This window comes from Vicia villosa, linkage group LG1, assembly GCF_029867415.1.
Source record: "Vicia villosa cultivar HV-30 ecotype Madison, WI linkage group LG1, Vvil1.0, whole genome shotgun sequence".
In the NCBI taxonomy this organism is placed as follows: domain Eukaryota; kingdom Viridiplantae; phylum Streptophyta; class Magnoliopsida; order Fabales; family Fabaceae; genus Vicia; species Vicia villosa.
In genome coordinates this window covers 82,227,450-82,371,628 of record NC_081180.1, presented here as the reverse complement: position 1 = coordinate 82,371,628, position 144,179 = coordinate 82,227,450, and the positions used below count along the sequence as shown (strand labels likewise).

Sequence of the window (144,179 nt, the reverse complement as noted above, 5' to 3'; positions counted from 1 at the left end):
AAGATGAAAGCCCTACTGGTTCAGCAGGGTTGTTTGGAAGCGTTGAAGGGAGAGGCAGCCATGAATGCAGAATTGACGGCAGCGGAGAAGACGAATATGATCGAGAAAGCACACAACGCAATTTTGTTGAGCCTTGGTGATAAGGTTCTCCGGCAGGTATCAAAGGAGACGACGGCATCAGGGTTATGGGTGAAACTTGAAAGTTTGTATATGACCAAATTGCTGGTAAATCGACTCTACCTGAAGCAAGCTTTGTATTCATTCAAGATGATTGAAGATAAAGTATTGGCTGAGCAGTTGGATATGTTCAACAAGCTGATTCTTGATCTTGAAAATATTGATGTGAAGATCGATGATGAAGATCAAGCGCTGTTACTATTGTGTTCTTTGCCTCGATCACATGCTCACTTCAAAGAAACTCTCTTGTATGGAAGGGAGTCCCTGGCGTTTGAAGAAGTTCAATCAGCCTTGTACTCTAAGGACTTGAATGAACGAAAGGAGCATAAACCTTCGACTGTTGGCGAAGGTTTGGCCGTTAAAGGAAAACTCTTGCGAAAGGATGGTAAGTTCGACAAGAAGAAAGGCAAAAGCCAGTCGAAGACTTACAGTGGTGAAGCATCTGGCATTCGATGCTACCATTGTAAGAAGGAGGGACACACAAGAAAGGTGTGCCCTGAACGCCTAAAATATCATGGAGGTAAGGATAATAGCAATGCTGCCATTGTTCAAGATGATTTCGAATCATCTGATGTTCTTGTGGTTTCAAGCAGTGACTTTAAGAAGGAGTGGATTATGGATTCAGGTTGCACTTGGCACATGACTCCAAACAAAGACCTGTTCGAGGAATTATGTGATCAAGATGGTGGATCAGTATTGCTGGGAAACAACAAGGCTTGCAAGATTGCAGGTGTTGGATCTGTGAGATTCAAGCTCCATGATGAGTCAATAAGGTTGTTGACTGAAGTCAGGTATGTTCCTGATTTGAAGAGAAATTTGATTTCTCTTGGTGAATTCGACAAGAAAGGATGTGTTTTCCAAGGAGAGAAAAGTATCCTAAGAGTCATGAAGGGTTCGAAGGAAGTCTTGAGAGGCGTGAAGAAACAAGGCTTGTATACCCTTGAGGTTGAAGTTGTAAGTGGTTCGACAAATGTTGCATCCACGAAACCTTTGTCGAAAAAAGAAATCTGGCACATGAGATTGGGCCATGTCAGTGAAAGGAGTCTGGTCGAATTAGGGAAACAAAATCTGCTTGGTGGAGACAAAGTCGAAAAGCTGAAGTTTTGTGAACCCTGTGTACTTGGAAAATCTTGCAGAGTGAAGTTCAACAAAGGCAAACAAAGAACACATGGATCCCTTGATTACATCCATGCTGGGGGCCTGCAAGGTGTGCATCACATTCAGGAGCAAGGTATTTTCTATCCATAGTAGATGATTATTCCAGAAAATTATGGGTATTCATCCAGAAGACTAAGGATGAAACCTTTGAGAATTTCAAAAGTTGGAAGACTCTGGTTGAAAATCAGACTGGCAGGAAGGTCAAGAGGTTGAGAACCGACAATGGCCTTGAATTTTGCAATGAGGCATTCGACAGTTTTTGTGCTGCCTCTGGTATTGCAAGGCACAGAACTACTGCAGGTACTCTACAGCAAAATGGTTTGGCTGAAAGATTTAATCGAACTATTTTGGAGAGAGTCAGATGCATGTTGACTAGTGCGGGGTTAAAGAAGGTGTTCTGGGCTGAGGCTGTTTCGACAGCAACATATCTGATAAACAGATGTCCTTCGACAGCGTTAGATATGAAGACACCTGAAGAAGTTTGGTCGGGACATCCACCAGATCTCGACAAACTGAGAGTATTTGGCTGCGTAGCCTATGCTCACATTAGGCAAGACAAGGTCGAACCTAGAGCTCTAAAATGCATGTTCATGGGATACCCTGAAGGAGTCAAAGCTTATAGGCTATGGTGCCTAGAGCCAAGTCAGACGAGGTGTATCACCAGTCGAGATGTAGTTTTCAATGAAGCTGAAATGGCTTTTAAGAAAACTGATGATGTTGGTCGAAGTACAGAAACATCTGACGAAGAGCTGGAACAGGTAGAGATTCCTGTTGAGGTGGAGCATGTTGATGCTGAATTGCATATCCCAGATGAAGTCGAAGAAGAAGCAGAAGATGCTGAAGTTGAGGAAACTGACGATGACTACCTATTGTCGAGAGATAGGTCGAGAAGAGTCATCAAGCCACCTCAGAGACTTGGATATGCAGATCTTATAGCTTATGCCTTAATCTCTGCAAGTGAGGTTCTAGACGAAGAACCTAGAGACTACAAGGAAGTTATGAGGAGTCGAAATAAGACTGAATGGCTGAAGGCCATGGATGATGAGATGAAATCTCTTCATGATAATCATACTTAGGAACTGATCAAGAAACCTGTTGGGGCAAGGTTAGTCAGTTGTAAATGGATTTTCAAAGTTAAGGAAGGAATTGAAGGAGTGACGTCGAAAAGATACAAGGCAAGGTTAGTTGCAAGGGGTTTCACTCAGAAAGAAGGTGTCGACTTCAATGATGTGTTTTCTCCTATTGTGAAACATAGGTCCATTCGAATGTTACTTGCCATGGTAGCACAGTTCGATCTTGAACTGGAACAGATGGATGTGAAGACTGCGTTCTTGTATGGTGATCTAGATGAAACGATCCTGATGAGGCAACCTGAAGGGTATGTCGAAAAGGGGAAGGAAGATTATGTGTGCAAGTTAAAGAGATCTTTGTATGGGCTGAAACAATCTCCTCGACAGTGGAATAGGAGATTCGACAAGTTCATGGCACGCATAAGTTTCATTAGAAGTCAGTTCGACCACTGCGTTTACTTCAGATTTCGACCTGGTAATTCATTTGTTATTTTGTTGCTTTATGTGGATGATATTCTCATAGCAAGCAACAATGTTGAAGATGTGACGAGGGTGAAGGCTGAACTCAATAAGGAGTTCGATATGAAGGATCTGGGAGCTGCTTCCAGAATTCTTGGAATTGACATTCGAAGAGATAGAAAGAAGTCTAAGTTATGTTTATCTTAAGAGGCATACCTACGGAAGATTCTTGAAAAGTTTGGTATGTCGAATTCGAAGCCAGTTGTGACTCCAACAAACCCTCAATTCAAGCTGAGTATTGATCAGTGTCCCAGTACTGATGTGGAAAGAGCCTATATGAATAACATCCCATATGCTAATATAGTAGGTTCTTTGATGTATGCTATGGTCTGTACTAGACCCGACATAGCATACGCAGTAAGTCTTGTAAGCAGGTACATGGCGAATCCTGGAAAGGCTCACTGGCAAGCATTGGAGTGGATTTTAAGGTACATAAATGGGTCTCTAAAAAGAGTCCTAATTTATGGTGGAGCCTTGGGTGAAGATGGTAACGCAGCAATTGGAGGATATGTCGACTCTGATTATGCAGGTTGTATGGATTCCAGAAAATCTATTTCTGGATATGTTTTCACTATGTTTGGTACAGCCATTAGTTGGAAAGCAACACTTCAGAAGGTTGTTGCTCTATCAACCACTGAAGCGGAGTATATTGCCTTAACTGAAGCTGTGAAAGAAGCATTATGGCTTGAAGGTTTTGCAAAGGAGCTGAAACTTCAAGGTCGGAGTATCACTGTTAAATGTGATAGTCAGAGTGCAATACACCTGTCGAAGAATTCAGCCTATCATGAGCGAACTAAGCACATTGATGTGAGGCTGCATTTCGTCAGAGGAGTAATTGAGCGTGGAGAAGTCCAAGTGCTGAAGGTTTCGACTGAAGACAATGCTGCTGATATGATCACCAAGACATTGCCGAGTTGCAAGTTTTTCCACTGTATGCAGTTGATAAAGTTGCATGAAGAAAGCTAGTTTGTTCCTTGACGTTGTAGAGTTAGGTCCAAGGTGGAGATTTGTGAGATATTGGATCGAACTCTAGTATTGTCGAAGGGTAGCTTCTTGGTTCGACAGTTCGACAGGGTTAAGCATGACGTCGAAGGTTGCTCACATGCTGGTGTCGAAGTGTGCATGCTGTAGTCGAAGATGGGTCGAGCATGCAGGTGTCGAAGATGCTAGGGTTGTTAGCATGTTAAATTAGGTTTTAGTGTTTAAACCCTAATTTGTTAAGTTAGCTTGTTTATTAAGTTGACTTGTGTAATGGGCCTTGCTGAAAAAGCCCATTAGTTAGTATGTTAGGTTTTATTATAAATAGCATACTAGTCTCTCATCATTGCTAAGCTGCAAATCCTAATTTAGGGTGAGAGAGGTTATTTGTTATTCTTGTAAACTTGTAATCTTGTTCTAAGAGAAAGTGAAAGAATAGCAGTTATAACCAATTATTGTGTTCCTCTTCTTCCTTGTCCTTTATTCTTCCTTGTTTTATACTTTGTTCTTGGCATTGAATTCACAACAACACTAAACCTAATTTAACATGCTAACAACCCTAGCATCTTCGACACAAGCATGTGAACAACCTTCGATTTCATGCTTAATCCTGTCGAACGAAGAAGCTACCCTTCGACCATACTAGAGTTCGATCCAATATCTCACAAAAAATAATAATTTTATTAATGAAATCAACTTGGTTAATTATTTTAATTTCTTTTGTACAATTCAAATGTAATATTAAATTTAAAACAAAAAGAACACATTTTACATCAATAACTATTAAAAATATATCAGTAATCTATAACTATATATAAAAGGGATAGGAGTATTTGGACTGACCTTTTTTTTTTCCTCCAAATTTACCCTTTAACTAATTCTATATTTACTAATATATCTATAACTATATATAAAAGGGATAGGAGTATTTGGACTGGCCTATTTTTTTTCCAAATTTACCTTTTAACTAATTCTATATTTACTAATATATTAAAAAAAACAATAACTAACCACAAACTAACGAACATGGAAAAAATCAATAACTACCTAAATGTATTCATTGTGTAACTGTTTTCTTATCTCTCATAGACATTCATTATCTTTCTGCATAGTAAATTTAATAGATGGACGATGGAGCATTTTCAATGTGAATCAGAGTAAACATAACCAGTTTTTTCTATTTTTAAAAATCTGGTAATCAACTTCTCTCTCATTTTTTTCAAATTAATATTTACATACTCTTTGTGGCTCAATTTTCATTCTTTCATATACATATTTAGATTCATCATATCTACATGTGGCCCAAATTTCATTTTGAAGGTGTTATGAGATGCTACGTAGTAACTGAATCCCCTGTCCAATACTCTTTTTCTAATTGATATATTTCTATTCTACACATTTTTATATTCAATTTAATTTTTATTCTGATTAATAAATTATTTTTAATTGTTAATTTATCTCCATTTTTTATTCTCGATGATGTTTAATTATACGTGAATTGGTTGCATACATTTACATGAATTTGTGGTTGTTTTTGTTTTTGGCTTTTTCATAGTATTGATTCTATGGTCAATTGAAAATATTAAAAAAAAAATTTAAAAATAGATTCACAGACAACTAATAAAAAAAATATAGATTTACATTAAAATGAAGAAGAAAGGTCAAGAAGACAAAGAAGGAATGTGGCTTTTGATTAAGAATATAGATTTATTTTATCTTCTTATGTTTAATTCATGAAAATTGTATTCAAAATGGAAGTGATTAAGAGGTTTATTTATTTATTATAATTTAATCAGCTTCGTTTTATTTTATCTTCTAATATTTAATTCATGAAAATTGTATTCAAAATGGAAGTATTGGTTATTTGGAATTATGAAAAAAATTGTCTGTACTTTAATTAATGGTGGTACTGATTGTTTCCTATATAAATTGTATTGGTGAGTTAGAGATTTCGTTTATCCTTCATTTGCCTTTTTAAAAAAGTAATTATTTTTGTTATGGTTTTCTTTAATTTCCTCTCTCTCTCACCCAGTCTCTCTTGATCTGTGTTGTAATGGATTAAACCGTAATTTTTTATATTAAATCAAGTGTTAATCATCACTGAACCAACTAACAAGAGACATAAATAAATAGAAAAAAGAGGAGCAAAGGAGTGCAAGTACGAGCTAAAGTGAGTAAGAAGTGAATACCTGACCCTCTAGTAAAAGAGGGTATTTATAGCCCCAAGCGCTGGGCCATGATCCCGCTGTTGGGTTGGATTTCCAAGCCCAACTAGGAGACTGCCAAGTTTCCTGAGCGGAAATATCGGAGGTGCGTGAGTGCCCTCTGTCCTGGTTAACCGCTCCGAAGTTTAAGGGAGATGCGGTCTTTTAGGGACCACGTGGACTCCGCATTATTCGGGGGGTTGGATGTGAAAGGACCTTCACGAGGAGCAGGGTCCTCGGCAGAAAGGATGTTCGCGGGGAGTAGGGTCCTCGGCAGAGAGGATGCTCGCGGGGAGCATCTCTACCGGGCGTCAGATGGTTCACGAGGAGGGTCAGGCCGAGCGTACCTGAGACGGGCATTCTAGACCCAAACGTGGGTCACAGAGGGAACTGCGCCTCTGAGGTTCATTGGGCCGAAACCATGTTGGGCCTATTCTTGGCTCAGTCCAGAACAGGAGCCCCCCAAGTCGGAGTTTCCTGGTCAAGGAGCTGCGACTTTGGTGATGCCCGGCCCTGGCAGGATGGATCCCCGTCAAGTGGATGTGCTCGGACGGACTGGTCTGTGGGTTGAAACGAAAGATCGCGCGTGTGTCGCACGCGCTGACGTGGCATAGGCAATGATTGCCTATGGTCTAGATGGCGGCGCTTGTCGGGGGGCGCGACGTTTCGCCTTCCGAGCGTTTTCCCTATAAAAAGGGGTGAGTCCCCATATTTAGGCGTTTTTTTCTCTCTGCTCGCGTGCTCGGCTTCAGGTAGACGATCCCCGGAATCAGTTGTTCGTCCCATCGTTCGTAGAAGCGGCCGTCGTTCGCCGAGGAGTTCATTCTAGCCTTCATTAATATGTCTTCAGGTATGCTTACGAATCTCCTCGTCGTTTTTATGTCTTTTTCGTAGGGTTTCGAGAGCTTGCGAATGCGTACTTTTGTTGTTCTCACCATCTACGTCGGCTGAGTTCTATGCGTAGTCGCTACTTTCTCCTCGGGTTATCTAAGCGATGCCCGGGGGTCAGTTTGTGGATCAGATGACGTTCATGGTTAGGTCCTCGTGGTTTTTTAGATCCGATTGCCGCAATCACGTTCCCTTTTTGTTAAGTTTTGGCGTGAGTCCTCGGCTGACGGACGTTTTTCCTCGATGGGGGTTTAGCCGGGGGCTCTCCTGCTCCTGCTCTACCCTTTCGCTTGCGTTGCGGTGGAAGGGTGGATTTGATGAACTGTCGAATTCATTTTTTCCTTCTGCATGCAGGTGAATCTGATTCGAGTGCCAGTTCGGGGTCTAGTTCGGAATCTGGCTCGTGGGCTAGCGGGTCGGAGGACACGACGGCGAGCAGCTCTGATGTTGAAATTGTCGAAGATCAAAATTCGCCCGCCGCAGCCGAGGAGGACCATGCAAATTCTCCCGGTTCGGACGCCGAGGGAGGGGTTTCTCTAATGCCGCTATTTAGTTATGAATGCACGGTCGACCTCGACTGGGTAGCCGACGAACCTATGTCGGTTGTTTCTCGATACACCGAATCCTTAAACGGAGCTTTTAGGGAGATTGAGGTCCGGGGAGATGGTGATGAATTGAATTACCAAATAGGCTGTCCGTCTCGAGATGAGCGCATATGTTCTCGGTTTGACGGGGACAGTTTTGCTATGTACGAGCATGTGTTCAAGGAGCTTGGTTTTCGCTTGCCGTTCTCCGGCTTCCAGACTTCTTTGTTGGCGTTTCTTGCTCTGGCGCCATCTCAATTGCATCCGAACGCCTTTGCTTTTATGCAGGCATTCGAAATTGTTTGCGACTACTTAGGTATTGGTGCTACGACCGCCTTGTTCGGCCGATGCTTCCGTGTCCAAAGACAGACGGCGGACGGGCGATATAGCTGGGTCTCCTTTAGGAATGCCGACAAAAAACTTTTCGGAATGTATACCGACTCGGTGAAAGGTTTTAAGGATCGGTACTTCCTTGTCCGTCCACGCAGCCCGGCAGCTTATTCCGCTGTGTCTGATATAGTGGAGGTGCGGGATGAGGCCGGCAACTTAGAGAGGGATGAGGACAGGCAGGTAGTGAAGGAATTCTGCACAGCGTTCCCGTTCTTTTGGTGGAGAGGCCACTTCTCGTCCCCCCCTAAAAATTATGCTTGGGAAGACGAAGATATGGACGAGCAGGATACGGCATCTTACTCGGTCCTCTGCAAGTATGTGGACGGTTTCACCATGTCTCAGTGGGTGACGAGGAAGGGAGATCCCGTCTTGGACGAGAATGGTGTGCCGAAGGTGGAGCCCCGGGCGATTAACACTAAGGCCCTGCTATCTTGTCGGACCCCCGAGGAGGCCCGTGCGCTGTTAGGTTGTATTTGGGCTATTTATTTTATTTTGTATCTTCTGTTTGGTGTTTTTGCTAACCTGTTTGCTTCTCTTTTTCAGATGCTATGCCGGAGAAGGATGACAAGCTCTTGAAGATGGTGACCCAGGATACGAAGAAGCTCCGGTAGAAGAAGGCTCGGGGAACTGGCGTTGGAGATAACTCGGGCTCGGCTGGTTCTCCCCGGGTAAACTTGGATGAGAGGTCCCCCAAGAAGGCTCGTCATGCTGAGACGGCCCGCGAGGAGCCGTCGAATCTGAGACCTGACCGTGCCTTCGTGTTGCCTCCTTGCTTCAAAGATGGAGGTTACTTTGAAAAGTTTCCTCTGGTAACTTCTCCGGATGAAGCCCGCCGGGTCGACGAGATGGATTCCCCGGCCCTCCTTAAGCAGCTGGCAAGTGATGGTGCTGCCGTGATGAGGGTTTTGGGAATGGCCCAAGTGCTGGCTAAGGGTGGTTCGGGTTCTGCCGAGGCTCTGAAGAAGGCGGAGTCGGCCAGGAAGCAGGCCGAGGATAAGGTGAAATCCATGGAGGCCGACCGTGAGAAGTTGAAAAAGAAAATTGATGCGGCTCTGAAGCAGAAAGATGGGGAGATCGCGGCGGAGAAGAAGAAGCTTGCTGACCTTCAACTGGAATGGGCACCCTCGGCTGACGAGTTCCCGGATGTGGCTGCGTTGAAGTCCAGGGTCGAGCTCGTCGAAAAGATAGATGGGCTGAAGATGAGCCTTGCCGAGATGGCTGAAGCTGGGTTCGACCGTGCAGTTCGTCAGCTGAAGTTTCTGAACCCTGGTTTGAAGGAGGATAACATTGGGCTTTCTTCGAAGATCGTGGACGGGGTTTTGGTGCCCGAATCTCCCGACGGCGACGAATAGTCAGTTTTTACTCTGGGCCTGCGTGCCTGTCTTTATCGGCCTGCGCCCCATTTACCGTATGTTGGGCTATGCCCAGATAATTTTTTGGGCCTGCGCGCCCGACATTTTGTTGTAATGTTTGGATATCGCCGGCCAATTTGGTCGGCAATTAATGCTTTACTTTTTCGCATTTATGTTTTGATCCCCCTGTGCGTGTTTTAGAATTTTTTATTGTTGCATGTTTTAGGGTCCGGGTTAAGTTTGCTCCGGGGAGGTATTCCAACACTTGGGAATATTTTGCTTTGGATTGTGCTCGGCCGAGGTTGATTGCCCGGGCGTGTGGTGTACGATCTGGATGCACAGAGCAGGTGTGCGCCATTAGCGAGCACGAGACCGTGGTCGGGGCCAAGTGCTCGCGGCGTGAACGGTCCCATCGCGATCTGGGGTTCTGCCGTGCAGGTACTGCCACGGAGGGTCTAGGTGTAGAATCCGCCGTGTGGTCGGTCTGCTCTTTGACAGGAAATTCCGACCGTTGCTGTCGTGGAGCACTCGCGTTCGTACCATGACGCGGGTCCATGCCCGGCTTCTGTTTGTGTTCGGTACGAGTAGCCGGGGAATGTTAGGTTGTGACTAACTGTAGTAGCGTCTGAGTTTTTCAGCGTTCCAAGGTCGAGCAAGTTTTTCGCCGAGAAGGTTCTCGAGGTAATAGGCGCCATTCTCGGTTTTATCGTAAACTCTATATGGGCCTTCCCAGTTTGGGGCTAGCTTGCCCTCGCGCGAGTCTTTCATATTTCTGCGGAGCACTAGGGCGCCGACTTCGAATTCTCGTTTGATAACTTTGGCGTTATGGCGTAGAGCTATTTGTTGTTTCAATTTAGCTTCTCGGAGGAACGACCCTGCTCGGATCTCCTCAACCATGTCAAGTTCTTCCCTCATAGCCTCGTCGTTGAGTTCTTCCTCGAGAGGTGATTCGGTTCACCGAGAAGGTTCTCGGATTTCCACGGGGATCACGGCTTCGGTGCCGTAGGTTAGCCTAAATGGGGTTTCACCCGTGCTAGAATGGGGCGTCGTCCTATATGCCCAGAGCACACTGTGTAGTTCTTCGACCCAAGCTTTCTTAGCTTCGCCGAGTCTCCTTTTCAATCCTCGGAGGATGACCCGGTTGGCCGCTTCCGCTTGCCCGTTTGTTTGGGGGTGTTCGACCGAGGTGAAGTGCTGTTTCGTGCCGAGCTTGGCCACAAACTCTTGAAACTTTCTATCAGTGAATTGTGTGCCATTGTCGGTTATAATTGCCTGTGGTACCCCGAACCGAGCGAGTATGTTTCGTTTGTAAAAACGGAGCACGTTTTGGGAGGTGATCTTAGCGAGCGCTTCGGCTTCTATCCATTTAGTGAAGTAGTCTACGGCGACCACCAGATACTTGTTTTGATATGATCCGACTGGGAATGGTCCGAGGAGGTCCATTCCCCAGGTCGAGAAGGGCCAGGGTGATGACAGAGACTTAAGTTCGTTTGGGGGAGCTAAATGCATGTCAGCATGACGCTGACACTTATCGCATTTTTGGACGTGCTCCTTGGCGTCTTGCTGCATGGTCGGCCAGTAGTACCCGGCCCTCAGGGCCTTTCTCGCCAGTGATCGGCCGCCGAGGTGTTGGCCGCTGATTCCCTCGTGAAGCTCTTGAAGTATCTCGAGGGCTTGCGAGGCGTCAACGCACTTGAGGAGGGGAATGGAGAAACCTCGTCGGTATAGTTTGTTCTCGACGATAGTGTACGAGCAGGCTCGTCTTTTGATCGCAGAAGCTTCTTTCGTGTCGGTCAGAAGTTCGTCCTTCGTGAGGAAGTTGTATACCGGGGTCATCCAGCAGTGGTCGTCGCCTATGGCGAAAACTGGTAAGGGTTGTGAGCTCTTGTCAATGCTCGGCCTGGATAGGATTTCCTGGATCACCGATTTGTTCCCACCCTTATTTCTCGTGCTCGCGAGTTTGGATAGGACGTCGGCTCGCGAGTTGTGTTCTCGGGGAATATGCTCGACTTCTGCCTTTGCGAATCTTTTCATCTTATCCTTGACGAGCGTGAGGTACTCGGCGAGCACGTCGTTTTTGGCTTGGTAATCGCCGCTAATTTGGGATGCGACGAGTTGGGAGTCGGTGTAGATCTTGACCTCCCGAGCACCCACGTCTTCGGCGAGTCGTAAGCCCGCCAGGAGAGCTTCGTATTCGGCCTGGTTGTTCGACGTGGTGAAAGACAAAACCAGGGATACTTATATGATAAGCCCTTCATCATTTTCCAGGATAATGCCGGCTCCGCTCCCCGAGCTGCTCGAGGCGCCATCTACGTAGATGGTCCACTTATTCTCAGCGGGTGCCGGGGAGTTAGTGATTGAAGTCATCTCGGCTACGAAATCGGCCAGTGCCTGAGCTTTCAGCGCTTTCCTGCTTTCGTATTGTATGTCGAATTCGGATAGTTCGAGGGACCACTTTAACATTCTTCCGGCCATGTCTGGTCGGGTGAGAAGTTGTTTAATGGGTTGATCTGTTCGGACGATGATGGTATGGGCGAGGAAGTAGTACCTTAGCCTCTTGGCCGCAGTTATTAGGGCCAGCGCGACTTTTTCGATTTTTTGGTATCGCACCTCGGGCCCCTGTAGGGCCTTGCTAGTGAAGTATACGGGCTTCTGCCCGTCTTCAATCTCTCGGATCAAGGCCGCGCTGACCGCCTCATTTGAAACGGCCAAGTAGAGATATAAGATCTCGTTGTCGCCAGGCCGGGAGAGGACGGGCGGTTTTGAGAGCACTTGCTTAAGGTGGGATAGCGCTTGCTCGCATTCCTCGGACCATTCGAAGGTCGCTTCCTTTCGCAGTAGGTTAAAGAATGGAAGGGCGTGCTGGGCGGATTTCGCGACGAAACAGGATAGCACCGTGAGCATTCCGTTTAATACTTGGATGGATTTTTTATTGTTAGGAGTGGGGAGTTTCGAGAATGCTCGGCATTTATCTGGGTTGGCTTCTATTCCTCGTTCGGTTAAGTAGAAACCGAGGAATTTTCCTGCCCGGACTCTGAAGGTGCATTTCTCCGGGTTGAAGCGCATCTTGTAGGATCTAGCCTGCTCGAATACCCGCTCGAGATGCGTGGTGTGATCGGAGTCTTCTCGAGACTTGACGATCATGTCGTCCATGTATACCTCGAGGGTGTCGCCGATTTCTCCTTGGAACACCTTGTTCATCATCCGTTGGTACGTGGCTCCGGCGTTTTTGAGTCCGAAGGGCATTACGTTGTAGTAATAGTTGCCCGAGTCGGTCATGAACGCCGTGCACTGCTTGTCGCTCCTCGCCATGGGGATTTGGTTGTAACCTGAATAAGCATCCATAAAAGATAATAATTTGTAGCCGGCCGAGTTGTCGACCAGCCTATCAATGTTAGGTAACGGATAAGCATCTTTGGGACATGCCCGGTTAACATCAGTATAATCAACACACATTCTCCATTTTCCATTAGATTTTTTGACTAGTACAACGTTTGAGAGCCAAGTTGAATACTTGGCCTCAGAAATAAAATTGGCCTCTAAGAGGTCTTTTACAGCTTTCTCGGCAGCCTCCGCTTTCTCGGGAGACTGCTGACGCCTACGTTGAACTATTGCCTTCGCGGCTGGATCAATGGAGAGGTGGTGGCAGGCGACCTCAGGATCGAGTCCGGGCATTTCCGCTGCGCTCCAAGCAAACAGGTCGGCGTTGGCTCGAAGGCAGGCCACGAGCTGCTTCCTCGGTAGGTCTGGGATGCCCTTACCGATCTTCACCGCTTTGTCGGGGTTGTCGCCCAGTGGGACGAGCTCGAAGTCCCCGTCAGGGACAGGACGGACGGGGTGAGCTGTCTTTGGTCGCGTGTCTTCTTCCGTGAACTGACGTTGGTCGGCTGATGCTGATCGTCCTGAGGATGTTTGTCTTCGGCCCTTGGCTTCTTGTTGGAGCTGGATGGAGGGGCGATTAATTGCAACCCCTTTACAGAGGCGTCGAAGATCCTTCTGGCGGCTTCGATGTCGGCGTTGATGGTGGCTACTCGTCCTCTTTTTGTGTAGAATTTCATCTTCAAATGCACGGTTGAGGGGACGGCAGTGAGTTCGGCCAGAGTAGGGCGCCCGATGATGCAGTTATAAAGGGTCTTGCAGTCAATCACCAAGAATCCCGTCTTGACCTGTCTGGAGGCTTCCCCTTCCCCGAAGGTGACGATCAGCTCGGCGTAACCCCAAGGTTTGGTGGTTGCCCCGTTGAAACCCTGGAGGTCGGATCCCACATAAGGAGTGAGGTGCGAGTCGTCTAGCTGGAGGGTCTGGAAAAGGTGGGAGTATATGATGTCGACCGATCTCCCTTCGTCGACCAGGACTCGTCGGACGTCAAAGTTTGCCATCCTTGCTCGGACGAGTAGGGGGATCGTGGCGTTCGGGGCTCCGCCGGGAAGTTCTTCCAAGTAGAAAGTGATCGGGTCTGACTTCCCTTTGAATTTTTGTAGGGTAGGGCCGAGATCCGAGTTGGCGCTGATCAACTCATCGAACTTCCTCTTCACCGAGCTGATGGTTAGGGAACCGGAGTCCCCGCCGTTGGATATGACCATCGCGGTCGGGAACCCTTCCCACGTGCTGAAGGCGGTCGTCACTCCGACTGAAGGAATGAAGTCTTCTGGTCGGGTGACAGACAGCGCTACTTGTAGTGGTCTACTATCTGGCGAGTTTCCCTCGTCAGAGTTCCGAGGGGCTTCTCTTTGGGGAGGTTCTCCCTTCTTCGTGTATTTGGATAGGCGACCCTCTTTAATCAGAGTCTCGATGGCGTCTTTGAGATGCACGCATTCGTCAGTTAGATGCCCATGACTCTTGTGGTACTTGCAGTATTTAGATTTGTCGGTCCCCGGTCGGGTGGGGTTTGACTTCGGGGGCCGGATGCTAGAGTTCTTGAATTCAGTGCTTTTGCACTCGACCAGGATTTTCTCGCGGGAGGCGTTCAGGGGAGTATAGTCGTTGAATCGACCGGCTGGTCCTCGGCGTTCTTTGGAGTCGCGAGACCTATCATCTTTCCTCTTTTCATGTCCTCGACGCAAAGCCGAGTCATCGAGGTTCGAGCTGCGAGCAACATCATTGCCCCTCGAAGATTTGATCGCAGCTGCTTCGCCTTCCTCGAAAGCGATGAAGGCTTGGGCTTTGCGGAGGAGGGCGTTCATAGTGTGCACCTTCTCGGTTTTTATGGCCTTCTTGAAGTCGCTTCCGGGGAGAAGTCCTCGTTCTAGGAGGTATCTCTTCATGTAATCGGCCGTCTGTACTTGGACGGCCTCTTTGTTGAACCTATCGAGGTAATCTCGAAGGGGCTCGTCGGGTCCTTGGATCACGGCCTCGAGGTTCGCTTCCGACTTTGGTTGCCGACGGGAGGCTGTGAAATGGCTTAAAAAGAGTTCCTTGAGCTCGGTCCAGGAGTGGATGGAGTTGGGGCGAAGGTTCCTGTACCAAGTCATTGCTCCTTTCCTGAGAGTGGTCGGAAAGATGCGGCATTTGATGGATCCCCGGACGACGTGATAATCCATGACGGCTTCGATGCTCCGAATATGGTCGTCAGGGTCAGTTGTTCAGTCGTACTGGTCCAAAACTGGTGGTTTTTCCATCCCCCGTGGAAGGCGAGCTCTTCGGATTTCTTCGGACAAGGGGCTGCGGAAATCCTCCTCGTCGCTAGGTCCAGGGGAGGTTGAGTGTCTGCCTCGTTTGGATTTCGTCTGTGTTTTGCCCAAATTTTTGCGGTTGTCCTTTGGAGGGGAATGCTCGCGGGGTTTCAACACAGCCTTGGAGGGGCCTCGGTAGTCCTGTTCGGGCGAGAGGCTCATGGTTTCAGTGGTTTCGGGTCTCTGATTCTTCCTGCTCTTTCGCACTGGAGAGCGGGAATATGATCTCTAAGGACGATGCCTCTTAGGCGGGGAGCGCGAAGAGGATGGGGAACGCCGACGATGCCTCCTTGGTGGTGAGCGCGAGGAAGAGTAGGAACGCGATCGGTAAGGTCTCAACGGGAGGGAACGATACCGTCGCTTCCTCTCTAGCTCATGAAAGCGGTCACCTTGGAGTTGGAGGAGACGGTTTGTCTTCTGCAGTTCTTTGAGCAAGAGGAAGGTGGTGGAGTCGGCTTCCTTGGGGATGTTGTCTTGCTCTTGTTCGTCTTCGTAGTGAACTCTCCGTCTCTCGGAGGTATGAGTGAATGAAGAAGAAAACTGCCCGTCTCTGGCGTCAGTTTCGTTCAGGTTCTGGGGCTGCTCGAGACCGTTCTCGGGTTGAGGTTGCCCGTTCCCACGGTTTTGAACCTGTTCGACGTTCTGAAGCTGCTGTCTTCTGTTGGATTGTGAGGCCTCCTGCCTCTGTCCCCTTTGCCCGTCAGTGGTAGGCTGTTGCCCTTCCCGGCAAGGTCGGTTCGTCCCCCCAGGGTTGGACTCCTCGATGAGCCGTTGCAGGTGGAAGGGATCAGCGCTTGGGACGTTGGTGTTGTTGTTGTCAGCCATGATGATCGTGAATGGATTAGCTTTGATCTTTGTTAAAGAAGGGGAAGCAAGATTCCCACAGACGGCGCCACTGATCGTACCTGATCAGAAGAATCGTCGCTGGCCGCTCGGAATTGGATCTTCTAGAATGAGGAGGGGGTGTACCTGCAAGGTACTCCGATGCCAAAGTGAGAAGAGGAGCAAAGGAGTGCAAGTACGAGCTAAAGTGAGTAAGAAGTGAATACCTGACCCTCTAGTAAAAGAGGGTATTTATAGCCCCCAGCGCTGGGCCATGATCCCGCTGTTGGGTTGGACTTCCAAGCCCAACTAGGAGACTGCCAGGTTTCCTGAGCGGAAATATCGGAGGTGCGTGAGTGCCCTCTGTCCTGGTTAACCGCTCCGAAGTTTAAGGGAGATGCGGTCTTTTAGGGACCACGTGGACTTCGCATTATTCGTGGGGTTGGATGTGAAAGGACCTTCACGAGGAGCAGGGTCCTCGGCAGAAAGGATGTTCGCGGGGAGTAGGGTCCTCGGCAGAGAGGATGCTCGCGGGGAACATCTCTGCCGGGCGTCAGATGGTTCACAAGGAGGGTCAGGCCGAGCGTACCTGAGACGGGCATTCTAGACCCAAACGTGGGTCATAGAGGGAACTGGGCCTCTGAGGTTCATTGGGCCGAAACGATGTTGGGCCTAATTCAATTAAATTTATATTAAAAACTATTTATGTTTTTTAAAAATAAATTTTATTTAAAAAATTATAAGTTTAAATACCATTTTAAATAGAAAATAAAAAATGAATTAATAAAAATTAAAAATCATACTTAAAAATTGTTATTAAACATGACTTAGCGTGTTGATCTGTCTAAACAATTTGTAAAATAACTAGTAATATTTTTATTATTAATAATATTTTTTCTCCTCTAACTTAAAAAAAAAAAACTCTCATAGGAACTTGTTCCATTAAAATAAAATTTACTGAAAAATATAATATAAATAATAATTTAATTATACTATACTTTTTATTTTAAAGTAATTATTACTTTAAAATATCAATATAACATTTATTATTATTATTTCCTTAATTTAGTAACATATATATATATTTTTAATAAGAGTATATTGAAGGAATTGCAATGATGCATTGGATAGCTCAAACACGGTTTTCTCGGGCCAGGTGGGTTTGACCATTGGTTACCAAAAACCGAAGCCAACCTTGGAAATAGCCCACTCAGCCCAATTCTTGTAACTCTTTCTTTTCTTTCATTTTGATTCTACTGTCACACACACAAAGAACAACAGTGATGACATTAACCTCATTACAACAAATGTCTCTTACCATCACTGCCACTTGACATTTCTGTTTTTTTCTCTCTCTCTCTTTTAAACAACCCCTCTCCCCCAAAATGCATCCACATTTCCATTTCAATCTTTGAAAAACTAACCCAACAACAACAACACCTTTCTCAATCTTTGTTTTTAATGGAGACCCCAAAAGATGAACTTCAAGTAGTGGACCATTTGACCACACCACCAACAACAACTGGGACCAGTTTCTCTCAGTTACTATTAGCAGATGACGATGTTCTTGTGGCTGATAATCAAAACCCATTGGTGGTGGGTCTTGATCATCATGTGGACCAAACCTTTTCAACTTCTTCTCTTTTCTCTCTTCACAACACACCCAAAATGCTTTGTTTTGGTGGTAACTACCAAAATGAAATTGAAATTACTCCTCAGAAATCTGTCATCACTTCTAGTGATTCTTCTTCTGCTTCAGCTTCTTCATGCAACCACATCAACAACACTGCTTTCAATAATGCCAATAATGTCTGTCTTTGTTTATTTAAGAATCATGTTGGTTTTGATTGTTTTTTATTTTATTTTTTAAAATTTTTTTCTCTCTCTAATTTTTTTGGTTATTAAAGAGTTTGCAGAAAAAGCGGAATGGGTCAGGAGGACAAGAACTAGGGACCAGGGCAGGTGTTGGAGGGCAGAAAGGTCCTAAGAAGACCAAAGCAGACAACCCCACTTCAACTGGACATGCAAAGGTAACCAAGAAAAAACCAACTATCAAACATTGCATGTCCCTCTCTTGAACAAACCTATCATTTTCTAGGATAAAAAATTGTAACATGATTTCTTTTTTCTATTATTTTGTAGAAAAAAGAGAAACTTGGCGAACGAATTGCAGCATTACAACAACTTGTTTCTCCCTTTGGCAAGGTCTATTAATTTTTCAATCTTATTAAATTAGAATTTGGGAAATTGTGAATTGAATTTAGGTTTTGGAAATTGAAAATTGAAAATTGAAAACTGAAATTGCATGTGTAGACTGATACTGCTTCCGTGCTTCACGAGGCAACTGGTTACATAAGATTCTTACATGATCAAGTTCAGGTTCTGTGCTCTCCATACCTCCAACCTTCACAAATTCAATTTCAAAATGTAAGTCTCATCATAAAAATATCTAGTACTATTCCAAACATTTATTTATCTATGTTTTGAAATTGTTCTGGGCCGATCAAAATAGTTCACATTTCTTTTCTAAAGAACCAAATCGTAAAATTTCTCACATCCAAAATAGACAATAACAGAAACAAACATAAAATACAGCTAGTTGAAGTTGGGGTGGGGTCCACTTGATGGGGACAACACTGAACATTTCTTTACTGATTATATGTTCACATTGAGCAAAGTCATGTTGTGACAGATTATCCATTTAAGGTAAACTCTTGATGACATAAGATTCTTGATTGTGTGTGTACGCGTTATTTCAGGGGGACGGAGATAACAATGAAAGAGGAGAAGAAAACACACAAGTGAACAAAGATTTATCTAGCAGAGGTTTATGTTTGATCCCTGTTGGATGCACCTTACACGTGGCAGGTAGTAACGGTGCTGATTTTTGGTCACCAGCAACAATAGACAACAACAATGTTGTTTCACCTTCCACTACTATTGCTAAACAGTAGGGGTAATAAAAATTAATTAATGGAATTGAAAAAAAAAAGTTGCATCTTTTGAGAAATGGGTTTTCATGTCTGCTCAAATTGGAGATGTACTCAATAGGATGGTGACAGGTTATTTGGAGAAGGAAAAGAAGGATGAGAAGGTAAACTTTTGGAAAAGGTAAAGAGGGGTTAACAATTAACAAGATTAGGTTAAAGTTTACACATGGGGTACAAATGAAATGTCATGATTTTGTCCTTAATTATGTAACATCTGTTTTTGGGGGGTCACTTCACTTCTATATTTTCTATAGAAAGAAGGAAATATTTTATGTAGGGTTTTGATCTATGTGGCCTTGAACTAGGAGTTTAGGATGCCCATATAATTTATTATATATATTTTGTCTATGTAAATTTTGGTAGACAATACATCAAGTTATTCCAAAATATTCTCAACTTTTTTGCAAGGACTAACAATATGATAACGAAGTCTTGAAAATGTTGAAAATTTCACTCCATTTGAATAGTGTTTATAGTAGTATTTATTAATTGAAAAAATTATTTTATTTAATAATTTATCATAAAAATATCTTTTATTAATTTAATTGTTGAATTAAAAGTTCTTATTTTATATATTAACTCTATAAATTTTTGTAAAATTATAAATCTATTTTATATTTAATCTAATAATTTTTGTTGAATGGATAATGCAGTGTTTTAAATTTATAAAATTATAAATCTATTTTATATTTAATCTAATAATTTTTGTTGAATGGATAATGCAGTGTTTTAAAATCCGGAAAATCCGGACTGTTCTGACCGGTTAGACCGTGAATTAGAGGGTAGAGCGGTCCGGTAAGATCATTAGACCATAGTTGCAATTAATCTGGTGAAAATCAATGTGACCCGGCCGATTTACTGGTCAGGTCAATGAGCCGATGGATTTTTTGATCCGACAGATTGATTTTTTATGTTTATTTTTTAGTTTAATTATAATTTTGATCTCCTATTTTTATTTTTTTAAAGTTTTGGTGTCCCTGTTTTAAAATCCATTTTATTAATATTTATAATCATGTTAATTAATTATAACAATTAAATAATGTTAAAATTGTAAAATAAATTTTTGTCAAATTTTAAGAATTAGACATGTAACTTTCAAAACTATTATGACTATATTATTATATTATTATATGTTTAATATTTTACAATTATAATATTTTGCAATAATACAGTTTTCATTAAATTTTTTTATTATTAATCATATAATATAATAATATAATAATATAATAAATTTAAAAAATTAGAAAATTAATTATATGATAGAATAATATTATATATTAACAAAAATTTTGAAAAAATATGTTACTAAAGAAAAGTAAAATTATATTTTTAACATTATTAGAAGTCATGCGATCTGACCAGTGTGACTCGCTGGTTCAACCGACTCGCTGGTCCAACTAGTAATTCTGTGATCCAATAACTTGACCGAGTCGATAATAAATTTAAAAAATTAGAAAATTAATTATGTGATAAAATAATATTATATATTAACAAAAACTTAGAAAAAGCATGTTACTAAAAGAAAAGTAAAATTATACTTACATTATTAGAAGTCATACGGTCTGATTAGTGAGACTTACTGGTCCAACCAGTAATCCATTGTTGGTTTCGTGATATGTGAAGGAGTTGTGGGGGTGTATATCTTGGAGTGTTGCAGGAGTTAATGATGTGGGACAAGATCAATGACTGTAGCTTCATCGTTTGAATACGCGTGCTCTTATGACCTCATTAATAAGTTTTCGTGCAAAGGTGTTCATCACTTCATTGGTGTTAAATTGGTCTATAAGATAGCAATTGCTTGGCACATTATTAAAATAGCAAATCACCATTTATTTTAGTTTTGTTTTGTTGTTCACATTCAGTTTATAGTTTGTTTGTGGCAACTTACTCTTAGTACTATATTGACATATTCACTACAAAACATAAATGATAAAAAAAGAACGGATAGTTTATTTATTTATTTTTGCAAGTTAAATAACTGACATATTAATGAATTTCTTTTACAAGCTAAAGAAAGAGAACATAGACTACAATTTAAACAAAATTGCAGTGTCGATCACAAAATATTATTCAGCTTTGAGATAGGGGAGACATCCATTATCAAGTTAGTGTTAGAAGAATTAAACACCTTAAAAATTCAGAGGCAAGTTTTCAGTCAATTTAAAAGAATTTTGTATGCTCATGTAGAAAATGACACTTCACAACCTTGTCATGCATTCATGCAATTACATTTAAAAGAGCAGGAAATTTAAATTAAATGAATATTGTAGTGTTATATTTGTAAAAGGCCTCACTTAGGGTGATGTTCTTGGACCGCTTTAAAACAGGCAACGATAGAAGATCGTTTGAAGGAAGATATCGCCTAGTACCATAGTCTTTCCTCGCTCCTACATGAGAAACATGGAATAAGACATTTTTTGAGAAGAGAGAAAGTCAAGATCATTAACCGATCCCACGACTCCCTTAGATATAGGGATTCAACTGTCCACTATTGATTAAATGGACGGTGACTCTTTTTGAAAAAGCCCTAGATCCTATAAGTCTCTATAAATACATCTTTCAAGGAAAAGAGGGGAGACCCCATGCAGGCCCGACCATGTGTTTGAACCATAACACAAGGCCTCATATTAAAAATATAATATTAATTTTATATATTATTTGGTCAAAGTTAAATTCTATGTGTTTTTTTTAATGAAAAGATATACTTTATTGATAGATTCAAAAATATTACAGCACAAGCGATCGAAGTCGATCCAGCAAGACATAAAGACTTAGGAATTGTTCTGGACTGGACCGACGCTGGCCCAAACATGGCACAAGGTCTAAATCCATCCTGACCAAGGAGAAGGCCCAATCGAGCTTCTGCTCACCCGGGCCTACACCTGCTCATACACCGGAAATGGGCTGCTCCTGGTTAGGCCTGACAAGTCCACAAACCCCTCGAGCAGGACTGTGGACCGAGCAAGACCGCCTTCAGGGTCTCGAGCAGGCGATTTGTGCAAGCACTTCCGTCTTCCATCCCTTCGAGAACCCTCCTCCTCGTAGGGTTCATTCTGTCTCTAACCCTCCGAATAGGGCAGAATCTACGCGCTCCCGAGAAGACCGTGTCTCCCCTAAAACTTCGGAACAGTTGACCCAGGATGGAGACCACGTGTTAGTATCCACTATACACGTAGATCCTGGTAGTCTCCATTTTGGGCCTGGGCATCTAGTCCAATATGGAGATCTTGGCCCAGCGATGGGGGCTATAAATGCCCTCTTTCACTAGAGGATCAGGTAACTCATTCATTCTCACCTAATCTCTGTACTTGCACTCCCTTGCTCATATTCTCACTTTGACATCGGAGTACCTTGCAGGCACACCCCCATTCACTCAAAGTCCAACAGTAGAAGACCATTGACGATCTAGTCTGATCAGGCACGATTAGGAACTAATACAAAACTCTGGAGCCACTCTAAGGCAAAAGGAGTACACCAATATGTTTCCTAAGCTTGGGGTGAGCCCAACATCTATGCATAATGTTATCCACAATTTTAGGGCCAACTTGGTCCTAATTTCTACTGTTGTTTGTACCAAAACACACCGAGTTTTTGAAAATCCAGATCTCATAGATTATCTCCATGAAAGCACTTTTCAATATTTCCATTATCCAACCCTTCCTATTGCACTGACCTGTCATCCAATGTAATTCTTCTTTCCAACCAAGGGGGAATGCGTGTTATTTATCAGTTGTAAAATATTAAGGATGACAACGGGTAGGGTCGGGTGCGAGTTTCAGACTACCCAAATCCGCACCCGAAATCACCACCCAAACCTGAACCTAAACCCAAAGGCCATTCGGGTGGCAAAATAACACCCACACCCACACCCGTTGGGTTAGAGTTTTTTCACCCAAACCCGAATCCGCAGTAAAATACATAAAATACATTTTTCCTTCAATTTCCCCACAAGTTTCTATAATATATATATTTATAAGCGGGTGGAATTTCGGGTTTCGGGCGCGGGTTTCATACTACCCAAATCCGCACCCAAAATATCGGGTGGCACTCGAACCCAGTCAACTCGGGTTTTTACCCGTTGACTTGGGTTTGGGTGCGGGTGGGTCCCACGGGTTTGAGTCTACCTGCCATCCCTATAAAACGTACTGCCATATTCTCTTTGTGGTCCCACCTTCAAACATTGGATGCTGCAAATCTTCAAGCTTCTCACAAAAACAACATGTAGAGTTGTTAATCATCCCAAATTTGGAGAGTCTACCTTTGGTAGCAAGTCTATTGTGGCATTCCATCCAAGTCGTGTATACTGCTCTTGGTCTAGCATTAGTACAAAACATAATTTTCCTCCAATCCACCATTTGGTTATTTTTTCACAGCTCCTTGTATAAGGCTTGGGAGTTGAATTTGCTATTGCCTTTCATATTCTCCAACGCCAAGGTTTGGGTGGCCTCTTGTCTCATATTAAGACTAGCTTTCAAAATCCATGTGCTTCCTTGTTTTACTTCAATACTCATGAGGTATGCTCCTTTTACAAAATAATTGTGCACCCGTCGAATCTATAAGCTATCCGATTTACCACATAGATTCCATAATAGTTTGCACATGCACACGCTGTTCCAAATATTCATATTCATTATATTTAGTCCACCATGGTTCTTAGGAGTGCATACTCTTTCCCAAGCCACTAGTGACTTTTTGGTTATCATTTCTTTCCCTGACCACATGAATGATCTGCACTCTGAATCCACTTGCTTCAGCACCTGTTGAGGAATAGGGAGACACTGCATCCAAAAGTTAGTTATGGAAAATTGTATACTTTTTATCATATGAGCTAAACCAGAACTGAGCAATCATGTGCTCCAATGCTTCACTCTAACAACTATTTTCTCAACCAGAACTAAGCAATGGTGATTAGATATTTTTTTTACTCGTAAGGGGAATCCCCAAATAAAGAAAGGACAGGGGTCCTTCAGTGAAGGAAATAATGTTACATATTGGCTCCTTCACATTATTCTCCATGTTTCCAAAATAAGCCTTGCATTTAGTGGGATTAGCTACCAGCTCAGTTGACTTAGAAAAGGTATCAAATGCCGGCATCATGAGCTTAATAGAAATATCATCACCTCATGAAAAGAGCAAGAGGTCATCCGCGAAACTAATCTCCAAAATGTTCAAATTTTCCCATTTATAGTGAAAATTGAAGTTCGGTTTCTTCCTTAATTTGTATAGCACTCTATGCAAATATTCCATCACTATCACAAAGAGGAGGGGAGACAAGGGATCACCTTGCCTCAACCCTCTCTTGGCATCCAAACAAATAGTAATCTTGTTATTTACATTTTACCTGTACGAGACTGTTGTGATGGCCAACATGATCCACTTTATGAACTTGTTTTGGAAGCTCAGCTCTCTAAGTATGTCCTCCACAGCCCCCATTCCATCGTATCATACGCTTTCTGCAGGTCCATCTGGAGCATGCATCTGGGGGCACCTCCATTTCCAGTGTACACTTTCAGAAGCTCGTAAGCAAGTAGTATGTGGTCATGTATGGCTCACTTGTATGATACTCTTGAACACTTTGCCTAAACTAGCTGCTAACACCTTTGAGATTAACTTGTAAAGAGTGGTGCAATAAGATATGGGATATAAATCCTTAATCATCTCAGAGTTATTGGTCTTGGAAATGAAAGTAGCCAATGTGCTATTAACAGCTTTGTATAGCCTTCCCTTTTCAAGGAACTCCTCCACAACCTTCATGATGTCTTTTCCTACAATGTGTCACGCAGCTTAAAAATTTTTTGATCTAAATCCATTGGTGCGGTGATGTCAAAATTTTTGATTAATTAATTTTGGATATAATTTTATTATATTTAAATTGGTGTATAAGACTATGTTTGGATATCACGAAATGAACAGAGCAGAATGTAGAGGAGCAGAGTGTGATGGAGTGGAATGAAGTTGAGCAGAACGAAGATACCATTCAATTGTTTGGACATTTTATGATGTAATAAGATAAGTTGTTCATTCCACCCAAGTCGGAGGGGAAGGGATATGAAATTAAGTGATGAAATGAAATATAATTCATACAACTATATTCCGCTCCATCCGTTTTTAAATTATCCAAACAATGGAATGTCATTTTATTCCATCTCATTCTACTCCGCTCCATCCGATTCCATCAATCCAAACAAAGCCTAAGTGAAGAATATTGGTTTTAGTATTAAAATATCATTTATTTAATTATTATTAATAAATTAATTAATAGAAATTGTGAGAAAGTGTGGTTTGGGCATTAAAATAGAATTTAAATAAAATTAGACAGTTGAATTATGGATAACTAAGGGGAAACTAATATAATTAATAAAATAAAAAATAAATACGATTTGTATTTAAATAGATAAGGGAAATAGAACGAGAGAATTGTTTGGGAAAAGCAAGTTGTCAGAAGAGTAAGAGAAAAAGTCCTAACAAAGCAAGAGTAAAAGAACAAACTCCATAACCGTAGATCCAAAGCTTTTTCAGTGAATTTGAGGTAAGGGGAAGAATTATTCAATTTATGGGTGTTTAAGCACGAGGGGGTAATGAGGAGTCATTATCCTCTTTTCTTTTTCTCTTTTATCTTTCTCCATTGATGAATGAATTGAACCTTGAAGGAGTTTGTGCAAAATCTCTTTAGGTGATTGTTGTTAATCCTATTTTTTGTACTATGTTGAATGAATGTTATTAATTGATATTGTATGTATCAAGTTTTATGGTTGATGGGTTCTGAGTTGTTGATGAGCAAATGTTGTTGTTGATGAATTTGAACCACCGTGAGTTTGAAATATGGAGATTAGGAACTGTTACATTGGGGAATAAGTCGAAATAATTTGAATAAGTCGAAATAAACCAGATATATCAGAGAGAACATAGAAGAGTATTGGTCATCTGGTTTCACGCATAACTTGAACTTCGTAAGTCTGTTTGAGCTGCTATCAGTTGCGTTGGAAAACTAAGACATATGCATTTTTCAGAGTAATGAATAAGGTTTAAATGTGTAGACGGGGTCGTGATTATGGTAGTGTCTCATAATGATTGTGCGGGTGAATGATGTTGGGAATTTGATATACTTTTACGAGGTTTATATGAATAACGTTGTGTAAAGCAGTACTTGTGTTGTGTATATAACGTGAGTTTAGTGTTGAAATTGAACATAAGTGTACTTGATTTGAGAAATTAGATGTCAGACCAACTGTATAGGATGATTAGTCGTGATAATAGATATTTAAGTATTGTTGTTACCATACATCGATTAATTTCTACAACTTGCAATTAGTATACCCTGTTCGTCATTTTCCTATAAACTTTCTTACCTAGATCTTTTAAGAATGAAATTGAGACTATTAGAAACTATAAAAGAATTAGGACGAGATAGACTTCGATATGGATCAATTCTGTTCTGGCAAGGACTAGAAAATTGAATTGGAAGTTCAGTTAGTGCTTTGAAAACTCTACAACACAACTATTTGACATGCTATTAGTAATTTGGACACAACTCGCTCCACACAAGTCCTTTAAGAGTAAACCTTATATTCTAATAAAATAGACAAAATTTCCTTTATATTAGACTTAATAATTAAACATTCTGCCTGGTGTCCGTACTACTTTCTATTATTCGATTAAACTATATCAATTAGGATATTAAGCCCTAAAGTAAAAATCATAGATTTAAAATAGAGACTTTAATGTTTCCAAAACATATTCATTTACTTGATTCCGACTTTGTTTGATATTTTAAAGAATTGTTTGAACCTGAGGTATGACTAGTTGAAAACAATTTGTCTGGTGTCTGCACTAGTTTCTATTGTTTGATTAAAATATACTGATTGGGATCTTAAGTTCAAAAATAAAATTCATAGTCTTAAAATAGACACTCTAAGCTTTTCGAAACATATTTATTTACTTGATTTCGTCTTTGTTTGATATTTTAAATAATTATTTGAAATTGAGGTACGATTAGTAGAAAACATGATTTTGGGGTTGTTTTGATAAGATGCTATGTGAATTAAGTTGTTAATATTTTATGACACAAGTCCAATGGTTTATAATACATATACGAGTTAATATTTTAAGGTTAGGACGCAACTGTTGATGTGATTTATGATTAGGTTCGGGAGAACCAGTGTTTAGATGTTTAGGTTCAGGGGAATCGGTGACATGGCCTTACACTGACAATTATTTGATGATGATGTGTTTAGGATCGAAAGAACCAGTGATGTGTATGACTTATGTCTAGTGACGAGGATTGGAGTTAGAGGATTTTGGATTACAATTTGTATTGTTAGTTGCATTCATGCATCATGTATATTGGGGGATAGTTAGGACTTCGGTCCAGTAATGAGTTAGCACTTTGGTCCGGTGACGGGTTAGGACTTCGGTCTAGTGACGAGTAAAATTTTGGTCCAGTGAAAGGTTATATATTTCAGTAACACTCCTCTCAGTATCTGAATTATTGTGCATAAAAGTAGAGAAGATGAATACACTGCATACATAATTGCATCTATTAATTAATTATTATATTGTTGAATTTGTATGATTGATTTAACTGTGATAGTATACTATCCTTGTTGTTTATACACCGCTAATATATGTAAAAGTTTTCCCACATATTTTCTGTTTGTTTCCATTGTTGTTCTTTATGTTTGTTATACAGATTCTCAGGTAGAGACTAGTGAGTTGTAGTTATTTCTCACCCCTTTTCTAGTTCTACTGACTTTCAAGGCTCACTCTCTCGTCCGTGCATGAAAAAGTTTTGAAAGTTTTGGGCTTGGGTCCATTTCAAACGTGAACCTCATGCATACGTTTTACATATGAATTCTCTCACTTATTACGAGATTGATATGAAGAACGATCTTGCCGTTTTTTATGAGAATCTTGGTTATTATAAGGGTTTGGTTTGACAAAGATAAATTTTTCTCTATTGAGGAAATAATTCCTTGATACTCGTGTTATTATGGGGGTGGTCAGTAATCTAGAGAGGGGTGCACTTTAAGCGTGTTCTGCCTAGTGGGGTGTTATTTCATGAACACAATCTTAAAAAATGATTTATTTATTTGAACTTAGAAGAATATTTATAGATACTTATCTTATGCGCAGATGGGATTGACATGTGTTTCTTGGACACTCGACACTATGAAGTCCGCACATGACTATCTGTAAACGGGTTTTACTTTCGAAGGGTTATGAGTCAAGGGACTTTATTTCTCTACCTGTTCCTTCTCTTTATGATGAGTTACATAATCCACCCCTTCAATTTTTTGCATTTGGCATTTCGCTCATATTGTGAGTCGCAAATTCGTCAGATTACCACCTTTCTCAACTTTGTCTTTTAAAAAAGGGTGCCTCATTTTCTTGAATTGTTGTGTATATCAATTTAAGTGATTCGGCACTAAGGGTAGGTTCACCCGATATATCTCACTCCATAGGCGTTTGACGAACCTGTTGGATCTACAAGGCTTTTCTTTCTCCCTATATTTCAGCTAGCGTGTAAGAGATCTACATTCGTGTTCATATTTGAACTATATTCTGATATGTTGAGTCTCAATTGTAGGTTGAATTTCTCAACCTGATACAATCTATCGCTATGGTAAAGAAGGATCTGGAATTTGCGGCAAAGGCCTGTTTCTCTGGTTGCGATAGTGCTAATCCGTAGCCTCTTTCAGTTTTCTTTTCAAATGGGGTGAGATCTGGTTATAACAAAGTGACAGTCTTTGTCCTAAAGTTTCCTTATGGATCTTCCCGATCATTGTCATTAGAATCCGTAATTGGATTGTGGAAATTAGTGGAAATGCATTCTACTATAAGGCTAGGAATGAAATGAACTTTTGATGCGATTTCTTTTTTATTTACTTTTGGATCAAAGGGAATTAATCGCAAAATTTTGTGGGAATTCGATGTCAAATTCACATAGATGGCACCACTATTTTCCGTGGGAACTAGAATTCATGTTGATTGATGATGTTTGAACTCTTGAAACATCGGTGTTGATCTCCAGTACGGTAACACGTGGTAGACCTGCAAGTTTAACACTCTAACACCCAAATTAGTTATAAATTTTCAGACGAGTGTGGTAAAAGTGGAGATCAGAAAATATACGTTGAATCTCATATTTTCTATGTTGAATCTCATGTGTGTTGACTATATACGTTAAATAATTTTAATTGAGCTATGCATGGTAGAGCTTAGACTCCAGACGAATACATAACATAATATATAAAAGGACATCACAATTTTTTATTTTCAATAAATATAAAATCAATAAAAAGATCGATGAATATATACAAATACACGGCAATTTATTATCACAAAATCAATCTGCTTCAAATTTATAAAAAGTAATTTCAAATATTTGATGTATGCATTAGAAAGGACCATAACTATTTCCTTAGTTTAAAGTGTAATGTCTAATAATTAAATATTGTTTAAACTGTATTAATTAAAATTTTAATTATACTTATTTTATTAATTAAATATATTATTTTTTATAATTCACAAAATTTAGAGTAACGATGTTAACAAAGACGTGTGAAAAGATATTACGTAAATAAATCATTTATAATTACCAACTTTTACTTGTAATTTGGTGCGAAAAGAATATAAATTACAACCATTTTCCCTCTATATAAAGCACTAATCCTTGCGCATTTTCATCTCACAAACCCATTCTTCAAGAGAAAGAAACCTAAGAACTCAAAACACAACCATGCAAACTGTCTTCTTTTTCTCAGTACTCCTTGCAGTAACTCATGGAATACAAGCAGTTGAGTACACTGTAACCAACACCGCACTCTCTACACCTGGTGGTATGCGTTTCCGCGACTATATCGGAACACAATACACCAAACAAACACTAAACTCCGCCACACAATTCATATGGAAAATCTTCCAAGAGAACAACCCTGCTGACAGAAAAAACGTGCAGAAGGTGAGCTTATTTGTGGACGATATTGATGGAATTGCATTTACATATATAAGCACCAGCGAGATTCACGTTAGTGCAAGGTATCTTAATACGATTACCACCATAGATGAACTTACAGGAGTATTGTATCATGAAATGACACATGTTTGGCAGTGGAATGGAAATGGTCAAGCAAATGGTGGATTGATTGAAGGCATAGCAGACTATGTGAGGTTGAAAGCAAATTTTGCTCCAAGTCATTGGGTTAAAGATGGACAAGGTGATAAATGGGATCATGGCTATGATGTTACAGCTCGTTTTTTGGATTATTGTGATAGTTTAAGAAATGGATTTGTGGCAGACTTGAATAAGTTGATGAAGAGTGGTTATAGTGATGACTTCTTTGCTACGTTGTTGGGAAAGACGCCTGATCAGTTGTTTATGGACTATAAGAATCATTATGGTAATATACCCTAATTAATTATTAATTAAATGTAAAATAAGCAACTTTGTTGTTATGTCTTGTATGAAATATTAATATTATCGATACAAAACATATGGATTATGGTGAATTACGGCACATCATTTTTTCCATACATGATTAGACTATAGAAAAATTGATCCTTATTATAGTTCAAATGTGAAAGTTTTATATGTCATTTCGCCGGCAAGAAAAAAATAGAACCTCAAAAAGAGTTATAATCCATTTGAAGAGAACATCTACCAAAAGTAAGAATAATAGGATATTGTAATTTTTTTTAGTACGATAGTACGGTCTGTCTTTGTAATATGTCAAATAAAAGGTGGTATGTAGGTTATTTTTTACATGCAATTATCTGACTTGTATAACTAATATATCAAACTTTAATCCTAACTAACTTGGGTTTGGGGTAACTTAGGTTTAGTCTATGTAATTTGGATTATACTTTCAAGATACTCCCTTATAATCCAAATTACTTAGTACATGATAAACATAATCGATTTGAACTATTCATAATTTCTTTCTCAAGGTTAGGAATTTGTCGATCTTCAATCCTTTGGTGAAAATATCGGTCAGTTGTGCTTCACTTGAGCAATGTCTCACTTCAAATTCACCTCGCTTTACCTTCTCCCTTAAGAAATGAAATCTAGCTTCGAAGTTCTTACTCCTTCCACGTATAACTGGATTCTTTGCAAGATTTATAGCTAACTTGTTAACGTTCTGCAACACCAGAGGTTTCTTCACTTCGACTTTCATCTCTTCCAACACAAATCTGGTCCAAATTGCTTGACACATAACATAGGATCCTGCTATATATTCAGCCTCACAGGATAATAATGCCACCACAAGTTGCTTTATCGAGCACCATGAGAATGGGGCACCAAATACTTGAAAGAAGTAACCAATTGTGCTTCTTCGAGCTTTCCTTATCTCCACACCAATTAGTATGTGAATACAAAGTAATTGTAGCTTCTTTGCTTTCAAAATCTTGTGGAAACAGAATTTCACAGCTTATCGATCCTTTTAAGTATTTCAAGATTCTTCTTGCAGTCTTTATGTGTGACAACCTTGGTTTACTCATGTATTTGCTCACAAATTCGATTGAGAAACTTATATCAAGTATGATATTGCACATATATCTTAAAAATCCTACAGTTTGGTTGAACAAGGTTACATAGACGCTGTCCTCCTTTCCATGCTTCTCTAGTTTTAAATTTGGTTTGACAATTGAGGATGCATGATTTAAATCATCCATTCTGAATCTCTTGAGTATCTCTTTGACATACTTCCTTTGATGCAACATCATACCTTGCTTGATAATTTGAAATTTTGTGCCTTGTAAATACTACAAACTTCCCAGATCCGACATTTCAAATTCCCTCGTCGTTAGCTATTTGAACTTCGACAAGTTCTCCATGCTATTTCCAATTACCAGCAAGTCATAGACATATAAGCAGATGATGGTTATATCTTGTGCCATTACTTGTACATAGACACCATACTCACATTTGCATTTGATGAATCCCGATTCGACTAAGTATGAATCAATCTTCTTGTTTCATGCCCTAGGTGCATGTTTAAAACCAAAGAGCGCTTTGTACAAATTGTATACTTTCCTTGCTTCCTCATGTTTAACAAACTCAGGATGTTGTGTGACATATACCTCTTTATCTAAGGGGCAATTCATATGTTGGACTTTATTTAGCAGATCCTTGTTACCCTTAAGGGGCAACACATATGTTAGACTTTTGTTGGAAGATCTTTGTCGCTCTTTGGGGCAATATAAACACTAAACTTCCAAGGGAAGATCCCCACAGAGCATAAAACACCAACTCAACTTAATGTCTCACACGAGGGACTCAACTTAAAGTCTTTCCTGAAGGACTCAACTTAAAGTCTCTCTAGAGGGATCGGATTTAAAGTCTCACCAGAGGGGTTTAACTTAAAGTACCTCCTGAGAGACTCAACATATAGTCTCACCTGAGGGATTCAACTTAAAGTCTTACTTGAGGGACTCAATTTTTCAAACTCTCCTGAGAGACTCAACTTAAAGTCTTGCGTGAAGGTACTGAACCTCCCTGAGGGATTTAACTTAAAGTCTCACCTGAAGGACTCAAATAAAAGTCTCGCCCGAGGGACTTAACTTAAAGTCTCTCTTAAAGGACTCAACTTAAATTCTCTCCTATGGGACTTAACTTAAAGTCTTGTATGAGAAACTCAATTTAAAGTCTCTCCTCATAAATTCAACTTAAATTTTCTCGTTTGAGAGAATAAACTTAAATTCCCGCCTGAGAAACTCAACTAAAAGTCTCACATGAGGGACTCAACTTAAAGTCTTGCGCAAGGGATTCAACCTAAAGTCTCACCTGAAGGACTGAACCTAAGGTATTTCTAGAAGGACTTAACTTAAAGTCTTGCACGAGGGACTCAACTTAATTTCTTGCTTGACAGGCTTACCTTAAAGTCTCGCCAGAGTGACTCAACTTAAAGTCTCTTCTGACAGACTCGACTTAAAGTCTGGTATGAGGGACTCAACTTAAAATCTCGTATGAGGGACTCAATTTAATGTCTTGCCTAAGGGACTCAACTAAAAGTCTCGCTTGAGGAATTCGACAAACAAAATCGCTTGAAGAACTCAATTTAAAGTCCCACCTATGGGGTTGAACTTAAATTATCGCTTGAGGGACTAAACTTAAAGTCTTTCCTGAGAAAATCAACTTAAAGTCACTCTTGTATGACTCAACTTAATGTCTCACCTGAGGTACCCAACTTAAAGTCTCGCATGAGAGAATCAACATAAAGTCTCGCCTGAGAATCTTTATGTAAAGTCTCGCATGATGGACTTAACTTAAAGTCTCGCCTAAGGGACTGGTCTTAAAGTATTGAATGAGAGACTCAATTTAAATTCTTGCATGAGGGACTCAACTTAAAGTTATGTCTGTATGACTCAACTTAAATTCTCGCCTGAGGACTGTAACTTAAAAGTCTTGAATGAGAGAATCAACTTAAAGTCTCGCCTGAGGTACTGTACTTAATGTATGGAATGAGAGATTCAACTTAAAGTCTCGTCTGAGGTACTGAACTTAAAGTTTGGAATGAGATATTAAACTTAAAGTCTCGCCTGAGGGACTCAACTTAAAGTCCCTCGTGAGAGAATTAACTTAATGTCTCGACAGAGGGACTCAAATTAAAGTCTCAACTGAGGGACTCAGCTTTAAGTCTTGCCCAATGGACTCAACTTAATATCTCATTTAAGGGACTATACTTAAATTTTCGCATTAGGGTCTCAACTTTAAATCTCTCCCAAGGGACTAAAATAAAATTCTCGCCTGAGGGACTAGATTTAATGTCTCTCCTGAGAGTCTCAACTTAAAGTTTCACCTAAGAGATTCGACAAAAATTCTCGCCTAAAGGACTCAACTATAATTATCTCCTGAGGGAATCAACCTAAATTCTTGTTCGAGGGGTTCAATTTAAAGTCTCGCCTATGGGACTATACTTTAATTCTTGCATGAAGGACTCATCTTAAAGTTTTGTCCTAGAGGCTAAAATTAAAGTATTTCCCGAGAGATTCAACTTAAAGTCTCGTTTGAGGGAATCAACTTAAAGTGTCACCTGAGAGACTCAAATTAAACTCTCTCCTGATGGACTTAACTTAAAGTCTCGCATGAGGGACTAAATTTAAAGTCTCTCCTAAGGGACTGAACTTAAAGTCTCACCTAATGAAGTCAACTTAAAGTCTCGCCTGAGAAACTCAACTTAATGTCTTGTCTGAGGGGCTCTACTTAAAATCTCGTGTGAAGGGACTAAACTTAAAGTCTCCATGGAAGGATTCAACTTAAAGTCTCACTTGAGAGACTCTACTTAAAGTCTCGCATGAGGGACTAAAATTAAAGTCTCGATAGAGGAACTCTATTTAAGTTCTCTTATGAGAGACTCAATTTAAAGTCTCTCATGAGAGATTCAACTTAACGTCTCTCTTTAGGGACTCAACTTAAAGTCTCGCCTAAGGGATTCAACTTAAATATTTGTCTGAACAACTCTAAATAAGAAAATTAAACTAAATCTCTTTTCTCTTTATAAAGACCTCGTGCTTGAGGGACTATGTATCGGTATAAGTGCCGAGGCCACCCAGGAAGGACGCCATAACTCTCTCAGGATAGACTATGTAGCATGTAGCCCTTGCAAGAGATTCTATAGCCGCCTATTTATTGGGATTGGCGTTCATTTATTGATTACGTCACTTGTATCTTGGATTGCTCTCTTGTTCGAGAGAACTTGGGAAGGTGTCGTGGTCCACAGAGGTTCGGGAAAGTGAGTCAAAAGTGGAAGATCGTGTTCTTATGAGTAATAGGGGAAGTTAATTACCCATTTCCCACGCTCTTAAGAGCGATTATCACTCTAATGGAGACTAAGGTCCATGCCCACAATTTTTTTTATAAATACCTCAATCCTGGGTTGAGTGGACATCTAATTCATTACGCAAAAATACCATATACAGAACATCTCACCATCTTTGTTTGAGCTCGCTTTAACACAACAACAATCCTAAATAAAAGACGTATGACTGCACTTATTCATAAAGGGGTTCTCACATATTATAATTTTAACAAGTTCACCTATGAAGATCTGCATGTCAGCTCGAGGGCCCAATACCTAAACACTTGCACGTTCATACGCTCACAATTATATTATATTTTCTCTAAAATTTTAAAAATTACATTTAACTAACTTTCTTAAGCATTAGAAAATTATTATCTTTTACTTAATAAAAACTTGCCTGGAATGCTATGTTATACCACAAAATCCATATACTATGCATTTTATTTTGTCATGGGGACACTAATTACTTTGATGAGGTATGGGACACTAATTAGAAAGTATATTGGTACTATAGCAGAGGAAGAAGGAACAATAAAAAGTTATTATACATAATTTCTCAAGGAAGAAGCTGAACTAGTGTTCATTCAGCCAAAATCTAAGAGGTAATATATGATAGCATACTCTTCCATACCCTTGAGAACATGCGTAACCAAATTAGGTTTCTCAATTTGAATACTTGACAGTAACAGCATTATCATTTGGACAGAAAACACTAGCAGATTTATTTTACAAATTTACATGCCTCACTAACAAACGGGACGGGACGAGTACGTAACCCGGAGGTCAAACCAAACCCGTCCCTTTCTTCTCTCGATCATATCTTAGGATATCTTTCGTCCTTATTTCTCAATTCTCTTTGGGATTGACCCGAACCCGAATGATATCACTCAATTCAGGATGAGCCGGGTTTTGTACGCTCATTATGAGGTACAGCAAAATATAAAAGAGGTATTAAACTATTAATACAGAAGAAAAAAAATAGTCCAAACTAAATTTGCCTAATTGCTGAAACAACTTCAGAAATGGCCTCAAATTTTCTTCTTTCTTTGAGAAGCATCTTAGCAAAATCAAGAGCCTGTTTTTCACAGGTTGCCCGTTTAGCAGCATCAGTAATTGATTCAAAATCCTCAACATGTGCCACACCAACAATTCTCCTAATGACAACCAAATAAATACAATGGAAGATAAAAGTTTATATCAAACAAGAGCTCTTTAGACTTGAGTAATTGATATTGCATATGCTTACCTTATCATTTTGGCAGCAGCGAATCCAAGACTGTCATGAAACAAATCTGTCATGTACTTCTTCTGTACAAGTAGCTGAACCTCCGGATTGTTATAGATTTCTGGAAGATATGCTTCACCAGTGCCATCTCTATGCTCATCCCAAAGTTTAGTGAATTTGTAGTAGAAAAGAGTCCAAGTGTTATCAATTGTCTTAAGAATCCACTCTTTATATGTCTGCATAAAAACATGTGTATTTCTAGAACATATTAGTATGATACAATTAGAGTCGTTTCAAGTTTTTAGAGGTCCTGCAAGAAAAAAGGACCTACTTTTCGATCATTTGTTTGATCAGCATGTCCATCTTGAGAAAAGAAAGCCAAAATCAAGTTTCCAAGAAATGCTCCAATATCAAAGCCCATCGGTCCATAAAATGCAAATTCCGGATCAATAACTTGAGTTGATTCACGAGTAACCATGACAGAACTAGTGTGGAGATCTGCATGTAGTAGTGCCTGAGCCCTCTCACAGAACCTAAAGGAACACAAATTCTTGTAAGCAAAACACCAGAGAATAAAACTAATGCATAAACCGAAGAAAAAAGTGAGACATATACAGTACTTTGATTTCAGCTCAGCAATTTCAAGCTTGAGTAGATTGTCTTCCCGAATAGCCTCAGCGTCACGATCAAGATAAGGAGAAGTCCAATGATTATGTTCAGAAACTTTGTAAGGGTCAGAGAAAATGACCTGTTCTGTTAGCCTGCATAACTCCACGTTCCCGCAAAACTCAGCAACTGCATGAAACTAGCATGAGATAAAGCTAATGGTAACATACCATTAAATGTGTAGAGAGTATCAAAAAAGTGAAAGCATGTTTTTACCATCTCGTTTGTGGTCGGTGGTAGAGCGAAAAAGCAGAGACGAAAAGAACAGCGTCTTTGCAATAAAACCAGACATATGTTCAGCTAACAAAGGATACTCAACACCAGCAACCAATCCTTTTCTAAGAATCACATGCGGCGGCTCCAAATAACGCATACCAATCAAGGACATAACCCGATCAAAATGATAAACTTCCGGAACATGTTCCGGACACAGTTTTCCCTTTTCTTTCAACGCCAGTGACTCGAAGTAAGCTCTCTCTTTCGTCATCTTCCATGATTCGCCTATTAGACGAACGTATGGAAGAGCTTGTTTGACGATGAAGGAGCCATTGGAGTTGGAAACGATGAAGACGAGGTTAAGGTTGCCGTCTCCGATTTCTTGGATGGATATGTTGGAGAAGTTGTTGTTGAGTTTGGATGAGAGGGTGGGGATGGTTTTGATGTATTCGATGAGGGTGGTCTCGTTGAGTGGCTTGAAGTCGGAGAATTTAGACATGGTAATAGTGGGGTTTGAATTGGAGGGGAATGTAAAATCAAGATAGAATGTTTTGCAGTACAATACAGACGAATAACTAATTTTTTTAGTGTTGTGTTGCGTTTTATACTTACGTGTGTTGATTTTATTATTCAGTCAGAAATTCTATGTTTGGTGGTTGAAATTGAAAGGAGTTAAGTGAATCTGTTCAAGTTTTGATTTGGAAAATGGTGCTGCTCTTGCATTATGTTATGGGTGTCCACATCGTCTCGGCTCTATCTACAATATAAGAAAATAAGATGTTCTTTAAAATACTAAACTGCCCCTGCTGCCTATATGGTTGACACGTGGATAGACTGGCTGATAAGCATTCAAATTCTTTTTCCCATCTTTTCCCTCTTCCCTTCCCTTCCTTGTCTTTCCACTCTCTTTCATTTTCTCTCTCTCCCAAAACTCAGATTTTCACACCTTCTTCTATCTCCTTCTTCTGGTACGATTTCTTTTTCTTCTACCTCTCTCTTCTTCCTTTTCCCTTCTGATTTGGGTTTTGATTCTCCTCTTTCCTTTTATCTAATCTTTTTCTCACAATTTCATTTGTAGGTGGTGAGGTTGCAATTTTCGGTGGTGGTGGATCTGAGCGTTTTCGTGTGGTTTGGAGGTGGTGAGGTTGCGATTTTTTACGGCGGTGGATCTGTGCGTTTTCGTGTGGTTTGTTTTTCTGAACATATTTATGTATCTTGATTTTGTTTTGGTTTTTTAATGTTGGGTTTTTCTGAAACCCTAAATCTATTTTTTTTTCATTTGATACATGTTATTTCTTTGACTATGATTGTTGTTATACTATGATTTGAAGTATTTGAAGGTTTTGAAATTGTTATGGTTTTGTTTCAAAATTGATTAGGGTTTTTGAAACTGGATTTGCTGCAGGTGTGGATGGAGAAGTTACAATCTTTACTTACTCAAGTATACACTCCTTTTAAGTTGTTTGAGTTAGGGTGAGTGAGAGTGTTGTTGAGCTTAATTTGGAAACAAGCATATACAGGAGCAATTGAACTATCACTATCCCCTTAAAAAGATTCCTCATTGTTTGTTTTTTATGCTTGTTGAATTTTTGCAGTTTTGGATGGGCATGGAAGTCCTGATGCAGCTGTGTTTGTTAAGAAAAATGCTATGAAAATATTTTTTTGAAGACGTTACAATGCTGCAGTCATATGACACTGATGCACTTCTAATTAAGAGGTTGGAAGATTCTCATCAGAAAGTTTTTCTAGGTGTCGACCTTGCGATGGTTGATGAACAGAGTATTAGTAGTTCTTCTGGGACAACAACACTGACTGCCCTGATACTTGGAAAGCATTTGCTTGTTGCTAATGTCGGTGATTGTCGAGCAGTTTTTTAAGAGGACCACAGACGGAGTTATTCTTTGTTTTGTTTTCACTATGGGTTTTTTTTACAAAAACTACTTCATACTGTTATGTAATATATTTGATATACCTACTGCATATTTAAGCAATTTGGAATAATTGTTGTGAAATCAACTTGTAGGTTCACTTTGTCTTAAAAGAACTTGTGAGAAAATCAATAGGTGAAACTGAGGTAAAGTTTGTAGATTCATTTTGTAGCAACCCTGCTTAAAATGTACTAGAATAGTTAATAATAAATCACAATTTTTTCTATGAACAGGAGCTGAGACGTTTCCCTACTCTTCAAACCGAATTATCTGCAGCTACAAATGAGGCTCTAGAGAGATTCCGTGAAGCAAGTAAGAAGACAACTATTCGGCTTGTGGATATGGAGTCTTCATATCTTACTGTGGATTTCTTTCGGAAACTTCCTCAAGAAATGGAGAAAGCTGGTAATCTAGGGATACCTTCTAATCCAGCTCAACCTGCTAATCCATCTAATCGTCTTGTCCCTAACCCAATCGAGGATCGATATGGTGATAGGCATTTTAGAAGGATTGGATCAAATGTGTCATCCTATATAGGTTTGGTGTCTGACACACTCAAGATCACTATTCCAAACGCCGTGGTTTATTGTCAGGTCAGAGAAGCAAAACTATCATTGCTAAGCTATTTCTTCATACAAATTGGGAAAAAAGAGGTACTCTTAGCTCTTCACAGCACCAACAATGCAAATGGCTAATTATGAAAACATACACTTAAAGGCACATGACAATTTCTAACAGTTTTTTTCTTTCTCAAAATGATATATTATTTTCATCATAGAATAGTAGAAACTGAACCTAATATTATTCTCACTTGAATCAGATGTCTTCAGTTTTGGTGTGGTACTTCTTGAGCTTATCAGTGGTCGACATCCTATTCATAAAACGCGTACCAAATGGACAGAGAAGAGCATCTTGTATGGTGTGTTATGATCTTAAACCTTTGTGTGCTCCGCATTAATCATTTTGCCATTGATGAACTGGTGTGATGAGGCTTAGCATTGTTGCTTTAGAGTTGCATATCTTAATGGTTATATACTTTTTGTTTTAGGTGTTTCTTTGTCAGCTATCAGCAAAAGTTTGGCCCTGATCGATCCAGAAGTATCTAAAACTCAAAAGCTTAAATGCTGGTATACTGATTTCCGCTAGAATACTTATGCTGATTTTATGTTGTTCTTGACTTGTGCTCATGTTTTTTTGATTCAGGGTATAAAGCATGGTGCTCTTGCTAAAGTGAATGATCCTAAAGTGAAGCAATTTATAGAGAAGCAATTTATAGAGATGTTTTTGAAGTAGAATTCAGTTTTGAAGGAATGGCTGACACTGAAATTGTGTCTTTGTCGGTGTTTGTGTTCGAAAGCGATACCGAAATTATGATCACTTTTGGTGCCACTACAAATATGGTGAGTTGTAAATTGGTTGTAGGTTTTAGAAGTTAGTTATGGTGAGTTGTAAATTCTGTTAGAGGTTGTTATTGAAGTTGTTAGAAGTTAGTAGTAGTATTAACTGTCAGGCTAATTAAGTAAGACTGTTAAACGGCAGCCAAGATAGTTTTTGTTGTTGTTGTTGTATTGACACACTCCAGCATGTTATCGACTAATTTTGTTATATTGTAAAAACTAACCGACATGCATGTTATGATAATTTTGGAGCAGTAATGGTGGTGAAGATAAGCAAATGGGATGATAATGTTATGAAACTATTAAACAAATTTCTACAATTTATCAATTACAGCACAAGTGTAATGAAGAGAATGAAGATTTATCTTCAGTTTTTTTACTAATGTTTCTTTTTGGTCTTGGAGTAAGACATTGATAAACAGGGAGAGGGATTTGAATATCATTTTCAAATTGATGGGAACCCAAGGCAAAATGGTGTAGTTATTGATAATTGTATTTATTAACCTCATTATGATCAACATACTGGTTTGGTTTGTTTATGTGGTAACCCTGTCTGATACTTTAATTTATTTTTGTATTAACAGAAGATGGATCTGTTTGGTGCTGGCGTTATAACATCTATATCCTTAATACACATGTAGTCTGATACTTTAATATATACGGTCATTTTTCTACAAATATTAATATTATGATTTAATATAAGAATTTTATGATTTAATGATATTAATATTTTAATGATTTAATATATTATTTTTATTTTTATTTGTCAATCTCAGATTTTTATTTTTATTGATATTAATATTTTTGATGGTGATCAATAATAGAAAACAAATTTTGACTGCATCATAACTTATATTTTTTTAAAGTACAAATTAAAATAATAATATTTATTCAATATAAATATTTGAAATTCCAAGCAAAATTTTAAAATTCTAAGTTTGTTTGAAAGATTCATGGGATTAGCATTTTACAAAATTAATAATTTTTTATTTAATTAATTGTAAATATTTTTTAAATTTAATCATCATATTTTATTAATTATTTTTTAATTAAATTTAATTTTTCAAAACACGAGTCTAATTTTTCATGGGTACCTGATATTTTTCTATATATTCAATTATTATTTTTTTCACGGATACCAGATATTTTTCTATACATTCAATTATTCTTTTTTTTCGCGGGTACCAGACATTTTTCTACACATTCAATTTTTTTTTACGGGTACCAGACATTTTTCTATACATTCAATTATTATTTTTTTCACGGGTACCAGATATTTTTCTATACATTCAATTATTCTTTTTTTCACGGGTACCAGACATTTTTTTACACATTCAATTTTTTTTTACGGGTACCAGACATTTTTCTATACATTCAATTATTAATTTTTTTACGGGTACCAGACATTTTTCTATACATTCAATTACTATTTTTTTCACGGGTAACAGACATTTTTCTATACATTCAATTATTATTTTTCACGGGTGCCAAACATTTTTCTATATATTCAATTATTATTTTTTCACGGTTACCAGACATTTTTCTATACATTTAATTATTATTTTTCACGGGTACCATACTTTTTCTATTAAAAAATATACATCTGAAAAAAATGTGCGTCCCGTATCAGAACCCGTGCGAACGCACAGGTATCACGGGTACCAGACATTTTTCTATACATTTAATTATTATTTTTTCACGGGTACCAGACATTTTTCTATACATTTAATTATTATTTTTTCACGGGTACCAGATATTTTTCTTACATTTAATTATAATTTTTTCATTGTTGCCAGACATTTTTCTATACATTTAATTATTATTTTTTCACGGGTACCAGACATTTTTCTATACATTTAATTATTTTTTTTCACGGGTACCAGACTTTTTTCTATATATTTAATTATTATTTTTTCAAGAGTACCAGACATTTTTCTATACATTTAATTATTATTTTTTCACGAGTACCAGACATTTCTCTATATATTTAATTATTTTTTTCACGGGTACCAAATATTTTTCTATACATTTAATTATTATGCTTTCACAAATACCAGACATTTTTCTATTAAAAAAATATACATCTGAAACAAATGCGCGTCGCATACCAGAACCCGTGCGAACGCACGGGTTTGTGACTAGTTTTTCTTAAGAATCAAGTTTTTTCCCTGGATGTTTGACACTTGGCGTTTAAAAGTTTTAATGGACATGACTAAAATATGAAAATAAATATTTATTAATTTAGAGAAAGAATGAGAATAAATTTCAATTTTTCATCGGTGCTAAAATGTGATTCAAATTGCAATGTCGTCTTGAAATAGTACTTATTTAAGGAAGAAGGTGTTATTATTTGGCCGCATACCACATTCTAGCAGTCATGTCTTTTTAGATCATTTGATCAAATTTCAGACCATATTCAATATCAATCTATAACAATGATAACATGACTGCGTGAATTCGTCAACAGAGTGATTAAGGATGATTCAATTTCCATGAATCATGCATAGCATAGGGATAAGAAAACAACCTTTAAAAAAAAACCTAAATATTTTGTTCTTTCAAAATATTCTATTTTTTTCAAGATAGAAAATCAGTTAGAGTTGCCCACATCATAGCTATAACAAAAAAAATTGTTTGCTTCATTGAATAATGATAAAAAAAATAAAAATTGATTTTTGAGAGACTAAGTTTTGGTGGTAAACTCTTTTGAAAGGTCTTGATGTCTTTGAGCTCCGGTTTGACAATAATGATACATGTAAATACTTCGATGAAAAATCAGTGACAAGCGAAAGAGAAAGGTATATAAAATTATAATAATATATAAATTGATGTGATGTCTTTGTTATATGTTTATCGTAAGATTATACGATTTTTTAAAACCTAAAAGCTTCTACTCAATTGTATGAGAGGACGGATATTAGTGGATCTTTCTTGGTGTGATAAGGGTATTTTTGAATTTCTAGTTGTTATGATCAAGGTCATTCTAAAGTATGTTTATCTTAGGCTTCACAGTACTAAAATCTTCTTTGAAGATAACTTCATCAAAAGAGTGACATCATTGGCCATATGTCATGGGGGTGGTTGAAATTACTGCATTAGTAACATTGTAATTTCATTTGTGTATTTTGATTTTTTTTTTTACTTTGATATTTTTGAATTATTCTTTGTTGTGCTTTTTTATTTGATCGATTTATCGTAATTTTACTTTAAGCGCTTACTGTGGTATTTTTCCTCGTGATATCTCTTACACTCACTTAGGTTAAAACCATTGCAATGTTTTTTTTTTAATTTGAGCAAAATGGTCAAACTCAATTATGAATGACTTGAATCACAAATTATAAGCCTTAAAACAAAGTGTTCTTAAAGCTTGATTTGAGTAACAAGTTAGGTGTTTATTGTAAGGTTCTAGGGTTTTTCGGGACATGGAAGTTTCTAATTTGACAACAATATGAGAGGAAATGTGTTAAAGGATCCTTCTTGGTAAGATCTAAAGATTGTGTTATTTATAGTTATTGTGATCAAGGATCCTTCTAGGATAGGTTCACCTTAGTTTAACAGTATTAAAATCTTCTTTGGGGATTACTACTCCAAAAGAGTGACATCATTTAACAGATTGTAGGGGGTGGCTGAAATTACACGAAATTACTTCATCTGTAAAAGTGTAATTTCATCTGCGTATTTTGATGTTTTAATGTACTTTTGATATTTTTCGAATTTTCATTTTTTTATTAATTTTTATTTGATCGATTTATCCTAATTTTATTTCTACCATTTATTGTAGTGTTGTAACTTGAGATATCCCATACATTCACTTAAGTTGAAACTTGAAACTGCAATGTTTTTTAATTTGAGCAAAATAGTCAAACTCAATTATGACTGTCTTGAATCACAAGTTACATGCCTTAAAATAAGATGTTTTTTAAGCTTAATTCAAATAAAAAAATTTGCTGATTCAAATCAAGAGTAAAAGGAAAATTTGGAACTTGGTGATGTGGGTGTGATTCGAGTCAAGGATCTGTCCGATAAATCAAAGACACATTAATGTGAATTGTACTTATGGTTGGTTGATTTGGATCAAGACTAAATGAACTCTTTTGGAAATCAACTCAGGTTGTGTGATTCAAATCAAACAACTTAAACTTGGAATTTATCATCTTAATTCAAGTTGTTTTCTCATCTTCAAATCGTAATTGTAGAATTATTCTTGAATGAATTGCTTAATTTCACCTATTTTGTATCTTATATCTAGAACATATATAAATCAATTTTGTCATTGTCTTCTAAAAAATTCATTGTTTAACACATGCAAGTGTGAATCCATAATTTTCACAAACTGTGAAAATCTAAGAGTGTTGTTTCTTTCTTTCAAAAATTATTTTTAAATAAGGAGTCTCCACTTCTTACTCTCATGTGTTCTCTTATCTATTTTAGGCTTTGTCTTTTCAATTTATGTGTATCTTTTCTGAAATTCCTTTTTTTTTCTTAACAATCAATTATCCTCCTTATTCTACTTCCAACTCATTTCTATTATAGTCATCTTTCCCTCAAAGTATTTCTCTCGGTACAATTATATGTTTCTTACTGTTTGTTTGTTTTATGTTTTGCAATTTAGTTTTATGACAATATTATCTATTGAGTATCTCATGTAATAAGATTCTAATAATTTTTCTCCCATATCTCCCTTTCAACCCCCTTTAACAATTATATTTTGGTTGAAGAATCAAATAATGTGATTGTTAGCCTTGTTTAGTTAAGGGAAATGAAAAAGTGGGTTGAATTTTACCATGGTCTAGCCTTTTTTTGGACAGGTTATTATGGATAAATTTCCTCGATGTCCCTCAGGAGGTCTTGATGTGCCTTATTGAATGGAATGCTTGAGGGATGTTATAGATCTTGTTTGTCATATGTCTTGCGACATATTTATTCTGATCCAATTGTGACACACTCGTTTAACCCTCAACTGAATGAAGCCGACCAAATGTGTTGTCTTTATCCCTGTTGTAGAGAACTATTTAGTTGGTTGGCACTTTGTATGTAATTTTCTCATGCACAATGTTACTTTTCAAAAATATGGGATCCTATTTCCCTTCACTATGTTCGAATGTCATATGTTGGAAAGTATATTTTTATATATTTTGTAAATTTATCCTTCTTCTGAGGCTAACATAATGGGTTTCTAACACTTGTGTGCATACCTTAAAAGTGAAACCTCATATCTTAGTCTTTATTGTGTTTAAATTACAGCAGGAATTCTCTTGTCAAATCAATGTTTGGTTACTTTTGACCTTTTCATTCATGTTTTCAAAACTTTTTTCACTTTTTCCCATTAGCTTTATGTGGCGATACATAGTGTTTTCTCCTATGATTGTGGCTTCACATGAGATAATATATGTCACCAATACTCCATGTAAGTTGATGACATGGAGAAAGAACATTTGATTATGTTAGGTATGTTATATTGTCATGTTATTTGATTTTCCTCATACATATTATTTATTGACATTTTTGTTCTTTTTACGACTGGCATGGTTATCGGGAATATAATGAGAACAAATTTGGACCATAAAGTAGAATCCTTCTGTGTTCGTCCTTCTACTAATAGGCCTTCCACCAATGGCTATCTTAATATTGGTCTTTCTAATATACATCCCTCTAATAATGTTACCATTCTCTACAATGAAGATGACAAAGAATTATGGAACCAATCACCTCGTCATCCACTAAGAGACACAAGAAGGACATGTCACTCTTGGCGGGGAAGCAAATTTCCATAGAAGTTGCAGAAGATTTTCCAAGAATATTTCCCTCAATATTCACCCTTTTCCTTTAACTACTTTAAAATGTTACTCCTTGGTGCTTGAGGCATATGTTAAATTTTCAGCCGACTTATGACCTTTAGGGCTTCGGAAGGCTCTAGAAAAATGCATTCTTCATGTGGCCAGATTGATCAATTTTCCTTGGTATATGACAAGGCATAATCTGCTCGATAGGAGTAGTTCTTTCATGATCTTAACCGGTCTCAAAAAATAGGTCCAAGAGTGTTGGAAAGGATACTCCAAACACAAGAGAAAGGTGAATTGTTTGGGTTTGAAAAACTATATCCAAATAAAAAATATTTGGCAAAATCCAAGTTTAAAATACGTTTGTAAAACAAAACAAAAAAGATAAAAGCATCGAAAAACAAGATATCAGATAGATGGAAATGCAACAAAAATAAAAATAAAACTAAAAAAGTAAATAGCTCAGGGAAGAGATAAATTCAGATAGAAAGTGAGGCATATGTAGTATGTTGCTTCATTTATAAAGTAGTACATGTAATGTGTAGCCTAGATTTGGGTGATATTTTGTAAGTAACGCATCACATAATGTTATAGAATTGGGTGATATTTTGTGGATAACTTTTGTTTTTGAATTTCTACCCTGCATTATTATGGTTATGTTTTCTGCATAACTTTTGGGTGAATCTGAAGATGCATCTTCAAATTTTTCTTTGTTTATTAAAAAACAAAACAGGGGATCATTCAAAGATGCAACTCTGAAGTGGCCCTTATTTTTTGAAAAATAAGGCAGATCGAGAGATGTATCTCCGGAGTCTTTCATTCAGAAATGATCATGTATCTTCATCTTTATTGCTCTACAAGTTCTATAAATAGGTTCTCACAATCCTTTTTTTTTTTTTACAAAAATCAGAATGTCAACATATCTTCATCTTGCTTTTGTGTATTTCAATGGCCCAACACCCTACTTCAATTTCAGATCTGCATGGACATACTTCTCATCGATCTGAAAATCAAACTGAACACTCTCCTATAATATCCAGAAAATCAGAGAGTTATCAAGCTCGAGTATCGTTCACCCTCGATAGACAACGAATGGAAGCTATAATTCACATTGCTTGAACTGAAGACAGGCGATGAATTAAAGGTGACGTGGAGAACTTTTTACCATTACTCAACAAAGGATCCGATTGAAGTGGATGTGACGATTTAAAGATCAGTCAACAATATTATAAGAATGTTGCAACGACCTAAACTACGTATTTTTAATAGCATGTAATGTTAAATTTATGTAATATTTATCTATATAATGTTTATTTTAGAGTTAATTTAAGTTATTTGAATTTCATTCTGCCATTATTGTTTCTGCTTTGATCTACCAGACAGAATTTCAAAGATGCATTTCCGGATTGCTCGTTGACTAATGAACTAAGGGACATTTTGGAGAAACATCTCTGAAATACCCCCCCCCCCCCCGTCTCAAAATAAATGTCGTTTAAGGTTGTTACAGAAAGATTAAGAAAAGTAATGATTGAGTCAATAAAGATAATATTTTTACAAAGTTACCCTTAATTATTATTGGTTGTTATATATTATCATGATTTGAAAAGAGTGTAAATAAGGGGTAAAGTTAGTAAAAGTTAGTTAATGTTGTTTTGGAAAAGTAAAGAGACTATTATTTTTTAGACAACTTTTTATGGCTAAAAAGACACTTATTTTTAGATAGAGGGAGTACCATTTTATTCATACGAAAATGAATCTTCAAATCAATTTTTTACATATTAAGGGCTTCTTTTACTTCAGTTATACATGAAAAATATGCATTTGAAGATACATCTCCAAATGCTAGAGACATTCTAGTCTTTTGACAGTGGTGTGAGAGAAATCATAAGGGTGGAAAAAGCATTTCTCTTATTTTTTGTATATTTTTTTACATTCTATAATTTTTTTTGTAAGATCCGTTCTATCTAATGAACATTTTTATCTAAAAAGAAATTGATACATGAATATAATATTATTAGAGAAAATGTGATATGCACCGACAATGTATAATAGTTTTTACTATCAATCACCATTATGTATCTCGCCACATCAGACTATAAATTTTAAATTAATTATATAAATTGACTTAATGTTAAATTTATATTTGATGACAGCATAATACTATTTTACACTTAGTGCATGACCATTTGCCTCATTATTATACTATTGTTCAACCCTGCCCATACGCTCATGGTTGCAAGGAAAAGTAGAACAAATCAAAGAGATGACAGGACGAACGAAAAATAAGTTAGAAGCCGATCCATTATGAGTTTCAATTGACTTTTTTGCACTGAAGTTAAAAACATTCAAATTCTTAGATGTCGTTAGGTGAGAATTGACCCGGTAAAACTAATTTTCAAGGACTCAAAATTAATTGAAGAGAAATTTTAACCAAAATTCTAAATTAAAAATTTTGTATGGACACCAAAAAGTTAAAAATAAAATAAAATAAAAAATCAAATAATGTAGCTAAGCTTATTGTTTTAATGGTATGTGTATTTCAAAATATTTTTTATTTTTAATGGTATGTAAAACTTCAAAAATCTCTTTTATTTCTATTCTACCTCAAACTTAGTTTATTGGTACTCTCAAAAATAAATTGGCTTAATTACAACTTTAGTCCCCCTATTTTATCTTTTTCTCGATTTTAGTCCCAAATAAATTTTACTCTACTTAAATAATAAAGTACATTTGAGTGTGATAAAAACATAATTAAATTAAATTAACGGATATTACCACCATTTTTTATTAGTAGTCGTTTTGGACTTTTGATATATGTTAAGAAAATAATAAATATTTAAGGATATAATAAAAAAATATTATTAATTCTTCATTGAAATTATAAAATGATTTATATTAATTTTTCAACATGAAGAATTAATAATATTTTTTTATTATATCCTTAAATATTTATTATTTTCTTAACATATATTTTTTTATTCAATTTTATTCAATTTTATAATAAAAATAAAAAAATATTATTTTTTTATTATATGTTAAGAAAATAATAAATATTTAAGGATATAATAAAAAAATATTATTAATTCTTCATTGAAATTATAAAATGATTTATATTTATTTTTTTTTAAAACGACTTATAATAAAAAATGGAAGGAATAAAATTTTGATAGATTATTGGTCATTCACTCCTATATTAAGGAGATACTTCATGCCAAACATGTCATCAATTGAATAAAATTGAATAAGATAAAAATCACACTTACTTCACATTAGAGTATCATGGAAATAAAACAAATATTATGTACACGAAGCTTCCCTCTTTCCTTTACTTCGAATTTTATGGTTTTTATGACTTGGTCACGAGTATTGTGACCGCAATTGCTTAGAAAATTCAACATGTTGAAAAATAGTATTGTGATACATCATAAAAGCTGTAACCACTTACTTACTTTTTTTTCCTATATAAAGCACTAATTCTAGTGCACTAAACCACAAGCTCATTCTTCACTAGAAATTAATCTAAGAGCTCTAGACATAACCACAATCATGCATGTCCTTTGTTCTTTCTTAGCACTCCTTGCTATTATACATGGAATTCAAGCAGTTGATTACACTGTTACCAACACTGCTCTCTCTACTACAGGTATTATTACTATTCTCCATAGAAATCATTAATAAAAAATATATGTTTTTTTTTTGACAAAAAATATATGTTAAATAATGAGAATTGTTATTGCAGGTGGAGTTCGATTCCGTGATCAAATAGGAGATGAATACGCGACACAAACCCTAGACTCTGCGACACAATTCATATGGAAAGTATTTCAAGAAGAAAACCCTACCGACCAAAAAGACGTTCAAAAGGTTAGTTTATTTAGGGGTGTTCATGGGTTGGGTAAACCCAATAAACCCAGTAAAACTCACCCAAACCGATCCAAAAAAGTGGGTTGGGTCGGGTTATTGGGTGAATACGGTTTTCAAAAATGAAAACCCATTCAAAATAATTGGGTTATGGGTAAAACCACACCCAACCCACAAAACCCATGGGTTATTGAGTGACTATATTTTTTTCTCTTTTTTTTGTAATTTGACAACGACTTTGATGTTTTTAATTTTGTTTGCTTCAATTTCAACTTTTTGAACATCTTTTATTTAGTAAGTAATGATTTCAATTTTTTTTTTTGGCTTTATACCACCGGTTTAGTCCGGTTCGGGGGCGAGTTCTGACATCAAGTGGTTCCATCCCCCTCCCGATCGCAGTTGCGGGGGATCGAACCGTGGTTCTCCCTACCAAGTCCAGCGCCAATCACCACTGGACCAACTAACGATTGGTGATTTCAACTTATTTAGGATGCCACATTTTGATTATTTTGATGTTAATTCTAATAAATTGCTAGTATTTTATGCAATTCTAGGTTTTACTAATGTAACTTTGGTTTTTACAAATATATGTTTATGATAAATTTCGTTATACATTTTGACATTTGATGTTTAAAAAAACAACTGTAATATGTTAAGCTATTTATTAAGAAAAAAATGTAACATATTATTAATAATTATATAAGGAAAAATAATATTGGGTAACCCATTACCCAACCCAATCCAACCCATAAATTTGTGGTTTTACCCAAACCAACCCAATGATATTGTGGGTGGTTATTTTTCCTCACCCAAACCAATGTACCATGTACGAGTTGGGTCATGGTTTTGGCTAAATTCAACCCAAACCAACCCATGAACACCCCTAAGTTTATTCATCGACGACATGGACGGAGTTGCGTTTACAAGCAACAACGAAATTCATGTTAGTGCAAGATATATTAACGGCTACAACGGTGACGTGAAAAACGAAATTACAGGAGTTTTGTACCATGAAATGACACATGTTTGGCAGTGGAATGGAAATGGTCAAGCAAATGGTGGATTGATTGAAGGTATAGCAGATTATGTGAGATTGAAAGCAAATTTTGCACCAAGTCATTGGGTTAAAGATGGACAGGGTGATAAATGGGATCATGGTTATGATGTTACAGCTCGTTTTTTGGATTATTGTGATAGTTTAAGAAATGGGTTTGTGGCAGAGTTGAATAAGTTGATGAAGAGTGGTTATAGTGATGATTTCTTTTCTCAGCTTTTGGGGAAGACAGTTGATCAGTTATGGACAGAGTATAAGGCAAAGTATGGCAATATAGCTTAATTAATTATGAAGTTGCTTAATAATTAAATGTATGATAAGTGACTTTTTGTCGTTATATTTGTGTAATAAAGATTATCTGAAATTATATATATTCATACTTATAGTATAAGTTAATTTATTAGCTATCTAGAAAGTATTATTGATATATGCAGATTATTGACTTTGACTCTGACTTCAGGTCAACCTTATTAGCATTCAAGAGAGTATTTGTAGGATCTTACGATCCGTGTTACGATCCTCCGACTTACGGTCTTGTTATGCCTACACGATCTTGTGTAGGATCTCGAGTCTGACTACCTTGGATATATGGCATGCTCCTAACACCCCCTTATTCCCTGCTATTTCAATTTCACAACTGCACAAGCACAACTCTCCAAACTTCAATAAAAACACCTCAAATGATCTCTTGCAAAATACAACAACAATGGATCAACAACACCTTAGCATGTTCTGTTCTTTCTAGTTTCTACTAACTCTAACAGCTGCTAACTGCACTGAGGTAATTGAATATGCTGTGTCCAACAGCGCCGGAGCCAGCACTGGCGCTACACATTTCGACAAAGAAGTAGGTGCAGAATATGTCAAGCAAACACTCAACTCAGCCGCAGAATTCATACAGAAACTCATTCAACATAACAATAACACTTACACCAAAAGTGCTGAAAAAGTCAGTGTAACTGTCAAAAACATTTTCGGAATTACATTTACTATCAACAATGTGGTTCATATTGCAACAGGCTACATTGAGAGGTACCGTTGAGATATCAAAAAAGAGGTTATTGGGTTGATATACCATAAAATATTAAAATGGCTCATATATTGGAGTGGGATGAAAACGGTACTGTGAAAATATCAAAAACGGGTTTGTGGCGGATTTGAACGCAAAACTGAAGACGGGTTTTAGTGAGAATTACTTTAATGACTTGCTAGGGAAGCCAGTTTCTCAGCTGTGGAGTGACTACAAAGCCATGTATAAGAATAACACTAACTAAGGAAACCATAGCTGGTGCTAATAAGAAAACATGTAATACATCTGTAATATCAGAACAAAGTTGTGTTAACCTAAAGGGAAAATCAGTAGCAACACAACTTTACCCCAACCATTAAATGTTAAGTAAAATATATTATTATTTATATCCATCGGCATTGAAATTACAATACTGAATCAGTAGAAGCAGCACCTTATCCTTCATACTCATAATTGAGTTTCATAATTAAAAAAACTTCGAATAGAACACCTTATTCTTCATACTCATAATTGAGTTTCATAATTAAAAAAATTTCGAATAGAACCTTAAATAAACCACATAAAATTCCCGTCAAATTATGTATAGTGAATAAATTTTTTAGTTTCTTATCATGAGAGGCTGGGAAATTGTACTGGTAGCAGGTAACAAGTAGTACTCACTTGACCAAAATCTAAGAACGGTATACTGGAAAGCAGATAAATGATGATGGTAAAGTTGTTGATATAGCAAAACCGTGTCACGCCTAAAACTGCTGAATTGCCGAGACAATTTCAGAAATGCTCTCAAATTTTCTTCTTTCTTTGAGAATCGTCTTAGCGAAATTAAGTGCCCTCCGTTCACAGGTTGCTCGCTTACCAGCATCAGCAATGGATTCAAGATCCTCAACATGTGCCACGCCAACAATTCTCCTGTGTATCAAATAATTGAAATGGAAGAGTTAGTCTTAGTCATGACACCTTCCTGTTCTTTTACGAACATGAACTATGCAAATAAACTCGTGCAACCCCAACTCATGTTGCTCAACTAAGATCAGAGTACGGTAATTTTCTCTTGACTAACCCCAACTGAACATGAATGAAAGTTATCTTGACTGGCTCTGGATACAATCAAAGGAATTCAAATACTCTCGAGGAAGACAAGCTTATTTCAAAATCAATTATAAGAAAACAAAAATCACTCAAATAGTTATAAGACAAGGACGTGATGATCATACTTGTATACTAGAATGTAGTTTATGGACACCAGCACCCCATATGTATACATACATAAATCATCTTAGATGAGACACTATCATTTTTTCTACAATGGAAACTACTTCATTCTTTCTCTATAACTACTGATTGTATTTTTAACCCATAAATCATATACAGACAGAAATTCTATAGTATTATAGTGAAAATGATTATCACAACCTCATCCTATGGCTTTTGTTACAAAAGGAAACAAAATAATTAAGGGGAGGTGTCACCTTATCATTTTAGCAGCACCAAATCCAAGACTATCATGAAACAAATCTGTCATGTATTTCTTCTGTACGAGCAGCTGAACCTCAGGATTGTTATAGATTGCTGGAAGATATGCCTCGCCAGCACCATTTCTATGCTTTTCCCAAAGTCCAATGAATTTATCGTGGAAAAGATTCCAAGTGTCTTCGATTGACTTAAGAATCCATTCCTTATATCCCTGCATAACATTCTGTTTATTAGACAAGGAACAATACTCTTTCCTCCTAATAATTAGTTTTCCCCAACAATTATTAAGAAATGCCGTTTAAATGTCAAATGTTGTATCTCATTCACCTTTCAATGCAATACAGAAATTCAACTTAAAGAAAACAACATAGCAAATTAGATGAACATAACATACAACAATAGATAAACACTACGATGCTAGTTCAGTTAACAGCAGACTAAGACCTACTTTTCGATCGTTTGCTTGATCACCATGTCCGTCTTGAGAATAGTAAGCCAGAATTAAGTTTCCCAGGTATGCTCCAATGTCAAAACCCATTGGTCCATAAAATGCAAATTCCGGATCAATAACTTGAGTTGATTCACGAGTAACCATCACTGAACCAGAGTGTAGATCTCCGTGTATTAGTGCCTGAGCCCTCTCACAGAACCTAAATGAACATAAATTCTCATCAACAAAATCCAAACAATAAAACTGTCGCATTAAAGGAAGAAAAAGTGAGTCATTATACTTTGATTTCAGCTCAGCAACTTCAAGCTTCAGTAGATTGTCTTCCCGAACAGCCTCAGCATCGCGATCAAGATCAGGGGAAGTCCAGCGATTATATTCAGAAACTTTATATGGGTCAGAAAAAACGACCTGCTCGGTGAGCCTGCATAACTCCACATTCCCGCAAAATTCGGCAACTGCGTGAAGTCACCATAAATTAAGGCTAATGGCAACATGTCTTAAGGTAATACCAGCGTGTTTAATTAAGTGACAAACACCATAAGGGATCCAATGTTTTCAATACAACAGCAGCATCCAAGCCTTATCTCACTAAGTGGGATCGGCTACATGGATCAACTTCTGCCATAGTGTTCTATCCAAGACCATGTTGTTATTCAAATTGTTAATCTCGAGATATTGCTTAATAACTTCTCTTATAGTTTTCCTAGGTCATCATTCCTCTACCTCTAGTTGTTTGACTCCTCTTCATCTTTTTTTTAGTTGAGTTGCCTAGTAGATGGAGTTCACCTTATTAAAGATAAACAAGTGGGATGTCGTGTGTTCGAACTCGCACTCCTGCACCTAATGTCCCTACACAACTACCAACTGAGCTGCCTTAACGAGACGACTCCTCTCCATCTGATCTACTCTCCTTACCATAAAATCTACATATCTTCTCTCTATTACATACTCAAACTACCAAAGTATATTTTCTACTATATGAACTACCCAACACTCTCCCTAATATTGTCTAGTCTTAGCAATCCAACGCAACCAATGTTTCCAATACAAATCAAATTTAAATAACCACAATCAGCTCAATCAAATTTCAGACAAACTATCACATAACAAACTATAGTACTTTCAAACAATAAACAACACTTGAAAAGAGAAAGTTCATACCATCCCGTTTATGCTCGGTAGTAGAACGAAAAAGCAGAGAAGTAAAAAAGAGCGTGTTGGCCATGAAATCCGAAATATGTTCGGCCAACAAAGGATACTCAACACCAGCAATCAAGCCTTTCCTGAGAATTATATGCGGTGGCTCCAAATACCGCATACCAATCAAAGACATAACCCGATCAAAATGATAAACCTCCGGTACATGTTCCGGACACAGTTTCCCCTCTTCTTTCAAAGCCAACGACTCAAAGTAAGCTCTCTCTTTCGTCATCGGCCATGATTCTCCTATGCAACGAACATACGGAAGAGCCTAAAACAATACAATCCACTATTAATTGAAACATAAAGATCAAAGAAACACCGACACGGACACCAGACACGACACCGTACTGACACAACCATATAGGTAATAATTTTAAAAAATAAATAAATTAAACGTAATCACGAGTGTCAAACCTGTTTGATGACGAGGGAACCGGTGGAGTTGGAAACAATGAAGACGAAATTGAGGTTGCCATCGCCGACTTCTTTAACGGAAATGTGGGAGAAATTGTTGTTAAGTTTGGATGAAAGTGCAGGGATGGATTTTATGTATTCAATGAGTGTGTTCTCGTTCAATGGTTGGAACTCGGAGAAATTAGACATGGTAGCGTGGTTTGAATGCAGAAATGAAAATGAAAATGAAAATTTAGAATGTTTATTTGACTTTATACTGCAGAGGTTTTAACTAGGGAGTGGTGATTGAATATGAAAGGAGCGAATATTAGTCGTGTAAGAGGAGTTCATTGAACCTAGTCATCATATTATAATTTTGATTTTGATTTCAAAAACATTCTAAGACATTTTTACTTTTTGCCAAAAGAGTGCTTAGATATTTTTCTAAATGTATAATGGCTATTTAAAGTATATAATCTCTCTGCTAGCTGGTATTTTCCACACACTAAAACTATCAGAGTTTTGGGAATGACAATTGAAAATTAATGTGATTTTGAGATGGTTGAGAGTTTCATTAGACTTTGATAGATTTTTCAGCCTTAAGTTTGTTGAAGTTCTTATGTATTCCTTCCGCCCTGAATTATAAGCAAATATTCTCTTTTTAGATTTATAAAAGATCAAATACATTCATTATTCAATAAATCTAAAAAGAGAATATTTGTTTATAATAATAGTCAGAGGGAGTACGTTGTGGTGTTTAAGGGACTTATTGATTTTTTCAACTTTATGAAAAAAATGTGTCTTCGACTACAACACTGCAAGTGTCTCGTCGAATGACCTGACTAAATAATTGATTTTTGGCCTTATCAGTTTTCTTCGAAAAGACGCATGGAAGTCTAGGGAGGGCGAAGTTCATGCAAGCGAGAATGTGTCATTTTCAGGAGAAATTATCGTATGTTATCGTTATTGCCGAAGTAGTATAAATAGGAGATCTTAGTGTTAGATTTATGTGTGTTCAATTTGTATCAAAACTCACAATACTCAAAGCATCTAGCGAATTGAGAAAAGAGTTTGGAATAATATGTATGTATGAAGCGCCATATTTTTATTCAGTATCAAACTATTTATATTAACGTCATTTTTGTTCCATTTAAGTCTTAGTCAAAATTACTTTATCTTCATGTACTTTTTATAAATCGTCTTTGCATTGTCTTAACAATCTTTGTTAGAGTGTTCATTTTTAAGAAAACTTAAGAAAAATATGCATATATTGTCATGTGATCAATCTAGTTGATTCTGTAAGTAACCGAAATATCAATTTTGGAAGACTAGCGGTTGTTTACCAAAATCCAAGGTAAACAAATTTGCACGCCTAGTGGGACCCTTGTGTCTAGGAGTCTGATTTTACTTTGTTGTAATAGGGAAGTCAGATCATTTGTAGTTCTGCTTAAAAAGAAACACGGATGTTCGTTTGATTGATTTTAATAGAAAAGACATTTCGTCATATTCGAGTGGAAAACTCAACCATATATCCACAAGTATGAGAAATTGAGCATTTGCATCATCTTTATATAGAGAACATTACTTGGATTTAATCAACAAGCATATCTCAACATTCAAGTGGAAAATGTCAATCACTTCACAACATCTTGTATAAGTATAGGTGTTTGCATCATCTCAAGAATAAACTTAATCATCCAATCTTTTGTGAAAAGAATTTAAAAGAAAAAGTGCACAAAGGGACAAAAAGAAGTTTGATGGGGTTTGTCTTTCTTAAAAGTTTTGAAAAGAATTTGAATATGCTTAAGTGCTTTAGCATTTATTAAAAAAAATATTTGATATCACTTGACAAAGTCAAGGTTTATTGAGAAAATGATTTGAAGTTTGAAAGAAGAAGATTTTGAAAAAGATAAAAGATAAGAAAAGAAAAATCTAATCACAAGATGGAGCTAGCATTTGACTTTGTCAAGATGAACATTCCATTTCCTTTGATTTTGCCACAAGTAAGCAAAGCACACAAGCAAGCAGATGATTATTAAATCCTCAGATGAAAGCTCAAGGTATCAAATGAATTCCAAAGCCCCAAATGAATTCTCCAGTATCAGATGAAAGTCTAAGAATCAGATTGATCATGAAATTCTCGGGTACAGGGTCAACATGTTCATATTGATGTTCCAACATCAGAACATGACATCAAGAAAGATGTTGTGACATATGCTCCTAATACAGAATAATAGCATCCACCTGTAACTTTTGCAGAAAGATAAATCACAGAAAGATAACCAGCATAAATTACAAGTTAAAACCAATGTCTCAAAATAAAACATAATGTCAGGACAAATGTCTTGACATCATCTGGTGACATAACACATATTTACCAAACAGAAAAGAATGCAAAATGGTAAATAACACAGAGAATTGTTAACCTAGTTCAGTGCAAAACACCTAATATGGGGGCTACCAAGCCATGAAGGAAATCCACTATTAGAAGTATTAATTCAAAACCTAAAAAGTATCAGTTTACAACTTCTCCCCCAATCCCTATCCAATGCAACTTCTACCTAGAAATCAACATCTAGATATGAGAAATCGACATCACACCTCCAATCACTGCAGTGATAAACATTCTCAATCCCATTTGTTATTTCAAAACAAGTCATATCCTAGTTACAAAACAAATCACAAACTTGTGATTAAAGAAGATTACTCTTCCAGTAAAAACACTCAGTCTTGCTTCACAACTTCGAGTAAGAATAATGTTTGATCTAGCTTAAAAGCTCCAATCAAGAACAAAACTCAACTCTATGCTTAAAAGCTTTAAGAGTGAGAACAACACTAAAATCATTACCTAAAGGCTTCTGAGTGAGAACATAAGGTCTACCACAAGTATCAAAAGATACAAGGGTGACTTGCACCTACATGAAAGACTCTCAAAACTTCAGACCCAAGACTTCCCCCAATTTTATAATTGTGTAAGTTGTTCATGCATTGGGTTAGGGTTCTCTTGATATAGTCTTTAGTAGTCCATGGGCTTCAAAACCTATGCCCAAATATTACTTGATGCACACACTAAGAACTGCAACAAGTTTGCAGAGAAATCTCTTCTAATCTTGGAACAAATCTTCAAGTTTTCTATATTGTCTAATCATTCAATTTTAGAAACTTTAATTCTATTGGAGATTTGATTCTTTAGTTCCATATTAAATCTTCTTGATCTGCGAGTATTATTAAGATATATATATAAAAGAAATATCACAAAATCAAATCAAATCTGTCAAGATTTAAAACAGCTTGTACTAATGTTCTGGTTCAGAATGTCATGACATCTGTTAGAACATTTGTCTTCAATATCAGCTTAAACTCTATTGTAAAAGTATAATCAAGATGTTACGATATCTTGCTCAGCATCTCTCAAGAACCATGTTTTGGAAAAAATGTTGTCAATCCTAAAACCATGGAACTAACAGATCATTAAGTATCAAGTAAGCATTCCAAGCAAAGGGAAAGTAACAAGGACTAAGTCCAAAGTTCAAAGTCCATAACTCCTCAAGAAAATGATAGTAACCAATAGTCCAAGATTAGAACCAAGTTTTTTTAGGGTTTTGCCTTTATTAATTTTTTGAATCTTTTAAATAAGAAAAGAAAGAAAATAAAAGCCCAATGGGCAAAGGGAAAAAACATAAAAGTAAAGAGCAAGAAAGTAAAATGACATGAATGAGAAATGACTTGAAATGTAAATTGCATAAAAGTAAAAGACATAAAGTAAAGTGCAGAAAAGTAAAGGCATAAAAGTAAATCTTAAGAGTCAGTACAATTAATGGTCATTATGAATGTTAATGATAGAATTAATCAAATTGGTAAAGACTTGGCGCTATGTTAAGCAATCGTAAGTGGACTTATGTAGAAGTGACACCTATCTGAGGCCGATCAATAAGAATTTATGTGTCATACATCTTAGAGAAATGATACAACTATAATACTCCTAAAACAATGTAACACAAGTCAAAATGAAACAAAAGAAAAGAAAAAGAAGAGAGGGTCATGCACTAAGGCAAGGGGGTTAAATCATTACTTCAATCATTCTTCTTCATGATACCTTGAGATAAACTTGTCTTCAACCCAAAATACCAAAAATGATCAAATGATAATTTATGATAGATTTGAAATAAAGAAAGTTTGATCAATCAAATAATACCAATCCAAAGTCCGATTGAAATATAATTAAAAAACATGATACAACAACTTTTAAAAGGTTTTTAAATGTAAATAAAAGAGAAAATACCAAAGAGATATAAAAACATCAAATAAATATCCACAAAAATTATGGAAAGTCAAAAAAACTTCAACTATCATTATCCAAAAAATTAGACTAAAAAATGTTTTAAAATCATGGAGATAAAATAGTTTAAAATCAAATAAAATAAAGATAAAATATTGAATAAATGACAAAAAAAACATTTTAAAATTCTGAAGAAAAAACCATATGTGATAGAAAATAATTTTTGTGAATTTTGAAGAAAAAAAAGGAATTAAAAAGGTTAAGGTAGCTATTTAAAATAAATTGGAGAAGTTAAATGAATTAAAAAGTAAAAGAAAATAAAATTCCAACGGCTAGGCGAGGTGTCACGCTCTGATTGGCTCAAGGTTTCAGTCACATATTCAACATATCGGTTTTGGTCCTTTACTCAACATATTCAATTATCATGTTGATTATAAATTCATTCTCGCATTGGTTGAAAGATGGAGACCTGAAACACACGTGTTTCATCTTCCATGCGGCAAAAGTACTGTCACCTTATGGGACGTGTACATGTTATTCGGTCTACCAATTGATGGTATGGCTGTTAATGGTCGTGTCAACCAAGGGAACACCATATGCGAAGAACTTTTGGGTGCTCCTTTAGTTGACCCAGGATCAAGAACTCGGGGCCAAGGTATCAATCTCAAACAACTTAGGGATCATTATAAAGGAATGACATTAACAGATAATTCTACCGAGGATGAAAAAATAATGAAAGCTCGGTGTTATATTATGGTATTATTTAGTCACTTCTTATTTCTTGAAACAACTTGTAATACTGTAAATCTAATGTATTTACCTTTGTTAAGAGATTTCAAAAAAGTAAACACGTATAGTTAGGGTTCAGCTGTATTGGCCCATCTATATAGTTCATTGTGTAAAAATGAAGTGAATGGTACTTGTTTGCTTTATTCCTACGCTTTATCTTCAAACTTGGAGTTGGTCGAGAATGCCCATACTCGCCCCACCGCAACACCCGACCCTTCACCTTCCCCTACGCGATTGTTGTGAATCTTGTTGTGAATTACGACAAAATTCAATGTCAATTTGTGAGGCAAGAATAGCAGCAACTAAAATAAATGGTCTACAACAATAATAATTTCGTACACAAATAATATAATAGAATAAGGCGAGAAAAATACGAATATTTGTTTTTCCAGTTCGATCAAACGATTTACTCTGGGGGAGAGAGCAGCTCTCCAATTCACTGTACTCAGAAAATTGTTATAAGAGATTACAAATGAGTTACAAGAAAATATCCTTTTCCTTCACGTTCCCAAGAACTACCCTGAAGGCGCCCAAAAATTAACCTTATTTTCTACCCAAGTGTTTCACAACCTCTCAAATCTTCAATATATGAATAACTCAAACTCAAGGTGTAAATAAGTGTTTCTCAATTTCCTTAGACAATCCAAAGGTTTCCTAAAAACCATTTCCGTTCTAAGAGTTCCCTTGAGAATAGCCAAAACCATATGCTATGTCTTTAAACCCTTGTTCTCCCTTGTTGCTGTAAGCTCTGAGATTGTCACACTAAAATAACAAAAGAGATACATTTTATAATAGCCAAAATCCAACAATTCTCAAAACATATTTCCTTAATTGTTAGAATAAAAGATATTATTATAATCTTATAATATCTCTCAAATATTATAAATATGTTATAATATCTCTTAGACTATTATAAACACACACACACACACACACACACACACACACACACACACACACACACACACACACACACACACACACACACACACACACACACACACACACACACACACACACACACACACACACACACACACATATATATATATATATATATATACATATATATCTTATAATATCTTTTAGAGTATTATAAATATATATCTTATAATATATTTTAAAATATTATAAATATCTTATAATATATTTCTATATTAATTTATATGATTTTGAAATTAATATAAAATATTATAACATTCATCAATGAACCGAATCGACCGAATTTGATATTCGTAAATCGCTCGGATCAGACTACTTTTTGACTTTCAGATTTCTAGCAATCTTAAAACATGTTTTCTTTCTATTCATCAACAAAGGTTTTAAGGCATACTTCAAAAGTCTCCACCTTGACTTTAAACCGTGTTGATACCAATTTAATCATCAACAATATTGTTGCTCTCTACCATGTTGAAACTCTAATCAATAACTTTGATTAAATCCAAACAACCCTTGAATCTTGATCTTGCCACTTACATCCACTTGTTTCCAATTACCCTTTTATTCCTACGTAATTTAATTAGCCTACAAGTATGATTTTTCAACCACCCTTGACTTCACCTGTTTTCAAATGCCTCCCTGAAGGTTTTTCTTCTCTTATTTTGCAGTTCTTCAGCCATATTAAAAACATAATATCCAAAGGCTAGCATAACCGTCCCTTTGAGATGCTACAATAACCCTCCTTACCTTATCTTGAGTCAAATGATAATCAGAGATCTATGTAACAGTTCCATCACTACTACTTGTATCCATAGTAGGAAACTCCATCTCAAACTGAGTTTTCGCCATTTTAGTTTCTACCAGGTTTTTCCTTTGCTTTTCACTAATCTCCCTCTACCAACCAAGTAAGTTGTTTTAACCCTAGCTCTTCCCCAAAAACTCAATAACAACTCAGCGGTAACATGCATTTATATCCCTTGTTTTCTGCAAAATTCATTATACTTCTCTGAAACTTTCTCAAGGCATTCATAACGCCTTAAACCCAAATCTCATAGTTCTTCCTTGTCATGAAAACCTCCACTAGTTAACGATTAATGAATAACAACATTTGAACCTTCTAAAATATATAGACCACATATTTTAGACCCTTTAGCATTAATAAATTCATCACGTGAAATCTTCAACACTCCATGTTCCACTCTAATACAAAGCCTAGATCATCAAACATAATTATAATAACGAATTTCGCTTGAGTTCTGGAACATACCTCACATTCTGAATAAGAAGTTGACGATCCTCAAACATTTTAAATCTGACCGTACCAATACCATGAACTTTGCATGCTTTATTATCACCAAGGCGAACTACTCCACCTTGCACCATCTTTAAAGTTTCAAAGTATTATATTCTTGGACACATGCGATAAGAGCAACATGAGTCAATGACCCAGCTATCTTCAGTTTCCAAACTCGATACTACTAGTGCATTAGCATCCACATAACTTTCCTCACCCAAGGCAACTGCAGCTTGAACAAAATCTGTATTGCCCTTTCTCTCAAGACAATCCCTTTTAAAGTGACCAATTTTTTGACAATTAAAACATTCTACCTCTAACTTGTCATACCTCTTTGATTTGGACATCCCTTTATACTCACCTCCTCCTCTTGACACATTTAAGCCTTCACCACTATCTTCAATCTTCAAATCTTTCGACTTTGAAAATTCTTTGGATTTCACCACCGTTTGGACTTCATCCAAAGTAATAGTACCTTTCTTACCATAAAGAAGGACATCCTTAAAGTGCTCAAAGAATCTGGGTAATAAACTCAACAGGAGCAAATCTTTGTCCTCATCATCAATCTTCACTTCAATATTCTCATGATCATTAATAATCTTGTGAAATTCTGTATGTTGCTCAATTGTGGATTTTTTCTTCACCATTTGAAATGAATATAGTTGCTATTTCACATACAACCTATGAGCTAAAGACTTTTTCATATACAATTATTCAAGTTTTGCTCACATAGCAACTGCAGTTTACTACCTGGCGACTTCTCTTAAAACTTTATCTCCGAGGCACAAGAAATGGCACTCCTAGCCTTATCCAACATATCGGTCTTCTGTGCATGTGTAAGCCCTACAGGCATCAATATTTCACTCTTCAAAGAATCGATACACTTCTCTTGAATTAAAATTGCTTGCATCTTAATTTTCCATAACTCGTATTCGTTGTTAGTGGAAAAAATTTCGATCTCCCATATAACCATGATGCTCATTTGTAAACAGTACCTCTTTGCTCCACGCATCACTTATTGTAAATCTTGTTGTGAATTACGACAAAATTCAGTATCAATTTGCGAGGGAAAAAATAGTAGCAACCAAAATAAATGGTCTACAACAATAATAATTCGTACACAGATAATATAACATGATAAGGCAAGAAAAAGATGAAGGTTTGATTACCCAGTTCGATCAAACGGTCTACTCTGGGAGAGAGAGCAGCTTTTCAATTCATTATACTCAGAAAGTTGTTACAAGAGATTATAGATGAGTTACAAGAAAATAGTCTTTGCCTTCACGTTCCCAAGAACAACCCTAATGGCGCCAAAAAATTAGCCCTATTTTTTACCCAAGTGTTTCCTAACCTCTTCAATCTTCAATATATGAATAACCAATACCCAAGGTGTAAATAAGTGTTTCCCAATTCCCTTAAATAACTTCAAAGGTTTCACAAAAATCCTTGCATTTCTCAGGTTTCCCTTGAGAGTAGCTAAAACCATATGTTATGTCTTTAAACTCTCGCTCTCCCTTGTTGTTGTAAGCTCTAAATTATCACACTAAAATAACATAAGAGATGCACATTTATAATAGCCAAAATTCAACAAATCCACAACAAATCCCAAAACATATCTCCTTAATTGTTGGAGTAAAAGATATTATTATAATTTTATAAAATCTCTCAAATATTATAAATATCTTATAATATCTCTTAGAATATTATAAATATGTATTTTATAATATCTTTTAAAATATTATAAATATCTTATAATATTTTTTATATTAATTTATATGATTTCTAAATTAATATAAAATATTCTAACATTAAAGAATGAATCAATGAACTGAACCGACCGAACCCGATACCCGTAAATCGCTCGAACTCGGCTACTTTTTTATTTTCTGATTTATGGCAATCTCAAAACATGTTCTCTTTCTCTTTATCAACAAAAGTTTTAAGACATACTTCAACAGTGACAAAGTAAGGTTACAACAATATTCAATTTAGTTACTTTAAATTATAAACAACTACAAATGTTTATTTTTCTCAATTTTTGGTATATGTGGTCTGTTCCAGGGATGACCTACAACAAAAATCCTAGAAATGCTATAGAACAATATCAAAATCTTTTAGATCCTGTTGGACCTGAACATGTACTGCAACTAAACATTTCATTAATGTATATTTCCTCTACAGTTTGTTTAGAGGTCGTATCTTTGTATCAACCATGACCATGCAATTAACCCTAAAGATGTTGCTGTTTAAACTGCAAAAACAACAAATATCAAGTTCACTACGATGGAGATGCACCATAGTCAACTTGTGAAACTGCGGTTCGACATGCAACAAGGTATCCCAGAACCCTCGACATCTTTAAGGGATTTACATCAATTAATAGTAGACGACCAATGGGGATATGCTGATGTGAGATCTTTGGCTAGGCTGCAATGTCGTCAATGGAGGCACCGACGTAACCTGGTCTTAACCGATCTAATCAACCCAGAAGTTGTGTTGCCAACTATGCGTTACATGCGTTGGTATACATTAGTTTCTACAAATTTGTTTCTACAAATTTGTTTTTGCAAATTTCGACAAAGAGCTGCATTATACGCCCAACAACAAAACTGATCGCGACTTTACGTGTCTATAAATCTGATAACTGCAAGTGCACATTCGTGTCGTGTAGTTTTAAAAGATATCGAATCCACAGGGACTATGAATCGATCTACCGTTATCTAAGGTTACTATGTAAAGCTAGGAGTACTAAAATTTCGATTGTTCCTAAGGGAAAGTGATTGTGAGAGAATAAAGAATAATAATAAGAGACAGGTATCAGTATGTATTTCGTTTAACTACAGGAAATCCGAAGGTCCATTGGCTTTTGCATAATCAAATTAAAAATCTTTACTAATTCAATTGATTAAAAATCCTCGTCTCAAACTTTCGCTCTGTTGAGTCAGACTACTATCCTAATCCTAATGTACGCTTTCGCCATCCCATTAGATTTTAGAAGAGCTTTTTGGAAACAATGTAATTAATAAAATGCCTATTTTATGAGGTTGTTATCTATTTAAATCTCCTAATCTCAAACTTTCGCTCTGTTGACTCGGAGCAAGCTAATATCCCTAACGTACGCTTTCGCCATCCCGCTCGAGTGTAAAAACAATTTTTGGAAATAAATAAGTCCCAATTAGTTTTAATACGCTTTCGCCATCCTTAAAACTAATGTCCTATGTCTACTATCCAGTTAAAGACCTCAAACTTTCGCTCTATTGGTTTTAACCTTTGACCGTCTTAAGCCCTCAAACTTTCGCTCTATTGGTTTTAAGACTTACTAATTAAACTAGACATATAAACCAAAAATAAGTGATAATTAATAAAACATAATTTAAGCCAATTTATTTCGGATCCCTACGGTTAACTTACTTTACATACCGACACCTTTAGTAATTTAGCCAGACATATTAATATGGTTAAACATGCATAAATAAATTTGGTTCATATTAATAGGCATATTAATTGGCATATAATATATCATGCAATAATAATATAAATAAAGGCGGTAAATAATAAACCTGAATTAAAATAAATCTGAATTAAATTGAATCTTGAAGTACTCGAACTCCCACCACAGCTTGGCTGGATCGTTCTTCGGAATTTAAATGGCAGAAAATAAAAACAAGGAATTAAAACGACAAATCTAACGTAAGGCTAGATCTACGAAAAGTTCACAACAATTTCCAGTGTAGAAATCGTTGTGAGAAAATAAACGGTTGAATGAAAACAGAATAATGAAAAGCGGTTCTCGGTACAATTTCGGCAGCACTTCGTTGGCAGGAAATCGGACAGATTGAAGTGAGATAGCAGGTCCTATTTATAGGAGGGGATTTGCAGTTGGAATCCGTGAATTGAGGGACCTTTTTCTGACTGGGACTTGGAGACGTGCGTCTCCGATTCTTCAGGGAGGCAGCTGACTGACTTGAGACGTGCGTCTCAAGTGGAGATTCTTTAGGGAGGTGGAGACGTGCGTCTCCCCTTTGCTGAGGTGGCAGAGACGTGCGTCTCTGCTTACTAGTGTGGCCTGGGTTGCTTTCCTTCGTGGGCTGGATTGCTCTTTTGGGCCTTTTGGGTCCTAATTGCACTCCCTTTTTACTTCAGCACCCAATTTACGTCTTTTAAGCATAAATATTGGTCATTTAAGCTCGATTTTCTTTCCTTTCGCAAATAGACGTAATTGAAGTGTAAAACCTGAAACAAAACAAATACACGCGTAATATCATAATAAATTAACATAGTAAACGGAAAATGCTATAAATATCTATGGATTTTAGGCTAAATATACGATATAAAATCGTGTTATCAAAAACCCACAACCGTACCAAACCCAACAACATCACCACCCCACCCAAACCCAACAACATTACGCAACCACTTCCACCCATACCCAATAACCTTACGCTGCCACATCCATCCAAACACGCCAACAATTCATGCGACACACACAAACACAAAACCAATAGCCTTACCCGGACCACCACCAACAATATGTTGACACCACATCTTACCATAACACCGATGATATATATGATACCTCCCCATCCTACCATAACACTAAACCAATCTACATCCAAACATCACACCATTACAACACCCATCCATCACATTTCTTTCAAACACCACAAAACCATTACTTCATTTTCCCAACGATTCAACATCCTAATTCTACCAACCACCCTACCAACCTAATCCAACCAACACGATGAACACTGAACTCTTTGGAAGCAATGTAAGCTGGGGAGAAATGATTGAGGAGTTGTATGATCCAAATGTTGTACCGGGAACATCACATCCACCTCTACATCAAGCGACTCAAAATATACCACAAATACAGAATCATTATGGTTTAACTAGAGGGCGTTTGGGTAGACGAGAACAGGGACGGGGTCAGTAAAAAAAATCCAATCGTTGTGTATTTCATTTTTCAAGCAATATTATAATCATTTATTTTCATTTTAATTTATTATTTTTTTTATCAAAAAATAAATAAAAATAAAAAATTCAAAACAACTGAGGAATCAAACTGAATGACTCCTGCATTGTAACAGAGACATACTTTAACTCTTACATTGTAACAGAGACATACTTTAACTCTTACATTGTAACAGACACATACATATGCCACATTACATGACTTGTCAGAGAAGCATGTGTCATGCAGTGTGACGCCTCCTTACCAATTTTATGCACGCGCCACATAGAGTGGCTCGTCCTCAATGTGACCATTTTTTTTTTAAAGTAATTAGTTTGAGAATTTTTTTCGAAACTTTGGTTATTATTATTTTTTTTTTTTGAAAAATATGAACAATAAAAAACTCCGGTTCCTTTCAAAGTGCGTCTCCTTCGTCAGTATGACTGTAACCCAACCAAAACCCTAAAACCTAAAAATCACGAGTACAGATTTCCCTCCAAAATTTTGCAGATAGAAAGCGCAACGCAGAATCTTCAACAGTTGATTCATTTGGTGTTTGCAGTTCGATGGCGGCTGCAATGGTAGCAGAGGCGAGAAAGGCACCACGACCAGGTAAGGGAGGCTTCGAAGGCCACGGCCTCACCGAAGAGGAAGCACGCGTGCGAGCCATAGCAGAGATAGTAAACTCCATGGTCGACCTATCTCACAAAGGCCACAAAGTGGATCTCAACGCTCTCAAGTCCGCGGCGTGCCGTAAGTACGGCCTCTCACGCGCCCCCAAACTCGTCGAGATGATAGCCGCTCTTCCTGACTCCGAACGAGAGGTTCTCCTCCCTAAACTCCGAGCTAAACCCGTCCGAACTGCTTCTGGAATCGCCGTTGTTGCTGTCATGTCCAAGCCTCATCGGTGTCCTCACATTGCCACCACTGGTAACATTTGTGTTTACTGCCCTGGTGGTCCTGATTCGGATTTTGAATATAGTACTCAGTCTTATACAGGTTATGAACCTACCAGTATGCGCGCAATTCGAGCGAGGTTAGTTTTCCTGAAATTAAAATGATAATTGTTATATGAAATTATTCTATAAATGCTAATTTGATGATTTTTTGTTTGGTTTGGATTTAGGTATAACCCTTATGTTCAGACAAGAGGTAGGATAGATCAGCTTAAGCGATTAGGTCACAGTGTAGACAAGGTTTGGAGCTCTATTAACGTCTATAGAACGATCGAAGTGCATGGAATATGTGTGAATGTAGTTGATTGTAATGCATTTGTGTGTGTGCTTGATTGGTTTCAGGTTGAATTTATATTAATGGGTGGAACTTTCATGTCTCTTCCGGCGGATTACCGTGACTACTTTATAAGGAATCTTCATGATGCTTTGTCGGGTCACACCTCTGCTAATGTAGAGGAGGCGGTAACATATTCTGAGCATAGTGCAACCAAGTGTATTGGCATGACAATTGAAACGTGAGTTTCCTGCCGTTTTATAATTTGCATGTTGCAACAAATGTTAAATTTTGAGCTTTTGCTGTGTAAAATTTTGAATAGAGTAGTGCTTTGGATTTTTTGTGGTATTTGGACATGTGGAGAGAACACTTTTAGAAACTATTATAGGAAGAATGGATCATATGGAGGTTAGTTATATAGTTAGAACTTGAGAGAGACCAAGAAAAACTACAAATCAGGCTATTAAGATGGAATTTAGTTTACATGATTAGTCATTATTCATAGGAAGACATTACAGTGCCATTTGATTCATGTCACTGAATTTCTCTTATGAAAGAAGAATATTTTTGTTGTTGTAATAAAGTGGTTTAGTTATGATTTTCTAGGTTTTTAACGCATTTCGTGTTTGACTATATCAATGATTATATACGTGGAACCTTTGGGTAAATGTTAAATAGTTATAGTTAAGGCAATGATTATAACTTTGGAACCTTTGCATTTCTTAAATTTCTCAGGAGGCCAGATTATTGTCTCGGGCCACATTTGCGACAGATGCTTTCTTATGGTTGTACACGATTGGAGATTGGAGTTCAAAGTACCTATGAGGATGTTGCCCGTGACACTAATAGAGGACATACTGTTGCTGCTGTAGCTGATTGTTTTTGCCTGGCTAAAGATGCCGGTTTCAAGGTTTGTGTCGGTCTTATCAATCTGTACCTTCAGTCACAGCTTTGTTTTGTCAAACTATTCTCCTATATACTCCTTATGCTGAATATGTGTGTTGGATATTAAGCAACTTTCTTTTTTCGCTTTTGCTTTAGGTTGTTGCTCACATGATGCCTGATCTTCCAAATGTTGGTGTTGAAAGGGACATGGAAAGTTTCCGAGAGTTTTTTGAAAGTCCCAAGTTTAGAGCAGATGGGCTTAAAATATACCCCACTCTTGTAATTCGCGGAACTGGGCTTTATGAGCTCTGGAAAACTGGCAGGTACCTATCAAATGTGATGTATTCTTACAAATGTTTCTTTCTTAAAATCTTTAATTTTTATCTCATTTTAATCTGGATTAAAAAGGCATGTAGAAAGTCAATTTATTTGTTAATATCATTGTAGGTATAGAAATTATCCACCTGAACAGCTTGTGGACATCATAGCAAGGATCCTTGCAATGGTACCTCCGTGGACACGTGTTTATAGAGTTCAGCGGGATATTCCGATGCCTTTGGTTACTTCTGGGGTTGAGAAAGGGAATCTAAGGGAGTTAGCATTAGCTAGAATGGAAGATTTGGGATTAAAATGTCGTGATGTTCGGACCAGAGAAGCTGGAATTCAGGTGATTATCTAGAACCAATCTCGTTTGGGAATTTTGTATAATAAAGATTTATGTTTCTTGAGACATTTTGTGTACTGGTATTACTTTAGAGCATCAACTGACATTTTGTATTTTTTTGTAGGATATTCATCACCAAATTAAGCCAGAGGAGGTTGAACTTGTTCGTCGTGATTATACAGCAAATGAAGGTTGGGAAACATTTCTGTCATATGAAGATACACGGCAGGTATTTTACCCTTCTTCCCTCAGGCTCTTGTTAATGTAGTGCCTATCCTTGTGTATTTCATCATTTTGTGCTTTTAAGAGTTGTAAGACATGACTCACGTGAGCTTAGTTTGTAGCTGGCATTGTTCCTGTTGTGCATATTTTTCTTTGTTTATTGTAAATCAAGGAGACATCTCTAAACCCGTTCTTATATTTAATTTGATTTTTTTGTTTTTGATGAAACACGGTCATGACTTTGGTAGTGCTGTCTGCTATTAAACAGGATATCCTCGTTGGTTTGTTGAGACTGCGAAGATGTGGCCGAAACACTACTTGTCCAGAGCTTATGGGAAAATGTTCTATTATTCGTGAGCTCCATGTTTATGGAACCGCTGTACCAGTTCATGGAAGGGATTCTGACAAGCTACAACACCAGGTAATACTGTCATGCTAATACATCAATGACATGTGAGATCAATAAGAATCTTCACACGGTTCTATTGGATAAGACTATCTGACTGGAATTACTGAGTTTTTTTGCTTTTGGATTTATGGAAGCTGCAGAGCCATTATTAGTGCATATAAAATTCTTTAGTCATATATAATATCCAAAAACAAGTCCTTTTCTATGACCTACTTTTGACCAAAATTATTGTTAACAGGGTTATGGTACGCTTCTTATGGAGGAGGCTGAACGGATTGCTTGGAAAGAACACAGATCAACTAAGATAGGTGTAATTTCTGGGGTTGGCACGCGCCATTACTACAGAAAATTGGGATATGAACTTGAAGGGCCTTACATGGTGAAATATCTATTGTAATAATAGTTAAAATAGTTATTTTTCTGGGGTTGGCAGGCCATGTTAGTGATGTGTCTTATATACCCCTCATAAATAATGATACTGGTTTTGTAGTTTGGTAGTTGCTCCAGGAAAATAGATTACCTTACATTCGCTTTCATGTCGAATACCAATTTGTAAACTGAATCAAATAAGATATATTCCACCATGTTTCACCATAAATCACAGCTTGAAACTCAGTCATGTCAATATTTGTTCTGATATTTTTGCTAATTACTTTCTGATTTATAACTCTTCTATGAATTAACAATGATATCACACTCAAAACACAACCATGACATAACATTGAAATTGTTAGTTCTATACTTTCCAAAGAAGATTCAATTTGGATAAGTTTATCTGCAAGTTTCTTCATCAACTTGAATATCTGGTCCTCACAAACAAGTCTCATCATACTAAGTTGCGTAAGTAGAATACAAAGCAAATCAAGTATCATCTATGGATCAATGCTTTATACATTCCATTCATTACATTTCATTCACTTTTAATCATATTTCTTATAAACCTTAACATAGTAACAGAAACTAAAGCTTCCAAACAGATCCTAAGTGAGGCTTTAAATTTTGTTTGCCAACCATGAAAGGAATGAATAGAGATTAAGTTCATTAGAATTTGACAGATTATAACAGGTAAAGCTTACAAATTTTACATTTTTCAAAAATCAAGATAATGAAACCTATCCAAGTTTTGACTTCTGGTTTAGTGAAGCCATTATAGGTTTTTGAGTCCCTATATATACAGTTTTTCTGGTCAAATGACCCAAAACCAAGATACAATAGACCCAACAGCCAAACCAAAAACTAAGAACAACACACTCACAATCCCTGCAATCTCTGCATGCTGCAACTTTACAGTTTTAGGAGCCAAAATCATCAACACACTAGTCAAGTATCCATTTGTAAGCCCTAAGAGACAAGTCAGGAATGTCACCGAAATCTCCGTCCGGAAGAATTTCGGACCGCGCAAGCATCCAAAAAAAAGAGGGAAAAACAACAGTCTCACTATGCAACAACCTACTGCAATTTTCGCATTCTTTAATAGGTATACTGCAGTAAGACTTTTGCCAACAAAGTCGAACACATTAAAGCAAGTAATCAAGAGAATCGGATACCAATCCTTAAGAACCTGTGAGTGGACATCCTCCGTAATGTAACCCGGAAATATCGCAAGTGTCACAACGTAAATGAGCATGATGCCAAATCCATACCACTTGATTGTTCTTACAGTATCCCATACAGTTAACCTCCATACAGATCCTGTCAAAGGACCGATGTCTTCCTCCGCAGCGATTGCTTGAATCTTAAGTTCGTTATAGTACTTCATAACGGGAAGCTTTTGTGCTACATTGTATAAAACTATGCATATTAACATTGTCACAATTGATACAAAAAAGTAGACATTTGCACTCTTTTGCAAGCCGGACGCATCTTGTGTGTAAACAGCTTTCGTAAATATCCTCAGGAAAGAAACAAGTATACCTGAAGTACAAAACAATTTCAGTTGTTGTAAGAATCAATTTAACTGAATCAATTTTATGTTCTAATCTTGTCTTCAAATTTACGCAATAATTGCAATCTTAATATAAAAATTAGCCCAAAATTGTAACTGTGTGACAGAATAGTATAAGATAAGATACCAGATGCAGAATTTCCAACAACGACAGCCTGCGTGTATCTCTCCGGCAACTCACCGGCGGATCCAACAACAGAACCCTGCACCAAAGCATTAGCCACACTGGAAACTCCAACCGCCCCAACAGTAACATAGAATCCATTATTCAACCCGACACGACCTTTAACATAAACAACATCAAGCAAAGGAACAATAACTAGAGAAACAACAAACAAAGCAAGGCCGACATTGATCCTTACATAAGCATGAGATTTGTGTCCGTTAAGGATGATGAGGAAGAGACCAGAAAGACTAATGAGTGTGGAAACTATAGCAAAAATACGGTCAACGCTTGCTTGAGGGTAAAGGTAAGAGAAGTAGTCAACAGCTGTAATGAATGAGTTCCATGGGAATAAGTAACCGATTCCAAGTGTGAAGTAGATTATGTATGCTAAGTTCCATGTGTCTTGTGGTGGTTTTTTCTTTGTACTTGAAGATGAAGGAAGAAGAAGGGTTGATTCAATGATACTGTTGTTGTTGTCGTGTTGTAGAGTGACCATGTTTGTATGATTGAAATGTGTACAAAGTTTTCCAATTGTGCCAACATCATATAATTTTTTTTGGGTGAATTATATACTTCATATAATATTTGCAACTTGAAATATATGCTTGCAAAAGGTTTGATTAAACTATGCAATGCATTTTATTTAGATTGTTCTTGATGTTATATATTATATTGGTATTTAAGTTGAGCATGTTCTACTTTATCATGTATTATATCTTATATATTTAAGTTGAGCATGTTCTCCTTTATCATGTATTCTATTATCTTGTATATTTTATTTGACTAAGTGAGAAATTTAGTATCCTAATAAAGTGTCTAATCCATAACAAACATATCTAATTAGAGATTAACTGAGATTAAAGATTACCTGAGATTAAAGAGTCGTTTGATCAAAAGATGAGAATAACATATGATATCAGACAAATGAGATAAAGTATAAGTATTATTTCACCAACTATAGGTTCAAAATACGAGAACATTATAATGACGTCGGATAAATGTCACAAGATAAATGTATCATTTCAATAACTATACGCTCAATGAACTAGGACCTCATGAACAAACGTGGACCTCTCCTTCAAAAACATCGGATCTAGATAAATTTTAGGAAGAGGTAAATGTTCTATTTCGATCATGTATCATTCGTAATGAATAATGATCAACTTAAGGAAAATTTTTTATTTTCCACTACGTTTTGTTTCGCGATTTCCCTTCCCTTCAAGAGATATTATAAATAAGATAATCATCAACGCTAGAAGGACGCGAGTTCCAAAGAATATTGTTTCTTGTGTTTTTATCATAGTGTGTTTTATGCATGGATGATTTTAGCCATCCAAAATTCAATCTCATGTTTACAAAAATTTAGTCTTATGCTTGCAAATATAATATCAATTTACCCTTATTTTTAGGATCTATCTTAATTGCTCATCTAACTATAATATGAAGGATATAATTCACCCCAAAAAATATTATATGATATTGGCGCAACTGGAAAACTTAGGATACATTTCATTCAAACAAACATGGCGACACTACATCACGGCAACAACAGTATCATAGAATCAACCCTTCCTCTACCTTCATCTTCAAGTACAAAGAAAAAAGCACCACAAGACACATGGAACTTAGCATACATAATCTACTTCACACTTGGAATCGGTTACTTATTCCCATTGAACTCATCCATTACATCCGTTGACTATTTCTCTTACCTTTACCCTCAAGCAAGTGTTGACCGGATTTTCGCTATCATTTCCATACTCATTAGTCTTTCTGGTCTCTTCCTCATCATCCTTAACGGACGCAAATCTCATGCTTATGTAAGGATCAACGTCGGCCTTGCTTTGTTTGTTGTTTCTCTACTGGTTGTTCCTTTGCTTGATGTTGGTTATGTTAAGGGCCGTGTCGGGTTGAATAATGGATTCTATGTTATTTTTGGGGCGGTTGGGGTTGCTGGTGTGGCTAATGCATTGGTGCAGGGTTCCGTTGTTGGATCCGCCGGTGAGTTGCCAGAGAGATACACGCAGGCTGTCATTCTTGGAAATGCTGTCTCTGGTATCGTATGCTATTCTGTTACTCTTACAAATGATTGGTTGTTTTTTTCTGATGAGTTTGCAATTTTTAAAAGGTAAATGGTTCTTCTCTTGATAAGATAATATGTATGGTTTTGACTTCAGGTATACGTGTTTCTTTGCTGTGGATATTTACAAAAGTTTTTTACACACAAGATGCCTCCAGCCTGCAAAAGAGTGCAAATCTCTACTTTTCTATATCAACTGTGATTATGTTAATATGCATAATTTTATACAATGTTGTACAAAAGCTTCCCATTATGAAGTACTACATAGAACTTAAAATTCAGGCAATCGCTGCGGAGGAAGACAAGGGTCCTTTGACTGGATCTGTATGGAGGTCAACGGTACGGGATACTGTAAGAATAATCAAGTTGTATGGATTTGCCATCATGCTCATTTATGTTGCGACGCTTGCAATATTTCCAGATTACATAACTTACGATGTCCATTTTCAACTTCTTAATGATTGCTATCCGATTCTCTTGATTATTTGCTTTAAAGTGTTCAACTTTGTTGGCAATAGTCTTGCTGAAGTATACCTAGTAAAAAATGCTAAAATTGCAGTAGGCTATTGGATAGCTAGACTGTTGTTTTTCCCTCTTTTCTTTGGATGCTTGTTCCGGATCCGGACGGAGATTCCGGTGACAATCCTGACTTGTCTTTTAGGGCTTACAAACGGATACCTGACTAGTGTATTGATGATTTCAACTCCTAAAACTGTAAAGTTGCAGCATGCAGAGACTGCAGGAATTATGAGTATGGTGTTCTTAGTTTCTAGTTTGGTTGTTGGGTCCATTATAGCTTGGTTTTGGGTCATCTAACCAAGAAAACATATTTCTAGTGACTTCAAATTATTTAAACATCTTCATAATTAAAATGTTCCCAATTGTTGTTAAACCAAATCAATAAAATCAAATGTTAATTTATAAGTACTTATTTATGATTAGTGTATCTTTATTTGGTGTTTAGTTGGTTTTTAACAAAGTAAAACTCTTGTTATTACACTGTTTTAACTATGTTTAATTAGACAGTAATTCTTGGTCTCGTGATTCTCGTTTCTTGTACCATAGGTACAACATTACACATTTGTTTTCCTGGAGCAAACTACCAAACTACAAAACCATTATCATAATTTGCAATACTAGCAGAGATATAATTTATGAGGTGTATAAAACACATCACTAACACAGCCTATTAAATTACATGAAAAATAGCCATGATTAATTATTATTACAATATATATTTCACATAGATATTTCATCATGTAAGGCCCTTCAAGTTCATATCCCAATTTTATGTAGTAATGTCCTGTGCCAACCCCAGAAATTACTCCTATCTTAGTTGACCTGTGTTCTTTCTGAGCAATCCGCTCAGCCTCCTCTATAAGAAGCGCACCATAACCCTATTAAGTATTAACAATAATTTTGGTCAAAAGTAGGTCAATTATAGGACACAAAAGGACATGTTATAATATATACTGATAATGGCTCTGCGGCTTCCATAAATCCAAAAGCAAAACTCAGTAATTCCATTGATAGTCTTATCTAGGGGTCGCAATAAATTCCATGAATTATCCATCTAATCCATCCGCTAATTAATCCATCCATTAAACAAAAATTAATTAATTGATTTGATATAATCCATCCATTTTACTATATGGATCGATTCAATCCATCCATCTCATTTTATAAATCCAATGGATTGTATCTTATTATATATTTAATTTTTATATTTTACATAAAATTTTAAATTATAAAATTTCATAAAAATTATTTAATTTTTAATTTTTCATAACAAATATTTTATCTTTTTTTTTTAATATTTTTATTTTAAAAATTGAAAAAAAATCTCTTTTTCTCCCCTCCCTTTCAAGAAAAACAATCACGTGATTTTCATTGAACTATCACACTGTGGATTCAGCAATGGTTTCAGAAATTAATAAAAACTGTAGCACTTTCAAAAATAAGAAGGAAAATAATTCTAATTCATTTACTTCTCCATCTATTCTGTACGATAATTTCTAAAGCTATTGTTGTTGCGAAATTAACATATTAACGTGTTTTTATTGTCAATTATTTAATGTAGTGATATAAATAATTTAGTTTTATCAACAAAGTTATCAATCACTTTTTATATATATATATATATATATATATATATATATATATATATATATATATATATATATATATATATATATATATATATATATATATATATATATATATAAACTAAATATATTTAGAGAAATTTAAAAAACTCATTTTTGTAAAATTTTATAAATAAAACATATTATAGAAAAAAATTAAGTAATATATTTTAATTAATTTTATGGATGGATGGATATCCATCCATTAAAAAAGGTTAATGGATGGATTTTTTTTCCTTAATGGATGGATTAGATTGAATTTTTTAAAGAGAATTTTAGTGGATTGTTAATGGATTAATGGATTGTTTTGATCCATTCATTAATAATCCAATCCATATCCATCCAATCCATCCATTTTTCCACCCCTAGTCTTATCCAACAGAACCATGTGAAGATTCTTATTGATCTCATATGTCATTGATGTATTAGCATGACAGTATTACCTCCATGAACTGGTACTGCAGTTCCGTAAACATGGAGCTCACGAATAATAGAACATTTTCCCATAAGTTCTGGACAAGTAGTGTTCCGGCCACATTTTTGTAGACGCAACAAACCAACTAGGATATTCTGTTAAATAGCAGACAACACAACACAACCAAAGTCATGACCATGTATGCACAATAATTGAGGAAAAATATGCACAACAGGAATGATGCTCGCTACAACCTAGGTCAGCGTCTTACAACTATTAAAAGCCCAGTTCCGCTTATTACAAGAGTGTGATATCAGTGAGACATATATGAAAGGGTTAAATATGCTAGGGTCCCTATAAATATACGATCATGCATTTTTAATCTCTATATTTTTTTCCCGAATTATGGTTCTGTAAAATTTGACGTCCCGATTAAAGATTTCTGACGTTAGTTTCCACTAACGAAGGATGACGTGGCTTGCAAAGTGTGTTTTATTTCTGTGACATGTAGGAAAACGTTTATAATAATAGTATTTGTTTTATATTTAAGTGAAAATACACAAGCCTAATACCATATCTTTATTTTTTGTCTGCGTCCAAATTGGTTTGCTTCACATTCTTCTTCCTCGTTCTTCTTCATCTTCATCATTCTTCATCGTGCTCAGCAGTTACACAAGGTATGTCATCTTCTTCAATTAGAAGCAAATCGGTATCAGTTCAGTCAACAAGTATGAGCAATCGTCGATGGAGAATGTGTGCCTGCAATCTTCGTATGATTTCGTATCGTTACAAGAACATTCGTAATCGAGGGAGACTCTTCTGGAGATGTCCCTTTTGGCAAAGCGGGGAAACGTGCAATCTCTTTGAATGAGATGATGGTATGGGACCAGGGCACGATGTAATTGAGACTTAAGATGAAGAATGGAGAAATGATTCGACCAAGATGAGGGAGATGCAATATGTGAAAACCTTGAAGGAGTTGTATAAATCAACAATGAAGAAGAATGTTGAATTGCAAATCCAGTTGAAGTCAGATGGGTTTTGTGGAAAGATGAAGACAATTTGCCTTATATTTTTGTTCATGGTCAATTTGTACTTATTACTAGAATGTAAAAGTTGAAGGTTTATGGTATGATTGTTGTGTTTTGTTAGTGTTTACCATAACGTGTAATTTGTACTTGTTTTGAAATGTACTACAATGTTGTTGTTTAATAATTGTTTCTCCCTTGGCTTTGGCAATAGCAGTTGGTTCAAGCTTCTTTGTTGCAGCAGCAGTTTGTGCAACATCTTTTGGCTTCATGGGTATGGTGTCCACTCTCAAAGACTGAATGTCTAACACATCATCCCAATCCAACAAGGCAGTCAATGTTTCAGCATCCTACTCATGGAACTTATCCATAGGTGAAGATTGTGTTGTTGGTACAGTACCACTTGTTCCAGCTCCATCATTGACATTGACAATTTCATTCACAGTTTTAGTGCCACTCGGCTGCACTTTTAGTTTCTTATATTTGCCATGTTTTGAATTTTTGACCTGTTTTGAAGTTTTGACCTTAGGCTTTCCCTGATAACAATTAAAATAACACATCAGTTGAATACAAAATAGAAAGTTAAATAGAACATCAGTTGAATATAAAATAGTAATTTAATTTCCACTTTTTTTGTTGTCAAGTTGACCTGGGCTGTTTGACTGGCATGTGTAGGCACTTTCATAGACACATATTCACTTGGCGCATCTTCTCTTGGCAATTCCTCTCTAGTTCCAGGTTATACTGCAACAAGTTGCTTATTTTTCTTGAAAATCCTTTTCTTGTGACCTAGTTCAAAACATACTTTGCACTTATGACTAGTATTAGTTCTCTGCCATTTATTCTGGTTAACTTCATCGATTCTCTCATGCATAATTTTTTGGGCCTTTCTGTTCCATGTTGTAACACCTCTTAATCTTGGTTTCAAACCTGGCGCTAGAGTAGTAATGTTGACTTTAAAAGTATTACCTGTTGAAGCCCTTCTCAACTCACACCATAAGACCACAACAAATCGAATTATATACTTGAATCCTCTTCAACTATTTGTCTTGCAATTTGCCTTGCCCTACACCGTGGGATTTCAATGGCATACCTAAGTCTTACATTTGTCACTACCTCATTTAGCTTCATCCTTGTATTGTTCTTCAGCCTATCTACAATGACCTTAGCAACCCAGTCTGCTTCACATCCCTCCCATTTAGCACATTATGCTCAAGAATGGATCCTTAAAATGTTTCAATGAACAAAACTCCATTCCTACTTTAAAAACATAATCCTTACTTAATTTATCTTCCTCATTGAACCTTATTACACAAGGCCTTTCGTCACAACCGTCATCATCAGCCCCACTATCTAACTCATTTGTCATGTATTCGTCTTCAATGACATGTTGCTTCTTCATTTCTTTTATGATAAACATTTTCTTAACTGGTTCAGTTGAGGAACAAGGAACGGATTGATTTATATGTTCAGCAGCAACACTGTCAACTATATCATCTATTTATTCATCAAAACCCTTCATCCTTTCCTCCTTATTATCATCAAAATGCACATCCCTAACTGACTCATCACTTGATTCATCATCACTAGACTCACTTGGTTTACCCATCCCTTTCTCCCTAACCATATCCATAAATGTACTACCTCCTGTTTCAGGTTTTACTGGGACAGTACTTGATCACCACTTCTTTCTCCAATATCAACTCTCTTATCTTGTGAAACCGAATATCAATATGCTTCAAACGTTCATGAAAAATTGGATTCTTACTTAGTGCAATAGTCGACCTGTTGTCTCAATTTATCTTTGTAGGACTATTCTGCTTCTGATGTATCAGTTCTAAAATTATTCTCATCCATATTGTGTGAGTACCACAAATGGTAGTTGCAATATATTCTGCTTCAGTAGTAGAAAGTGTAACAACTGGTTGTTACTTTGAAGACCATGAAACTGCACCTGTGCCCTAATGAAATGCGTACCTTGACGTGCTTTTTCTTGTTTCTATATCTCCAACCCAATCACTATTTGTGTATCCAACAAGCTTCACATTATTATTACTAGAATAAAAAAATCCCATAAGTCGATGTACCTTTGATATAACGAATACTCCTTTTAGCTCCTTGCAAACGACTAACATGTGGTTCTTCCATGAATCTGCTGAACAATCCAACTCCATATACTATATATGGTGTTTTATAATAGGTTGAGTATACCATTTTCCCACCATTTTATCTTGTGCACTTCAACTTTTCTTTGACGGGTGTGTAAACTGGTTTTGAATGCTCCATCTTGAACTTCTTCGAAATATCACATGCATACTTCTTTTGAGAAATAAAATTCCATCTATTTGTTGAACGACCTTAATGCCAAGGAAATAGGACATTAAGCCCATATCCTTCATTTCAAAATGTCTAATCATAGCCTCCCGGAATTTAGCAATCAAATCTGAATTATTTCCAATGAAAATCAAATCATTAACATATAGGCCCACAATAAGGACATCTCTAGGATCAATGTATTTGATATATAACGTGTGCTCATAAGGACATCTCTGAAAACCATAATGCACAAAATAAGAATCAATCCTCTTATTTCAAATTCTTGATGCCTGCTTCAACCCTAATCGCCAGAACAGTATCATAGAATCCATTATTCAACCCAACACGTACCTTAACATAAACAACATCAAGCAAGGGAACAATAACTAGAGAAACAACAAACAGAGCAAGGCCGACATTGATCCTTACATAAGCATGAGATTTGTGTCTGTTAAGGATGATGAGGAAGAGACCAGAAATACTAATGAGTGTGTAAACTATAGCAAAAATACGGTCAACACTTGCTTGAGGGTAAATGTAAGAGAAATAGTCAACAACTGTAATAAATTAATGAATTCCATGGGAATAAGTAACCGATTCCAAGTGTGAAATAGATTATATATGATACGTTCCATGTGTCTTGTGATGCTTTTTTCTTCGTACTTGAAGATGAAGGTAGAAGAAGGGTTTATTCAATGATATTGTTGTTGTCGTCGTGTTGTAGAGGGACCATGTTTGTATGGCTGGAATGTGTACAAAGTTTTCCAATTGCACCAACATCATATATATATTTTTTGGGTGAGTTATATACTTCATATAATATTTGCAACTTGAAATATATGCTTGCAGAAGGTTTGATTAAACTATGCAATGCATTTTATTTAGATTGTTCTTGATGTTATATAATATATTAGTATTTGAGTTGAGTATGTTCTCCTTTATCATGTATTCTATCTTGTATATTTAAGTTGAGCATGTTCTCCTTTATCATGTATTCTATCTTATATATTTTTGACTAGGTGAGAAATTTATTATCCTAATAAAGTGTCTAATCCATAACAAACATATCTCATTAGAGATTAACTGAGTGGTTCGTTCAAAAGATGTGAATAATATATGGTGTTAGACAAATGACATAAAATAAAAATATCATTTCACTAACTATAGATTCAATATACGAGAACATTATAATGACGTCAGATAAATGTCACAAGATAAATGTATCATTTCACTAATTATAGGCTAAATGAACTACGACCTCATGAACAAATGTGGACCTCCCCTACAAAAACATTTGATCCAGATAAATGATAGGATGAGGTGAATGTTCTATTACTGATCATGTATCATTCGTAATGAATAATGATCGACTTAAGGAAAAATTTTTATTTTTCACTGCGCCTTGTTTCACGATTTCTCTTCACGAGATATTACAAATAAGATAATCATCAACACTAGAAGGATGAGAGTTCCAAAGAATATTTTTTCTTGTGTTTTATCATAGTGTGTTTTATGCATGGATGATTTTGGCCATCAGAAATTAAATGTTTACAAATGTGAGAATTGGATCTAGGGATGGCAACGGCTAGGGTCGGGTGAAGGTTTCACACTACCCAAACCCGCACCCAAAATCACCATCGAACCCGAATCTAAAGGATATTCGGGTGACAAAATAACACTCATGCCCACATCCGTTGGGTTTGGGTTTTTCCACCCAAACCCGCAGCAAAACACATAAAATACAACAACATTGAAATTTTCCATCAATTTTCCTACAAGTTTCTAACAACAACATTCCAATTTCCATCATGTAATTTAGTTTCTAAGCGGGTGTGATTTCGGGTTTTGAGTGCGGGTTTCACACTACCCAAATCCGCACCTGAAATATCGGGTGGCACCTGAACCCTGTCAACTTGACTTTTCATCAGTTGACTCGGGTTCGGGTGCGTGTGGGCCCCGCAGATTTATGTATGCCTACCATCCCTAATTAGATCGAACTCTACGGGTCATTATGAACACAATATCTATTTTATTTTAATCAAATATTGTCTTAGTTTGAGAGATAAAATCCTTATTTTTAAATATTAATTTTTTTCCATCTCACAATTTTTTTTCATAATTATTTAATACAAGTAAATTTATATGATTATTGTTCATTTTACAATTAAGTAAATCATTTCAAATTTTGCATTTGTTATAAATATATTTTTTATAGCATCAAATAATCTTTTTATCCCATGTATCATTTCTTGATTTGAAAGACAATCCTTATTTCAAAATATCAAAATTTCTAAAGCAACCTTGTATTCCCGAACTCTATCCTCGATAATATCCTTCATATTAATCGGTCTGGTATAGTTCTCGTCATGCAATCGAGTGGAGAGTTTGATCAAATGGCATAGGCCAAGGCATGAGTTTGTGAAATTAAACGTGGATGGAGCGCGAGATCATGGTGGCATTTCTGGATGTGGTGGCATTATTCGAGATGCCAGTGGTAGTTGGTGTGGCGGTTTCTCTAAGTTTGTGGGAAAATGCAATGTGTTGATGACAGAGTTGTGGGGATTGTATGAAGACTTGAAGTTTGTAGTGCATAGTGGTTATAAGAGAGTGAAAATTGAAATTGACTCTATTACTTCTATTAATCTGGTGCAATAGAAGAGTAATTTGTTGGTGCTTCAGGAGAGTAGTAATAAGGCTAGAAAGTGTAACTTGGTTAGGCATATCCAATAGTTGATGTTAAAGTTGATACTGTAGAGCTTTGCCATATCTACATAGAGGCTAATGAGCGTGCCAACTTATTAGCAAAGCATGGTAAAAATTTGTCAAAGGACTTCTTGAATCATTATGCTATTCCTAACTCACTTTTGTTGCCTTTTAAGAAAGACAATAGTGATATCTTTGTAGCTAGATCTATTGCTTTGTAGTTTTGTTTTTCTTTTTGGGCTTTTGCCCTTGATAACACCCAAAAAAAATTACCTTTTTTTATTTCTTCATCTCACAAGTAATTTTTTGCATTATTATTATTATTATTATTTTTTTTTTGGTTACAGAGAGGCCGAAGCCCGAAGCAGAAAAAAAAAACTAGACTGAAATAAACCTCGAGAAAGATCTCGACATATCCTGATTAACTAAATGAACAATGCTAGGAGGAGCAATATCACTGAATTCCAGATCAATCAAACAAACACTTCCATCTCTAGCGAGAGCATTGGCGCAACGGTTGGCTTCACGAAAAATATGAGTTACACGCACCTCATCATGAGCATCCATCAACTTATAAATTTGGAAAAATAGACTATGGCTATCTACTTCCATGTATTTCCGAGCAATCAAGCAATTAACAATAGAGCTTGAATCAACATTAAGCTCCACCTTCCGACAACCTAGGTTCGTCGTTAGCTTTAAGCCTTCTAAAATCCCCCAAAGTTCTGCACGGGAAGCATTACACCGACCAATATTTTTGGAAAAACCTCCCACAATTCTGCTATGGTTATCCCGAATAATCCCGCCGCAGCCTGCGCAACCGTTATTCTTACTAGAACCATTCGTATTTAATTTAAACCAGCCTTCCTCCGGTGGAAGCCACTTGAAGTGCACCGCGTCCTTCGACTACCTTCCACAACTTGAACCATATTTGCAGCTTTGGCATAATCTTCAACACGCGCATGAATATAACTGATAAGATCCAAAGGCCTGGTATAGTCTACCTCATGCATTTCCTTATTCCTCCAAAACCACAAACTATGACAAGCTACTGCCCAAAACTTGCTCCATTCCTCACTGAAGTTTATATTTATGTCTATCCAATCCTCCAACTCAAGAGAAAAGAAATCTCTCTTAATCGCTACTAGAACAATATCCTTCCACGCTGACAAAGCTTTCTTGCAATCCCGCAACATGTGTAAGATTGTTTCATTTGTATTTCCACAAAGATCACAAACTGCTGAACCCAAGCCACGTCTACTTTTCTGACTATTTGTCCACAACCTACCATGCGCCACCAGCCATAAAAAGGTCTTCACTCTTTCTTGAACTCTCAACTTCCATATTCGCTTCCATTTCGGATTCAGCTCCTCCTCATTATGGTGCACGAGATCATCATAAGTATCTTTCATTGAGCACGTCGTCTTGCTAGCTCCAGCAGGATAAAACTCATCTCTCCCCCTATCAGCATTGGGAGGCAGAATTGCTTTGATTTTATGCAGTACCTCGTCCGACATCCATGGCCCTAAAAGATCCCAATCCCAGTTTCCATTAGCAGCCACCAAGTCATTCACTCTAGCATGTAAAAGGGCCTCTGGTACATTCACATTCATATTCGCAATAACATCACCACTACCTAACCAACAATCTGTCCAGGCATTAATAGATTCTCCATTGCCAATGCTCCAAATTCCACACTCTGACACCATACTTCGCACTTTAACAATATCGCTCCAGAACTTCGAACAATTACTCCCAAGTTTATAATCCTGAAGATTATCCACCTTATACTTATGTTTGATGACTTGGCACCAGAGCTCATTGTTCTTATTCTGAAAATGCCAAGCTAGCTTGCCCATGCAAGCAATATTGACTTGTTCCAACTTGCGAATCCCTAATCCTCAAGCCTTTTTAGGTTGAGAAATATCCTCCCAACAAACAGCATGACAGTGCTTCTTAACTTCCGTATCTCCCCAAATAAAATTCCTCTCCATTTTTTGAATTTCCTCAAGACAAGCTTTTAGGAGCAAATTAGTCATCATAGGGTACACCGGCATAGCTTCAAGCACACTCTTAGTCAGAGTGATCCTACCTGCAAAAGAAAGAGAGTTAGTTTTCCAACTTGCCATCTTTTGTGACAACTGCTCCATAAGGTAGTGATAATTTCCCCTTCGCAGCCCTTTTCCACTCAAAGGCACACCTAAGTATTTGCCCAAGTCATGCGTTTCGCGAAACTGAGACATACTCAACAACTTATTTTTCACACTCCTGGCTACATTATTAGAAAACAGCATGCTAGTTTTTTCCTGACTAACTTCCTGACCCGACATGAGACTAAACTGATGCAGAATTTCCATGACACATTGCATTTGTTTCTCTTTGGCTTCACCAATAAGAAGCAAGTCATCTGCGAACATGAGGTGAGAAATCATTGGACCATGTTTCCCCATTCTAAGAGCTCTCCATTTGTTATTACGCACTGCTTCCAAAATAAGATGAGAAAGTTTCTCCATGCAAAGGACGAATATATACGGAGACATAGGATCTCCTTGACGAATCCCCCTCTTAGGCCGGAAAAAATCACTTCTAGTTCCATTCCACTTAACGTTTGTTTCCACACTTGTAACAGCATGCATAATGAAATTAATCAAGCACTCTGGAAAGTTTGCCTCCCGCAACACGATCCAAATAAACTCCTAACTGAGCTTATCATAAGCTTTTGAGAGATCCACTTTTATCATAAAATAGCCTTTCTTCCCTTTCATACGATGCATAGAATGCAAAACCTCCTTAGCAACAATCACATTCTCATGAATACTCCTCCCTGGAACAAATCCAGTTTGGAAAGGAGACACTAACTTAGCCATACAACCTTTCAACCTATTAACCACCACTTTACTAGCAATCTTATATATAGTATTGCATAGGGAGATTGGCCGGAATTGAGAGACCACTTGTGGTGCATCCACCTTTGGAATTAAACAGATATCTGTTTGATTAATACGCATAATTTCACTAGGACAGTTCCATAATCTCTTAACAAAATCACAAACTTTGCCACCCACCATATTCCAAGCTTTTTGGTAGAAGCCTGCTGGGAAACCATCCGGCCCCGGAGCTTTCCACGGTTTCATGCCAAACACTGCTCGCATAATCTCTTCATTCTCCATTTGCTGGCCCAAAACTAGAAGGTCTTCCGCAGCCAAACCAGGAAACGTCAATTCAGTCGGTAACTGATCAGTGCATTTTAATGCACATTCTCCTATGTTTGTTCTTAAGCATTTCTGTGATTTTCTTTGTTTACTTTTATGTTTTATAATATTTTTCTAATTTAGTTTATTTTTGGTTTAATTTGATTTTCGCACTTTATTTTCAGCATTAGTAGTCTGCACTAAAATGATCATAAGTGGAGCTCCAGGAATCCGATTGAGACGTTCTAATAATCGCCGGAAAGCTAAGAGAAAGAGCTACAACTTTTGTGTTGGAGTCAAAGTCAGATTCGGAGCGCATATTTTCCAGAATTTCATTTGAAGCTGCAGCATTAGTTTTATTTAGTTTTGGATCGTTAGTTTTGGGCCTGGGTTATGTTTGTTTGACCCAGTTGGGTTATGACCCGAATTATTGTTTCTCCCATTTACCTAGGTCTGGCCGCTAATGTTCATAGTTACGTTTTTATTATTCAAGAAATTATGAGTCAAGCTTGTAGGAATTCCATGGAGAACTAATTCCTTTGAGACAATTTGCTGTATTCAGGTTCCGACCTTGAGGTTATTATAATTATAATTCAGTTCTATTCCTTTCAATATTAATCTATGTCTCTTGTTTGCTTAATTCGATTTGCATAGACTATATTGTTTTAATTCGATTGGATGTATGATCCTAACTATAGTCACGTTATCGTTTGCTTAATTCGTTATCGTGTCCGTTTAATTCATGTTTGCTTAATTCATGAAACTTAATCCCGTTTGCTTAATTTGGATAATAGGAACATACAACTTATACTATCAATTACGCTTGTCAATGGATATTATGATCGAATAGGAATAGATAATCCGCTTAGGAGGTTGGAATTACAATAATCAATGATAGATAGGAACCGAATAAGCAAATTGTCGTTTTAGCTTATTTTATCATCACTTATTTTAATCACCTATTTGCTCTTTTTGTTAAATCAAACCTTAAACCAACCCCCCCCCCCATTTCGATTTCGGTTAGTAAATTCAAGAATCCTTGTGAGACGATATTCGAGTTACCATTACCGTCGTTACTACAGTTATTCAAAACAACTCGTATTTGATCCGCGCGCGACAGCGGATCAAATTGGCGCCGTTGCCGGGGATTCTTGTCGTTATTAACTGATTTTAGTGTCTTAGGTTTAGTGTTTGTGCGTTTAGGCCATAGGTTCCTCGCGGTTTCGGCCATAACGCCTTTTTTAGTCGAAAAAAACGTTTTTTTTTTTTGGAAATTGAGTCTGATCGATAATCTGTTTTTTCCTACTGGGAGCAGAAAAATTGTGTGATCAATACTCCGATACTCTAAAAGAGTAAGGGAATTCGACTCCAAATCGCCAAATTCATCGTTTTTCGATTTTTAATGAATTTTTTACTGTTTTCATAGAGTCGAAAAAATCCAAAAAAAATCCCAAAATTCTTATTTGTATTAATTAGATTAAATTTAGTGATTTTATATTTTTATGAATTTATTTTAATCGTTTTTCTTCTTTCTATTTGTTTCTACCTGTTTGGGACATAGTTGGTATTTCTGTGTTTGTTGATAACATGGCTGAACAAAGAACCTTAAGGCAGTTGGCTGCCCCTGATGCGATCTTATGCATTGAGTATCCTGATGTTGATGTACCTTTTGAATTAAAATCTGGTTTAATACATTTGTTGCCTAGGTTTAATGGTTTTGCAGGTGAGGATCCGCATAAGCATCTGAATGAATTTGAGGTTATGTGTTGTGCACCTTCCGAACCTTCACTAGAGGATATTGTCAAAGAAATGGCTGCAAATAATCTTCAGTATCAACAACAAATAGATTCTACTCTTCATACTTTGCAAACACAAATTGGACAACTTGCCACTTTATTGAATGCCATGCAGCAAGCTCAAGGATCAAACCAACAACCCTTGGAAGAGCATTCTGTTTTTCAAATAGAGTTGCTTTCTGAAACTGCTGATGATACTTGTACTGATTTGCTTGCATATGATTTTCCATCACTGTCTGATTTTGATGATGTTTACTCATGTTCTGATTGTACTGACACTAATATTTGTGTTGTATGTGCTGAGATTGATGCTGCCTTGCAGGGTAACATATCTACTACAGGTGAAGTTGTTATCGATGAAGTTGTTCATGCAGCTGATACTCTTGACATCCCGGCTGCCCCAAGCACTCCTTCCATTGAGCAGCCACATTCCCCTGAGCTGAAACCAATTCCTGAAAATCTTAAATATGCTTATTTAGAGATTAATGAAATGCTGCCGGTTATAATTTCTTCTAACCTTGATTTTGATCAAGAAAATAAGATTTTGCAGGTTTTGAAGAAGCATAAGAAGGGGATTGGGTGGACTTTGACCGAAATTCTCGATATTAGCCCATCTATGATTTTGCATAGGGTCTTAATTGAAGGGGAAAATGAAACAAAAGTAGTGAGACAACCCCTCAATCTTTTGATCTCTGATGTTGTGGAAAAGAAGATCACGTGCCCATTCAACACTTTTACTTATCGAAGATTCTTCTTTGATCCTGGAATAAAAGGCGAAGGCACTAATAAAAATTTCAAGTTCAATGGACATTACCCAAAGCTATTCCATGAAAGCCCCACTTTGAAAGAAGAAAATGTAGAAGATATCTCTTTGGGAAAGGCTTCTTATGTGATCACCTATCCTCCTGACTACTCGGGTGTGTTCTTTCCTCTCTCTCCTCTCTTTTATTTTATGTTTGTTTCTTTCATTGAGGGCAATGCATGTTTTAAGTGTGGGGGAGAGAATCATTTATTTTATTTCTTTTTGTTCTTTGTTTTGTTTTCTTCCAAAAATTTTTTTGTTTTTGTTTTTTTTTCCAGTTCTTAAAAAAGTATATTTTTGAAAGTTTTAGGCTATAGATTAATTTGTGGTTAGTTGTGGAGACTTGGGAAAAGTTCACAAGATCGGTATCGTCTTAACACTGTAAGTCTCCTGCATATGGAAGTTAATTTGAATACTTATTATGATATAGCCTTGAATTATCATTCTCTAATAGCTCTTGAGTAGTTTATCTTTGCAGTCGGCACCATCTCACACATGCTCTACGTAAGGAGGCCGATGAAAATAAGTGAGTGATCCAAGTTTTAAAAAAATAAAGAAAAATAAAAAGGAATGCACTTTCTAAGTTTGGTGACCCTCACCCGGTCACTTAACCCAACGGTTGTAAAACCTACAAAAAAAGAGATTTCAAGTCCCGTTGTTAGTTAGTTCAGAGGTTTATGGTACTGAACTTGGTAGGGAGGATTAGGGTCCGATCCCCCGCAACTACAATTGGGGAACAAAAGGGGTATACTACTTAGGTACCAGAACCCCATGCAAAAAAGGATCAGAGTCACTAACCGGTAGCCTTACTATGAGTGTGTGGAGATAACGAGCTTAATGTGATTGCGCCAGAATGAAAAAGAGTAAAAAGGAGGATGATTAAGTTAGGTTTTGGCATAATAACATTATTCGAAGTGGTTTGTGTGTTCAGGAGGCTTATGACAGCACAATTGCGGATTTGTGTTCCTACGATATCCTTAGTGTGCAAGATTAATACCTATTGATGCAATCTTAACCGCAGAAGAGTTTGTAGCCCAGAATGAGTAAATATTGCTGGGTGTTTCTTTTGAGTTTTAATTTTATTTTGTTCGGAGTGCAAAAGTTCAAGTGTGGGGGAATTTGATCAGTGCATTTTAATGCACATTCTCCTATGTTTGTTCTTAAGCATTTATTTGATTTTCTTTCTTTACTTTTATGTTTTATAATGTTTTTCTAATTTAGTTTATTTTTGGTTTAATTTGATTTTCGCACTTTATTTTCAGCATTAGTAGTCTGCACTAAAATGATCATAAGTGGAGCTCCGGGAATCCGATTGAGACGTTCTAATAATTGCCGGAAAGCTAAGAGAAAGAGCTACAACTTTCGTGTTGGAGTCAAAGTCAAATTCGGAGCGCATATTTTCTAGAATTTCGTTTGAAGCTGCAGCCTTAGTTTTATTTAGTTTTGGATCGTTAGTTTTGAGCCTGGGTTATGTTTGTTTGACCCAGTTGGGTTATGACCCGAATTATTGTTTCTCCCATTTACCTAGGTCTGGCCGCTAATGTTCATAGTTACGTTTTTATTATTCAAGAAATTATGAGTCAAGCTTGTAGGAATTCCATGGAGAACTAATTCCTTTGAGACAATTTGGTGTATTCAGGTTCCGACCTTGAGGTTATTATAATTATAATTCAGTTCTATTCCTTTCAATATTAATCTATGTCTCTTGTTTGCTTAATTCGATTTGCATAGACTATATTGTTTTAATTCGATTGGTTGTATGATCCTACCTATAGTCACGTTATCGTTTGCTTAATTCATTATCGTGTCCGTTTAATTCATGTTTGCTTAATTCATGAAACTTAATCCCGTTTGCTTAATTTGGATAATAGGAACATACAACTTATACTATCAATTGCGCTTGTCAATGGATATTATGATCGAATAGGAATAGATAATCCACTTAGGAGGTTGGAATTACACTAATCAATGATAGATAGGAACTGAATCAGCAAATTGCCATTTTAGCTTATTTTATAATCACTTATTTTAATCACTTATTTGCTCTTTTTGTTAAATCAAACCTTAAACCACCCCCCCCCCCAATTTCGATTTCGGTTAGTAAATTCAAGAATCCTTGTGAGACGATATTCGAGTTACCATTACCGTCGTTACTACAGTTATTCAAACAACTCGTTTTTTATCCGCGCGCGACAGCGGATCAGTAACCAATCCTTCCAGCAGTAGTTTATCTCAAACAAACTCTTATAAAAATTATTAACAAGCTCCTTAAGGTCAGATTCGTCCTCAACCCAGTTGCCTTGATCATCCTTTAACATAGAAATCTTATTCTTTCTCCTCCAATTAACCTTTTTCATATGATAATACTTTGTATTTCTGTCCCCGTCTGCCAACCACCTTGTACGAGACCGCTGAAACCACATCAACTCCTCTTTCGCAAGGATATCTCTAAGCTCCTCTTGAAGTTTTACCTCCAGCTTTCGCAAAGCCTTCACATTATCCCTTCGTTGGAGTCTACAATGAACACCTTTTAACCTAGCCATTATTTCCTTCTTGCGCAATTTAACATTATCAAAGGAATGCTCTTTCCAATTTTCCAGATTGTCTCTGGTATCCTTCAAACACTCCTCAAAAGCTTTATCTTCCCTCCACACCTTATTAATCATATCTTGGTAAGAGTCCACCAGGTTCCAAGCATTTTCAAACTTGAACTGCCTCTTCACTTTATGCTGATAAACACTGAAAGGAATGATCAGAATCGGATGATGATCTGAATAATCCACCCTAGCCAGCACTTTGAAATTCGCATCAGGAAACTCCAGCCTCCAAGCATCACTACACAGAGCTCTATCCAACTTCTCGTATATGCGTTGACCCCCATGAAAAATAGGCCCTCTCCACGTATACTTTGGACCATAAGAACCTAGCTCCATAAGATTACAAGCTTCAACCCTATCGTTGAAAAGATTTAATTTCCTGAGTGAAACCGGTGCCCCACCTTTTTTATCCTCTACTTTTGCAATATCATTGAGATCACCCGCAACAAGCCACGAAAGATTTTTACTATCTGCGATAACTTTCATATCATCCCAAAGAGATTTTTTGAGGTCTTCATTAGGGCTTGCATACACTGCAGAAAAAAGCCATGCACTCCCTTTATGATACTTGACTCTAGTATGAATATATTGGCTTTTCTTACTCAATAATTCTACTGTCATATGGCTACTGTCCCAAGCAACGATTATACCACCAGCATAACCATTATTTTATTCCACCAACTGTTTATCAAAGCCCATTTTAATAAAAGCATTGACAAGCTTAATCGGATTACATCTAGTTTCCATCACCACCACCATAGAGGGTTTATTACCATCTACATATTGCTTACAATTTCTAAAGAATTCTTTATTGGAAGCTCCTCGGTAATTCCACAACATAATTTTATTCTTATTCATCATTAAAACTTGTTTTAATTAAAAAGGTCACCCCACCAAGCTAACCCATATTCACTTCCAGAGTTTCAACGACTATTTCCTCTTCTATCTCTTCACTTCCAGCTTGCATGTTTGTGTTATCCACGTCAACATGCAAATTAGTACTCCTTATCTCTTCGCTACCACTGCCGGAGACTCTAATCTTAATGTAATTACCCTTATCCGGGGGTCTACTCGTACTGCTACCACCCCCAAGGCTAACTTCGTTACCTAAGTGTTCAAGGCCAGCATTAATCATAGTTTGTCCCAGTATCGTACCCAAAGTATTATCCTCGGTATTGGTTATCACAATTTGCGGAATCAATGCCGTATTCATACCATCTTGCTCAACTACATTGGATTTTTGGAATTTCGCTTTGTCTGCTTTAGTATTCTCCCCACCTTTCCTTCCTCCATTATTCTTCCCTTTGAATGAGACTTTTCCACGTGTCGCCAGATTATAGACCTTCTTACCTCTCTCCTTGTCCCCCAACATTTTTCCTTTTCCATGAATACCCTTGTTATCACCACTATTTCTATTCTTTACGTGCACGTCATCATAGCATGCATAATTATAGACTCCTCATTACTATCATCCTTTCTCTTTCCTCCTTTATTGTTGCTTCCTACAATCACTGACCCTAATAAAACACTTTCTGTAAATGTCTTGGCATTATATCTATTTTCCACCAAATCGACATTAATACCATTAGTAACTTCCCTTTCACAGGCCATAGTGTCTCCTTTGAGATTGATCGCATTAACTTCAGGGTTTTCCTGACTCAGCAAAGTAAAACGCGATCCCGAGATTCCGCTTCTCCCATTGATGATCGCCGGCGAACTATTTTTCTTCTCCCCCATCAATTTCTTCCCTCTTCGCTGTTTCTGTACCACCTTCCAAGGTCCCTCACCCATACCTCCTTGGATCAAAGCTCCATCTCTATGTGCTACTTCACTACTATTGCCACATTTCTCACTACAATCATTATTCACACGTTTATTCTCTGAGCAGCCCTCCTTATAGTGTCCAAATCTACCACAAACCAGACATAATAGGTGTAAGCCTTCATACTCAATCTTGTACATCTTCTTTTTAATCGTAAACATGGCAAGTAAGGGTTTCGAAAGATCTACTTCCACGCATATCCTTGCATACTTGCCTCTCTCAACTTGGGATGTAGTTTTATCCACTTTAACAGTTTTTCCAATCCTATTCCCAATAGTAGTAAGTATAATAGTATCACAATACTCTATTGGCAGACCAGCAATTCTCAACCAGACTGTAACCCTTTCAATGGTATCACTCTCACTTTAGAAATTTGGACACCACTCCTTAACAGTTAAATAGTGACCGTATATGAACCAAGGCCCATCCGACAAAGCAGCATTTTTATCATCATCATGTGAGAAGGCTACCAAATAGTAGTCATTTCCCAAATCCACGATACTTATCACCCCTCTTCTAACCCACATCTGTCTGAGTCTTGCTTCCAAAGCTTTATATCCTATTTTCCTTCCAAGAAGCTTGACGATAACTCCCCTCCTCCAAGGGCGTTGGATTCTTTTTTCTTCATATTTTGACAAGATGAAGGCTGGACAATCATATCCTCCAATCTGACATTCCTCCACTATTACTCCACCTTCACTTCCTTCATCAATACCTTCTTCTTCCTCATCTTCTTTCTCTTCCTCTAGCATAGCCACATTCTCTGCCCCTAACACGATATCTCTATAAGTCTTCACTCCTTTCATACCTCCAGCATCCTGATCAGAAAGAATAACTGGATCAGACTCGCCCTTCCTGTCACTAGCCTGTAACTCCGAATCTCCAAGACCTCCATCGACAATATGCTCCAAAACCATCTCATCATACCTCAGTGGTAAAGATGAACCTGGCTCGAAAGATTGATTTCCTTCTTTGAACCTCTTCGATTTCCACTCCCTCGCAGACCCTTCCTTCCCTCCATCTTCCTCCGTCGTCAGATTCATACCCCACGGTCAAAGGGAGGGTGCTAGGCCCCTTTTGAATGATAATTATTTTTTATTTTATAATTAAAAACCTTATATAAATAAGTTTTATATTGTATTAAATAAATTTATTATTTAATAGATCACTATCGATACAATACATAATATTAGTTTAAACAATAATTATTTTGATGATTTATAATACAATTGAATTTATATGATTATTATTTATTTTAAAATTAATAGTTAATTTTAAATTATGATGAATATGTCTAAATACCACTTTGGATCCTCTCCTTCCTTCTCCATCATCTCTATCTCTCTCTTAATTTCATTCTCTCTCTTTATTATATTTTGTTTTTTAATGATGAGTGAGAGTGAGATTAAGAGAGAGATAGAGAGGATGGAGAGGGAATGAGAAAAAATTGAAGGAGATGATCCAAGTCTGTCTAAATACAGTTCATATATCGTATAAAATAAATTTATCTATACGGCCGGACAAGTATTTAAGTAGTTAGTATGTAGTAGTAGATAGCAGATTCATTTGTCATAGATACTAGATCGGTAGATAGTATATTGTTTTGGAGATAAATTTACAAAATGTTTTTGTAACCAAAAAAAAAAAAAAGAAATTTACAAAATGTTTTGCGCTTATTTATACTCACTGTACCAAAACGACGTCGCAGGGTGAAAGCAAGCACAAGGATCATTTCTACGTTTGGTTTATAGCGGCAGCGACAGGAACAGGGGTTTAGACTTACAGCGGCGAGTAAAAGAAAGGAAACAAAGGAGAAGCAGAAGAAGAAGAAAATGGGGAAGAAAACAAAGAAACCTGGCAAAGGCAAAGAGAAAACAGAGAAAAAAACCGCAAAAGCCGACGTGAAGCGAGCTCGCCGGGAGGAAAAAAAGCTCTCCCCCGAAGACGACATCGACGCCATTCTGGTAACATAACTACCTCATTCTTCTCTCTCCGATCAATGAATAACCTAAATAACGTTCACTTCACACTCATTGAATCAGTTGAATATTCAAAAAGAGGAAGCTAAAAAGAAGGAAGTTCACGTCGAAGACAACGTTCCAGCGCCTTCTCCTCGCTCTAATTGCTCGGTAAATAACGGCACACGCGCTGTTAGCTCAGTTTCTTATTGTTCAGTTTGCATTTTGAATTTGGTTGTTTGTTATATGCTGATTTACTTGCTTGATTGGTTGTGCAGCTCACTGTTAATCCGTTGAAAGAGACGGAGTTGATTCTCTATGGAGGTGAATTCTACAACGGGAACAAGGTTAGGGTTGTTATTTTGTTGAATTCGGACATTCTGATTTTGATTAAGGCCTCTGTAGATTGACTTATTTGAACTTATATATAATGCCATAAGTTTTGTGAAACTGATTGAGAGAATTTATCAAAACAACTTATAACTTTTTTAGATATATTTTTGGATTTATTTTTATAAATTCTGTTAAGATTTCTGATTTTGATTAAGGCTTATGTAGATGGCTTATTTGAGCTTATCAACTGCCATAAGTTTTGTGAAATTTTTTGGGAGACTATCAAAACAACTTATGACTTTTTTTTTTATATATATTTTTGAATTTATTTTTATAAATTCTTCAAGATAGCTAGTGAAAAGAACTCATAATATATATAAAACAATTTGAATATACTTTATCTTTTGTTATAAAAGCAGTTTATGCGAGCTTATTCATAAGTGTTTATTTTGTTAAGCACTTGTACTATAAATTGTAAATAAGTTGTTTATTCAAACAGGTCTTAAGTAGTTGTTTGAATTGACTTCTTTGAGTTTGTTGAAGTTGGTATTTGTGTTGTTGAAGTTTTTGGGAGACTATCAAAACAACTTATGACTTTATTTTTATTTTTATATATTTTTGAATTTATTTTTATAAATTCTTCAAGATAGCTAGTGAAAAGAACTTATAACATATATAAAAACAATTTGAATGTACTTTATCTTTTGTTATAAAAGCAGTTTATGCGAGCTTATTCATAAGTGTTTATTAATATTTTGTTAAGCACTTGTACTATAAATTGTAAATAAGTTGTTTATTCAAACAGGTCTTAAGTAGCTGTTTGAATTGACTTCTTTGAGTTTGTTGAAGTTGGTATTTGTGTTGTTGAAGTTTTGTTGAAGTCCCACATTGCTTAGGCTCCCGGGTTATTGGGTGTATAAATATGTGAAGGCAACCTCTCTCACAAAAGCACATGTGACACTATTTGAGAGAATTTACGAAAACAATTATGATATGTTTATAAGCTGGTTTCAACTTAATTAAGTAAGGTTTCAAGATAGCTAATGAAAAATCTTATAAATTGTATGAAAACAGTTTGACTTGATTTTATCTTGTGTTATGGAAAATTTTTATTTGCAAGTGACTACTTGTGCTATGAGCTGCAAAATAAGTATAAGTTGTTTATCCGAACATGGTCTAAGTAGCTGCAACTTACCATCACGATTTATTCAAATCTATGCAGACTTTCGTGTATGGTGATCTTTACCGTTATGATGTTGAGAAACTGGAATGGAAACTGATTTCGAGTCCTAATAGTCCACCTCCGCGCAGTGCTCATCAGGCTGTTGCTTGGAAGAATTATGTTTATATTTTTGGTAATTTGGTTTGACTTTTTCTTTGATATTTGTGTGGATTTGTGGATCACACCTGAAAACTTATGTGTCAAGTTATCTTTTTTGAATGTGCTTTTAGGTGGTGAATTTACATCTCCAAATCAAGAGAGGTTCCATCACTACAAGGTTAAAGCTGCATTGCCTTGCTTCTGTTTGTGGTTAAGGAAAATATGATTTGTTTTACTGATTTTTGACTGTTTGGAGATGCTGCTTTTGAATTTTGATTTGTGTAGGATTTTTGGATGTTGGACCTGAAAACTAATCAGTGGGAACAACTTAATTTAAAAGGGTGTCCTGGTCCGCGCTCGGGACATCGAATGGTATGTTCGAGTTCTTTTACACAAAAAAGTTTCCTTTACACTAATTTCTATTTGAACAGCTGCAAGGTTTGATTACTTGCACATTTTAATTATTTTTCCACCTGTCCTCATTTTGTGAATTGCATAAAAGGCTATCAAAACTTTGTTTGATTTTTCTTAGTAATTCATCATATTCTTTAGCATTTCTTAAGAGATTGCAACTGTGTTCCTAAAGTATTAGTCCTCATTGGTGTAGATTCATTTGTTGCTGCTGACTGCAGTATTAAATTGAATAGAAAAGAACACTTTTATTCAGAAAATAGGTAAGAACTAAGAGTAGAAGAGAAAACTCTCCTCCAACCTTCTACAACAGAGCCACCACACTAGTCACATAATATTAACCCATCTGATTGACGTCTCTATCCTTCTATTTTTCTATTTTACACTTTACTGTATTACCAATCAACTATTGTTACTAACTCCTCCTTACCCTTTATCATAACAAACTCCTTATCATATATCCTAATACACTAACTTCTCCTTATCTTATTGTCACTAACTCATGCACATCCTTTATCCTAACAAACTTCTTATCCTATATCCTCCTAACCAAAGACATAGCAACTCTGTTCTATATATTGTAGAACACTGATCATTCTTTCTGATCTTTTTATACTTCTTGTTTTACATATGTTGATGTTTGAAGTGGTTGGATTGCTCAATAATCACTGAGAGCCTTAAATATTTTAGCATTATCCCTATCTCTCTCTATTCAAACTCTCTTGCTGATAAACACAGCCTGTCAACTCCAACGTATCTGTGATCATATGAACCATTTTCTTGTTATTGCTATCTTAACTAGGAACCTGTTTGTACTATCATATATATATGTATATATTATACTGTTAGAAATTCCGACTTCATTGCGGTCCGCTCCTAGCCACCTAATTGCGGCATTTGAGTTTCCCTCATTGCAGCTCCCAACAGGCCAACGCCTTCATGGTGTTGGATATTAAGGGGTGAATTTAGTCCGGCTAGAGATATGACCTGTGTAGTGTTTATAAACTTGTGTAACCCTCACCTTACAAGCCGGTCTTGTAAGGATAAGTTAAAACCCATTAATGCTTGTTGGTCCAAGTGGCAAGGATCTCTGTCCCCCTTGAGCAAGACCTAGGGTTCGAGTCTTGCAAAAGGAAAAAAAACTTTGTTCCTTATATGGGTTCACCTGGTTCGACTCAAACTAGTTGGGGACTTGGGGGTGGAGCTGGATATGATACGTATATGGGGACTTGCACAAGTAAACTCCATATATAGCAAAGATTAATATGTGAATTCTATATTAGAGTAGAGTCTTTTGTCTTAATCACATGTTTTTGATCACATTATTTGGTTCATTTGCAGGTATTATACAAGCACAAGATTATTCTTTTTGGTGGATTTTATGACACTCTTAGAGAAGTGAGGTTGTTGACATTGCTTTGTTCTTTTTTATTTGCATTCAATTTTTTCCATTCATTTGATGAAATATGGAAGCAGAGATTGAGCTTCTTATTAACTTAAGCTACATGATTTCTTTGGATGTGTTATTTGCTAGTGAATGTTAGCTTGAAAACATTGATTTCGTAGTTTTGGTTTTAAGTGATGGAAATTGTTTTTATGCCACATTTCTGTATATAATTGTAGATGCACAGCCTTTGTGGTTAAGTGGATTCATGTGATTTATCTCTCTATCCTTATGGTTTGTAGCTGTATTTGGAATGGTTGTTTTGGCCCACAGAAGTTAAATTTATTTAGTATTAAGCATGGTATGAATAAGTTTTAAGATTAGATTTTAAGTTCCGGCAAGTAGAATAAGGAAGGTTAGTAGTGAGAGGGAGGGAGAGAGAAGGAGAAGTTATGAAGTGGAATTGGTAGTCATTTTTTTTCCTGATAAATTTCATTTCTGCTCTTTTGTTATTGCAAGAAATGAATAGAATATAGAATCTACAGAACAAATTCTCTGTTTCAATACGATCTTATTTCATTCTTGAAGTTCTCTTTTATGTAGCTCTAGAGGTTACATTCTTTGCTTATTATTGTGAGTTAAAATTATGTTGTGAAAAATTGTATATACGAATATGGTAGTATTCAAATATTTAACTAATTTTTGATGGCTTGTGAGTAAAATGATGAAGCATTACCCCACAGGAACTAATGGCCTTTCTATGCCACTTCTTATTTGGTTTTACAGGTACTACAATGATCTATTTGTATTTGACCTTGATCAGTTTAAGGTAAACTTATTTTAATACATACTATGCTGAGTCCTATTATGTTTATGTACTACTTGCCACTCCAATCACATAACCAAAATGTCGGGCTGTATGATGTAATCATGGGCGGATCTACAACCCAGCGAGCCCGGGCACAACCCTTCCTTTCGTTGTATACTCCCCACCTAATAGTCGATTTTTAGACAACACCAGGGGCAAAATTAGTAATTTTTAGACAAAATTAGTAAAAACAAAGTGTGGAATTTTTGGACTAAATCAAGGGCAAAATTTTTAGACAAAATCAAGGGAAATATTAGTAAAAACAGGGTGTAAATTTTTTGCCCAGGTTCCTTAAAATTTCTGGCTCCGCCATGTAATAATGCTGATATAATTTTTTTTTATGCGATTAACACCAATTTGATTTTATGCTGTAGTGGCAAGAAATCAAGCCTAAGCCTGGAGCAATGTGGCCAAGTGGGCGTAGTGGTTTTCAATTATTTGTCTACCAAGATGATGTGAGTACAATACTAATCCTCTTATATGAAGCTAATTTTTGTTTTTAATTTACTTATAGCTATGCTTTTGATTGTCAATATTGTCAAAATTTCCCCTATGGACCGATTCATCATTACGATTGATTACGGTGGCTAATTAAAGGACTTTTGATACTGTCTTTTTTTACAGAGTTCCTTTCATATTGCAGATTTTCTTATATGGTGGCTATTCAAAAGAAGTTTCATCTGACAAGAGTGCCTCTGAGAAAGGAATAGTTCATTCAGACATGTGGTCCCTTGACCCTAAGACTTGGGAATGGAACAAGGTTGTGGTTTGGAGATTAAATATTAAGTGAAATTGTATATTCGTCTTCCTAGGCACGTCTAAGATTTATTTTGGCTTAGATTTTTACCTAGTAACGAAAATGGCCCTAGTAAGTTTTGAACAGCAGCTCAAACTTCTATGTTTGAGCTTCAATTAATTATGTGATTTTTTTTCTTTTTTTTCTTCTCTCCCCTTCACCCTCTTCACTCCCCTAGAACCCCAGAAAAATACCGTGTTACAATTTCACAGTCCAAATGTTTATTTAACAATTCTTTCTTCCTTCCTAATAGGTTAAGAAGAGTGGAATGCCTCCTGGTCCTCGTGCAGGGTTTTCCATGTGTGTTCATAAGAGGAGGGCTCTGCTATTTGGCGGTGTTGTGGATATAGAAGTTGAAGGTAGCTTTTTCTTTTCATGACTATTTTTGCAATTTGTAACCATCTGCATATACTTTTAATTGAATGAACGGTACACACTGCATGAGATTTAATCAATGAGGCCTTTGTAATGTTTGCAAACAATTAATATGATCCGACAGTCAGCTTTAATTCTTTTTGAGGGAAGTGTATTTGTTTGTTTATGCCCATGTTAATCTCACATAACGTTGTGTAGGACCGGCTCCCTAAAATTCTATAGTGGTACAGAAGATAGTAGAATAGCCACTATTGCAAAGACTAAAGATTAGTTTACAAAGTAAAAACAAGGCTTAAATACACTTTTCGTCTCTGTAAGTTAGCGTGTTTTTGATTTTCGTCCCTATAAGTTATTTTTTTGGGTTTTAGTCCCTATATCTTACTTTTTGCTTGAGGTTTAGTCCCTAAAGCCAAAATCCGCAGGAAAATCTGCAGGTTACCTGCGGATTTTCTTATGAAATTTCCTGCGGATTTTGATTTTAGGGATTAAAACGAATGCGAAACTGAAATATAAGGACTAAAACCCAAAAAAATAACTTACAGGGATGAAAATCAAAAACACGCTAACTTACAGGGACGAAAAGTGTATTTAAGCCTAAAAACAAATACGCAAAAATAGAAAAATACACAATTAAAGAGACCATCATACTTAATTGCTAAAAAACCTAAAGTATAGAGCAATAAAACTTAAGCAGAGAAGAACAAAGCTTAAGTGAACAAAAGTAGGAAGAAGAACAAGACCATAACAAAATGAGAATGAAAAACATAACACTATCCTTAAAAATGACAACGGGTAAAAGGAAAAGGATTTGAGGAATTTATCCCTGAAACCCTATTAGCGGACATAAGTTTATGCTTGCTGTAAGATTAGTTTTTTTTTTCCTTTTCTAATTGCTCATAAGACCATCGTACTTACTAGTTAAAAAACCTAAAGTATAGAGCCAGTGTTGTTAAATATCGGTTATATCGCCGATATACCGGTTTTTCATATCGGAATTTGCCTATCCGATATGATATCCGATATTCCGTTTCAATTTCGCGATGCTCCGCATTTCGGCCGTTTTCTAGTATACCGGTATACCGGTTTTGTAGTTCATATCAGAATTTATATTTTTCTGATCATTTTTTTAATAAATTATATTAAAAAATAATTGAAATATTGAATGTGAAGAGGTGGAAGGAAAAAGTAGGCTCCGAAGAGGTGGAGAGGTGGCCAGTAATAATTAGTAAGTAGGCTGTGAAGTGTGAAGAGGTGCAGACTAATCAAGTGAAAATGTGAAGAGGTAAAGTGATACTCCCTCCGTCTCAAAATTGCAAAGAGGACACCTATTGTGAGACGGAGGGAGTAATAAAATGGAGAGCTGTATGGATATTAACATAATCTTGGTAGTCTCGGAAATAGAAGTGAATGTGAAGAGGTATATTAATTGGTGTGATTATATATAGGACTAATATGAGTCATAGTCCATAAATTTCTCTTCACTATTTTCTTTCTTCACATTCATTCTTCCTGGTCATTCATCTCGTCCAGTTAATTCTTATTTCTTTTCTGTTTTCTTCTCAATTTTGTTTTTTGGTTTCATTTCTTCTAGTTTTCTCAAACTAGTTTCTTTTCATTCCATTCCATTGGGTTCTGTTTTCAAGTCCTTAAACCCTCTGTTTTTATACATTTGTTATAGTATGGAAAGTGGCGGTGAAGCATCAAAACTTTTTTAATAATTATTTATGTTAGTAGCTTTTATGTGTTTCATGTTTTATTTTATATATAAATATTTATTTTAACCGCCTTTATGGTTTCCGCTATTTGCCCGTTACGATATCCGATATTTCTCATATCGGATTTTTGGTGATCCGATATTTTCCGCGATCCGATATTAACGACACTGTATAGAGCAATAAAACTTGAGCAAAGATGAACAAAACAGAAGTGAACCAAAAGTAGGAAGAAGAACAAGACCGTTTTTTATGAGCAAGAACATAACAAAATAAGAATGAAAAACATATTACTACCCTTAAAAATGACCACGGGTAAGAAAAAGGGATTTGAGGAATTTATCCCCGAAACCCTAATAGCAGACATAAGTTTATGCTTGCCGTAAGATTAGTTTTTTTTCTTTCTAATTGCTCCAAAATCGCGCAGGTGATGCAATGATGAGCTTGTTCTTGAATGAGTTTTATGGCTTTCAGTTAGACACCAACCGCTGGTAAGTCTATATTGTTTTAGTGATAATTACAATGTTTTCTAAAGTTGTCAATTATGTAATCAATCTTCCATTTGCTTTTGAATCTTGGGCTTTGTAATTTTTGCATTAATTTTTTATTTGATCTTTTCTGCATATGCTGATTAGAGTTAAGATGCTCTCTTATATGAATGTTTCTCAGTTGGCTTGTTATTGATGCTGTTTGTGTAATAGGTATCCTCTGGAGTTAAGAAAGGATAAATCAACAAAAGATAAGGTAGATTTGATATTTTGTACATTTTTAATTCCAATTGATTGATTTTTTGGGCTATTTTATTTGCAATAATATTGTTGCCTAATGAAATGGGTTTGCAGTTAAAAAAGACTGAACAAAATTGTACCAACGGCGTCGAGAAGAAGTTAGTATCACTAGAGGATTCAGAGTTCGAAGAAAGCAGCATTGAAGATATATCCCAGGATATTGCGTCAAAGGTGACTGTTGCTGACAAACCTGAAGGAAAGTCCAAGGAATCTGGTGCTAAATTGGACATTCAGAATTCCTTGCCCGAGGTTCTCATTTTGGATCAAAATTCTTATACGTTATGACACCGTATGACACTGCTTTTATTTTTGCTCATTTATTTATAATTGAGTTTCTCCTAACTTTCTAGGCAGTGAAACCCTGTGGACGGATTAATTCTTGCATGGCTGTTGGAAGAGATACATTATATGTATATGGTGGCATGATGGAGATTAAAGATCAAGAAATCACTCTTGATGACTTGTATTCTCTGAACCTTAGCAAACTTGATGAATGGAAGTGCATTATACCGGTTTGTGTCTTTCCTTGACTACTTCTTTTGACCGATAGATGCATACACTACACCACTTATTACAATTGACGATGTATCATTTCTAGGAAATGTACCTAAACTTTGACATTTTAACACAAGTTTTCAGTTCTTCTAATTAAATATCAAGTAGTTCTATTTCTAAGTGCTCTTTGTCTCTGTTTCTAACACTCCCTCACGCATACAAGTAATTATGATTAAGAAAGACTTCGAGTTCTTACTTAGCTGATCAAAATTTTCTGCTACTGCTATGTTACTGAACAATAGTATCCTTCCCAGTTTCAAGGATACATGTCACTCCATCACTTCCACTAAGTAATAGTAATGATAATAATAGTAAGGCTGTCTAACAAAATCTGTGGTACTTATTAGATCTTTTAGTTCACACCACATTTTGACAAAGTTATACCATACTAAGTTTATTTTCATTGATAATTTGTCATATTCACATTATCTTGAAATGAAATTGAACTTCCAAAGGTGGATGTTGTATATAAGTTATTGTCACATTCACATTATCTCAGAATTTGAGTTGGGCCTAACTCATCCATACAAAACCGGCTTGTAAGGTGAGGATTGCCCCCACTTATAAACACAACACAATGAAGGTGTTGGAGGCTGCAATGAAGGCTAGCCAAAGTGTCTCAATTAAGACGACTAGGGATGGGCTGCAATTAAGGTGGAAATTCCAACACACCCGTCACGCTTGGGCCTAACTCATCTCTACAAAACTGACTTGTAAGGTGAGGATTGCCCCCATTTATAAACACAACATAATGAAGGTGTTGGAGGCTGCAATGAAGGCTAGCCAAAGTGTCGCAATTAAGGCGACTAGGGATGGACTCCAATATGGCGGAAATTCCAACACACCCCTCACGCTTGAGCCTCAATGAGCCCGAAGAGTGGACGATGTGGGAAGCCCAACAAAGTGATCTAGGATAAGTTTTGATACCATCTCAGAATTTGGATTGGGCCTAACTCATCCGTACAAAACTGGCTTGTAAGGTGAGGATTGCCCTCACTTATAAACACAACACATGACATATCTCTAAGCAATGTGAGACTAAATCCACCCCTTCAAACTCAACACAATGAAGGTGTTGGGGGCTGCAATGAAGGCTAGCAAAAGTGACGCAATTAAGGCGGAAATTCCAACGGTGGATATACTCTTTCTTAACAGTTACCTTAGGAATATATCACAGGGTTTATTTTGTAAATAATGTATATTTGTAATTATTTCTATAAGTTGTATTCAGCCCATTAATTAGGCACACCATTTTATTTAAAAATTCAGTAAAATAGTAAATCAATAATAGGTCCCTGAAATTGTATTCAGTCTCAAATTTGCAAATGACAGTTTAGTCGCTTAAATTAAAGAACACTATTCAATTTAGTAATTTTTTTTCTTTCTGGAATTAGATTCAAACTTTTACAGATTTTATGATTGTATTGATTTAATAAGAGACTGTTAAAGACAATATATAGGTCTTTCACTGATTTAAATTTAATTCATATTCTGTAAAGTGATATTTTGATGTATGAACTAAATTGACTGATGTTCTTTAATTTAAGGGACTAAATTATTATTTCGCAACTATGAGAGGCTAAATTACCCAACCCCTATAAATGTTAATTACCAAAATGCCGACTTACTCTATAAATTATAATATGAATTAAGGTGACACCTCTTTTACATTATCCCAGGTATCTGGATATAAACTATGCTTATGGAGTTGATATAGCTGTCTTGCTAATACATTTTATTTAATCTAGAATGTATTATGCATGCAGCTTCCAGGTTACTACTTACACATTTTTACTTTATCTACTATAATCTGACTTCTTTTTTCTTCCGTCCAGGCATCAGAATCTGAATGGGTGGAAGTTTCAGAGGGTGACGATGATGATGAAGATGAGGACGACGATGATGATGAAGATGAGGACGATGGTACAAGTGAGGAAAATGAAGATGATGATGATGAAGATGATGAGGTGCCCATTCTAATCTCATAATCTCATAATTCCAACAAAAGAAAAATGAGTGAATTAAAAACCCCCAATTTTAGATTTATGTAACAGTGAGGGTTGACTAGATGGAGTATAGTCCAGTAGAGGGACACCAAGAGAAACTCTATGCCTAATCAATAAAAGAATTTTAGAATAGTCTTTCTGTGAAGTGTGAACCAAATACATGATTGGGCTTTATAGTGTTGATTGATCTATTTATCAGACTCCACGTAATGGAAAAAGTCCCTATTGTTGTTGTTTTTGTTGTTGTAACACACCGTTACAACGAAGAAAGATAAAACAACAAAAATACACTATCTTTTCACTATTCTGCCTCTTATGTCTTCACTTTCCTTATATCATATCAGTTCACTTGGTTGTTGTTGTTAGCATGGTTGTCAAAATCGGGATCTCAATAAAGAGCGTTAGGATATGGAAAAAGCGTAAATCGTAGGATCGTAAGATCCCAACAAATAGACAAAATTATAAAAAATAACTAGGATCATATTATTTTGAACTCTGTGGGTGCAGATGGTGAGGTCCCAACAACTGGAATTGAAGACATCGTGTTTTTTTTTTTTTGAAAAACTCTGTTTTGTAAGGAAGGTGTGTTGGAGTAGGGATGGAAAAGATGTGAATAACAGAATGACTTGATTTGAATTTATAGAGGAAATAGATGAAGAGAAAAAACCCAATCATCATGGTGAGGTAGTAGAGTTCCAATGGTTTTGGTGGCTGGACAGCTTTCACGATAATTGGTTTGCAGTTCTCAAGAGTATATTTAATATATTCCAAGTTCCGAAACCCTAAAAATATAAGCGCTGCCATTAGGGTTTAATAACGGGTCATTTTTTGGGCCGGGTCAAAAAGATCTAAAGTAGGTCAAAATAAAAAACCTGAATCGTTGGGAATTGGGATCTTACAATCCCACGATTTTACGTTCTTCCTCTGCGCTTTCAGCGCTCCTCCCATATTCACGATCTTTATGCCAATAAGAGCGGTGGATGGTCCCAACTCCTAAGATCGTACGCCTTTGGGAGTTAAAGCGCGATCCTAACCACCATGGTTGATAGCTTTCTCTTTTTTTGATATTCTAACCATTAAGTGTTGTAAATAATCGAATGTAAATAGTAATATTCATATTTACTTTTATATTATAGTATATGACCTGTTAAGCAAAGTATATTAGGTCTAGAATTTTATCTATTTAAATAGATTAGGTATTGTATTGTAACCAGACTCTCATATTGTCTTAGAATTTGGGCTGAGCTTAACTCAATGTCACAAAATTGACTTGTAAGGTGAGGATTGACTCCACTTATAAATATATGTTTAGGCCATCTCTCATCTAATGTGGGACAACAGTTTGTAAGAGAACATTGAAATACCTTATAAACACTTTTTTACATTAAGTTTACTCTATGTTACCACTCAAAGGTGTACAATGAGAATACAGAAGAGTTTCTCTCTAAGACACGACTGATTTTGCCACTTAATGAATTTGCTACTTAATGATGCATTCTTAATAATTCAGTCTAAAATAATTTGATAGGCAAAGGTTTACCTTCTGAAAGACTGAAACAATAACTTGCAACATAATATTTATCTTTGCCCAAGTTTAAGATCCTTGATAGACACTGAGCATTTCTTAGTTTTTTTTCCTTAAACTTGTAATAGCTATTCTATACAAATACTGTCAAACATATGTGTGGTCGGTTAACTCTCCACAACCAAGCAGTTTATTTTCGAAACAAAAGATTTTCTGCATTATTTATTTGGCTTTACGTTTTGGTCAATAGGTTCAGAGTACATCAGTTCAGGTGGGAGATGCTGTTGCTTTAATCAAGGGAGGAGTAAAGAATCTGCGTAGGAAAGATAGAAGGTTACGGATAGAGCAAATCAGAGCTAGCCTTGGCTTGTCAGATTCACAGAGAACACCATTGGTAGTTTATCAATATTTATTAAAGACACTTTACACAGTTGATTATATATTGGAGCCAGCGGATACCTGCATTTTTTATAAATTTTTTGTTCTATTGAGCTCTATTACCTTTCTTGATTGTGTCTGGTTGTCTTTTTGCCTACAAAAGCATCTCTGAGCTTGAATCGATATATTTCTTTGTTCCACTGCTTCCTTAATTGTTTCTTGTTGCATGTAGGCAGGTGAATCCTTGAGAGATTTCTATAAGCGTACAAATATGTATTGGCAAATGGCAGCCCATGAACACACTCAGCACACTGGAAAAGTATGCTATCTCTTTTCTTTCTTTGTTATATTTATATTTCTTTTACTTAAATATTAAAAGTACTATTAACTCTTCATCTTGTTATGTATTCAAGAGGAACAGAGAAAGAATTCAGTGGTCTTTCTGTTTTCCTCATCTAAAATCTGTGAAGTCCTTGTTCATAAATAACAAAATGTTTGTTTGATTTGCATCCAAGTAATAATTTTAGGGAGGTTAAATGACCGGGAACTTTGATCTTTTTGCAAATTGAAAGGATGAATGTTAAATTCTTCTTGTTCAGCCCCTAAACCATGACTAATCCACTATTAACATGGAGAGTTTAAATCATAGATTGCGTAAGGATTTTTATAGAAAGCACTTTAAACAAAAATATCACTAACTTAAAAAAAACAAATCTTATTTTAAAAAAAATAATCAAATCTTATCAATTATATAAATGAAGTTTATTAAACATTATTAGTGTGAGTAAACCCCCAATTTCATCCCTCAAGTATCTCTCTATCGTTTATTTAGCCTCTAAAATATATAACAATAAAAAGCAGTTCCTAAAGATTTATAAGTAGTCACTACAAGTCTGTCTGCGGCGAAGAGACTGGTAGCGGAGTGAAACAGGGCACAACACTCTAGAGGGGTTTCTGGGTTGCAGGGTCATAGGTCCCGTTTTTGAGCGGGTTTTGGACCACTGTTTTTTTTTCTGTAAAAACCAAAATTACACTTAAAAATTAAACATTTTAAGGGTAATTTGGTACTTTATCTGAGTGTACCTATTTCCTCATCCTTCTGCTGCGGGGGCTGTTCATTCTGTTCCTTCAAAACACAAGCTCTTTCGTCAAACTTCTTTGTCTTTCCCGTGGTTCTTCGTTCTTCATCTTTTCTTCCTTCAAGCTTTTTCTTTTCCCTTGTTTCTTTTCCTTCATTTCTTTTCTCTGTTTTCCCTTGTTTCTTTTTCCCTCATTCAGTTTTCTTCTTTCCTTTCCCTCTGTTTTTTTCCCTATTTACTTATCTCTCTCTGTTTCATCTCTTGATACTTGTAAAATCTCTCTCAAGAGTTGGACTGAGCCGCATATATTCTAGATTTATACCTGTCCTGACACATGTAGTAAGGGACCAATGTGGGACCCACCTATTTCTATAGCAGAAACGGCGGGCATAGGTGTTATAGTTCTTGTTACTTTTCTCGTCCTTCTTTCATTATAGTTCATGTTATTATAGTTCTTGATTTAGATTTTATCTCTTTAATATAAATACTACATGATGGATTTTATTTTGAGTCCAAGTTATATATTGTCAAACATTCAGGTAAATGATAAATCAAAAACCGTTTTCAAAATGAAAAATGATAAAAACAGAGACAAAAAAAAAAAAAAAATTCAACCATTAATGCTTTACAATATATAATTTGAACTCAAAATAAAACACTTTATGTACTATTATTATATTAAAGAGATAAAATCTAAATCACTCTATCATGAATTCCTCAAATAACATGAACAGGTAAAATTACACACTAATGAATACCTTGTGTTTGTGGTAAAATTATTCTGGGTGATAGGAACTCCGCAAAGATGGTTTTGATCTTGCAGAATCTCGATACAGGGAGCTAAAACCTATTCTTGACGAGGTAATGTTGTCATGTTTACATATTCACCTAAGCACAAATTATCTCCTTACTATTTTATTTTTTAAATTATAATATTCTCTTTTATCACTGTAGCTGGCCTTATTAGAAGCTGAGCAGAAAGCTGAAGAGGCTGAGGGGCCTGAGGTTAATGCAAAGAAAAGAGGCAAGAAGAAAACTAGAAATTGATATTTCTAATGCAACTCTTACTTGAGGCTAGGGTATCAAAGAGAATGACGTAATTGCAATTTTGTTTTAGTATATAGTACTCGTGTCTGTTGTATTTTATTTCCTAATTTATCATGATTTTGTTATTGGATTTGAGCCTCGTTATTAATTATGATCCGATGATAAAATGTTCAGAGAATGTTTTATCGGAACTACTGCTGTATATTAAAGGTGAGATTGTTATCTCAGTATAATTCTAGTGATATTATTATCATTATAAAAACATTTATTTGTTTTAAATCAATTTAAAAGATTATTTTTTAGTTAATTTTATGAACTTGTAGGTTATTTTTTGGATGGATGAGTAAAATGAAATGGAATAACATGCAAGTTTGATCATTTTAAGATTATATTAGTTACATTTTTCTTCTTCTGGTGTATCATCTAATTAATATTAGATGTACTACTCATATTGCACTCATAATCACTCTACAATGCGAAATCTTCAATATCATATGTGTAGCACTCTCTCCGTCCCATATTAAAAGAGAAATTTACTTTTTAGATTTATTGAATAATTAATGTATCTCGTTTATGACTAAATATTTTAATTATTCAATAAATCTAAAAAGTGAATTTCTCTTATAATATTGGACATAAAGAGTTTATATAATCAAATATGTTTATGTACAACAAATTTCGTTTGTGATCCAAAATATATATCACATTGCATTAAAGGCTTAAGACATATCAATTGCAATCTAAATAAAACCTTCATTACCCTACTTGGAAAATTCTTCTCTGAACTGAATTTTTTTTTTTTTACAAATAAATATTATAATCTTGACTTATCAAATTTTATGAATTTGGTCATCCCTTTTTCTCACTTATCAATTTTAATCTTAAAACTTTCACCTTTCAATTTTTTTTATCTCAAGGCTGTCTGGATTTTATTCAATGTGTATATTCTTTATCATGAAGGACATCATTGAAGGTGATTAGGAAAATTAATATCATCTGTAGAACTTATGTCTGGACAGTTTTGATGTTAGGAGCATGAAAAGTCCTGTGGCTTGAGAGAGTATGTGTAAGCCGGTGAAACAAGGTGGTCTTGGGCTGGTGGATTTAGAACTTTGGAATAAATGTGCGTTAATCAAGCTTCTCTGGAATCTGTGTAACAAAAGAGACAGTCTTTGGATAAAATGGGTAAATTCTTACTACTTAAAGGATAGAGACATTAAGGATGCCAAGATTAAAAATGACAACACTTGGATCCTTAGGAAAATCTTGAGTAGAGGGACTACATTGAATCGCATTAGAGGCTTTGGGATGATATGACTGCTAAAGGGAAGTTCAAAATGCATGAGGTTTATCTATCCTTGAGTCAGTCTCCTATTGTTAACTGGTATAAATTGTTGAAGAACAATCCTGCTAGACCAAGGGCGTTGTTCACATTATGGCTCGCGTGTCACGAACGCCTTGCCACAAAGAATATGCTTCTTAAGTTTGGTATGATTAATAATGTTGATTGTATTTTTTTTAGACAGGAAGAAATAATATCCCATGTGTTATTTGACTGTGAGGAGCTTCATTTCATTTGGGCTACTGTGTTGAAGTGGATTAATGTTAATCATATCCCAATGAACTAGTAGCATGAGATTGTATGGTGTATCACTAATGGCACAAAAAAAGGGTGGAAAGCAACTCTGTTGAAACTAGCTCTGGCTGAGACGGTATATGGCATTTGGTCTTATAGAAATCTCATTTCATTTGGTGGTAAAGCGAATCGTGATGTTATTATTCAATAAATAAAAAACAAGATTGTTTACCGGGGTTGGGTTTGTAGATCTCTAAAGCCTAAGCTAATTATAATTAGTATTATGCTAGAATAGGCTTCCCATTCTTGTAGTTTTGGTGTTTTTGATAGCTGGATTTGAGGATCGCTTTGTATTTCTCTGTTTTTTGGATAAATAAAGTTTCTTCTTTTTCCAAAAAAAAAGGACATCATTGAAGGATTTACACGATATGTTGCTTTGTACTTATCATTAATTCTCACCTTAATGATCTAGTGAAATATGTTAACTGCCCCACTTTGGATTTATTTTCTACCATTTGAAATGAGTTGAGTTGTTTTAAACATTAATAATTTATTCTTTGAGTTTTGTGAGCATTACTCTTGTTAGTTTTGGATTGAACCAAATTCAATCTTATCAAGAATTTGTATTTTTGTGTTGATCTTCATTCCATAAGGTTTATCATCTTCTTAGATTAGAAGTGTGGCGTCTCCCTTGTCTTTATTTATCAATTCCTTCTTGTCATTGTTTTGTTACAATTTCACCAATCCTTTTATTTTTCCATAGAAATTTAAAATCACTCCATTAGACATCATAAAATATTAACGTGCCTAAGTGAATAACATGAACACATAAAAGGAGCCTTCATGTTCGCGTCCCTTAAACAAAATGGCGTAGGAGCCATCAGTCAAAGACTTGGTCATATGCAATGATTTAACCTTTTCCCACATCGAAACTGTATTCTTCTTGGCAACTTCATTTAAAAATTTATTCCTAAGGCACGAGATTAGGGCACTCTTAACCTTACCCATCATCTTAGTTTTCTCTACGTGTGTTAGGCCTGCAAATATCGATACCGCACCCTTCAATGCTTCAACACAATTGTGCTAAGTTAAGATTGCTTGCATCTTCACTTTTTACAACTCAAAATCATTGTCTTAGGAATACATCTCGTTTTCACATTTAGAACTCATTGTTTTCACTTGTAAACTTAATCTCTTTGTTGTATAGTGGACACCACTTATTGTGAAATCGAAAAAGGTTCAATCACACCAAAATATTTTCATTGTAAAATTTGGTAATATATTTACCATACCAAGAACAATGATATATGAAATAAAGAACAAATGTAACCAAGCTGTTTGGTTGTTGGACTGATATTGTATAAAAGTTCAAGCTAATGTTTTAGTGGAAATCTCAAAAGAAAACTCTAGGGGACTGGAGTTGACCGCGTGGTTTAAGGTCGAACTATGACAATCTCTGGTGTTATATTTTTTATCAAATCTCTTTATAATTAGGTCATTTATCATTTTCGTTGCTTATTCCATGTTTTTATTTCTTATTAACATTATTTGTTTTAAATCAATTGTGTTTGGAACAACCTTTTTGAAATTCAAATTTCACAATTCACCCCTCTCTGGTGTTTATAGTTGTTTGTTCAACATAAATTATCCCCAATACTGTACAATTGTCCACATACAACAACCCGATACTTTGACAATGCTAAATATACACTAACTCATAATATATTCTAAATTATTAATGAATAAATAAACATTTGCTAATATATATATATATATATATATATATATATATATATATATATATATATATATATATATATATATATATATATATATATATAATCAGTCCCACGACTTCCCATGTATGAATGTTGACCCAATATACGCTCCATACACAATCGCGTAGAAAAACTCATCTTCATGTATGAAAATAGAAGAACTTATACATATTATCTTTGTTGAACTAGCCCTAGTAGGTAGAAGTAGACGTTGTTGATTGTGTAAGAACTCTGGAAAAGATAACTCTAGAAGATGAAGATAAAAATCAAGAAGTAGAACACATTCAAGATAAATATAAAGTTCAAGATCAAATTCTTAGTGAAGAAAATCATGTAGATTTGGAAAAATATGTTTGATTCTCTAGTAAGTGGTTTAACAATTGCTTAGTCAATTAAAATTATTTTTACTAACCATGGTCGAGTTTTAAGCAAAGGGGTGCCAAAAATAGTATGCCTAGAGCCCAATATCAATCTAAGGCCTAAAAGATCAAGGAGGTTGAAAAGAGACTGTCCAAAGATTTCCTAAGGATTTTCTCTTGAAAGGGATCTCAACAAGAAAGAAGTAAATTCTAGTAGTGCCTATTGATATATAAAGCTTCAAAGATATATGAGCTTTGTTTGAGAAATAATAAAGGGGAGGAAGTACTCTAAAAATTACTACCATTTTATCTCAAAACAAGATACTCCCATATGTGGAGAAAAGTATGGTCTTATGTCTTGCTCATTTATGCTTTACTCTAGACTATGTATATAAGGTAACTCGTTCCTTTTACTTGCGCAATCACGTGGTCTATGTGCTTACTTGTGTTTATTTCCCCATCCTTTTTATAATGGCAAATGAGGAGAAATATACTCTCTAAAAAAATAATGTCAACAAGCTTGAGTAATAAACGATCTAACAATACATTGGAAAATTGCAGAGTTTAAAACTACGATGTGCTTATCATTCGATGTGAGCAATTAAGTACTTTTACAAAAGTGATTTTTCTGCTTAAAAAATTCAAATCAGCTTGGCTTCCAAAAAACTGAACTTCCATGCCTTTATATAGTGTAAAATTCCTCCAATAACGGCTGCATAATGGGTCTTGGTAGTGGAGAAAATATAGGAAGTGATGGAAGACTGAAAAGATAATTTTGCGATTTTTTCTGCATAATCTCAGGGTGACAGACGTTTCCCGATTGATGGTCAATTTGTCACCTAGCTTGAGGCATGTGACAGACGTTAGGCCCATGATGGTCTGACTGTCGCCCTTCCTGAGCTTTTTTTCTTCATTTTGTTGACTTTTTGCATGACGGTTTGAGCACCCTGATGGGTGACGACCGTCATGCTGACGGACAGACTGTCACACTTGTGATCTTCTCCGTTTTTCTTCTAGTTTTTGCCTTTTTGCACCAATTTATCGCATGAACACTCATAGGAATCGAATACCTGCAACATACAGTAAATACCTGCATAATACTACAAAAGTAGATGAAAATGACACTAAAGATGCATTCAAATCAAGTCAAAATACACTATGCATTTACATGTTATCAGGTATTTCATCCATAAATACAAAGTAGACAAGGCGATGCCCAACTGCTTAAAATTCGGGAATCCTATAATCATGCTATAATAAGAGGGGATGTCTATAACTAGATACCTGACCTTTATCTTCTTGGCTTGTTCTCTTACTCCAAAGGTGGTCCTCAGTGTTATGTATCCTTTCAATTGACCAGCTCACCGTAGAATCCAACTAGTGATCCATTGAAAGCTTTTTAGTCGTTAGGGTTAAGGCGGAGCCTCTCATATGCATCCAAGTAAAGGATATCTGCAAGGCTCTGTAGGTCCATGAGAAATCTTTTGATTTCCTAGTCATCGCACCTAACAGTGATAGCTATGGGGTCGTCATTGTGAGGGTGGATACATGCTGCATCTTTTTATGAATAAGATCTCGGTCTCTGGCGTCTTCACTTATCCTTTCTCCAACTCCTTGGGGAGATCCTATGTATTCAATACCTAGTAGTCATAAATTTTTTGGGCGGAGCTTGTCCCCCTTCCCCCAAAGAATCCTCTTGCAATTGTATTAAGCGTATGACATACGACCTTATCACCCTCATCTTTGAATAACACCTTCCCTTTCATGGATCCGAGGCTTCTGCGTCTTCTTACCCTCGGGAGTTGGACATGCCTGACCTTGGGAGGAATCACCTATAACATACTTTTTGAGGTGTCCCTCCTGGATCAATCGCTAGATCTCCTTCTTGAGTTGGAAGCAGTCTTTTGTGTGATGCCCTTTAACGTAATGGAACTTATACCATCTTCCTGACTAAGGTCCCATAATGCCTGCTTTTTGGGCTGAAGGCGCATGGATATTATACAAGTGGATAACCTCCAACTATATATGTTTACGATTAATGTTCAGGGGCATGAACCTCTCTGTCGTATTTCCTACTCGCTTGAATGCAACTTTTACCTGATACACGAGGTATAGTTACTCTTCTGTGGGTGCTGTGAACCTTCGGTGCTAGGAACACACTCTATAACATCTCATGTCTTTTTCTTTGTGTTGCTCTCTTCACCTTTTATGTAACATTCTGCCCTCGTGGCTACTTCTGCTACGGAAGATGTTGACCTATGGGTGAGAGACTTTTTGAAATTTTCTACTTTGAGACCATTCTAGAATGCTCCCACGAATATTTATTGGTTTGGGTGGACGACCCTTATGGTAGATTCATTGAAATGGACGAGATATTCTCTCAATGACTATGAGGTATTCTCTCAACGACTCTGAAAGTGGATGGGGGTCCAACACTTCCATTTCCTATGAAAGGTTAACCTCTTGTTGATGTTGTTGGATGTTAAGTACCTTGTCTTCCAGACTCTGATTCTGATGGCGCAGTTTGCCCATGAAAACATGCATCGTCGTCAGGGCATTAAAGTCACCGCTACCTCCAGTGTCCTCCGAGTTGAGGGATTATGATCTCTTAGCAACCATGGTTGGGAACAATTAGGTTTAGGAGTGGAGATGTAAGTGAATATTGAAGTGGTAATTGTAACGAAAGGTGTAGCCCAAGTTAGATTTACCGGGCCCCCACGGTGGGTGCCACAACACTTGTCAAAAAGTACATAATGCATGGTACACTTAATCTATTAGGGGTGGCCAAAGGCTTAAGTATTTTTCTGTTGGTTTAAGGCTTGCCCGAACCGGAAAAGGCCCTGTTTGGTGGTGTTTACAAGGGTGAGAGAGTAAGCTCACGTGAGATGAGAAGCTCCGTGTCATTTATGGGTGGTCGTATGTGTTTACAATATGTCACATCAATCCTAAGGTTGAGGTATTTATATAGGTGTATGAGCCTAGAATTTAGGGAATCAAGTGGTAACTGCTTCCCATTGATTAGGGAAAATGTTTGACTTATTTCCTAGGGACTGAATATACCACATTATCCATGTCTCCGCTTAGGACAAGCCTCCGTACCACGTAAAGGACACACCTTGGGTGGCGCCTCATGTGACAGATGCCCAACGAAGGGCATATGCTGCCCTATTCCCCCCCCCCCCCCACAAATGTATCACTACAAGGAAGTTCGTACTCATTCCAAAACACATCAGAATTCAAATTTCTCTTATTTTTTTCTCATTCTTTACTCTCCTCCACTAATTTCTGTATTTTTCTTTCACTAAAAGTTGTCTTAGTGCTTTATGAGTGAAATTTCAAGTCCCAAATCTCTTTCACTTCGCTACACACGATCTCGACTAATGGTATTTGTCCCAGTTTCTTGAAAAATTTCCCATGCATCACAATTCACACCACTACAAGTCTTGGGTACAATTGTTTTGAGAAAGCCACAAATCCATATTGCGGAGGCCTAATTGTCACCCATTGTATATAAACTACCGCCCGAAAAATAAAATATATGATTCTCTTCATAATTCACTATATCATTTTTATTAACTTGCCGACTTAGACATTGAAACGTTAACCTATTATCAATCTCGCGCAACCATATTAGAACAACCCGCACCGTCACATCAAAAGTTTATATAACAATTCTATTTCCAAGAAGGTACATCAATACATTACAATCATATTGCTTTCACAAGCATAGATATGTCTAATGAAAACCATAGATACTTTTCTTCTTATCCTAAAGAGAAAAAAATGAAAGGATAAAACAAAACCAAAGAAGCTCTAATGAAAGGACAGAGGAATTTATACCAGCAACTAAGCATGTATCGGTTGCATGTCCAGTTGTGTTCCATGAAACTTCCCCCAACCTAACTTCATAGAAGTGCAGCAAAAAGCACATTCAACATTTTCAAAGGCTCTTTTGAGTGTATTTGAAGTGATTAGGGACGTCTTAGAGGGATATTATGAGTAAAAACTTAGTTTAGTCTTTTTAAAAAAAACAGTAATATCAGTTTATTCTCTCAAAAATCTAAAAGTAATTTTCAATTTCTTAATAAAATCAGAATAAATCTTGTTTGATTTAATTTTGGAAAATTATTTTTTAATTTTAAATTTAAAAATTATAAAATTTGTTTGATTGTCTTGAATTTTAATTTATTCATATATTTTATTTTTAATATTGAAAACTAAAAAATTAAAATAAGTTTTAGAAGTTCTGATTTTCATTTTTGACAATTGAAAAGAAAAATATGAAACAATTTTTATGAATAACATTTATAATATTATACAAACATATGATATGAATCATCTTTATTTATAAATGTAAATGTGTCAAAGCTATTAATAAAACCGTAATATATTTTATCAATGGTATGTGTTGAAGTATTTTTTTAGGAAAATGAAACGTTTACAATTTTAAATAAAAAAAACAAGATTATTAATTATATATAAAACTAATATGGTGTCACTGTATAAAAGGCATATTAAATTAATTTAGATTTTAATGAAATTGAAAGAAGATATTAATAAAAAATTCATGATGGATAATTGCACGTTTTTAATGGATGTAAGAACGATAGTCAAATACATATTTATTTAACACTCACATATATGATTATAATGTACTATTCAATAAAGATTCATAGTAAAATTATAAAGATTATTGTTCAGAAAATTTAAAAAATATTTCTAAAAATATATCCTAAATTTTACATGTAAACATAATTTAGTGAATATTATCCTCTAAATATTTTGAATAATATATTGAAAAAATTATTATAAAAATGAAATATATATATATATATATATATATATATATATATATATATATATATATATATATATATATATATATATATATATATATATATATATATATATATATATATATATATATATATATATATATATATATATATATATATATATATATAACAAATTTCTTTTATTTTGATTCTTAAAATACCTTTTGAAAATAAATTTGTCAAACAATTTTAAAATTTTTTTTTATCTCTAACAATTTCAGATAGAATAGCAAACAAATATTTTATAAATTAATATTTTAAAACTAATTTATAAAATAAATTTTAAAAATAAAAAAATACATCCCATTTAAACTTACCTTTAATCTGTACCTTCTTTGGTGAAAGTAAGATAGATAAAAAAAAATTAAAGAAAAAGTAGATGAATAGCTTTGCATTTTGCAAAAAATTATAAAAGCCTTCCATTTGAAGTCATTGTTCTATACCAAAAAAGAAAAAGAAAAAGTAATTGCTCTATAGCAAGTTTTTGAATTTGTTATCTTAACTCATAATTGTAAAACTCACTTATAAGATGGGGAATGTCTCTCAATACAAATCCTTTAAAAATTCTATTTAGGATTTGTGATGTTTTCAATACATCTCCTCATGTCCAACACTTTCTTGACCATGGTGTTTGGTGCATGAATATAAATAGTGAATGGTCTATAATTAGATCAATAGGCTATAATGTTATGGGTGTTTGCGGGTCGATTTGATTCAATTTGAGAGAATCCAATATTGGAACGGATAAAAAATATATGAATTAGTTTGGATTGGATACACACAGTTTTGCGATAAAGTCTAAACTGAGTCGAATCGTAAAACTAAAGATCGATTTAAATTGAATTGATCGGATACATTAGAAATAAATGTGTACAACTATTTTTTTTAAAAATAATTTATATTAATTAATTTTTTTATAATAATATAAAATCCCTAATTTTTTTTCTACTTATATGTTATGTTGTGAATGTAAAAAATGGTGTTTCATTTTTTCTTATTGATGTTGAATACTTTATACTAGTTTTTATGATTATGATGATATAATTATATGAATTAATTATGGTTGGTTTAGATAGAAGAGCTCAAGAGTGGAATTTTGATAATCCCCTTGAATTAATTAGTATCGGATTTCATTGGTTTGATTTAGTTTTTGCCTAAACTAAAAAAACTCAACGTAAATATTATGGTTTGGTTTGAATTCTGATTTGGTTCAGATTTACCCAAACTAATAAACAATTTTATCTGATGTCTTATTAAAATTTCACTTAACTCATTCTTATAAAATTGACTACTCTAAAATCTTTTGAATACTCTATAATAAAAATTAATGTTAAGATTATACAAATAGAATAAATTCTATGATATTAATAATTTAGTATTAAATCTTAACTCAACAAAACTTAAATTGAAAAAGATATTTATAATTTCATTCAACTACTCTTAAGTAGCAATTAAAGAGCATTTTTTTTCAAAATTTATTCCTTGAAATATATGCATGAGAGCTTTATTGTATTCATATATAGTTTAAAAAAAGATATTTAATTAATATTTAAAATATTTTATAAATTATTTTCAATTTTATTTTATAGTATAGTAACATTGAGCTTACTCTCACATTTTTTTACAATATATTTGCCATTCATTTTCTTAGATATAAAGTAATATTTGTAAAAATCTTTTGTTTCTAAATTTTGAATTCGAAAACTTACCAGCCCTGACCTCTAATCATTATTCCTTTCTTCTATGTTGTGAACTAGCAACCTATGACCTTTGAACTCAATCTAGATTAAAATTTAAAAATGCTCGACTTGATAATTTTTATTTAAATGATTTTGTTTGTAAGTGCTAGTCTTCTTATGAGCAACATTTGTGTTAAATCAGAGGTTATGTGGATGATAATATTACCTATTCTAATGGCATAAGGAACATATATAACACATTTGTTGGGTGACCTCAATACCAGAAGATTTCTTGTGTTAACGAGCCAGACTCCAAAGTATACTAGTTTCTTGAGGGACACCTCAATATATCTTCCTCATCACCACCACTTCTAGAACAAAAGTTAATGGAATCTACACATCAATATACAGGTGTTGTTCATGCAGACAAAGCCCTTGATTTACTTTCGACAATCAATTAATTACACAGATTTAATATAAACCCTGATAATTTTGAATTATATACTAAAACGATATGAAATATCTTTTATCTTTCGAAAAAAATCTTACAAAATTTGGTCACATTATTAACCATTTTAGATAATAGTTTACATATTATAACAACTCTAATGTTGAACTTATTAGAAGACAAATAAATAAGCTTATCCATAGTCCAATGAAGACAACCACGTCTCTTAAAAATTAATATTTTATAAATATTAAACTCATACACTTAATAAAATGATTATTATCCGCAAAAAGGAAAAATAACAACTAAACTAACGGAAACAGTTGTATCGTAAGCTTACTGTTAATACTACTAGATTTATAAAACACGCGCCACTGGGCGCGTGCACTAATGGATAACGTGGAACCCGCGAGTTTTTTTATATTAAGAGTGTTGCTTGCGACTATGATCAAAGAGAGTTGAGAATTTGGGGATGGGCGGGATGTTATGGTTGACGACGACGACACTTGCCATAACCATCTGCCTTCTCTCAACCTCCGCAAACATCGCTCTCTCCTTCGACGGCGGCGGCGGCGGCGGCGGCAAACAACAACCAACTCTCTGTGAAGAACTCGTTCTCCCCGCCGGTTACCCTTGCTCCGAACATGTGGTATTATTAATTAACTTCGCTTTTCCAATTATACCCTTGCTGCATGTTTTCTTGTGTTAGGTGGCGTTTTATTTTGTTTATTTATTACTTTTGTTTCAGATTCAAACAAAGGATGGTTTCTTGCTAGGTCTTCAGCGTGTGTCTTCTTCTGATCGTATTGGTTATTATGCTCGAGAATCAAGACCTCCAGTTCTGCTTATGCATGGCTTATTCATGGTTATACTTCACTATTTCCTCTACTTTTACTCTTTTCAATTCACTTTTAGCAAGAATCAAATTTACATAATCAATTCGCTCAAAATCAAATTTTTTTCACCACATAACCTAACACACTCTAAATCAATTTTTGAGGCTAAGTCAATTCTACTTCTAAATGAATTTTAGTGTGAGCTGTGAATTTCATTTTAAAGTTTTAAACTAATTGACTTAATCTCATCATTGATATTGTGTTTTTATGGCATTTGATACAATCAGGCAGGTGATGCATGGTTTCTAAATACACCTGAACAATCATTGGGTTTCATCCTTGCGGATCATGGTTTTGATGTTTGGGTAGGAAATGTTCGTGGAACACGCTGGAGCCATGGCCATATATCTTTTTCTGAGAAGAATAGGGTGAGTAGTTTAGTTTGCTTAAGACTTATTGAGTGTCAGGCTGTCTGCTGTATCCGAAAGTTTTTATGTTTATTTTTTCAACTAATTAAATTGAGTTTTTTAAAATTTAAACCATGGCCCATGGGAGAAATATTGAATTAAATGGAAAGATTCTTTTCCCCCTATAGATAGCTATGGGTGTTTCAAAAAATTGCAAATTGAATTTGGAACTCTATTACTGAAACTTTTACTTCTGAGTTCAATACATAAAGTTTTCTGTTTGTAATGTTTGAAAATATTTGCAACGTATAAAGGGAAACATAATGCATTTGATCTTATAAAATCTAAATGAGGTCTTACTATGTCATCTAACAATTTCAATACGATTACCTCTGAATGTTTTCAACAAATTTCAGTTATATTAATTAGTACGAGACAGTGTATAACTGTTTTCGGTATTGAAACTACCAATTTTCAGCACAATTAGATTTTCAAGCAGACTTTTAATAGGAAGTACTGATGATGACGTGAAAAAGGAAAAACATGATGGACAAAGAATCAATGCTTCATTCGAGAGACTGTTAGTATTCATCGATCTTAAGAAGTTAGTTCACTATGTCATTTTTAGTTGTATGTTGTCAAGGTTCAAACATTTTTACTCTATTAATGCCTAACTATCACTGACGAAAGAGTTGGAGTCAGACTCTGTTATACATTTTGCCGTGTTTGTTATGTGAGTAAAGTTATACAACTTACAAGTATGACCTGGGCTTCGTTGGTCCCTCATTTTTCCAAAAGAGAACTAAAAGTGATATGAGTATGGCTAATTGAGCCTTGGTCCTTTTGTAGCATTTTTGGGATTGGAGCTGGCAGGAATTAGCCCTGTATGATCTTGCAGAAATGATCAATTATATTCATTCAGTGACAAACTCAAAGCTATTTGTTGTTGGGCATTCACAGGTATTTATGATTCCTGTAAATCGTCTTTTCTCCTTTATCAGTATTTGCAATAGCATACATTTTATCAATCTCTCATCAATTTTAGGGGACAATTATATCTTTGGCCGCTTTTACTCAACCGGAGATAGTAGAAAAGGTTGAAGCAGCAGCTCTTCTATCTCCAATATCATACTTGGATCATGTTAGTGCACCTATGGTACTAAGAATGGTCAAGATGCACATTGATCAGGTATTTCTTGCTGCTTTCTATTATTTTTCTCAGCTTAAGTCGATATTTAATATGAAAATGATTTCTGGTTTTTATTCAGATGATTGTTACAATGGGTGTTCATGAACTGAATTTCAAAAGGTTCCACTTTTCATTCTGTCCTCTTTTTCTCCTTTAAATTTGCACGTGTTCATCGCTGTATTTCTAGTTTAGCAAATTTTCACTGTATGTATTTTTCTTAACTCATTTTCAGTGATTGGGGAGCCAATCTCTTGGTTTCCTTATGCGATACGCGTCTAAGTTGCAGTGACATGCTGTCATCCATTACAGGTTCATGTTTCTCACACTGGCTCTGTGTCTATGTCTGTTTAAAAGGTCTTTGTAGATTTTCAATAGTTTTTTTAGCGCTTAACTTTCCAATCATAATGAGTTGTCTTTAATGCATGCTATTGCAATTACTTTGCTGGCTTTATCTGAAACACATATTGTTGTGATCAAAGTATCAAACTGTTCGGATCAGGTTATATTGAATGCCTAGGCATGATTCGAAGAATGTCCTCTCTCATTTGGATCAATAACTTAGGAATTCTTTCGGCACAATCCACTGTTTTAATAATTATGGAGTGTTTCGTGTTTTACTTTCTTTTTTGGTTACTGCTTCTACTCATGAAATTAAATTTAAATTACAGGAAAGAATTGTTGCTTCAATGAGTCACGTGTGGCTTATTATCTTGAACAAGAACCTCACCCATCATCCTCCAAAAACTTGAACCACCTTTTCCAGAGTATGCTCCATATTCCATTAACTTTTATTTGATTTCTTTATGTGACAATTTTGCTGCGACTTTCCTGACTATATATGGCTGCTGACTTTCCTGACAATTTGTCTACAATATGTCAACCTTAGTAGTTGTTTGATGGTCTAGAAATCAATATTCATGTGCATATTCTTGTTAATGGTTATGTCTCTGATGATCTCATATGTTCCACAGTGATCCGCAAAGGTACTTTCTCCAAATATGATTATGGAAAGATTAGAAATCTGAAAGAGTATGGCAGCTTCAAACCACCAAAATTCGATCTTAGCCGCATACCCAAGTCACTGCCTTTGTGGATGGCTTATGGGGGAAATGATGCTTTAGCAGATATAACTGATTTCCAGCACACACTCAAAGAACTGCCATCCACACCAGAGGTGGTTTATCTTGAAAACTATGGTCATGTTGACTTCATTTTAAGCTTGCAAGCAAAACAAGATCTTTATGACCCTATCATCAATTTTTTCAAGTCAACGGGGGAAGTTAGTAGTATTTAAAGCTCGTTTCCTTCCATTAAGATGAATGTAATATACAGTGGAGTTCCTCCACGTTGATCTTCTGTCTGTAAATAATATGATCACAGATCCCACATGTCTGGCTTAAAATTTGTTTTAAGAATTGTCATTTATACTAATTTTCAATGCGAAATGATACTTCTTTGTCCCACAACGATAGATTCAGTTGGCAAAAGATGTACTCCGTATAAAGGAAAGAGGAAGAATAAAGCTTTTACTAAATATTGGTCAATTATTGGTGTATATCTATAATATAAAAAAAAATTGAATAGCATGGAAAATGCAATTCTGACCCCTTACTAAATTAACTTTATCAAGTATTGGTGTATTTTTTCTAAACCAAACTGAGTGACTTTTTTAGTTGAATGACTTTCTTAGTTCAAATATACATGTTAAAAATTCTCACCTCCCTTCCCCTCCATTCCCCTCTCCTTTATTAAATTCTCTCTCCTAACCAAACGGACCCTAAGAGTGTGTTTGGTTCGAGGTAGAGCGAGGGAAGGGGAGAAAATGTTTATAATGAAATATATTTGGTTCAATTTTTAAGAGGGGAGGGGAGCAAAATCTCTCCAAATGACATATTTTACGTCCCTCGAATCGGGGGAGGGGAGGGAATTTGAGTTTTAATATTAAATAAATTAAAATATTTACTAAAATATCTTCAATTTTATTTTACTATTTTGAAATTATTATTTTCTTTGATGTTCGTGCTTTTCTTTGTGATTTTTTTTTCAGTTATTATAATTATTCTTCACCCTCAAATTATTTTTTATTTAATAAAAATTATAATATTTTGTTTTTCATTATAATTTATTTTATGTATTCAAAAGTTGTTATCAACGCATAATTTATTTTGTGCCGAGAGTTATAATAAGAATCAAGTATATTCAATTTTTTTAATGTTATGTGGTAAGTTATGACTTTTTAATCACTCAATTATACAAATATTATTTCCAAAAATATATTTATGAAATTTTCACCTTTGAATATCATATCGCTTATATAAAATTACAAATATCGCTTATATATATATATATATATATATATATATATATATATATATATATATATATATATATATATATATATATATATATAATTACAAAAAAAAATCTCTCCCCTTCTCTTCCCTCCATTAAAATTCTTCCTCTCCCCCTCATTTAAAGCAAACAGACCCTTAAGAAATACCCTTTCAAAACTATCTAACCCATTCATTTGATTTTTCTATTTCCAATTCATCCTACAACCATAATAAAACATCGTCAAATCACGAACTAATTTCCAATTCACCTCATTCACTTATCCTAAACCTCTATCCCCAGTCCCATCTTTCCTTTACTCTTCTCACAGTTATCACCCCTCATCGTCCTCAGTTTTTTCTTTCTTTCAACTACCTCTTCCATACAGTGGCAGAGTCAGGAACCTGGTCCAGGGGTGCAAATTTAAAATTTTTAATTAATAATTATAGCAATATATATTAAAAAATATATTTGTTTATAAAATTATACATACCTTACAATTGAATTCTACATGTTTTTTTATATGAAAGTATTAAATAATCAACTCTATATAAAATTTAATGAACATGTCTTTTATCGATATTTAAAGAGTTTAACTCACAGAAAATTATCTTTTTCATGATTTAAGTTCACCGGTATTAAAGTGACAATGTGTAATTAAGTGATTTTTGAGTTCATAAGTATTTTTAATAATCTTTTAATCAATATTTGAGTTTATAAGTACAATAATACAAGAATTTTTTAAAATTCAATTGCTTTTCATTTTATTAAGCTATTTCTAGGAAAAAAACATTTTTCATACGTATTTTCTAGTATGATTGGTAAATAACATGTCAACGATCTTTAAGAGAGCAAATTCTAAAGTTTATTAAAAAATAGAACAACCTCTAATATCATTAGCAATTAAATATTATTTATCAAATTAAATAATCAGTGAATAATATACACTTAAATTAAATTTTTTGATGGAATAAATAAATACCACAATTTTTTGAAAGAGTTTAGAACTAGAGAAAATATGAAATATAAATATAAGAACAAATAATTAATTTAAATTTTGAGTTAAAGGTGCAAAGTACTTTTTTTGGGGGTTCAAAAAGCATATTATATAGAAATTTGGACTGTTTTTACAAAAATCAGGTGGTTCAATTGAACCCCCTCAATATACTCTCCCTCCACTACTGCTGCCATATTTATCTTCTGCTAACAAGCCCTAATTCTTAACCTAGGCATTTTTAATTAAAGAACACATCGAAATGGTTTTAATCGATTCTGAGGTTTGTATACTTATTTCAAATCTATATTTACTCTTTGTCAATCTTTAACATATTTGCATTTTGTTAGAGTACTTTCACGACGCGAAAAATACCCGAGCGTAAAGAACGCTCGAAATACAACAGAGTTTCCACCGAAGATTTATTTTAGAAAGGAAAAACGTCGATAAAACTCTAAAAGATCAAAAATACGGTTGTCGCAACTAAATTTGGGTTTGGGAGTCGGTTATGCAAGGGGAAGGTGTTAACACCCCTCACATCCGTTTTACTTAACAAGAACCATTTGGTTAGTTTTGCAAACATGAATTTTAAGCTTACATTATTTGTCTTCTTCTAATTATTATGTGTTTAAAAAGTGAAATAAAGGACTAAAAATAGATTTTTTTTATTAGGGTGTTTGACGAGATGTTGAATCTCTGTCCTACGTATCTTGAGGTGTGATGGGGGAACTCAAAGGTACCTAGTTTTTAGTAGAAAATGATCGCGTGTTGGTTTCTTATAGAGAGTGATGTTTAGTTCGCATTGAGCGGTTAAACATTGCTTGTTGCTCGCGCTTGGAGGTTGGAGTGTTTGCTCACTCGTTGATGAAAATGTTTTGTGTAGCGCTAAGACAGAAAAATATAGGTTTGATGGGTGGAGATTGTTTTTAGGTGGATGACGAGTATTTGAACGACAAGCTGTTACAACTTGTATCCAAATACTCAGGGACTAGGATGGATATTACGTCCAATTAAGCCTTTTTCGTCCAAGTTATTTATGAAACTTATGAGGCAAATTAAGTTACGACTCCTTATGGAAGAAAAACATTCGAACGACAAGTTGTTACAGCTTATATCCAAATACCCGAGACTAGGATGGATATTACGTCCAACTAGTCCTTATTTTTCCATGAAAGAACGAACTAAGTCCGATTAATTATTGTGTTTTTGAACAGAAGACAAATATTTGAACGACAAGCTGTTATGATTTGTATTCAAGTACTCATGAACTAGGATGTATATTACGTCCAACTAGTCCTTTTTCTTCCGATTTTATTATTAAAAAGATTTTGAAACGTATTTGATTAAGCGGGAAGAAATACTTGATGTTGATGAAGTATGGAAAAATCATTGATTTTGAATTGTGAAATAAATTTATTTTGATTTGAAAAAATAAACTTGATGTTGATCAAGTGTTCTTTTAATTTTAGAAAGTTTACTTTTAATGGTCATTTTATTTTTTATTTTACTATCAGTTAAACAAATAAAAAAAGATAAAGCAAAAATAAAATAAATAATACAAAAATAAATTTAAAAAGGTGTGTAAAAATAGCCCAAGGGTGGTGTAAAAGTAAACACTAAAACGGGCTTGGCCCAAAGAAATAGTAAAAAAACAAGAAAAAAAAAATGAAGAAGCCTGGTTAAAGGGGGTGTGACGCAAGTTGATAAATGCCCAAAATATGATATTAAGTCACATTAAAAAGATATTTATTGGCTTGGCTTATAAGTTTCTAAGAGAAACATCCGTAATTATTGATAAGATTTAGTTTATGTTAGATAGTAAGTGTGTTGACCATCTCTTTGTAGATTTTAATGGTTTGTGTAGGTATTTTGGCCTTGAAAGAAATATGGTCTCTCAAGCACAATAAAGAATAAAACTAAGCTCGTTAGACGAACCTCCAGCGAGACCCAGGCGATACCTCGCCCAACAAGCCAATAGCGAGGACCAGGCAAGGAGAAACAAAAACTTTCCAAAAATAAAAGTCTTTATTCTCTCCAGACGAGCTCAAGCGAGCCATCTCGCCTAACGAAGCTTCAGCAAGCACCGGGCGAATCAAAACAGAAACTCTCTCGAAAGAAAACTCACCATGTTTTAATGTTTTAGGTATAATAGCATAAGAATTGGTCAAAGAAGACACCCTCGGAGAGGATCCTCTAAAAGATGAGTACATTAAATATGATAAAGAGAGAATTTATAAACGAATTTATAAACGAAGAAATTTATGTTTATCAACATCCTGGTTTTGAAGACTATGAAAATCCTGATTTTATTTTTAAACAAACAAATTTTTAATGGCTTCAAACAAGCTCCTAGAACTTGGTATTAACACCTTTGTTTTTAGACATTTAAATAGCTGAAGTAACATCATATATATATATATATATATATATATATATATATATATATATATATGGGGACGTATCCTATGAGAATTTAATTTTTATACGAGAACATGAGAATGAATCTAAACCATTAGATTTTAAAATAAATGGTGGAGATTATGTGTCACTCTTTTTTTGCAAAATACCCTTTTTAGTCCCTTAAGTATACCCCAAGATACACTCTGGTCCCTTATCTTTAAAAAGTGTCAAAATGGTCCTTTAATTGTTCAAAAAGGTCCACGTTAGTCCTTTTCGTTCAATTTTTTGTAACAGCGTCAACTTTTGCTTGGGTGGCATCTGATGTGGTACATGTTTGTACGTGTGGCACGTAAATTGGCAACATTCATCTTTAAGGTCATAATATGTCTTAGAAGTTTGAGGATTTGAATTGGGATAAGGGTTTATGAGGTTGAGATTGTTGTTGTTGTTGTTGTTGGGGTTTTTGGGGTTTGGAAGAAGATGGAAGCGATGAAGATGGAAACGTTTCTGGTTTTAGTATTAATTGGATTGAATATTTTCTTTTTACTAATAATCAAGATTTCAATATATATTTAATTTGTAAATTAAATTCAAAAAAGTAAAGTAATCTAGTGGTTAAATATCTAACCTAGCAGACAAAATGGCCCCTGTTCGAATCCTGGTTGAAACAATTTTTTTAAGAAATTTTCTGGTATTTAATGACCACACATGCCACGTCAGATGCCACCCAAGCAAAAGTTGACGCCGTTACAAAAAATTGAACGGAGAGGACTAACATGGACCTTTTTGAACAATTAAAGGACCACTTTGACACTGTTTAAAGATAAGGGATCAGAATGTACCTTGGGGTATACTTAAGGGACCAAAAAGGATATTTTGCCTTCTTTTTTTTCTCTCTCTTTCTCTCTCTCTCTCTCTCTCTCTCTCTCTCTCTCTCTCTCTCTCTCTCTCTCTCTCTCTCTCTCTCTCTCTCTCTCTCTCTCTCTCTCCTCCATTATTAAAATAAATGATGGAGGAGAGAAAAAAGGAATGACAGATAATCTCCACCATTTATTTTAAGATCTAATGGTTCAGATTCATTCTCATGTTCTCACATAAAAATGTCATTCTCATATGATACATTCCATATATATATATATATATATATATATATATATATATATATATATATATATATATATATATATATATATATATATATATATATATATGGGACGGCTCAAGTGAGAACACTTGGTTATTATGAGAAATGAGAACAATGAATCACAACCATTAAATTTAGATTTATCAATTTTAATGGCCAAGATTTTTTTCTCTTTCTATGATTCTTATTATTTATTTTAAATCAACATGGAAAGAGAAACATATCATGTCCATTAAAATCAACAAATCTAAATCTAATGGTTGTGATTCATTGTTCTCATTTCTCATAATAACCAAGTGTTCTCACTTGAGTCGTCCCCTATATATATATATATATATATATATATATATATATATATATATATATATATATATATATATATATATATATATATATATATATATATATATATATATATATATATATATATATATATATATATATATATATATATATATTGGAAATCTTGGTATCCGAGAACGTGATATATGGATAGGTTGGTGTTAATTACCATGTTATATGTATTGTTCTTGTTAGACAACTTATAGAGATGATTTTGAATATGAGGTTTAGGTGAAAATCTCGTAACACTGAAAAATTGTAATTTTTGGAAAATTATGCAGGACCAATCGATTGCTACATTGAAAATTTTGGAAAAATATGTAGGACCAATCAATTGATCCATGATGCAAATCGATTGCTCCTTTGAAAAATTACGTAACAGCAACATCAACCATTTGATTGATTCAGTGTTTTGATCCATTTAATATTTTGATCATAGTTTTTGATTCGTATGTCCAAATGACGTCCTGTTCAAAGCGTTAGAAATCTAGCACACTGAAATATAACATGAAATAGATAGGTTAATTGTTTTAGTATTATATCTATGTCTAATATGTTTGTGAAGTTGATTGTTTATATGTTATGTTGAAGAGTTATTGCCCCATGTTGTGATAATATTGTGTTATGATGACTTGTTATGATGATGAAGATTGATATTATTGTTGTGGTGTTGATGTTGGTGATGTTGCTATGATGTTGATATTGATGATGATATTGATGATGATACTGTGATGATGTATTAATGACGTTGCATGTCCAAATATATACACACTATGTTGATGATGATTTATTGTTGATGACACACTTGAGTAGCCAATGTCGAACATATGTGTGTTATTGTTGTTGTTGCATGCTGAGATTTCATGCATCCATGTTGTTGGAACTTCGGTTATAATTATGATGTGGCCTCAATCCTATGGTAGTGGTTTGAGTGCGAGTAGCTAATTTCCTATGATGGGAAGTTAGTGAAGCATTATCGATGGACAGAGGTGACAGAAAAATTACATGATTCGAATCTTGTGCAAAATCTGATCTGAATCAAGATGTTTTGAAAATTTTATTTATCTCCGTTAGATTTTAGTTCTAATCAAATTGAGTTTGTATTTGATTTATTCGAATCAAACACTTAAAAACTCAATTTTTCATGATTTTTAAGGTAATTTGAGATTATTCTTTGCACCTAACTTGAATCAAACACATAGTTTTTAATCCACAAACTCATGCAATTGTCTAAAGACATCTTGATCAAATTCAAACGTAACCTTTATTTTATGCATGCTAAAATGATAACAAATTGATTTGAGACTTGATTCAAAAGATATGAAATCATGAGGGAGACTCAATAAAAGATAATAAATGAAAGCGATATTACAAACAACAAAATAGCTATATAGAGGATTCTCCCCATGCATATGATAAGGACATGCAACCAACTCCCCATAGGGATATGTAACTACACCTTCTAAAAGAATGATCTTGGAAAAAGGAAAGTCAAAGTTAGGGAGATGAAGTGCACCAATCTTTAGAAGAAGCTTGTTGTGGTGCAAGAAGAAGTTAAATAAGCCAACTCTTTGCAAGAGGCAGTGAGATTACATGGCCCCTCTTCTACATTGGAAGATCGTGTGACTGAATTGGAGGCTTCTCTCTAAGATGCAAATAAGATATACAAGGTTGTTTTTTATTCTGTAGAGGAAAATGCTTGTCAGGTGGAAGAGTACCAAGGAGATGCATATTCCTTTAAAGATCTTCAGGACGGGGTGGTTGATATATGGAGTGTGCTCCATGGTTTTTTCAATAGACTATATTGGGACGAGCTTGAAGTCCAAGAACAAGTTATAGTGCTGGAGAGGAAGTTATGCCCTGATGCTGTGATTTCTTCTAAGGCGTTGGGCCCGTTTAAGTCCACTTCTAGGGGTGAATTATGGAGGTGATCCCGATTCCTCGACTTTAAATTATCTGGCTTGATTTTCTTTTTGCATTGTATTATTTATTTCTTGCAACGTTTCATAGGCTTTGTGCTTCGGGTGTGCTAATTTTTAATAATTAATGAAATATTTTACCTAAATGTTTCAAGTGTTGTTAGCTTTAGAGCCGTGTGTAAGCCTCTGCTTTATCAATATCGTTGTTTATGAATTTTTGTAACTCTGGGGATTACTATTATACATTGTGGAGTCTTTATTTATTTTAAATTTTAGGCTGGACCACCGATATTCATCTTCAACGACGGGATATATGCTTTGGGCGTGAAAGCCTTTACTGCTTTGCTTTTATAAAAGAACCAACACATTTGATTGTAATAAGATGGCAAAGGTGCCTTTGGAATTTTCTTGCTTTTGGGAAGTTGTGCATTGAATGATGTCAGCTATTCTTTTTTATTGCCGCATTTTCTCGTTGCCTTTAGCGTTTGCTGTAGTAGTGTATTGATTTGTAAATCGCATCTCGCAATTTGTTTTCTTTAAATGCGAGGTCGGCATAATGTGGTTGTACTTTGTAATGTGCTTCGCGTCACAGAGGACTGTTCTCCAACCAAGGGTAGGATACCCGTCCCTGCTTTCGAGGCTAAGCTCGAATCAAGGTGCACATTTCCATACTCCACCACCTACGCCCTCGGATTGGCTAGATCCGAGGGAGGTGCTCTGTTATGCAAAAGTGCATTTAATAAGCCTCATATGTGATGTGTGCATTTGAGTCGTATCAAAATTGTTGAATTGCGTTAAGTCTATATTCGATATGCAATAAGGTATGGAATGTGTAGAATTCATATCAGAATCACATATAAATATTAAGTCTGTATCAGATTCACATTCATGCAAGCAATGTGTTTTAATTCGTATTAGAATCACATAAATGTGTTTAGTCTATATTTAATACGCAAAAGGCTAGGAATATGTTTAAGTCGTATCAGTATCGTAGAACTGCGTTAAATCTGTATCAGAAAACTTATTTTTGCATTTTATCTTTGTTCTCATGTTCTGGATGTATTAACAGAAAGAGGCAAAGAAACACACAACATAGGATATATATATATATATATATATATATATATATATATATATATATATATATATATATATATATATATATATATATATATATATATATATATATATATATATATATGATCACCTTTTCCAGGGAAGTAACTTTAAAATGATCGCAGAAGCTTTTGGCTTGTGGAATTGCTTTGTCCAATGCTTCAACAAAACACTTTTTGATAGCCGGTGTCGAGCTCCCACATTATCGAGTCTTTCCTTTGGAGCGGATTTGTCGAACAATGAACTAAGGTAGTTACTAATCGGTCTCGTTACAATGGAGTCTGGGGTACCTTTCTTTGTGCATGTTTGGAGACCCTCGACTTTTTGACCCATTCTAGAGAGACCCTGATGCATCAATTGGAAATCATGTGGTACCCACATGATGCACTGTGGTATTGGATCGGAGCCTGTCGTTAACTAGGAACTTGCGGTATCCTAGCACCATTAACTAAGAACTTGTGGTATCTCGAAGACGCCGCCTCGATAAAGACCCTTGTTGTAGGGAAACGCAAAGGCGACGTTCGGTCGGTAGAAACGTTGTGAATTTTCGTCTTGACCTTCATGGAAATCCTTTAGACTCTGGTGTAACCATAGACCTGGAACTTGAAATGAAGAGAGTTGAATAAAATTTGATCTTAAACGATGTCTCCGATCTTCTTTACGGTGGCTCGAAGTGGACTTGTAAAGTTAGCACTACAACACATAAGTCAGTTCAAGATTCAAGATGACTATAGTGAAATTGAAGATCAATATTCTATGGTTTTAAATATAAGCAAAAAAAATCCATAATTATTACATTCAATGTCTCTATTCCAAATATACCCCTACGATCTTTTACATTTTAAACGATTTCTAAAATAAAAAATAAGGGTAAAATTAGAAGGAGTGTAAGAATTAAATGTATTAAGACATTCTTAAAAGGTGAATGTTATATGAGGAGGGTTATAATAACTTACTCTTGGAGTAAATATAACCCTTCTCTCTCTCTATATATATATATATATATATATATATATATATATATATATATATATATATATATATATATATATATATATATATATATATATATATATATATATATATATATATATATATATATATATATAGGGAGGGGATCATTTAACACCGGTGTCAAAGTATTAATTTTGACATCAAATCCTACCCCTTTATTCTTTATCATTCAAAGGTTAAGATATATTTCCTTAAGAAACTCATGTGTTAGTTATAAGTGAATGTATCTTCACCTTTAGATTAATAATAATAAACGGATAGGATTTGTTGTCAAAATTAATACTTTGACACCGGTGTCGAATGATCCCTTCTCATATATATATATATATATATATATATATATATATATATATATATATATATATATATATATATATATATATATATATATATATATATATATATATATATATATATATATATATATATATATATATATAGGAGGGATCAAATTACACCTGAATAGTTACATCTTGAGTTACACTCGCTCAATAATTTCACATCGGATAATTATTTTTTAAAATCAACTGTTAGATTGAAACATATTACCATATAGATCATGCGTATAAAGTTTGAGAGTAATCTATAGTGATTTACTATGTCATCAAGATACGCAAAGATTAACGTCAAAATGGACTTTCATATAACGTTAATTTTGATGTAATTCGACGACATAGTAAATTTTTATAGATTAATCTCAAACTTTATACGTATGATCTATATGATATTATATTTCAATCAAACGGTTGATTTTAAAAAATATTTATTCGAAATGAAATTAGGAGCAAGTGTAACTCGTGGTGTAACTTTTCGAGTGTAATTTGATCCTTCCTCAGATATTATTATTCTGTAAGAATTAAATATAGGGTAATGCTAACATGTGCCTTTCTAAAGGCACATGTTAAGAGTTAAATGTGAAAAAAATTTATTAAAAATTGTGTATTGTTTTCATTAAAAATTAATAATTAATGTGTTTATTTCGTTTTCCATTACAAATTTTTTATATTTAGATTTTTTAAGATATACCCTTTGGATATATACTAGCTTTATAGCTCCCCTCGTGTTCCAACATATATTATTTTTAATTTTCATTACAGCTCCCCTCGTGTTGCAACGTATATTATTTTTAATTTTCATTTACATATACTTTCTTTTATGAAAAGTCAACAACTACTCAACAACTTCACCAAAAATACTCTCAGGAGAGGGAAACTCTTTGCTGAAAAAATTATCATATCTTTCTTTTATAGGATTTTTTTCATATTATTAATATAGAAGAAAATTTGGAATTAATTTTTTGAAAGGGTTTAATGGTAATGCAGAATCAGTGTAAAAAAGTATTACATATATATCTAATAAATATATTTTAAAATATTATATTATATAAATAATTTAAAATATAAAGACTTACTTGACGAGATTAAAGATTATTATTAGTTGACATTGTAAAAATATTTTACACCGTGGGTGTACGATCTCTTTTCTTTTTTTTTAAATATGATTTTTATTATATTAAAATAAAAATACAAAATTTATTTCCTTTTATTTTTATTTCATAAACAATATTTAAATACACTAATTATATTTTTATTAAAAAAATATTAAAAACCATACCCTTTTCTCCTTCAATATATTTTACCTACATTTATTAGTATGCTTATAGAAGAGACGTGATCCCTTTTAATAAAAGAAGACATCCACATAAAACATAAACATAAGTTCCGTTTCGCAGTTTTCATTGAAATCCGTTACGAAAATACAACTACTACAATAATTGTCCTTATTCTACGACAAACAAAGACAGCCAAGATATTCTTAATTAATGAAACTCTACACTAAATTTTCCGAATGTTTACAGATCCACGTTTCTTAATAACTTCCATAAATTCATCAAGATTCCGATCAGAGGAACCACCATCCGCCACCGCATCCGCCGCCGCCTTCTTCCACTTAATCGCATTTTTCTTCAATTCCTCTGCTTTTTCCCCTGTCAAAGCTTCCAACAAGCCCTTCTTCACTTCATCTCTTCTCACCAGCTTATCTTCAATCTGAGTATAACCCAACCTACTCCCAACTCCAAAAACATCAACCAAGAATTTCGCATTTGTAACTTGATCACCCCATGCCGGAAACGTCAACACCGGAACTCCTAAAGTAAGTGTCTCCATCGATGAATTCCAACCACAATGTGTCATGAAACATCCCACTGAAGGATGAGCAAGTACTTCTACTTGTGGACACCATTTCACCACTTTTCCTCGCCCACTTGTCTCCTCCAAAAACCCATCCGGCAATACATGTGGCTCTCGACCACTTTCCTTAGAAGGCGGTTTCAATACCCACAGAAACGATACTTTAGATTCCAACAACCCATGTGCAATCTCATCCACTTGTTCTTGTAAAAGATACACAATCGTTCCAAAAGATATGTAAACCACAGATCCTTCCCGCTTCGTGTTAAGCCACTCTATGATATTACTATCGTCCTTCTTAACAAAATCGCCCCGAATATCACTCGCATCTTTGATTCTTGGGTTGTTGAACAAAGGACCGATAGTTTTTACGAGGATTGATTTTTCGGAAATATACTTGATGAAATCATGTTCTAGTTCCTCATATGTATCCACTAATACACAGAAAACTTTAGATAAATTCTTAAACTGTTCTAAGATGAGTGTCGCTAGAAACGGATATTTACAAAAAGGGTGTAGAAAATCTGGGATTTCGTTGTATTTAAGAACCAAAGAAGAGTTGATTTGAACGTCAGTATAAGGCTCTGAATCCGTAGGGAAAGGTGTGAGTTTATGGAAATAGTTATAGTAAGCTATGAAAACAGCAGCGGATTGAACCCATAACAAAGCAGAAGGAATATCGTTTTCATAAGCAACATCACAAACCCATGGAAGAAAAGGGTTGTTTATGATACATGAAATTGGTTTGTTTGAATCAGCATGATTCTTTATCATTTGAGAAAGAAATTGTTTACCAACCAGTTCCAGCTGTTCTGAGTAGCCACTAAGGCTTGGTCTGATAGTGGAATCATCTTCTGGTAAACCGTCGTCAAAGAACCGGAAAGTGAGAGAACCGTCACCAATTGGAGTGGTTGATTTATCAGTGATGTTGTTAACGGTTCGCATGTTTTTGCCAGCATATTCTGTTGTGATGAAAGTGACAGAAGAGCCCTTTGCAGCAAGACACTTTGCTAGTCGAAGAAGAGGGTTTATGTGTCCTTGTGCAGGGTAAGACACAAGGAGGATTTGAATAGGAGCTTCGGATCCCATTTTTCTTTTTTTTCTTTGGTGTGGTTTTCTTGTTCAGAGTTAGATATAGGACTTTTATACTGGTAACAGAAGGGATATACTTTTTAATCTATAAATCAAATATTGGTATTTATTCTTTTATACTAATTCCTCCTTTCCTTTTTAATGGTTACTGTATATTTTAACTAGTTCCTCCTTTCCTTTTTAATGGTTACTGTATATTTTAACTAGTTACTCCTTTCCTTTTTAATGGTTATATTTTAAAAAAAATCAGCAGTGCGACACTGAAATATCCTACATCCTAGCCATTTCATTTCATTCTTAGTGTTACACAAAACCTATGCAAGAAAAAAAATTATTAAAATAAATAAAAGTACTCCCTCCAATCTTATTTATAAGTAAAGTTTTTTTTTAGATTAATTGAATAATGAATATATTTGGTCTATATAAAAGATTAAATATATTCATTACACAATAAATCTAAAAAAAGAATTTTTATTTATAAATAAGATCAGAGCGATAGTATATTGTACTTAGGGTGTTAAACTTAGCCTTTCTTAAAAAAAAAAACTTATGTTACCTTGTTGTGTAAAATGTTAAAATGCTGGCAATTATAAAGCAACGGAGGTATATTGTACACCGTTTTCTAATGACAATAAAACAGGTTTCTGATAGAGGATAGAAAATGAGTGATGTGCAATAAGCTTTAATACTATTAAGGTAGTACAATTAATTAAGCATCCAATCAAATCCAATTAATACGGACAAAGACAAGTTTTGTTTGTTGGTGAGTTTCAAATCGATTACAATCACCGGTTTACACTTTTCAATTTCAACATTGTGATGTAAGAGATGATTCATTAAACGGAAAAGCTAGGAATATTCCATTTTAATCAATATTCTTTTTAACACTTTTTTTTTTAAAGAATAAAACACATGTAGATTTTATTTCTAAAATAAAGAATTCATGTGTGTTTCACTCTACTCTCTCTCCGTCGCACAATGAGTGGTCCATTAATTTATTTTACACATATTAAAAAAGTGTATAAAAATAAAAGAGAGAATAATATTTTTACTATAATGTCCCTATCATGTATTTGGGAATGATAAAATTTTAATTCATCAAAACGTAAAATTGGAAAAAATGTATTAGAAATTGAAATGAGTGAGTGTTTTTAATATATATTTTTATTAAACTAAATTGAGAGTGAGTGTTTTCATTCATTTTGAGACACTATTTTATTTCAAATGAATCACTCATTATGGGAGGGAGAGTGAGTGTTTTTAATATATATTTTTATTAAACTAAATTGAGAATATAATTATTTTAATCTTTGAATGTTGGATGAATTATCAATTTTTTAAACATCCATACCACTCACTTAAAATTCTGTGATCTTTTTTTATACTTTTACCACTTAACTAAATTTTCCAAACATCCATACCACTCACTTAAAATTCTAAATTGGGTCCCACTTGTCTCACAGTTATTTTAAGCTATGGTGGTTTTCTTTGGCAACGGTGGTTTAGAAATTTAGTCCAATTTATTTTAAATAATAATATTTTCTGACACATGGTGGCTTTCTAACACAATGCTACCACCGATGTGTATGCTCTAAGTGCTCATCTTCCCGTCGTTTTCCATTTTGTCTTCGCTTTCTTTTGCCTAATTTTTATAAATATGAATTGTCTTTGTTTTCTACTATATAGACTATTAACAAAACGATGTCTCCCAAAACCCAGACAATCAAGTCCTCTGATCCCTTGGAGAATATAGGCGCAAGTACAGATCCAAATCGCAAAATGATCCACACAAATCCATGTTTCGATTATCAAAACCAGATTCCCGAAACAACCAAAAACAATAATCAGATTCAACAGTCCATTATAAAACCATCAAACATACCAAACATCAATATCACCATAAACCATATTGAACAAGAAATCCAAAAGAACCAGAATCAAATTGCTAAAAAATACTGAAATTCTACTAAAAGTCCCAAAACTTATGAATTCATCGTCGATGAAGAAGGAGAAATTCAAGACATTCAACGTGAAGCATCTCAATGCATATTTGGAAAAATCATTACACAAAAACTTATTCACAGATCCCCAATTCAAAATGCCCTATTCAACATTTGGTGTAACCCGCCAAATCTATTTTTTTTGAATTGGAACCGATAGTGTATAAAATCATTATGGAAAATCCTTAGGATGGAATGGAATCAAACCAAATGAAAAGGATGGATTTTACAAAGGCTCCCATTTCGATTCAATTATGGGGCCTTCCTATCAATGGAAAAACTCTACAAATGGGTCAAAATATTGAAGAAAACTAGGAGAGTTTTGTGAAAATGTTGTCTATGTAATGCTTGATAGATCCACAATTTCCAAAGCTTAAGTCAATCTAAGTGTGGATAAGGCCATAAAACCAGGCATGCACATAGGAAACACCTCTAAAGGGATAACCAGGATTGACTCCAAGTATGAAAAATTACCCATGTTCTATAGCTTATGTGGCATCACGGGGCACAACGAAGAACATTGTAAAAAAAACCCAAAAATCTAAGTTATGGCATCACAACAATCAACCCTCTTGAGTCTTGGTTGAAAACTTCTCAAACCAACGGGAAGTTAATACAAAATCTACAAAAAAGAATTCAGCAGAAACCCCACAAAAAAACCTAGTGTAACATCTCAATAATTTTATATATAATACATTTATTTTTTAGTAAGTTTTATTATTTATTCAACAATTTGTCTTGGGTATAAAGTGACATTCTAATTATATATAAACATAACATGAGGTCTGGCGAAAAACTTTCACTGTTCACCGTCACCTTGCTTACAACATAGGTTTTCTCCACCGTCATGGCATCATCTTCTCAGATGGTCGAAAAATCTTTTTCAATCCCTTGGTCATGTCTACCACCGCCCGATTATTCATCGAATCTTAAACCAAACTCTCCTAAACCACATAAATCCTTCACCGCAGCTGTCAACAATGTTTGCTACATCCCGTCGAGTTAATTGCCAAAACCTTGTGTTAAAGGTGACAGATTATCTATTTCAATTCCGGAAGATGAATATCTAGTAGGACTAGAGGCATGCAAGAACAATCTTCACGCAAGAGTCATTTGGCCCAAAGGTTCTACTCCCCTCAATGTTTCTTCCTTGCGTGACAAGTTAAAAATATTATGGAAAGGTGTCATACCCCAAAATTTGTCCATCTCATTTCTCTTTTCAAGCTCAAAACTCAAAGACACATCCTCCTAGACAAGGACTCAATGAACTAGGGTTTTGATTTCTCTGAAGAAAATCAATGAATCAAAGTCTCCAATGGATTTCATATGGCCTATAATGTTTCAAACTATCTCTATGGCAAAGAACAAACTTCAGTTTCAAGGATTGCCCAGTCAATTATTCAGAAAGTCAACAGTCGACTAGTTTGACCTAAAAGTCAACTGTGGTCAAAGTACAGTCAAAATTCCTGATTTTTTGTCAACATCCTCATTTTGAAGTATCATTCACCATTTGATCAAGGAATGATCATGATTCATCAAGAAGAGTTCAGAAATCAACAAAACCTAAAGTTTCTAAATTAGGGTTTGTAAGGAGAAAGTCAACCCAACTTTGACCAGCCATAACTTTTACATGGAACATCAGAAATTCTCCATCTAAAGCTCATTTTGAAGGAAATTAAATTCTCTACAACTTTTATGTTGGTCTCGAGGTCAATAGATGCTTCCGCCTAAGAGATATAAATCAAAGCATTACAGGTCCTTCTAGAAGCTCGCAAAAAGTTGTTTTTTGTCAGGAGCTATATCATCAAGATAAAATCTCCAAATGCAAAATATGTTCCAAGGTGGCTTGTAGAGGACATCTTGAGATTTCCAAAAAGTCCTAGAACACCTTCATATGATGAATATTGAATGAGTTAGGGTTTGCACAAGTTGGGCGATTTTGAGAAAATGCACAAAAGGCAAAGTGGAGAATTTTGGATATTTGGACTAATGGGACTAAGTTTTGGATTCTAATCACACATATGATCCATAAAAGGGCCTATAAAGTCATCCTTATATTTTTGGCATTTTTATTTCTATTTATTTGAATTTTATTCATTTAAATAGTAAATAAATCAAGTAAAATACAAAAAATATTGAATTAAATCATGGGGCCTTATTTTGGATCATATAAAAGCCCAAGAAACACCTAGAGACCATTGAATTTTCGTTGGTGAAAGATTGGGATTTTTATTCTATTTATTTTTGATTTTTTATTCAATTTAAATCAAAGAAAAATAAGATAAACTCACATTGATGAATGATTTGATTTTCTCAATCACAAGATCATCCTTGGGGCTCAAGCAAATCAAATATACTTGATTGAGAGAAGATTGAAGCAAATATGGCAATATTTCATGTAATTTCCAATCAAATTTTTATCAATCTCTTCTCTCACCAATCCTTGATTCTTTCCAATTCTATTGTCCTAAATCTCTTCATCTATATAAACACAATAATCACAAACGAAAAGAGAGGTTTTTTTCAGCCAAGGGAATAGGGTTTGAAGTCCAAAAATTCCAAGCAAAGGTTGCACCATCGACTTCCTATTTGCAGCCACTCTCAAGCGATTCCAAGCATCCATTCTTGTTCCCCAGGTATCAAAGGGTAAGAACACACTCATAACTCAAGCTCATGTCCCCTAAAACGTGCGTTCCAGATTTGACATATGCATGCATATCTTGTAAAATTCGTATTGCTTGTATCCTTGCGTTTTAATGTGATTTGTTCATGTATGTGAGTTTCTGGAAGAATTCAGGAGAGGTTTGGATCACTGGTTGCAAGCTTTAACGTGAGGAACAATATATGCCATTGTTAGGGCATAAATGTTCTTGCCTTTCATACTTACATTTGCGGGTGTTTTTAAGCCAAACGAACCTCACCATTGAACTCAGGGGGAGATTTTACATGTATCTGGGCCATTCTTGTTCTTGTTAATGTTGCCTTTTGCAGGTTTTAGCTTTCCAAGGACTTTCCGCAGCAAAATCCGTAGCAGAGTCCGTAAGCAATTCCGCAGGAAAGAAGGAAGAGAACGATGAATAGTACCTAAGGCTGGTTGACTCGTATGCGTGGCAATTTCAAGCATTATTATTCGCTGGTCAAAAGTCTCATCTCTCCCTCCAATTTTGATTGGCTGGTCACGAAGCAAGTGGGTCCAGGGTTGACTCACGTTTGAATTCTCCCAATGGCATTTAATTATATATTTAACGTTTTTTGTTTGTTTCAATAGCAGCGAATGGATTTAGATCAAGTGGCAAGGTGTTTGGCATGTTACTAGGGGAACCTGGGTTCGATACCTAAGTGTTGCCCATTATTTCGTTTGATTTTTTTTATTTGTTGTTATACTTATTTCCCAGGATCCAGCGCCTCCAGTCCGTGTAGGCCCATGATACACCTTCACATCCAGCCACCAGATCTCCACTATGACCAGATCTGAACGCTCCAAGATGCGTGTCTACCAAGGACTTCCAATGACCACTCACACTAAATCCCATACCCTCACTGGTTCTTTCTTTTTCTTAATTTTGTTTTTTCCTTTTCTTTTTCTTTTTTTCTTTAGCTTTTTTTCTTTTTGTGCTTAGTTGTTTTACTAACAACCATCATTAGAATTTTATTAGGATTACTAATTAGGATTAGAAATAACAATAATAATTAGGTATAGTTTTTAGGATTAATATTTTTAATTAGTAAATGTTAATTTAGAAATTAGTTCATTTAATATTAGTTTCTATTTAATTAATAAAAATAGTTAACTTTAAATTAGAAATTAGGTTTTAATTAATTAGGCTTATTAATAAAATTAGGTTTTATTTAACAATTAAATAATTAATTAGGTTTAATAATTTAATTTAATTTTAGGTTCATAATTAGATTTCACCATGACCTCAAAAACCATAGATAACCCTAGAAGCCTTAAGGTAGGTGTTGTCTATTAACGGTAGCCTTAAGGTTGTTGCCCATGAATTATGGTTGGTGTTCTCCTCCATTTTTTTTAGGCTAGCA

General features: G+C 35.4%; 15 protein-coding genes across 16 annotated transcripts; 9 read left to right on the top strand and 6 right to left on the bottom strand.

Moving 5' to 3' along the window:
- The first annotated feature begins 8,813 nt into the window (after positions 1-8,813).
- LOC131647635 (uncharacterized) lies at positions 8,814-9,320 on the top strand. The gene has a single exon (XM_058917507.1). The coding sequence runs from the start codon at positions 8,814-8,816 to the stop codon at positions 9,318-9,320; it is 507 nt and encodes a 168-aa protein (XP_058773490.1).
- A 3,767-nt stretch (positions 9,321-13,087) lies between these two features.
- On the bottom strand, positions 13,088-14,503 carry LOC131647624 (uncharacterized). The gene has a single exon (XM_058917497.1). The coding sequence runs from the start codon at positions 14,501-14,503 to the stop codon at positions 13,088-13,090; it is 1,416 nt and encodes a 471-aa protein (XP_058773480.1).
- A 2,569-nt stretch (positions 14,504-17,072) lies between these two features.
- Positions 17,073-19,200, top strand: LOC131610829 (transcription factor bHLH113-like). 2 transcript variants are annotated; one of them, XM_058882890.1, is made up of 5 exons: positions 17,073-17,623; positions 17,731-17,844; positions 17,957-18,019; positions 18,128-18,241; positions 18,574-19,200. In XM_058882890.1, the coding sequence occupies exons 1-5, from the start codon at positions 17,276-17,278 to the stop codon at positions 18,766-18,768; spliced, it is 834 nt and encodes a 277-aa protein (XP_058738873.1). In that variant the 5' UTR covers positions 17,073-17,275; the 3' UTR covers positions 18,769-19,200. The 2 variants fall into 2 exon arrangements, with proteins under 2 accessions (XP_058738873.1, XP_058738865.1); XM_058882882.1 differs by having other exon boundaries at positions 17,074-17,623; positions 17,722-17,844.
- A 10,305-nt stretch (positions 19,201-29,505) lies between these two features.
- Positions 29,506-30,217, top strand: LOC131610818 (uncharacterized). The gene has a single exon (XM_058882871.1). The coding sequence runs from the start codon at positions 29,543-29,545 to the stop codon at positions 30,215-30,217; it is 675 nt and encodes a 224-aa protein (XP_058738854.1). The 5' UTR covers positions 29,506-29,542.
- A 410-nt stretch (positions 30,218-30,627) lies between these two features.
- LOC131643355 (methylthioribose kinase-like) lies at positions 30,628-37,414 on the bottom strand. Its single transcript, XM_058913552.1, has 5 exons — positions 36,712-37,414; positions 36,450-36,624; positions 36,161-36,362; positions 35,851-36,065; positions 30,628-35,758 (listed from the first exon to the last, which is right to left on the bottom strand). The coding sequence occupies exons 1-5, from the start codon at positions 37,208-37,210 to the stop codon at positions 35,593-35,595; spliced, it is 1,257 nt and encodes a 418-aa protein (XP_058769535.1). The 5' UTR covers positions 37,211-37,414; the 3' UTR covers positions 30,628-35,592.
- A 26-nt stretch (positions 37,415-37,440) lies between these two features.
- LOC131647612 (uncharacterized) lies at positions 37,441-38,678 on the top strand. The gene is made up of 5 exons (XM_058917487.1): positions 37,441-37,444; positions 37,558-37,679; positions 37,790-37,897; positions 38,117-38,184; positions 38,307-38,678. The coding sequence occupies exons 1-5, from the start codon at positions 37,441-37,443 to the stop codon at positions 38,329-38,331; spliced, it is 327 nt and encodes a 108-aa protein (XP_058773470.1). The 3' UTR covers positions 38,332-38,678.
- Positions 38,679-49,301: 10,623 nt separating this feature from the next.
- Positions 49,302-52,196, top strand: LOC131643354 (uncharacterized). Its single transcript, XM_058913551.1, has 3 exons — positions 49,302-49,459; positions 49,556-49,691; positions 50,572-52,196. Exons 1-3 carry the CDS (start codon positions 49,363-49,365, stop codon positions 51,011-51,013), a joined length of 675 nt encoding a protein of 224 aa, XP_058769534.1. The 5' UTR covers positions 49,302-49,362; the 3' UTR covers positions 51,014-52,196.
- Positions 52,197-52,326: 130 nt separating this feature from the next.
- Positions 52,327-55,608, bottom strand: LOC131643352 (methylthioribose kinase-like). The gene is made up of 6 exons (XM_058913550.1): positions 55,303-55,608; positions 54,847-55,156; positions 53,966-54,140; positions 53,683-53,884; positions 53,231-53,445; positions 52,327-52,670 (listed from the first exon to the last, which is right to left on the bottom strand). Exons 1-6 carry the CDS (start codon positions 55,489-55,491, stop codon positions 52,505-52,507), a joined length of 1,257 nt encoding a protein of 418 aa, XP_058769533.1. The 5' UTR covers positions 55,492-55,608; the 3' UTR covers positions 52,327-52,504.
- A 12,316-nt stretch (positions 55,609-67,924) lies between these two features.
- LOC131643350 (elongator complex protein 3) lies at positions 67,925-71,565 on the top strand. Its single transcript, XM_058913548.1, has 9 exons — positions 67,925-68,572; positions 68,663-68,732; positions 68,835-69,007; positions 69,502-69,676; positions 69,808-69,974; positions 70,099-70,318; positions 70,440-70,544; positions 70,806-70,958; positions 71,185-71,565. Exons 1-9 carry the CDS (start codon positions 68,103-68,105, stop codon positions 71,341-71,343), a joined length of 1,692 nt encoding a protein of 563 aa, XP_058769531.1. The 5' UTR covers positions 67,925-68,102; the 3' UTR covers positions 71,344-71,565.
- Positions 71,566-71,757: 192 nt separating this feature from the next.
- Positions 71,758-73,700, bottom strand: LOC131643351 (equilibrative nucleotide transporter 1-like). The gene is made up of 2 exons (XM_058913549.1): positions 73,019-73,700; positions 71,758-72,860 (listed from the first exon to the last, which is right to left on the bottom strand). The coding sequence occupies exons 1-2, from the start codon at positions 73,551-73,553 to the stop codon at positions 72,133-72,135; spliced, it is 1,263 nt and encodes a 420-aa protein (XP_058769532.1). The 5' UTR covers positions 73,554-73,700; the 3' UTR covers positions 71,758-72,132.
- Positions 73,701-74,559: 859 nt separating this feature from the next.
- On the top strand, positions 74,560-75,985 carry LOC131610808 (equilibrative nucleotide transporter 1-like). Its single transcript, XM_058882860.1, has 2 exons — positions 74,560-75,112; positions 75,235-75,985. Exons 1-2 carry the CDS (start codon positions 74,581-74,583, stop codon positions 75,951-75,953), a joined length of 1,251 nt encoding a protein of 416 aa, XP_058738843.1. The 5' UTR covers positions 74,560-74,580; the 3' UTR covers positions 75,954-75,985.
- Positions 75,986-91,691: 15,706 nt separating this feature from the next.
- Positions 91,692-92,750, bottom strand: LOC131647604 (uncharacterized). The gene has a single exon (XM_058917481.1). It carries the CDS (start codon positions 92,748-92,750, stop codon positions 91,692-91,694), a length of 1,059 nt encoding a protein of 352 aa, XP_058773464.1.
- A 2,922-nt stretch (positions 92,751-95,672) lies between these two features.
- On the top strand, positions 95,673-110,742 carry LOC131643349 (uncharacterized). The gene is made up of 20 exons (XM_058913547.1): positions 95,673-95,915; positions 95,994-96,080; positions 96,188-96,256; positions 97,465-97,597; positions 97,695-97,741; positions 97,849-97,935; positions 99,316-99,377; positions 100,145-100,187; positions 100,601-100,681; positions 100,870-100,986; positions 101,276-101,381; positions 103,537-103,600; positions 103,811-103,853; positions 103,952-104,146; positions 104,248-104,409; positions 106,288-106,419; positions 108,234-108,377; positions 108,594-108,680; positions 110,233-110,301; positions 110,395-110,742. Exons 1-20 carry the CDS (start codon positions 95,784-95,786, stop codon positions 110,485-110,487), a joined length of 1,953 nt encoding a protein of 650 aa, XP_058769530.1. The 5' UTR covers positions 95,673-95,783; the 3' UTR covers positions 110,488-110,742.
- A 10,856-nt stretch (positions 110,743-121,598) lies between these two features.
- On the top strand, positions 121,599-125,060 carry LOC131610797 (triacylglycerol lipase 1-like). The gene is made up of 9 exons (XM_058882850.1): positions 121,599-121,811; positions 121,911-122,027; positions 122,286-122,426; positions 123,255-123,365; positions 123,451-123,594; positions 123,674-123,714; positions 123,827-123,903; positions 124,263-124,358; positions 124,566-125,060. Exons 1-9 carry the CDS (start codon positions 121,635-121,637, stop codon positions 124,886-124,888), a joined length of 1,227 nt encoding a protein of 408 aa, XP_058738833.1. The 5' UTR covers positions 121,599-121,634; the 3' UTR covers positions 124,889-125,060.
- Positions 125,061-136,556: 11,496 nt separating this feature from the next.
- On the bottom strand, positions 136,557-138,213 carry LOC131643348 (cinnamate beta-D-glucosyltransferase-like). The gene has a single exon (XM_058913546.1). The coding sequence runs from the start codon at positions 138,133-138,135 to the stop codon at positions 136,690-136,692; it is 1,446 nt and encodes a 481-aa protein (XP_058769529.1). The 5' UTR covers positions 138,136-138,213; the 3' UTR covers positions 136,557-136,689.
- Positions 138,214-144,179: the final 5,966 nt, after the last annotated feature.

Coding starts and splice junctions, on each gene's coding strand:
- LOC131610797 (XM_058882850.1), top strand. CDS start 121,635: ATGGGCGGGATGTTATGGTTGACGACGACGACACTTGCCATAACCATC. Junction 122,427..123,254: donor CTTTTTCTGAGAAGAATAGG/GTGAGTAGTTTA, acceptor GTCCTTTTGTAG/CATTTTTGGGATTGGAGCTG. Junction 124,359..124,565: donor CTTGAACCACCTTTTCCAGA/GTATGCTCCATA, acceptor TATGTTCCACAG/TGATCCGCAAAGGTACTTTC.
- LOC131647612 (XM_058917487.1), top strand. Junction 37,898..38,116: donor GATCTGTGCGTTTTCGTGTG/GTTTGTTTTTCT, acceptor GATTTGCTGCAG/GTGTGGATGGAGAAGTTACA. Junction 38,185..38,306: donor TTTAAGTTGTTTGAGTTAGG/GTGAGTGAGAGT, acceptor GAATTTTTGCAG/TTTTGGATGGGCATGGAAGT.
- LOC131647635 (XM_058917507.1), top strand. CDS start 8,814: ATGGATTCCCCGGCCCTCCTTAAGCAGCTGGCAAGTGATGGTGCTGCC.
- LOC131610829 (XM_058882882.1), top strand. CDS start 17,276: ATGGAGACCCCAAAAGATGAACTTCAAGTAGTGGACCATTTGACCACA. Junction 17,845..17,956: donor CTTCAACTGGACATGCAAAG/GTAACCAAGAAA, acceptor ATTATTTTGTAG/AAAAAAGAGAAACTTGGCGA. Junction 18,242..18,573: donor CACAAATTCAATTTCAAAAT/GTAAGTCTCATC, acceptor GCGTTATTTCAG/GGGGACGGAGATAACAATGA.
- LOC131643349 (XM_058913547.1), top strand. CDS start 95,784: ATGGGGAAGAAAACAAAGAAACCTGGCAAAGGCAAAGAGAAAACAGAG. Junction 106,420..108,233: donor ATGATGATGAAGATGATGAG/GTGCCCATTCTA, acceptor TTTGGTCAATAG/GTTCAGAGTACATCAGTTCA. Junction 108,681..110,232: donor ACACTCAGCACACTGGAAAA/GTATGCTATCTC, acceptor TCTGGGTGATAG/GAACTCCGCAAAGATGGTTT.
- LOC131643348 (XM_058913546.1), bottom strand. CDS start 138,135: ATGGGATCCGAAGCTCCTATTCAAATCCTCCTTGTGTCTTACCCTGCA.
- LOC131610808 (XM_058882860.1), top strand. CDS start 74,581: ATGGCGACACTACATCACGGCAACAACAGTATCATAGAATCAACCCTT. Junction 75,113..75,234: donor TCTTGGAAATGCTGTCTCTG/GTATCGTATGCT, acceptor TTTTGACTTCAG/GTATACGTGTTTCTTTGCTG.
- LOC131643352 (XM_058913550.1), bottom strand. CDS start 55,491: ATGTCTAATTTCTCCGAGTTCCAACCATTGAACGAGAACACACTCATT. Junction 55,157..55,302: donor GTTCCCTCGTCATCAAACAG/GTTTGACACTCG, acceptor GTATTGTTTTAG/GCTCTTCCGTATGTTCGTTG. Junction 53,885..53,965: donor GTTGCTGAGCTGAAATCAAA/GTATAATGACTC, acceptor ATGTTCATTTAG/GTTCTGTGAGAGGGCTCAGG.
- LOC131643355 (XM_058913552.1), bottom strand. CDS start 37,210: ATGTCTAAATTCTCCGACTTCAAGCCACTCAACGAGACCACCCTCATC. Junction 36,625..36,711: donor CACCGACCACAAACGAGATG/GTAAAAACATGC, acceptor AGTTTCATGCAG/TTGCTGAGTTTTGCGGGAAC. Junction 35,759..35,850: donor GCTGCTGCCAAAATGATAAG/GTAAGCATATGC, acceptor GGTTGTCATTAG/GAGAATTGTTGGTGTGGCAC.
- LOC131643354 (XM_058913551.1), top strand. CDS start 49,363: ATGCATGTCCTTTGTTCTTTCTTAGCACTCCTTGCTATTATACATGGA. Junction 49,460..49,555: donor CACTGCTCTCTCTACTACAG/GTATTATTACTA, acceptor TTGTTATTGCAG/GTGGAGTTCGATTCCGTGAT. Junction 49,692..50,571: donor GTTCAAAAGGTTAGTTTATT/TAGGGGTGTTCA, acceptor CCTAAGTTTATT/CATCGACGACATGGACGGAG.
- LOC131647624 (XM_058917497.1), bottom strand. CDS start 14,503: ATGAACGCCCTCCTCCGCAAAGCCCAAGCCTTCATCGCTTTCGAGGAA.
- LOC131610818 (XM_058882871.1), top strand. CDS start 29,543: ATGCAAACTGTCTTCTTTTTCTCAGTACTCCTTGCAGTAACTCATGGA.
- LOC131643350 (XM_058913548.1), top strand. CDS start 68,103: ATGGCGGCTGCAATGGTAGCAGAGGCGAGAAAGGCACCACGACCAGGT. Junction 70,319..70,439: donor CCAGAGAAGCTGGAATTCAG/GTGATTATCTAG, acceptor ATTTTTTTGTAG/GATATTCATCACCAAATTAA. Junction 70,545..70,805: donor CATATGAAGATACACGGCAG/GTATTTTACCCT, acceptor GCTATTAAACAG/GATATCCTCGTTGGTTTGTT.
- LOC131643351 (XM_058913549.1), bottom strand. CDS start 73,553: ATGGTCACTCTACAACACGACAACAACAACAGTATCATTGAATCAACC. Junction 72,861..73,018: donor TGTTGGAAATTCTGCATCTG/GTATCTTATCTT, acceptor TTTGTACTTCAG/GTATACTTGTTTCTTTCCTG.
- LOC131647604 (XM_058917481.1), bottom strand. CDS start 92,750: ATGACAGTAGAATTATTGAGTAAGAAAAGCCAATATATTCATACTAGA.